Below are 143,478 nucleotides of genomic sequence, written 5' to 3'. Positions count from 1 at the left end.
CCGTGAGCCATGGCCACTGAGCCTGCGTGTCTGGAGCCTGTGCTCCGCAACGGGAGAGGCCACAGCAGTGGGAGGCCCACGTACCGCAAAAAAAAAAAAAAAAAAAAAAAACCCAAAGACAGAAGTTTTAAGTTTGTTTCTTGAGATCTTCTAATGGGCAGGTCACTGCGACAGACTCTAGTGAGAGAGAACAAAATCAGATAAATGAACATTTCCTTCTCATGAGGGACTTCATGGCACAACAGAAGGCTAAATAAGCAAACAAATTGTATACTTTACTGAAGCACCTGGAAGAACTAAATAAGTAGGGAGGTGCCTGTTCAAGGATAAGAAGACCACATTTTTTGGTACGTTTTTTAAATTGAAGTATAGTTGATTTACTATATTGTGTTAGTTTCAGCTGTGTTGGTTTCAACATAGTGATTCATTTATATATATATATACATATATATATGTAAACATAAATAGAAATATATTTAGATTTAGATTATTTTCCATTATAGGTTATTGCAAGATACTGAATATAGTTCCCTGTGCTATACAGTAGGGCCTTGTTGTTTATTTTATATATAGTAGCTTGTATCTGCCAATCCCATACTCCTAACGTATCCCTCCCACACCCCCTTTCCCCTTAGGTAATCATAAGTTTGTTTTCTATGTCTGTGAGTCTGTTTCTGTTTTGTATTTAGATTCATTTGTATTACTTTTTAGATTCCACATATAAGTGATGTCATATAATATCTGTCTTTCTCTGTCTGACTTATTTCACTTAGTATGACAATTTCTAGGTCCATCCATGTTGCTGCAAATGGCAATATGTCACTCTTTTTTATGGTTGAGTAATATTCCGTTATATATATGTACCACATCTTTTTTACCCATTCATCCATTGATGGGCACTTGGGTTGTTTCCATGTCTTGGCTATTGTGAATAGTGCTGCTATGAACACTGGGATGCATGTATCTTTTGAAGTAGAGTTTTCTTCTTTTCTGGATATCTGCCCAGGAGTGGGGTTGTTGGATCATATGGTAGTTCTATTTTTATTTTTTTAAGGAACCTCCATATTGCTTTCCATAGTGGCTGTTCCAATTTACTTTCCCTCTAGCAGTGTAGGAGGGTTCCCTTTTCTCCACACCCTCTCCAGCATTTGTTATTTGTAGACTTTTTGATGATAGCTGTTCTGACAGGTGTGAGGTGGTACTTCACTGTGGTTTTGATTGCATTTCTCTAATAATTAGTGATGTTGAACATCTTTTCATGTGCCTGTTGGACATGTGTATGTCTTCTTTGGAGAAATGTCTCTTTAGGTCCTCTGCCCATTTTTTGATTGGGTTGTTTGGTTTTTTGATATTGAGTTGTATGAGCTTTTGTATATTTTGGATATTAACCCCTTGTCAGTCACATCATTTGCAAATATTTTCTCCCATTCTGAAGGTTGTGTTTTTGGTTGTTGATGATTTCTTTTGCTGTGCAAAAGCTTTTAAGTTTGATTAGGTCTCATTTGTTTATTTTTGCTTTTATTTCTTTTGCCTTGAGAGACTGACCCAAGAAAATATTGCTGCAGTTTATGTTTGAGATTGTTTTGCCTATGTTCTCGTCTAGGAGTTTTATGGTGCCATGTCTTATATTTGTCTTTAAACCATTTTGAGTTTATTTTTGTATATGGTGTGAGGAAGTGTTCTAATTTCATTGATTTATATGTAGCTGTCCATCCTTCCCAACACCACTTGTTGAAGAGACTAGATTTTAAAGGTAGCCATTTTTTCAAAATTAAACTACATATTCAATGCATTTTTTATCAAAATCCCAAGGGAGATTTTTATGAAACACCACAAATTGGTCCTAGTATTTATATGGAAAGGTAAAGGGCCAAAGATATCCAGTGAAACTTTTAAAAAACAAGTAGTAAAAAGAGGAAGAGAAGGATCAGAAGGTATCTGTCTAATCAGATTCTTCAAAAATTGTGTGTAAAGCAAAGAAGTATTGGTGCAGTGATAGTCACAGACAACTGGAACAGAACAGAAAGCCTAGAAATAGATCCATTTACATAAGGTAACTCGGATAATAACAGAAAAATACTTCATATCAGTGGGGAAAGAAAGGACAACTAAGTACATGGTATCAGGGCAGTCAGTTATTGATATTAGAAAAGGATACACTTAGATCCCTGCGTCACAACACGAAGCATCTCTTAATTGTCCATAGTGAGAAAAAGGTAAATTTAGCTTCACAACTTACAACTCATTAACACATTCCCAGATACATTAAAGGCCCCAAAGTGAAAGTAAGCCTTAAATTTTAAAAAGAAAATATAGATGACCAGCCACCTCACACCAGACCCAACCCTCCTGAATATAATAACGAAAACTCTGGAAAATATACAAAAACAATGACCTGTAGGCAATTGGGAGTGAAAAACGAAGCGAAAGCAGAACAAAAATGCCCTGTAAGATCCTAGAGGGGCATTGACACTTGGAGGAAGGGAAAGGGAATGGAGTGAATTTGCTATCTTTATGGATTTTTGCCTGAGGGGAGGCCATGGTTGATATTGTCTAGTGGTGGCTAAAACCCCAACAGAAAATCTACAGTCTTTCTAGCCTAAGTAACTAGCATACAGAGAACAAGACAAGCCCAGCAGCTGGGAAGTGAAGGGGAAATTCCAAAAAGGAGAGAGCCACAGGGAGAACCCCAAATTCTGTGTAAAAACTCTTCCCAAATTTTGGTCTGACCTCTGAACCATGTGTATGCAGGACAGGCTCCAGCTAAAATAAAAGAACTGAGGTTTGAGTGCCACTCAAGAGGCAGAGTTTGAAGTTTGAATACAACCAAGTAGATGGTTTGTTAAAACAAACAAACAAACAAACAAACAGATATAACACTCTTCAGAGGAATGTAAGAGAATCTAGAGTCTCCACAACATACCAATATATTATCCTGTATTTAATCCAAAATTACTAAAAGACAAAGAAACAGGAAAGTGTCATGCATTCTTAAGAGAAAAAACAAACTGAGATGACCCAGATGTTGCAACAGTAGGATAAAGGTTTTAAAACAGCAACCATAACTATGCTTGAGGAAGTAAAGAAAAATGTGCTCATAATGTATGAAAAGATAGAAAATCATAGAAGAAAGAAAGAAAGGAAGGAAGGAAAGAAAAGGAAAGAAAACAGTAATAAAATAGACAACAATTCTAAAACTGAAAACTCCAATATGTGAAATTAAAACTTATTGGATGGACTTAAGAACAAAATGAAGATGACGGGAGAAAGGGTCAGTAAACTTAAAGATAGAGCAAGGGAAATCATCCTATTTGAAGAACAGAGAAGAAAAAAGTTTAAAACATGCACAAAGCCCTCAGTACCTGTGGGAAACTATCAAAACATCTAACAGAAGTAAAATAGAAAAAAATGAACAAGATAAAAAATTACCAATCCTTGATCTTTGAAAAGATTAACAAAATGATGAACCTCTAACTAGATTGGTGAAGAAACAAAAATTAAAGAAAACAAAAATTACCAATGTCAGAAATGAAAGATGGGCTATTACTACAGTCCTATAGACATTAAAAGGAAAAATAGGTAATATTCAGAAAAATATTAATATTAATTAATATTAATACCAACAAATTTGACAACTTAGATGAAATGGACAAATTCCTTGAAAAACAAAATTTACCTAGATGAGCACAAGAATAAATAGAAAAATCTAAATATCCCAATTTCTATTAAAATTTTTGAAGTTACTATCAAAAACCTTCCTACAAAGAAAGTTTTGGGCTAAGGTGGTTTCACTATTGCTTTCTATCAAACAAAGAACTCTAATCTTAATGCAAACTTAGAAAAAAAAGATAAGAAGGAAATACTTCCCAACTTATTTTGTGGGGCCAGCATAAGCCTAATACTCAAACCTGACAAATACATTATGAATTATGAAAGACCATTGTGAATATAGATTCAAAAATACCTAACAAAATATTAGTAAATTGAATCCAGTAAGATACAAAAATAATGATACATCAGGTTTAGGTGGATTTATCTAAGGAAAACAAGGTAGGTTTAACATCAGATAATTAATGCAATTTACCACATTAATAGAAAAATGAAAATAAAAACATGCAATCATTTTAATAAATGCATAAAAGGCATTCAACAAAATTCACAGCCATGCATGATAGAAACTCTCAGCAACTAGGAATACAAGGGAACATTCTTAAGCTGATAAAGAGTATTGGCAAAAGAGGCCCCACAACTACCATTGTACCTTGAGGTGAAATACTGGACATTCTCATTCTAAGATTGGGACCAAAGCAAGAATTCTCAATCTCACCACTTCTTTTAACATTATGATGGTGGTTCCAGAAAATGTAATAAGGCAAGGTAAAAAAATAGTAGAGATCACAAAAGAAGAAGTAAAATTGTCTTTATTCACAGAAGATAATCTTATTTCCAACTGCTTGTGGCTAATATATAAAACCACAACTGATTTTTTATACTAACTTTGTATCCTATAACTTTTTTGTTTCAAAGGTTTCTTAGGATCTTCTAAAACAGCACAAATTGTGAAGGCACAGTTGATAATTATGGCTCAATTAAAATCAAGACTACATATTTATGTATGTGACATATGTATGTGACAGATGAGTAAAAAGTCAAGTCTTGAACTCGGAGAAGATATTTGGAGCCCACATAAGTGACAAAGGATTGTTATCAAGGATACACAAAGAACTCCTACAAACTAAGGTCACAAAGGACAAACATGGTTTTTAGAATACACAAATAGGAAGTGTAAGGTAAGGGAAACCTCAGTAGTCAATAAAGATGTGGAAAGAGGCTCCACCTCACGCATAACTGATAATTACAAAATAAACTAACATTAGAATGACATATCACCAAATGTTGATAAGAGTGCAGAGAATTAGGATCTCTTAAAGTTGGTAGGGCATAACTGACACATCCACCCCAGGAAGCATTTGGGCAATACCTAGGAAATTGAACAAGTCCGTATCGTTCCGAAAGGAAGAAACTGGGAATAATATACCTAATTGCCTATCAGTAGGGGAATGCATTCTATGTTAAATTAAATGAATCAGACCTATTTATCAATAGAAATAAATTTCAAAATTTAACTGTACAATATAAGATGAAAAGCCTGCATATTATGGTATCATTTCTGATTTATTTATTTATATTTTTTGGCTGCGCTGTGCGACATGTGAGATCTTAGTTCCCTGACCAGGGATCGAACCCATGCTCCTGCAGTGGAAGCACAGAGTCTTTTTTTTTTTTTTTTTGCAGTATGCAGGGCTCTCACTGTTGTGGCCTTTCCCGTTGTGGAGCAAAGGCTCCGGACACGCACGCTCAGCGGCCATGGCTCACGGCCCTAGCCGCTCCGCAGCATGTGGGATCTTCCCGGACCGGGGCATGAACCCGTGTCCCCTGCATCGGCAGGCGGACTCTCAACCACTGTGCCACCAGGCCCTGGTCCAGTAAGTGACCATGTTTTATACGATCCCTGGATCGTATAGAATCCCTGGATCAAATGTGCTCTCAGTGTGACCCTCACACCATGCACCAGCTTATCCCTCATCTCAAAGTACGTCAGAGAAAATAAACTGGAGGTTGTGGTTCTGACTTCTTAGGGATGACCACTAAATAGTTCAAAAAGCTAGTGGTTCCAGCAGAGGTGAACAAATGGCCTATTCGATTTTTCACTACAATGCAGGATAAGAATGATCAGAATTGAAGGCACCTTACATCTCATAAACTGCAGCCATATCTCACCCCTGGCTCTTTCCACCACATCCCCGACCATTGTTGGCTCAGCTGCGTAGAAAGTAGTTTGTAGGGAGTTCAGAAGATGCAGAGAGCAGGTCCGTCCAGTGAGAAACGTGTCGCCAAAAGCAAAGCCATCCTGGACCATCAAAACTGCAAAGAGAATGTATCCGTTACCCAGACTGGAATCTCCGACTGATCCCTCGAAGCTGTCTACACAGGGGGAAAGGAGCTTTCTCTGCATGGAGGAGAATTCCTCAGGGTTGCCACCTCTCCAGGGCTGCTGCTCACAGGGATTCTGGCTGGCTTGTGCTAAGGTGCCACATGGGTTTGAAGTAAGCATATCTCTCAGGTTGACCCTTCATACTCACCATCATTTCAATGTTTCAGAGAATGCATTTCCCCGGCTATAATATATTCTCCTAGTTAAGAATTCAGTCCACCAGGAAATTGAAAGCAAAGTGTGAGACCATCAAGAATGGCAACATCGACAGGCCAGAGCCTGCCTCAACCGCGGAAGCCTCCCTACATGTAGCTCTTAGTTATAAACGGGCTCACATGTTCTCAAGACTCAGAATAGCCCTGTTTCGCATATTAAATGTAAAGAAGCTAAAACCAAGGCTCATTAATAGATGATTCATACCCGCAGCACTCACATGATAGCTTGTGTTTGACCGTCTTGAGAGGTTTTACCAAAGCGTTAATATTTGTTCACCTGGGGGCTTCCCTGGTGGCGCAGTGGTTGAGAGTCCGCCTGCCGATGCGGGGGACACGGGTTCGTGCCCCGGTCTGGGAGGATCCCACATGCCGCGGAGCGGCTGGGCCCATGAGCCATGGCCGCTGAGCCTGCGCGTCCGGAGCCTGTGTTCCGCAAGGGGAGAGGCCACAGCAGTGAGAGGCCCGCCTACCGCAAAAAAAAAAAAAAAAAAAAAAAAAAAAATTTGTTCAACTCCCACAGGCCGATACATTATTGAGCAAAGAAAAATCAGTCAATATTTACTAAACATCCATTGTGCACACAGCCTTTGGCTCAGATACCCTGGGGAGGTTCCAAAGGGAGAAGATGATGTGGTCACAGTTGATAGGGAAGCTGTGTTCATGAAGGGAGCATCATGAACTCAAACTCAGATGCCTCATTACGGAATCCATGCAGCATTCCTTCTGCTGCAGCTACTTCCCTCCAGCGGCTCCAAACGTTAGGAATATTTTTTTAGATTTTTGGGGGGTATTTTACTACTAAGTAAATGGTTAACATGACATGAAAGACTCCATTGTACTCCAAATAGCTTATATCTTTAAAAGTACACATAATACAACAACTTACTTATTTTTCTATAATCCATATTTCTTTATTTTTACATGGTTGTATGTATATTGAAATGATATAACATTGTCTCAAAGTTTAATTTCACCTTAGAATTCTTTCCTCCTGAAATTAATTGAAAAACTTCTATAGTCAACTTTGTGCTTTGTTTTCTATTATATATATATACCTTTTAATTCTATCTGAATAGAGGTGAATAACACATAGCCTTTCATGATAATTAAATTAATCTGACATCAATTTGTGTAAGAAGAAGCTGTTATCATTCCCCAAACTTACTCATTTTTAAAAAAATTTATTTTATTGAAGTACAGTTGATTAACTCTGCTGTGTTAATTTCTACTGCACAGCACAGTGATTCAGTTATACACACACACACACACACACACACATACACATATACATTCTTTTTCATATTTGTTATATTAGGAAGAGTTGAGTGGGTGAATATGCTGATTTCAAAAATAAATTCAAAACACACAGGCAGTCGTGTGGGAGGAAAAATGTGTGAGTGTTGGGGCCCCGATGTCTGCACATCACTCTTCCTAACAGAGGGTATATCAACATGAAAGATACAGGATACCCTGAATCGGGCTCTGCCAGGCAGGGGGCAATGGGGGTGTGTTGTCCGAAACGTGAGGAAGATGAAGATGTAGCGAGAACACGCCTCTTTCCAGGGCATCAGGACAGTGAGACCGTCCTGACACGGGAGCATACGTGGTGAGAGAGACCCTGGAGAGCCCTGGGCAGAAGGGTCCCCAGCACTTGGAGTCCACATGGCAGCAGCTCCAGGACCAAGCACAGTGGTCGGGACCTGGACCCTCCATGATGTCATCTTTGCTGTCGTGCAGGAAGGCTGAGAGAGGATGGTCCTGTGGGATCTAGAGACGGAAAACTGGATTCAAGCTTTTGTGGGTGTCCCCGCATGCCTGAGCCGTGGTTTCCTGATGGGCCACTAGGACGCCTTCCGAGGTGGGTATGAGGCTGGAGCGGTGATGTCAGGATAATCTAATGGGCGAAGCGTCATTCCCGTGCTGGTCGCGGGTGGTGTTGCCATCATTACAGGAGTCCTATACAAGGTGACTGCTTTAGTGCAGTTGTGACAAACTAATGTTTATAGGGTTTGACCTGGCCTGGAGCTCAAGGATGAGGAGCCCTGTAACCGAGGGCTGTACCCTGAGGCCAGCAGTTAGCAGTCCAGCAGATTGCACAGCTCCGGGCGAGTGCCCAAAGGCTATTAAATAACTGGAGAACCATCAGCTGGGTGGTTGCTTGTCATCCCACTTTTATAGACTCCAATAAAGCAAACTGAGAGCAGGCAGGCAGGATCTCTGTGCTGGGTTTATCTGCCTTAATGAGAGTCATTTGGACCATAATTCAATACACTCACTGCGCCAAGGTACCTTCTGCAGAATGATGTAGCCATAAAGCAGAAAAATTCAGAGATTCTGTAGCTAATAAATAACTGGTGGGGTGATTCTGAGGTTCCGAGTGATAAGGCACTGTGGAGGCAGGCCCTGGAGCCGGGCTTCCCAGCCCTTTCCACTGTGCCCTTTTCACAGTAAAAAATAAAAACCCTCAAACGCTTTTCTAGGAATTACAAAAAATAAGTCATAGTAACTTTGTATGGTGTAAGATAAAGTGAATTGATATAAAAATATTTTCTTTTAGATGTTTCCTTAAAACTGCAGTCATGGGCTTCCCTGGGGGCGCAGTGGTTGAGAATCTGCCTGCTAATGCAGGGGACATGGGTTCGAGCCCTGGTCTGGGAAGATCCCACATGCCGCGGAGCAACTAGGCCCTTGAGCCACAACTACTGAGCCTGCGCGTCTGGAGCCTGTGCTCCACAACGGGAGAGGCCAAAACAGTGAGAGGCCCGCGCACCGTGATGAAGAATGGCCCCTGCTTGCCAAAACTAGAGAAAACCCTCACACAGAAATGAAGACCCAACACAGCCAAAAATAAATAAATAAATAAATAAATAAATTTTTTAAAAGCCAAGCATCTGAAGCCCTTTATAAAAAAAAAAAAAAAACAGTCATTTCTATTACAGATGTGTTTATTAACATTTTTACTTTCTGGAGAAATTTGATGTTCTCTGTAAGATTTTTAAATCAATTCATCAGATAACTTCTCTGCTGAAGATCTGAAGATGAATTTTCAGTATTATTACTTTTATGATTTTTCTCCTCATTGGCTTCCTGTATTTCTTGACCAGTATTCTTTCTCTTGCTTCTTGCTTTTAACTAGTAGTCATTATGATTAAAAATTAGTCAATATATTGCTAATAAATGTAAACTTGAAAACACTAAGGATCAAAAGTGATTTAACTGATGTGACATTAAGCAGGGGATGTGTCTTGACCTCAGTCGAAATAGAATTCAGGACAAAGCACTTACACATGACGAAGAGGGACACTTTATAAGCCACAATTCACAATGAAGGTACACCAGTTACAAAAATCTTTGTACCAATAAGGAGCTGGGCAAAGGTATTCTACTTTACTAACCAGAAAGCATAGGTGATGCAGAAAGAGAGAAAAACACAGCTGATACTGAGTTGGGAACACCATGCTGTGTTGATGGGGACACCACTCTGGGTATGTCATGTGAACAAAAATATAAGTAAGAAAAGATAGACAAACAATAAAATCAATGAGGTAGATCTTATGGACATACATATGTCGAACTTAAGACCTGACAATACAACTGGAACCGAGCAGAGCCCTGAAGCCCCTGCCCCCTCCAAGTACAAAACCGCGTAGTTAATAATGAGGTCAATAGAGTCACCGACTCATTGTCTGATGCACATTCCTGAATTGCTTTTACAGATACCATAACTGCCACTGGAGAGGAAAAGCTAACTGTGTGATGACCAGACTGCAGCCATGACATGAGCTGCTCCATCTTGAGCAGTACTGAGTCTGTGGCCAGCACGATTCCAAGAACTGGTCTGAAGAGAATGGGATTAACACGATTGCTCATAGTAGTCTATATCTTTGTGGGCATCAAAGTAACTGTAGCTTGCTCTGCCCGTGTCTGTAAGCGGGCAACTAAAACTGTCAGCCAAGAGATGCTCCAGACCCACGTTGACCTCTTCCACTCTGAGGATACGGCATCCTATTTAGCGTGAAGAAGTGACAGAAGATGGACTTCTGCCCGTCAGGTACAGAAGGCGGACTCTTGCCCATAACCCTTTAGAACTGGAGTGATGTCTGACAAGTGGGGATGTGTTAAGCGGCTCTTTTGCCCCTTTCCTGTTCCCCCTTTTCTGTTCCCCTCTAACCTTACAAAGAACCTAATTATAGGAATGAGATCACTAAGCAATTGAAACTAACTCCTGACCTGTGCTCTCCTCAATGCCCACCATGCCCTGTCTGACCTGTTGATTCTTTCCCTAGATAAAAATAAGTCAGGATGAAGAAGTAAGCAGTTAAAGGGTGACCAGCTCTCTGCCCCAATAGCCCCTCAGCAATCCTGCAGACCACTTGAGCAAGATGACATCTGGGGCTTCCCTGGTGGCGCAGTGGTTGAGAGTCCACCTGCCGATGCAGGGGACACGGGTTCGTGCCCCGGTCCGGGAAGATCCCACATGCCGTGGAGCGGCTGGGCCCGTGAGCCATGGCCGCTGAGCCTGAGCGTCCAGAGCCTGTGCTCCGCAACGGGAGAGGCCACAACAGTGAGAGGCCAGCGTACCGCAAAAAAAAAAAAAAAAAAGATGACTTCGGAAGAGTCATCCAGTCTGCACGCAATGGAGAAGGATGCAGAACCCAACCTCCTGACTCCATAATTCACTGAGATTCCGCCCCTCCCCCCACCCCGGTTTTTTTCCATTAAAAACTGCCATGGCTGAGCAGAATCTCTGGAGGTGGTCTCTGGACACGAGTCCACCTTCTCCCCAGATTGCTGGCTTTTCTGATTAAAGCAACCTTCCTTTCTACTGGCACTTGCCTCTCGAATTATTGGCTTAGAAGCAGCCAGCAGCCGAATGTGGGTTCCATAACAGAACTTCCTAAGTGCATGTGAAATCTTCACAAAATTTAATCATATGTTTGTTCACAAAGAAAGCATTCTGTTCCATATGGTAGACATGTGACAATCACTCTATGGTCAAATGTAAAAAAAGCTAGAAAATAATGGCAACATTTCTGAAGGTTCTTGCATAAGGAAATTTAAATATCTCTACTAAACACTTGTGGCTAAAAGATTAACTACAAACCAAAATTACAGACTTTCTTAAAAATCATGGTAATAAAAACACGACATTTCTGAATCTATGAAGAGGATTTAAAATAGTGATCAAAAGAAAATGTATAGCTTTAAACACGTATCAGTAATAATGGAAGTAAATTCCCAACTCAGAAAGCTAGGAAAAGAATAGGAACGCAAGCCAAAATAACACAAAGATGAAGAAATTAATGAAGTAGCTAAGAGAAAAAGAATAAAGTAATAAATCAAAATCTTGGTTCTTTTGAAAAATAAACAAAATATGCAAACCACTAGTCAACCTAATAAAGAAAATAGAAAAAAAAAAAAAAAAAGAGAGAGGGAGAGAGAGAGGAAAACCCCCAAATAAACAAAATAAGAGTTCTTTGGGAAACACCTATTACAATAGAGGAAACTTTAAAAATTATAAGAGGCTGCTCGGAATAAATTTATGCAGCTAATTTTGAAAATCTAGATGACATAGACAAGTTCCTAGGAAAATCACCCTTTATTTTACCCAAAGTGATCTGGTAGAGGCATGAAACTCAAATCAACCATAGAGGAAAGAGAGAACGTTATCAAGTTTTACAGATTTGTTCTGTAAAACTCTCCATGCCCAAATGGTCTCACAGAGAAATTTTAACAAAGCTGCAAATACCAAATAGTCCCAATGCAACATATATTGTTCCAGAGAATTAAAAAAAAACAAAAGAAAATGCCAAAATTCACACTGAAAAAATTACCTCAAAATGTGTCATAAACCCAAAATATAGGAGCTAAGGCTATAAAACTCCTAGAAGAAAGCATACTAGAATATCTTTGTGGTCTTGGATTAGGCAAATAATTTTTTCAGCTACGGCACATAAAGTGTGAATCATGAAAGAAAAATCGAAAACATTGGACTTCTACAAAATTAAAAACATCTGTTCTTTGAAAGATACTTAAGGAAATGAAAAGGCAAGTCTCAGACTTGGAGGAAGTATCTGCACAACATAAATCTGATAAAGGATCTGTATGCAGAAGGGACAAAGAGCTCTTACAACTCAATATAAAGAAGACAAAACACCTGATGAAAACCGTAGGACTGACATATACACACTACCGTATATAAAACAGATAACTAATAAGAACCTACTGTATAGCACAGGGAACTCTACTCAATACTCTGTAATGACCTATATGGGAAAAGAATCTAAAAAAAGAGTAGATATATGTATGTGTATAACTGACTCACTTTGCTGTACAGCAGAAATGAACACAACATTGTAAATCAACTCTACCCCAATAAAAATCAATTTAAAATAAAAAGACTTGAACAGATGCTTAACCAGAGAAAAAGTAAAAAAAAAAAAAAAAAAAGACAAGCCCATGAAAAGATACTCCATATCATTAGTTACTAGGGAAATGTAAATTAAAGTGGAAATGAGATGCCCATCGCACAGCAGCATAACTCAAAGTAAAAGCTAACAACATCAGGCTGGATAGGATGTGGGAAACCTCCGGATTCTCATGCTTCGTTGGTGGGAAGGCAAAACGGCACAACGATTTTGCAAGAAGAATTTGTTAGATTCTTATCAAGTCCAACAGAACAGTTGCCATATGACCCAGTGATCCTACTTAGCAGATATTTTCCAAGAGAAAAGGTATTTACACAGCCAACTCCAGACTCGTACACACTTGTCCCCAGCAGGTCTGTTCTAACAGTGAAGCCCTGGAAACAACCCAAATGCCCATCGACTGGGGGATGGTAAACACACGGTGAAATGCCCCCCTGCAGAATCCTACTCAGCAAGCAACAGGTGTGGACAACCCAGATAAATCTCATAAAGAAAGATGCAAAGGATCATGCACAACGTGACTAAACTTACAGGAAATTCTAGAAGAGGCAAAACTATAGTGAAAGGAAGCAGATTCCTTGGTTACTTGGGGCTGGAAGTGGGAGGAGGGCATTGACTACAAACGGGCATGAGGGAATTGAGGGGGGGAATGAAGATCTTCTATATCTTCCTTGTGGTAGTGTTTACATAACTGCAAACATTTTTCAAAACTCACTGAACTGATTCAGTTAAAATAGACAAATTTTATTGCCCTGAATTATACCTCAATAAGGCTAATTAAAAAAAAAAAAAAACCTCAAGGTATAACAATTATCAGTATTATCGGTGTAAAGACAGTGAGCTGAATGAAAGGTCAATGCTATGACAAAATTGTGTCCCCAAATTCACCTGGTGAAGCCCTAACCCTCCATGTGACTGTATTTGGAGATGGAGCCTTTATGGAAGTAATTAAGCTTAAATGAGGTCATCAGGGTAGGGCCTTGACCTGATAGGATTAGGCCTTATAGCTTTCTCTCTCCCTGTCCTGCTCAGTCTCTGCCTCTCTCTCCATGTATATACACCTAGGAAAGTCCCTATAGGGACAGCCAGAAGGTGGCCGTCTTCAAACCAGCAAGAGAGCCCTTTCCAAGTTCCTAGGCTGCAACACTACATGCAACATTTCTGCTTTGTGAACCCATGTCAGTAAATTCGGCCTGATCCAACTTTATAAGTTTGGCAACTTACAATCTTTTTAAAAAAAATTTTTATTGGAGTACAGCTGCTTTACAATGTTGTGTTAGTTTCTACTGTACAGCAAGTTGAATCAGCTCTACGTATACATGTATCCCCTCTTTTTTGGATTTCCTTCTCATTTAGGTCACCACAGAGCACTGAGTAGAGTTCCCTGTGCTATACAGTAAGTTCTCATTAGTTATCTATTTTATACATAGTATCAATAGTGTATATATGTCAATCTCCATCTCCCAATTCCTCCCACTCTCCCCTTTCCCCCCTTACAATAGTTATTGAGGCCAATCTCTGGACATTAGGAGGCTACCTATTGTCAGACAAATCCCTGCCCCTTGGTGAAGGCGGGTGCGTCAGTCCCCAGGGTGGCCAGCAGAGGGCACTGGAGGACAGACAGCCCTGCGAGCATCCTGGGCTTGAAGGTTCTTCATGGGGAAACACCTTCCGTTCATTAAACCTGCGTCCTGACACGAACAGCACGGGCCTTCCTTCCTTGAAGCCGCGTTTCTGACTGCTGAATTAAGGTCGAGTCTTCATTAAGTGCTGAGCTCTCTTTGGATTCCAGGAAATAAATACGGAAGTTGCCACCGATGGGACCCTCTGGAAACCCACCCCCTCAGCCCCGGAGTAATCTCAGCCCAGGTACCTGACACCTGGGTGTGTGTCTGACCTGCCAGGGGGGCCTGGCTGGGCTGGAGCGGGGATCCGAACCCCCAGGGGCTGTGGAGTGAGGCTGCTTCTCTGGTTCGCATCCGTCTGGGCCGCAGGGAAGCCCAGGAAGCTCCCAGCATGTTCTGGAACCTCCCACAACTGTTCACACAGATGCAGACAAGCCCTGGGGAGGGCCCAGGAGGTTGACGGGGAGGGCTTGACCAGTGGGGAGGGGCACCGGGACACCGGGCAGGGGACAGCGGGGGTCCATGAGGGCGCCACCCCGAGCCAGCCTGGCTGGGAGGCAAGGTGTCACCTCGCTGTAGCAGGACAGGCCGCCAACCAGGGGAAGGGGCACTGCTCACCACCCAGGTGATGCTTAGGTGTGCAAACCCCAGAAACACGCTGCACTCTGTGTGTGTGACCCTGAAGCGGTGGCCTCGGGGATTGCAGAGGACACTATGCTTCAGTCACTTTCTCAAGGCTGTGCGGTGCCAAGGCTCAGCATCCCTTCCGGGGTCCCCACCAAGTGTAGCAAGAGGGAAGATGAAGCTTCCCCTCATTTCACGAGAATGCTGCTGGCCAGGCCAACTCCCAGGGTGTTCCCAGGAGGTCCAGCAGTTAGTTGGGGCCCAGCCTGCTGTGGGTACAGCTGTCCACTAAGACCATGGCATTAGCCAGGGCCACAGAAGGATCCCCGGGGAGGGGACCTGGCAGGGATTAGCCTTCCTGCATCAGCAGGGGCGACCTCGGAGGGGCTGATGATCGGGCACTGAGGTAAGGAGATCCCATCTGTCCCCCCACTTAATAGGGCCTGGACTATTGGGGTCAGTATGTGTGAATATAAGAATAACTGGCATGAATTGTCATGAAGCCCTCGTCACATGCCCGACACTGTTCTAACCACATCTCAGGAGATGTGGAGAACCTCCCCAAGGTCACACACGAGCACTGTGATGTCTCCTGTTGTTTCTGCCCCAAAGACCTGGCCCATCCCCTCTCCTGTGACCACCTCTCAAAGCACCTGCATTACCTGAACCAGCCGGGCAAGGAGCTGGGTGAAGCCCCGGAGCCGGGGGACCAGGACAGTGGGAGTGAGGGGCGGAGCTGCCGTCCCCTCCCCCTGCCAGACCCTCTGCACCAAGCCCACCCTCCTCCACCATCAGCTATGTCCCAGCTGAGCCCAGCGGGGCTATGGGTGCCCCTGGAGGGGGCTGGAGGGGGATGGAGGGGGGAGGAAGAAAGGTCGGTTGCCTGACGGAGGGGGGTCGGACGTCACCAGCTACTGCTCCAGGGGCATCGAGGACACTCCCCATGGGCCACCCACAGAAGGGGGAGGGGGACGGTCTGAACCACTCTGGGAGGCCGCGCCGTCCTCTGTAATCAATGGCGCTGGAGCAAGCGGAGGCATGGAAATAATGTCAAACAGATTTAAATGGCCTAAGGATCCCCCGCCCGGGGAACGCCACTGAAATTGCTTCAAAATCTACAAGTCTGCGCTCAGTTATCAGAAGCGCCATCAGGAGCCGGCTGGGACATTAGGGCGTCAATGCGTCAGAGAGAACGTACGAGAGGAGGTGGGGTTGGGGTCGTGCGCGAGGACTCCTGAGAAGGAACCGGGGCTCCCGCACCTGCAGCCCTGGAACAGGAGGCCTGAGGCCAAAAGCTTCCACCAGACCCCAAATCCAAGACAGCCGGGGCCGCTCTGGGAGCAGCGCAACCCAATTCCCAACCCCGGGGGTGTGGGTACGAAGAATTCATGTGTCAAAGACCCTTTCCCCAGTGTGCCAATACCAGGGCCGGCCTTGGCTCTCCGGGGACCGAGGGCGGGGCTGAGTCGGGACAGGCGAACCGCACGTGAGGACACGGCTCCCGGTGAGAAATCAATTCACTAAGGCCGTGCCTGTCTCCACCGGCCACTTGTCTTGAGTGTTTCAGACCCCGTGTTCCAGCAAGAGCCGTTGTTTCATGGAGCTTATGTGTGTGTTATTAGCAAGATAAAGATGCAACAGTGACCTAAGACTGTATGGGGCCCCCTTCTCAAAATAGGGGTCCCGAGAGGGGTTGTGAGGCCAAGTCCCTTCCTGAAACACTTTTTAAAATTCCGTCCTTTCAATGCAAAGCCATTGTCACCTAGAAGGAAAGGCCCTGGGTTTCCAGGGTGACCATAGGCCCCGGGCTGGAGGAGGGTTAGGGAGGAGGGACAGGCCACAGAAAGTCTGGCCTGGGGTCACCCACCTGCACTTCCACCCTTGAGCCGAAGAATGCCAGGAACCCTTCACCCAGATGCCTGAAATATCTTTCACGCAACGACTTTCCCACACGCTTCAAAAAAGCCTTGATGGAAGCTGTCAACTACCTCTTTGGAACAGCTTTCAAATCGCAACACGATGGATGCTGCAGCTGTGCACTCCCAAGCCTAGGGGAGAACTCATCGGAGCTAATCTGGCACAAGCCCCGACTCACCTTTGGAAGAGGTATTTGGGTGCCTGGCACGAATTTCAAAAGCAAGTGGTCTGTGATGCATTTGTAAAAGCAAAGCAGTGTTGTAATTGCAATCTGAAATTATATGTTGCTACAAGAGCAGCATATAATTTTTAGTATGTTTTTTGGGGTAAAATCATTTGAATTTTAATACGGTGATTTAGTATGAGAGTTATAAAGGGATTATGGATTCTGAAATTCCTTACATGCAATACTTTTTCACTGTCAGAGGAGCCTGAATGTATTAGATGAATTCTTGCTCTTCTAGCAAATGGAAGAATCTTAAAATTACACACACACTCGTACTCTCAACCTCTCTCTCCCTCTCTCTCTCCCTCTCTCTCTCTCTCTCTCTCACACACACACACACACACTGCTATCGCCACCTCTGTGTCAATGAAGCCAGAATGAAATTTAGCAGATGTTAAGGGTTTTCTTTACTTGAAGAAATTGCACGTGAAGCCACTGAAAAGGATAAAAAGCAGATTTAAAGAACCCAGGAATTCGGGAAACGTGAAATCTGAAACCATAAGATGGTGCATATTCTTCTTTTGTTTCAGGATATCCAAGGAGCCTGAGGGGTTCTCTGAAGCCACTGCGTCTTAATAATGACAGTCTAGAAATTTAAATGCGACATTGTTGGTGAGCGCGTCAGAGAGCCAGGGTGCCTGAGCTAGGAGACCCCGTGGGCTCCCGGGACTACAGCCCTTAGTCCAGCCGTCCCTGCTGGAGAAGGAGCTGCCTGCGGGGCACAGTCCCCTGGGGCCAGATGCCCTGTGGGAGTCCATTCTCCCCAGATAACTGGTAATTTTCCAGGTAGACACTTAGGTCACACAGAAAATCACTTGGAAATTTCTGAAAGTAAAGGCCATGCTCTTTACAGCACACTGATTTCCTCAAAATGGGAAGAGGCATCCTTCAAGGATCAGTGCATTCTTCCCAACTTTTGGAATACCCGGTCTTTCCTTGACCTTATCAAACTCAGTGTCAGGGACACACTGTCACTGAGGGGTGGGGGAGGGGAGATGGGCTCTCCTGGGACTGGCGCTGGGGCAGGACCTGTCACTCGTGGTCACGGGAGAGAACAGCGGGGTCCACGAGAGAAGCACCACATCTGCTTCACTCTGGGTCCCTCTCACTATGCCCAGCACAGCACGTGGCATTCAAAGCATCCAAAATAGTGACACCACCCAACTGTGCTGGGACCTGGGGGGGCGGCTGAGAAAGGGATGCTTTTTGCAACCATCCAAAAGACACAGTGGGAAGGCTGGAGGGCCTAACTTATTAAAAAGAAGCTGTCGTTGTTGAGAACATTCTGGAATTGCCTTTTGAGGTGGTTCACAATAAAGGTGGCTTCCTACACGAGGACACTTTTTCCTGAACTGATCATCCACTGGGTCCAGGGGCCTGGCCGGGATGGCATCAGGCATCCTGTCCAGCCTAGGACCTCCCTCGCCCAGCTCCCACTGCCCTCAAGAATCATCCTTGTCCAGGAACCGGACATTACCTTGCACGGAGAGCGGAAAGAAGCACCAGGGCACTTGGGGGATGGTGTCGGAGAAGCAACACTTCCTAGAGGCGCACTCCTGGGGGCTGATGCCCGGGTAGCCACAGTTCTTGCGGGCCGAGACCTCCATGACACACTCCTCTGACTCTGCCGCGTGCCACCGGATTTGGGGGCAACGAGGGGACTCGGTTAGGCCAGCTAGCTAACCAGACACGTCCATCCCATCCTCCCAGGGGAGCACCGCTGGGCTCACAGGCTCGGGGTAGCATGGGGGCTTCTGAGACTGTCCCCCCTGGACTGAGAGTGGGCACCAGCAGGTTGCCACCCTTCCTCCTGAAGCCAAAAGTCAGAAGGTCTGGAGGGAAAATCGTCTCACCTCCCTGGACTTGACATTGCTCTGTAAAGCGGGGTGGCCCACCGTACCTCCTGTGGGGACCCTTTAAGGATGTAAAGCATTAGACCAAAGAATTGAAACCCAGCGATGCTTCCACTACCGGGAGAGCCCTGGCTACAACCAACCAACAGCCAGCCATCGGGCCTGTTTCCCCCGGAGCCCGGGAGCCTCTGACCGGCAGCCTCGGCGGGTGTGGATGGGAGGCCAGGGTACCCAGTTCTACACACACGGATCAGCTTCGCACAGACTTTTTTGTGTGCACGCCTTGGAGTCAGAGACTTTCTAAATTTATAATATGCACAGGCACAAAACTCACTCTCAAAAGGTAACTCAAGAAGACTTAAGTGAATTTCTTAACATTTGGGATCTGTTTGCAGTTATGTTAATAATGCCCTGATTTTAATGCCTCATGTCCCTTAGAAGCTTCTTCAGGAGCCACAGCGAAGAGGGGCCCCAGAGTTGTTTTTTCTTCAAATACTGTCAAATGGATTCCCACAAGTCTCCCCAAAAGGGCAAATGGCTGGCCCTTGGGGTCAAGTGTGGACATGGGGGTCGGGGAGTGTTTCCCTTCCCTGGGGCTGGCCCAGGTGGTGTTGGAGCCCTAAGAAGCCAGGTCCTGAGCTGCCAGCCGGGGCACAGGAGGACGTCCTAGCTCTCCTGGACGTTACCTTGCTTGGGGAGGGGCTTGAAACACCAGGGTACCCCGAGGATGCTGGAGTCGAAGCAGCAGCTGGCAGAGAAGCACTGGTCGCTGGTGATGCCCGGGAAGCCGCAATTCACCCTGTTCTTGGGGCTCAAGCGCGAGCACTGGCAGGGATCTGCGGAGAAGCCCTGGGTCAGCCAGCCCCCCACCCTTGCCCCCCAGCCCTCAGGCACATCCAGGACCCCCCATCAGTGCCACTCCCACCCTGGGAAAGGCCATCTTATCTTGCTCGTATCTGAACCAGCCAGTGTCCTTCAGAGGAACTGACAGGGCTTAGCTGAAAGTGTTTTCTTAGTTTAAAAATAAAACCTTCTGGCAAGAGGGTGGACAGATGCACTCAGGCCAAGGTCGGGATGAAAGTGAACAAGGCCGGACCCCTAGGAGCCCTTAGTGGGCCTCCCACCCAGCCCCTCCTGGAGCCCGCCCACCTGAGCCTGAGGGCATCCTATTGATCCTGAAGGGGGTCCTCCTGGGAGGTCTCACCCCCCTCCAATGCCCCCTGCCGTCCTTCCTGAGCGGCGGGGAAGTGGGTGGACTCACACGGAGCTGGCTGTGTGGCTGGCGTCCCAAATCTTAGGACACCTTCCCACCTGCTTCCCTTCTCAGGTTAACTCATCACCTGCTTTTTCTCTCTGAAGGAAACGAACATGAACAGAGACACCCCGAGGGGCAGAAAACAAGGACCTCTCATGCCCTCCCTGCGCTCGGGGCACTAGAGGCCTCCCCAGGCTCGCTGGTCCGAATGGTCCCCACGGCCCCTCGAGGATCTGAGCCCTCGCTTACCAGGTTTCTGGGCCCCCACCAGGGCACACAGCCCCAGCAAAAAGAGCGCAGCCAGGAGCCAGGTGCAGCGGGCTCCCGCGTCCATGCTCGGCTGTACCCCAGGGCCGCCAGAAGAGTGCACACTCCCCACCGCGGGGGTTGTTTTATAAGCTTCTCTCTGTTTGCTCAGCAAGCAAGATAACCTCCTCTCTCCCCATGGCACTGACACTTTGGAACCTTTGTTAGGAAAAGGAGCTGAGATAGCTTGGCTGAAGCGCCAAGTGGTGACAGTGCAGGACTCCGGGCTCCCCGAGCACAGCCAGGCTTCCCCCGACCCAGGCAGGGAGCCAGGTCGTGCCAGGATGCCAACACGGAAGACGGGCCACGTGCACGTGTGGCGCTGGGTACTCACAGGGTCCCACCCAGGAAAGGAGAAGTCATGTATTTCTCCTGATAAAGTACTTGGCTACCACAGGAATTTTTAAACATTGGGCCAAAGGCTACTGGGGAAAATGAGTGGGCCAGCCGCAGACAGAGAGAAGACCCCTCCTCCAGGAATGGGAGGGTCTCCAAGGAAGGCAGGAGACCCTCCTTCAGGACTGCAGACCCCTCTCTCAGCCCCTGTCTGTATCTCCTTGTCTCTGTTTTGGGGAGGGGGCTGCTCTTCATGGAGATGAAGTTGTCCAGGTATACGGAACAGCCCCAGATGAGTGTAGAAGTAACAAGTTCATTTCAGCAAAGCCTGAAGTGTGTCATTTTTTTCTTCCATGGGAACTGTCTGTGTTTCCTAAAAGATGGCACCTATAAGCCAGCCTATGCCCAGGATAAGATGCTCCAGGGAAAAGACTCTGTGGATGGGACCCAAAGAGAGAAGAGAGAAATGGAGATGGGACACACAACACACAAAGAGGAAAGATGTGACATGGAGGAAAGAGAGGATCGTAAACTCCCTACTCTGGGGGACTTCCAGGAACCACCAATCTGTCCAGCACGGTTTGAGCAGCCAGGAACCCAGAGATGCATGGAATCTGAAACCCTGGGTCCTCAGGGTCTGGAGAGCTCAGGGCTTCTGCCAGATCCAGCTCCAGCCACTCCAGACCCCTGCCTATTCCCCCACTGAGCAACCACCATGACTCTATCTTTGCAAACCTTGAGAAAGTCACCTTTCCCCACTGCGTCCCTGTCACTCTTAGTCACCACCAAGACATAGGGGCCCAAGTCCTCCCTCTTCCCCCAGATTCTCATCTCCACTTTCCTCTCTGCTTCCTCCCCCTTGGCCCGACTCCCCACTGCGCCCTCCTGGCCCTTCCGGGATTCCCACTGAAACCGCCTGATCCATGCCAAAGAGACGGTTTATCAGCCCCTTGGTCTCTGACCTGCTCTGGCCCTAACGGAAGCCTGCATCTTCCCTGAGATGTTCCTCTTGCATGCATCTCAGGTGGAGGTGCTCAGGCCCCCATCCAGGGCACCATCCGCCCACATGGTATTTTTGTGCTTTTGGAAAAAGGTACATTTTCTTCAAGACAAGTTACTTCCACTTGTGGGGAAGTCATTACGTTAGATACAATGTCTACAGTATGAGTGGCAACCCACCTGAACGTGGAGCTGTATGCACAGCACGACCTCTAAGCTGTGTTGGGTGGCTGTGCTCCCATCACGTGGGCTCAGGCTGGGGGCTGGACATTGACCTTGAGCCCCAGTGTCACCAGGCTCCTCGGAATCGCAGCTGTGACTGTACCACCTTCAAGGCTCCTGCCCCACTGTCATTGGCTGACTGTCAGCCTGCTCCTTGTTAAGGGTTTAGCACCGCGCTCGCTGTGTCCCTTGTCACACTAAGATGTGTGACACCCTGGGCGGCTTCAGCACTCCAGGGACATCTCACCCAAAGCCACAGGAGCTCAGGTTTTTATTTCCTCCTCATCTCTGGGAACTTCCATCCCTCCTCCACTCTGCCACCCCTCTCATGACCAAACTCAGAACCCATACTCCACCTCTGAAAGAGGACATGCAAATGTCCTTTCTGTTCAGGATGTCTAAGCTTCTACCGCTTCCTCGTTACTCCTTAACCCTCCAGTCCCTTAACCCCTCGGCTGCCCCTCTGAGCACTGTACCGTCTGCGTCTCCCCCTCCCCTCCTTCTCCAGCCTGGTTCCCACGGTCCCCACTCCACCTGCTTCCCCCTGTCTTATCACCCCCAGGTGTACCCATCTGTTGACCATCTCCAGGCCCTCCCACCCCACCTGCTGCGCTAGTTGGTGCTGCCACAGGAGTGCCCAGCCTCAGACCCATCCCGCGCCTAGTGGGATTGCAATTCTTCTTTGTAGTGATGTTACCTATCAGTTCTCACAGGAAACAGAAGCCAAATCGGAGGGTCCCTTAGATGTCACCCATGTCAGTCTACTTCTGATTATTATGGGGGTACTGGTACCAGACCCTTCCTCCTGCCGTAAGTTACTCTAAACCTATGTGGAATAACTGTTTACAGATGCTGAGCAACAGGCTGTGTGGGACAGAAAGGGAAGCAGTGTGGGGAGGCCCAAGGTCACCTGATTTTCTGTCTAGAAACACAGTCTGGCCACAGAGCATCAGAGGCTCATGGGGCTGAGGGACAGAGGCTGGAATCAGAGGCCACGGGGTGATGGGTTTCCAGGGTGGGGGCCGGAGGAGAGGGACACCTGAAACAGGGCTGGAGACTCCCTGGGGTTTAGTCAGATGCTAAGCTGCCACACACACAAGGCCAGGAAGAAACAGCTCCCAGGAAGGAACACACACCAAGGAGACAGGGCTGTCAGCAGCCAGATTCACATGAGTTCTAACCAGCCACAGGGGACAGGCTTGTTGGCTGTCCAGGCACTGAGTAGGGACATAGAATGACCATGCCAAGTCTTAGTCAGCTTAAGTGGCCATAACAAAATACCACAGGGAGATGGGTTAAACAACCGACATTGGTTTCTCACAGTTCTGGTGGCTGGAAATTCATTATCAGGGTGCCTGCAGGGTAGGGTTCTGATGAGGGCCCTCTTCCTGGCTTGCAGAGGGTGGCCTTCTCAATGTGTGCTCACCTGGTGGAAAAAGGGTAAGTTCTCTGCTGTCTCTTTCTATAAGACCACTAACCCCATCATGGGGGATCAATCCTCATGACCTCTTCCAACCCTAATTACCTCCCATAGTCCCTACCTCCTAATAGCATCACATTGGGGGTTATGGCTTCCACATATGAATGTGGGGGCGGGCCCCACAAACATTCAGTCCATAACATGCCATAAGAGTAGGCTTGATCTTGTTCTAGAGTAAAGCCACTTTATACCCCTTCTAACAAAACTTTAAAACAAGTCCTAAAAGATCAAGTTAATCTGTAAGTAAATTGACTGCCTAACAGAACGAAACTCAGCATTTTGTTAAGGAAGACAACAAAATCCAGACACGTGGCATAGCATTCATAATGTTCAACACAAACTCAAAACTTACTAGGTGTGTGAAGAAGCAGGACCTGTAATCACTGGAAATAACAGAGAATAGAAACAGACCAGACACTGCATTAAAATGTTCAACTACTTAAAGAGAAATATAACAAGGGAACACATTTTAAAATCTGCATAGAGAAATGGAAGCTAAAAATGAACCAGGTGGAAACTCTAAGCATGAAAACTACAATATCTGAAATGAAAAATTCTAATTAGATTAGATACTTTAGAAGAAATGGCTGATTTATTTGAAGTCAGTGCAGTACAAGCTCTCCAAACTGGGGCATAGAGAGAAAGAGGGCTGAAATAAAAAGGAACAGAACCTCAGTGACCCGTGAGACAGTGTCAGCAGACTAACATACATGTAACTAGTGTATCAGTAGGAGGGGAAGAAATATTGGGGCAAGAAAAAGGATTTGAAAAAATAATGGCCAAATTTTTTTGTAAAGTTGCTGACAAATATAAACTCATATATCCTAGAAGCTCAATGAATGCCAAGCAAGATAGAAAAACACATCAAGGCACAGCGCTATCAAATTGTTGATAATCAGTAATTTAAAAATGTTTTTACAGCAACTGGCAGAAAAACACACTGCATTACAGGAGAGCATATTAAGAATGACAAGTGAGTCGGAGGTTGGCTCAAGATGGCGGAGTAGAAGGACGTGCTCTCACTCCCTGTTGCAAGGACACTGGAATCACAACTAACTGCTAAACAATCATTGACAGGAAAACACTGGAACTCACCAAAAAATATACCCCACATCCAAAGACAAATAAGAAGCCACAATGAGATGGTAGGAGGGGCACAATCACAATAAAATCAAATCCCATAACTGCTAGGTGGGTGACTCACAAACTGGAGAACACTTATACCACAGAAGTCCACCCACTGGAGTGAAGGTTCTGAGGCCCACGTCAGACATTTGAACCTGGGGGTCCTGCAATGGGAGAAGGAATTCCTAGAGAATCAGACTTTGAAGGCTAGCGAGATTTGATTGCAGGACATTGACAGGACAGGGGAAAACAGAGACTCCACTCTTCGAGGCCCTACACAAATTAGTGTGTGCACTGGGACCCAGGAAAGGAGCAGTGACCCCATAGAGACTGAACCAGACCTACCTGCTAATGTTGGAGGGTCTCCTGCAGAGGCGGGGGTGGGGGGGGTCTGTCTCACCGTGAGGACAAGGACACTGGCAGCAAAAGTTCTGGAAGTGCTCCTTGGTGTAAGCTCTCCCAGAGTCCACCATTAGCCCCACCAAAGAGCCCAGGAAGACTCCAGTGTTTAGCCAACTCAGGTCAAACAACAAACAGGGAGGGAACCCAGCCCCACCCATCAGCAGACAAGAAGATTAAAGTTTTACTGGGCTCTGTCCACAAGAGCAACACCCAGCTCTACCCACCACCAGTCCCTCCCATCAGGAAATTTACATAAGCCTCTTAGATAGCCTCATCCACCAGAGGGCAGACAGCAGAAGCAAGAAGAACTACAATCCTGCATCCTTTGAAACAAAAACCACAATCACAGAAAGATAGACAAAAAGAAAATGCACAGTTATGTACCAGATGAAGGAACAAGATAAAACCCCAGAAAAACAACTAAAGTGGAGATAGTCAACCTTCCAGAAAAAGAATTCAGAATAATGATAGTGAAGATGATCCAGTACCTCGGAAAAAGAATGGAGGCAAAGATGGAGAAGATGCAAGAAATGTTCAACAAAGAACTAGAAGAATTAAAGAACAAACAAACAGAGATGAACAGTACAATAACTGAAAGGAAAACTACACTAGAAGGCATCAATAGCAGAATGACTGAGGCAGAAGAACGGATAAGTGACCTGGAAGACAGAATGGTGGAATTCACTGCTGTGGAACAGAATAAAGAAAAAAGAATGAAAAGAAATGCAGACAGCCTAAGATACCTCTGGGACAACAGTAAAGGCAACAACATTCGCATTATAGGGGTCCCAGAAGGAGAAGAGAGAGAGAAAGGACTAGAGAAAATATTTGAAGAGATTATAGTCAAAAACTTCCCTAACATGGGAAAAGAAATAGCCACCCAAGTCCAGGAAGCGCAGCGAGTCCCATACAGGATAAACCCAAGGACAAACACCCCGAGACACATAGTAATCAAATTGGCAAAAATTAAAGAAAAAGAAAAATTATTGAAAGCAGCAAGGGAAAAATGACAAATAACATACAAGGGAACTCCCATAAGGCTAACAGCTGATTTCTCAGCAGAAACTCTACAAGCCAGAAGGGAGTGGCATGATATACTTAAAGTGATGAAAGGGAAGAACCTACAACCAAGATTACTCTACCCAGCAAGGATCTCATTCAGATTCGATGGAGAAATCAAAAGCTTTACAGACAAGCAAAAGCTAAGAGAATTCAGCAGCACCAGACCAGCTCTACAACAAATGCTAAAGGAACTTCTCTAAGTGGGAAATACAAGAGAAGAAAAGGACCTACAAAAACAAACCCAGAACAATTAAGAAAATGATCATAGGAACATACATATCGATAATTACCTTAAATGTGAATGGATTAAATGCTCCAACCAAAAGACACAGACTAGCTGAATGGATACAAATACAAGACCCATCTATATGCTGTCTACAAGAGACCCACTTCAGACCTAGGGACACATACAGACTGAAAGTGAAGGGATGGAGAAAGATATTCCATGCAAATGGAAATCAAAAGAAAACCGGAGTAGGAATCCTCATATCAGATAAAATAGACTTTAAAATAAAGAATGTTATAAGAGACAAGGACAGACACTAAATAATGATCAAAGGATCAATCCAAGAAGAAGATATAACAATTATATATGCACCCAACATAGGAGCACCTTAATACATAAGGCAACTGTTAACAGCTATAAAAGAGGAAATTGACAGTAACACAATAATAGTGGGGGACTTTAACACCTCACTTACACCAATGGACAGATCAGCCAAACAGAAAATTAACAAGGAAACACAAGCTTTAAATGACACAATAGACCAGATAGATTTAATTGATATCTATATGACATTCCATCCAAAAACAGCAGATTACACTTTCTTCTCGAGTGTGCACAGAACATTCTCCAGGATAGATCACATCTTGGGTCACAAATCAAGCCTCAGTAAATTTAAGAAAATGGAAATCATCTCAAACAACTTTTCTGACCACAACACAATAAGATTAGAAATCAATTACAGGGAAAAAACGTAAAAAACACAAACACATGGAGGCTAAACAATACATTACTAAATAACCAAGAGATCACTGAAGAAACCAAAGAGGAAATCAAAAAATAACTAGAGACAAATGATAATGAAAACCAGACAATCCAAAACCTATGCGATGGGGCAAAACAGTTCTAAGAGGAAAGTTTATAGTTATACAAGCCTACCTCAAGAAACAAGAAAAATCTCAAATAAACAATCTAACATCACACCTAAAGGAACTAGAGAAAGAGGAACAAACAAAACCCAAAGTTAGCAGAAGGAAAGAAATCATAAAGATCAGAGCAGAAATAAATGAAATAGAAACAAAGAAAACAATAGCAAAGATCAATAAAACTAAAAGCTGGTTCTTTGAGAAGATAAACAACATTGATAAACCATTAGCCAGATGCATCAAGAAAAAGAGGGAGAGGGGTTTCCCTGGTGGCGCAGTGGTTGAGGGTCCGCCTGCCGACGCAGGGGACACGGGTTCGTGTCCCGGTCTGAGAGGATCCCACATGCCGCGGAGTGTCTGGGTCCGTGAGCCGTGGCCGCTGGGCCTTGCGCGTCCGGAGCCTGTGCTCCGCAACGGGAGAGGCCACAGCAGTGAGAGGCCCACGTACCGCAAAAAAAAAAAAGGAAAAAAAAGAAAAAGAGGGAGAGGACTCAAATCAATAAAATTAAAAATGAAAAAGGAGAAGTAACAACAGACACTGCAGAAATACAAAGGATCATGAGAGATTACTACAAGCAACTCTATGCCAATAAAATGGACAACCTGGAAGAAATGGACAAATTTTTAGAAAGGTATAACCCTCCAAGACTGAACCAGGAAGAAATAGAAAACATGAACAGACCAATCACAAGCACTGAAATTGAAAGTGTGATTAAAAATCTTCCAAAAAACAAACAAACAAACAAAACCTTCCAAAAAACAAAAGTCCAGAACCTGATGGCTTCTCAGGTGAATTCTATCAAACATTTAGAGAAGAGCTAACACCCATCCTTCTCAAAGTCTTCCAAAAAATTTCAGAGGAAGGAACACTCCCAAACTCATTCTATGAGGCCACCATCACCCTGATACCAGAATCAAAGATACAACAACAAAAAAAAATTACAGACCAATATCACTGATGAATATAGATGTAAAAATCCTCAACAAAATACTAGCAAACAGAATCCAACAACACATTAAAAGGATCATACACCATGATCAAGTGCGATTTATCCCAGGGATGCAAGGATTCTTCAGTATATGCAAATCAATCAATGTGATACACCATATTAAAAAATTGAAGAATAAAAACCATATGATCATCTCAATAGATGCAGAAAAAGCTTTTGACAAAATTCAACACCCATTTATGATAAAAACTCTCCAGAAAGTAGACATAAGGGGAACTTACCTCAACATAATAAAGGCCATATATGACCAACCCACAGCAAACATTGTTCTCAATGGTGACAAATTGAAACCATTTCCACCAAGATCAGGAAGAAGACAAGGATGTCCACTCTCACCACTATTATTCAACACAGTTTTGAAAGTCCTAGCCACGGCAATCAGAGAAGAAAAAGAAATAAAAGGAGTACAAATTGGAAAAGAAGAGGTAAAACTGTCACTGTTTTCAGATGACATGATACTATACATAGAGAATCCTAAAGATGCCACCAGAAAAATATTAGAGCTAATCAATGAATTTGGTAAAGTTGCAGGATACAGAATTAATGCACAGAAACCTCTTGCATTCCTATACACTAATGATGAAAAATCTGAAAGAGAAATTAAGGAAACACTCCCACTTACCATTGCAACAAAAATAATAAAATACCTAGGAATAAACCTACCTAGGGAGACAAAAGACCTGTATGCAGAAAACTATAAGACACTGATGAAAAAAATTAAAGATGATACCAACAGATGGAGAGATATGCTATGTTCTTGGATTGGAAGAATTAATATTGTGAAAATGACTATACTACCCAAAGCAATCTACAGATTCAATGCAAACCCTATCAAATTACCAATGGCATTTTTTATGAAACTAGAGCAAAAAATCTTAAAATTTGTATGGAGACACAAAAGACCCCAAATATCCAAAGTGGTCTTGAAGGAAAAACACAGAGGTGGAGGACTCAGGCTCTCTGACGTCAGACTATACTACAAAGCGACAGTAATCAAGACAATATGGTACTGGCACAAAAACAGAAATACAGATCAATGGAACAAGATAGAAAGCCCAGAGATAAACCCACGCACCTATGGTCAACTAATCTATGACAAAGGATGCAAGGATATACAATGGAGAAAAGACAGTCTCTTCAGTAAGTGGTGCTGGGAAAACTGGACAGCTACATGTGAAAGAATGAAATTAAAACACTCCCTAACACCATACACAAAAATAAACTCAAAATGGACTAAAGACCTAAATGTAAGGCCAGACACTATACAACTCTTAGAGGAAAATATAGGAAGAACACTCTTTGACATAAATCACAGCAAGATCTTTTTTGATCCACCTCTTAGAGTAATGGAAATAAAACAAAAATAAACAAATGAGACCTAATGAAATGTAAAAGCTTTTGTACCACAAAGGAAATCATAAACAAGACCAAAAGACAACCCCCAGAATGGGAGAAAATATTTGCAAATGAATCAACGGACAAAGGATTAATCTCCAAAATATATAAACAGCACATGCCGCTCAATATTAAAAAAACAAACAACCGAATCCAAAAATGGGCAGAAGACCTAAATAGACATTTCTCCAAAGAATACATACAGATGGCCAAGAAGCACATGAAAAGCTGCTCAACATCACTAATTATTAGAGAAATGCAAATCAAAACTACAATGAGGTACCACCTCACACCAGTTAGAATGGGCATCATCAAAAAATCTACAAGGAACAAATGCTGGAGAGGGTGTGGAGAAAAAGGAACCCTCTTGCACTGTTGGTGGGAATGTAAATTGGTGCAGCCACTGTGGAGAACAGTATGGAGGTTCCTTAAAAAACTAAAAATAAAATTACCATATGACCCAGCAATCCCACTACTGGGCATATACCCAGAGAAAACCAAAATTGAAAAAGACACATGCACCCCAATGTTCACTGCAGCACTCTTTACAATAGCCAGGTCATGGAAGCATCCTAAATGCCCATCAACAGACGAATGGATAAAGAAGATGTGGTACATATATACAATGGAATATTACTCAGCCCTAAAGAAAAACGAAATTGAGTTATTTGTAGAGACATGGATGGATCTAGAGACTGTCATACAGAGTGAAGTAAGTCAGAAAGAGAAAAACAAATATCCTCTATTAACACATATATGTGGAACCTAGAAAAATGGTACAGATGAACTGGTTTGCAGGACACAAATGTAGGGAACAAACGTATGGACACCAAGGGGGGAAAGTGGGGTTGGGGGTGGTTGTGGTGGGATGAATTGGGAGATTGGGATTGATATGTATACACTCACAGACAATGTCCTTATTTTATTGTTTAGATCAAGTCTAGATTCACAGCAGAATTGAGCAGAAGGTACAGAGATTTCAAAATACTTTTTTAGACAAACAAAAGCTGTAAGAATCTGTCACTTGCCAACCTGTCCTCCAAGGAATCTAAAATTGGTTCTTCAGGCTGAAGCTGTGGTTGTCCCTTGATGCAGGGCATGATTTCTCCAGGTTGCTTCCACCACTTCCCACCTGGCTGGATTTATTCAGTAATGGCAGCGTTTGGGCCTCTGTCAGCATGTGTGTTTACAGCCCAGTCTAGTCTCATGATTTCTCCCTTAGTTTGCTACAACTGTTTCCTAACTAATCTCTCAGCCAGAGTTTTCTCCTCATCTAAACAAAAGTCTGGTGCCTTGATTACCTTTATAAAGTGACAGTCAGTATATGTCATTCCCCTGGCACTCCCTGAGTGCCAGGGAGTATGAGTATGAGTTTCCTGTGCATAAAAAGCAAGACCTTTTATGAACTTGTCCCCACATACCCGCCCCCAGCCCCGCACTCTTCTATTGCCAGGTCTCCTTCATAACATAAGCCTCTTGCCCTCTAGACACACCCTGACCTCTGACACTTTGTTTGCATGTCCTCCTCTCTCTGCAGTGTTCTTCCTCCACTCTTTGCCTTGCTAACTCCTGTCCATCTTTCAGCTCTTGACTCAGGAGCCACTTCTTCCAGGAAGACCTCCTTCACTTCCCCTGAGAGAAGACAGTGCCCTTCACCCCTCCCCCAAGCATCCTTTGTTCACCTGATTCACAACACTTAGCCTGCATTTTAAGTGGAGTTTTATATTTCTGGTTCCTTTATTAAGTGTACCAAAGGTAACAGCTAAATCTGCAGGCCAACTTTGTCCCAGGTGATATTCTAAGGATTTCATGTGCTATATCTCATTTAATTCTTACAACAATCCAAATGAAGAGCTAAACTTATCACCCCCATTTTATTGTGTATACGGAAAAATAGTTTCCCCAAACAACACAGAAAGTAAGTGTAGGGTGGCATCCAGAACCAGACCTATGCCCCCTTTATTTTGACTCCCTAGAACCAAAGCCAGCACCTGCACAAACTAGACCTACTTAGTGAGGTGGTGTGGGGTGGAAAAATGGGTAAGTGACACCCAGAAGATGAGGAAGAGGAGTCTGCCTCCTAATGTCACCCATTGCCCAAATTTCCTTATGGAATTCGTAAAATAATACCTAGGCCTGGATATATGCAAATAAGTAAGGCAAGCCTCTTCTCATCTCTGGATTAATTTCCTCATCTGTGAAATGAGAGCTGGAATGAGAGTTTATCAAATGATCTCCAAGGTCTCACATGCCTGGTGAACCCTCACTCAGATACTGACTAGGATAATATTTCATTTTTACACTGTCATCAGGGGAAAAAGTAAATTTTTATGACTAACATTTGCATGTACAGTGTTTCTAAATATAGAAGGTGGGGCTGAAAAACATGCAAATTCAATTTCCCTCCCCAGCATTCCAGGTTTCTGGAGTTTGACTGTGCTGGTCAATAGAATGGGTAAATAATAGACTCTTCTATGGGACTTCCCTGGTGGCGCAGTGGTTAAGAATCTGCCTGCCAATGCAGGGGACACGGGTTCGAGCCCTGGTCCGGGAAGATCCCACATGCTACAGAGCAACTAAGCCTGTGTGCCACAACTACTGAGCCTGTGCTCTAGAGCCCACAAGCCACAACTACTGAGCCTGTGTGCCACAACGACTGAAGCCCACATGCCTAGAGCCCATGCTCTGCAACAAGAGAAGGCACTACAATGAGAAGACATGCACTGTAACAAAGAGTAGCCCGCGCTCACCGCAACTAGAGAAAGCCGGCACACAGCAACAAAGACCCAATGCAGCCAAAAATAATAATAATAGACTCTTCTAAAACCCAGGACTTAATTTAGCTACGTAATAAAGAAGATGGCCAAAGCTAGGAGGAGACATAAACAGATGAGCCAATGCTGATGAGAATTTGGTACAGAGTTTAGGAAGGAGTAAGTAGAGATGTCTTGATGGGTTATATTCGGGAGACATAATTGGACGGACATAAAGCTTAGCATTTTTCAATGTATTGTGCAATGGAATTCCTCCTTGTCCTACTTTGAGGGACTTTAACCAAGATTTACATTCCTTCAAAATGTCTCTTTTGTACCCCTTTTGTATCTGAGTGGGAGCTGGCCAGTCTTGAAACTTACCACAAGTCAAGGAAAAATAATATATTATAGTAGGAGTTGGCAAGCTATGCCCCATGAGCTTGTTGCCTGTGTTTAAATAAAACTTTATTAAAAACACAGCCATACCCATTCATTCACACATTGTCTATGGCCACTTTCTAGCTATGATCGCAGAGTTGATTACCTGTGGCAGAGACTGTATGGCCCAGGAAACCTAAAATATTTACTCTCTGGCCTTTTAAGAAAAAAAAAAAAATCTGCCTATCCCTGTATTTTAGTCCTACAACTCTCTAAAAACAAAATTTAAAAAAGAAGGTGGTAAATATGTGTATTTATAAATGAAATGTTACAGAAATGTGCCTCAGTGGTCTTTTCCCCTTCTGTAATCTGGTCTTGGAAATGGTATATTTAGTACACTGGTTTTCAGGAGACAATTCCCCATGAGTCTCTCACGTTCCTGCATGTCTTGTGAATGAGACCCTACATCTGGCAATTGAGAGGCCGCGAGTGGCCTAACCACGAACTCTCCTCCCTACTCAGCTCCCACAAATAAAGCCCCTTAGCCAAACGACCTCCTTATCCAGGGACTGGGCACAGTTCCTGCTTATCCCTGAGGAATGGACTTCACTTCCCTGCCAGCCAGCAGAACTATTCAAACAAGCCAATCTCATCCTCCTGCAGGAACCAGGGAGCACCCCACCCTCTTGATACTGCACAGCTCCTTCCACAGCCCCTGGTTGTTCATTGTGTTCCTGAGTGCAACCCCCGTGTGGCCCTGCTTGGCAGGATATTTGTGTGGCAAACAACCTTGGAAGGTAGATAAGCAGGGGGCAGAGGGCAGGCAAGCTTACTGCCCTGTGAAAGATTTAAACCCCTTGAGAGGTCAGTGTTTCTCTCCTGGAAGGCAACCCACTGTGTGTGCTGACATCCATCTGAGCTCATCTGTGCCACCCCTGAAGGACTTGGGGGCAAAGGGAACCAAGGCAAGCATGCTGCTGCTTACACTGCTTACACTGCTTGCTATGTGATGAGTAATAAGGTTCTTTATCTCTGAACCAGGAATCTCCTGTCCTTGGCCAGCAGCCATGAAGCTATTCGCTTGCAAGTAGGGTAATCTCTCAGCCCTTCTGAGTTCTCAACACTGATGAACCAGATAAGATTAAATATAAAAATCCCATCAATGTTTGTCCTTAGAATAGATGTTCCCTACTTTTAGGTTTAATCAACTTCACTGTACCACATATATGTGTGAGTATGTATGGCTTTGCCTAATTTAATCTGTTTGCTACCCCCAAAATATCCGGCTCAGGGCAATGTCAAGAGCTGAGAAGAACAATTAAGAAATACCTTTAAAATAATACTATTTACCTTTCTGTAACTAACTATAATGTGTCTGCTCAGACCTTTAAATGGGTGACTGTTTGATACCTGCCCGTACATTCCTGTGCTGGGATTTGCCAGGTATGTGTCTCTTCTTAGCTGATGTTTCCTGTAGGGCTCACGAGCACTGAATATTTCCACAAGCTGTCTCTGCCCACACTCACAAATAAACGCAAGGGAGTTTTCTTAAGCTAACAATACCCTTCCCTACAACCCTACGAATAGGATCTGAAGCCACAACTTGGCTTCAAGAGTTGGTTCCTGGTCTGGTCCTTAGTTCAACACGTTCTGAATAGAAGCCTATTGTTGTGTTGGCCATTATCTAGAAACAACAATAACCTCCAAGTACACGGCCAGCTGCAGAGTAGAAAGGCTCACAGATCCAATTAAGGTGCCTGAGCCACGGGGTTTAGTAAATCTATCTCCAACACGTGGTGAAAAGTGAGGCGCAGAAGCGGCAGGTTTGCACTCTGTATGGGGTGCAAGTGGGTGGAAGGACCACACACCTGGATCCTGGGTCATGAGATGTTCATGTGTCCTGTTCCTCTCTCAGCCTTTCCATCAGTGCATGGTGACAAGGACCAGAACTGGGGTTTGAACAGGGGCCAGGACATGGGCAGTGCCACCACACACTCAGGCTTTATTGGGGAGACTCAGGGAAAGCAGCGCTGGCCCAACTGCAGCCCACAGTGACCCACAGAGCAGCCATGCTGTTAGTCTGCGTCTGGGATGACACGTGGAGCCTGAACTGGACCATGACCAGGGTCACCCATGGGGGCCTGGTTAAGGATGACGGAGCGGTCAGGCTGGAGATGCGCAGTCGGCTTCCTATGGATCCTCCGTCCTGTCCCACCTGTGATAACATTCTGCCTGTTCCTTCCTCTTTGTCACATAACACATCCTACAGGTGACCCACTCACTCCCTGTCTGCCCTTAACACACAGTATGAATGTCCCCTATGTCTCGTAGTCTCTGGGTTTGCTCACTGTCTGCATTTGACACATTCTCAGTCTCATGTATTCCTTTTGTTTTCTTACCACCTAGAGCAGAAGTGACGAGTCTCAACAACAAACTGTTGTGACCCCTGCCCTTTGGTAATTTGCATTTATTAGGGTTCCTTGGTTGCAAGTAAGAGACACCAGCTGTTACGGGCTAAAATGTCTTCTCCAAATTCATATGTGGAAGTCCTATTCTCCAGGACCTCATAATGTGACCCTATTTGGAGATGAAGTTTCTAAAAATAATTAAGTTGAAATGAAGCCAGTAGGGTGGGCCTTAATCCAATATGACTGGTGTCCTTCTAAGGAGAGGAGATTAGGACACGGACACAGACACACACAGAGAACACGGAGAAGACGGCCATCTACACACCAAGGAGAGAGGCCTCGGGAGAAATCAGCCCTGCCCACATCTCAATCTTGGACTTCCAGCCTCTAGAACTGAGAGAATAAATGTCAGTTGTTTAAGCCGTCCGGTCTGACGTGGATACCAGCTCAAGCTGATGAAGACAGGGGAGGGGGTGTCACTTGGCTTCAGGTGTCACTGGGACACCAGGGTGACAGCACTCCCAGCCTCGGGGTTGGGACTCCCTCCCTCTCCCTTGGGCCCCTCTCTGCACATCCACCTGTCCTTGCCCGGCCCCTCAGGCCGCGTGGGGAGCTGTACTCACTTGGGCTCCTCCGTTACGCATTTGTTACCCATTCCGTGTCCGCTCCAGGGCTGGCACAGACGTGACTCCCTCCCACACCAGTTGTCCACCAGAAGACCCCTGACTTCCCCCCAAAATATGAATCTCTCCCAGGAGAAACTTCCTGAACTTTTGTCTGAAGCTCTTCAAGGACATGGAAAGTTCTAGAAAAATTCCCACGTTGGTGGTTTCCAGGCTGGAGGGAAAGGGCAGTACGCAGGGTGTCAGACAGCCATGTTGAATGGCCAGTTAGCCTTGTAGCTCCACGTGTGTGAAAACCAAGAAAACTCTAAACTGACACATCACTCCGTTGCGTCGTTCTGAAGTTGAAGGACTGTCTCTAAAAACGAAGAGAGAAAATATAAAACTTTCCACTAACGAGCTACGTATTCATATGTAGAAAGTATAAGAGTGGCTTTCCCTCCTCTGGCAGAAATCCACTGGTGTTGAGGTGCAAGAGAGCTCATCCCCAAATAGCCTCCCTCAGCCTGGTTTCCAAGGTTGGGGGGAGGGAGTGGCGTGGGCCCTTTAAGAGCTGTGTATGTGTGTCTGCATGTGTGTATGTGTGTGCATGCGTGTGACATGGTCCCCAAACTGTTAAAGGCTCCTTGTGCCTTATCAGCAGAGCTGTTCTTAATGAGGCACTTTATCACACAGCCTGCCTTTCTTCCACCACCTTCTGGATGCTTCAAGGCCTCTACACTGGCCGTGAGAAGGCGCCCTTTGCTCCTAAGCCCTGCCCTCTGTTCTGCTCCCCTGGCCGTGGACTCCTGGCTGTAGTGAAGTGCGGGGCGGGGAGGTGGTCCAGGCTCCTGGGAAGCCCAGATTTCCCTCCCCAGGAGGGGTCACCAACCAATCGGCGTCATGGGGTTGCGTGACGGGTAGGGGCAAATGATGCAGGAGCGTGATGGGGAGGCGGCCATAGGGGCAGGTCTGCCCCCGTGGGTGCTGGTGACTTTTTTACTATCCTGTTCTGTCCCCCACCGGCTCCCCTGCCGTCTCCCCCATCCTGGCTCTGAACACAGGAAGGACGCCACACCCCGGCTCTCACCTCTCTCCCTCCACAGCCTGAGCGCTGGGACCCACTGGGATGTCCTGGGCGGTTGAGGCCAGAGAGCACAGGTGGGCACGGGCTTGACTGCCCTCTGAGGCCACCCGGTTTCCCAGAGCATTTCCACCGGCATCTGTTCTGACAGGTCCCCCCCACAAGCTGCCTGGGCGCCTCCCTCTCTGCCCTCTGTTGCCTCAACTGTCGGAATTCCTAGGGATTTTGTGATTCTCAGGAAGCACAGCGTGGCCGAGGCCAAGTCCAATCCCTTTCCCACCCGTGTTCTCGTATCCGTGCGGGTGAGCCCGAGAGGCCTGGTGTTCAGATGGTGGAGCCATAGGATCACGCATCCACGCGGGTAAACACCAGGGTAGGTGGCCGAGCGATCATGGACCGCAGATTTCTTTCCCTGTAACGTGGTGGGGGGGGGGCGCGGTTTGAAGCCGCTGGCCTCCCATCCATTCACTCCCTCAGTGGGCAGGAACCCAGAGAAACAGAAGGAAGGCAGGGGACCCACCTGGCCTCCTGTCACCTGGCCTCTGCCCCACAGCCTGATGCCTGTCAGCCACAGGAGTACTTAGGGTCAAGAAACCCCAATCTGTGCATCACAGCTCCCTGAAAAGTGGCGTAGCCCACACGCTCTCTGCCCAGGAAAAGGGGGAGAATGCCCAGTTCAGCTCGCTGCTGTAGGAACCCGCAGGAGACCAAGTTCACCTCTCAGAGCCAGGGTGTACGTGTGATACAAAGGGCAGCGTGGGTATGGCCCTCGTGTCCCAGGTCCCATTCTTGGCTTTCTCTTGATTGCATCCTTGAAATTATTAGTAAACCTTGATTCTAGAGGCTCTCTGGTTCAGGGGAGTCTGGTGTGATCTGTGGGTCTGCTCAATTGGGCGAGTTACTACACATTTCTTGGCTTACCAAACTGGGATGACGGTAAGGGTAAGATAACATTTGTAATGGAGTTTGTTTCGAAAACCTAAAGAAAAGCCTTTTAATCCTCCCCACACGCACCCCCCTTTGCCCCAACCACTCCTGATTCTGAGCCCAAAATTCCTCCCGAGAGCCTGAGGTGGGTGGGTGGCTCTGTGAGAAGTTAGTGAAACACTAGGTGTGGTAGAGGGCACAGATTGCCCACTGTCCTTTAACAGATGAAGGGCCCAGCCTGGAGGACTCACCCTGAGGACATTTACTTTGGGTGAGAGCTTGTCCCTGCCCGTGGTCGCTGGGATGTAGACCCACCCCTCTAAGGTACAAGGAAGCTACAGGCCTTGGTAAAGTCTTGGAAGATACAGAAAACTCAACCAGCAGAAGTTTAACCCATAAGGATATTTGGGTTTACTTAACATGAAGTCTGGAGGTGGGTGATGCTGGGTCAAATCAGCAGCTGAGGGATATCAAGGCTCTAGTCCTCTGGCTTTTCCGCATTATCATAGAATGACTGCCTGAAGCACCACATCACACCCTCACACCACACAGCATCCAAAGGCAGGCTGCAAGGGCCATCCAGGATGGCTGGAGGGAGCTCTCCTCTTACCAAGCAGTAAAAGCCTTTCCCCAGAGCCTTCAAGTAGATGCCTGCTTCTGCCTCATGGGCCAGAGTGGAGTCCTACCTCTAATTGAAAGAGAGGTTGGGAAAGTGAGTACTTTTTCCATTCTTTATAGAGCGGAAGTCAGGGAAGAAAGAAGGGAAGGAATGGATGTCGGGAACTGGGAAACGGGCCTGTTTTGTCATGGGGGAAAGCCCTCCTCTCTGGCACTGGGGAACGTGGGGAGAAGGCACAAGGGACATGACAAGCTGGACTCCAGAAAAAACTCCAGCCGAGACCCCCAGACAGGCCAGTGGCAACCCAAAGGGCATGATGTAGACCCAAGGACTCCCTTGCTCCACAGCCGTGGGGGCTTGGTCCCCTCTGTCCACCCAGCTCTGAGGAGGGGCAGGAAAGTGGGAGAGGGAGGGGGGTTCAGAGAAACTGGCAACTACTACCTGCAGAAGCTGCACAAGGTACCGTCACACGCTGCATTTCCAAAGGGGCCGGAGTAAACACAGGTAGTTTATTTTTACCTCTCACTAACAGGTGAAGATTGTGAGAAAGATCAGATATGCTTCAGGTTAAAAAAAGAGAAGCCAAAATTTCTCTGCACATTCTCCCATGAAGGTCACGGCACACGCATGACACATATACTATTGCACACACATGTATGCTGCCCTGTGCGTGTGCTGGGGTCCCCATCCTGGTGTTTCCGCGTGTGCAGTGTATCTCCTGGCCCCCGGGGCCTCTGTACTTACTCGTCCTGGTGGCCAAGGGTTGCGGGTGGGTGATGGATGTGCTGGAAAATTGGGGAAAAAACTGGTCGCGCAGAGGGCGGTACCTCCTTCTGGGGACCAGGTGGCTGGGGAGGGCGGGAGAGCGGGGTTCCTGGGACCCCAGAGACAAGCTCTGGGAGGAGGTGTCCAAGAGCACGCCTGGCTGAGCTGAGCTCCCTGGAGCAGGGCTGACTGCCCCGGGGGCACTTGAGGCTGCTCAGCCCAGCACTGCCCACCAGGGTGAGGCATCTGCCCAGGTCCAGGCAGGTCCGACCGGCTCCCTTCCATCTTGCCTGTGTCGGTGATAAGGGGGCACCGTGGCCTACGTATCTCCCACCCCACCCCCCATTTTGTTCTATTTTCCAGTTTGGAGCTCAAGAGTGGGGGACCAGGTGGGTGGGTGTTTCCTCAAGATGTCAACCCGTGCCGTCCTCTGCAATTTTTTTTTTTTTATTATTAACACTTGCAGACACTTTGTGATGGATTTGATCTCCTAAGTCAGTTTCCATCTGGGGGAAGTGAAGAAATTGCCAGGCAATTTTTATTATTACCACCGTGAATACGTAAAGAATGTGAGTAAAGTTTGGTGCCTGTTTTCATGATTTGACAAGGATGTGGCTCCGAGTTGCTTCTGAGACTTTGCAACCCAATGGCCTTGTGCACGGACGTCAATGGCTGATATCCATCGAGAGAGCCTAACGCAATTACAAGTCACGCTCTCCTCTGGCCCAAGATAGCCTGAGTTAATGTGTAATCCACGATGAGAACCCAGAGGTGCAAATATCACGTTCCTCTCTCAAAGGGAAAATCCTTTCTATTTTTTAAAAGAAGTACCAGCACAGAGTAACATTTATCTCTTTTAATTTTTAGGCTAATTTGGGGTATGAGGAATCAGAGCAGTCAATCCAGGCAGTGAGTTCAGGCTCAGAGGACCCCGAAACATCCAGCCAGAGATGGAGTTAAGAACCCGGCGCTGGGCTGATGCCATCCCCACCGGAAAAGCGTCTAAAATGGACACTTCTCTGCAAAGGGGAAGTGTGGGAAAGAAGAGACGCGTTAGCAAGAATAAGTATTTTCTTTCACGTTTAAATAATTACAGAGAATTTGCTTAAAAGCGTGACCGGGAACATTCTTTAGAAAACAAAGATTGTCTTTATATTTTGTCATTTTTTCCACTCCCCACCCCCAAGCAAGCGATGAAGCGTGTTACCAAGGACAATGCTTCACAGATCTGTGGTTAGAGATGTGAAGAAAAGCCAGGAAAAAAATAGGGTGCCTCACCCAATGGGTCTTTCACCCCGTGTTTCCATCCCCCAGCCCTGGATTCAGACTGATTTAGGCAATACCACTTCTTTCTAGTCACCCCTTGGCCATGACTCTGGGTAAAAATGCAGCTGGCAATTCGGAGCAGGGTCCCGTGGTCCCATGTGGTTTTTTTTTTTCTCACTAATTCTGCATCTTCAGACCCCACGATGTTGTCATGGCCTTACCTTCTGTAGGTTCAGGAACTGCCACAGGATGGAAGCACCAGGGGACTCCAAAAATGTGGTCATCAAAGCAGCAGCCTTTATTTTTGCACTCCGTACGTGTGATACGGGGGTGACCACAATTTGCCCTTTGATGGGGTTCCATCTGACACGTCTCTGAAAGTATATGGGCCAAGAGGTGAAGGTATGTGGCGGGCTGAACCCCTCCCTGTTATTACCCACACTCCAGCTCGCTTCCTTTCCCCAATTAAATCAGCAGCCAGCGGAGCAGTTGATGTAGACCCAGGGCTCCCCATACAAGAGGAGACCCTGCCCTCATTTCCTGATGTGAAAACACTGAAACTCTGGGAAGATGCAAGGTGCCTGGGATTTGTAAACTTTGCACCTACCTAGATAATCTACTCATTTGCTCGTTCATTTCAACAATTATTAAACTTTATTCACTCAATCAATAAATATCTGTGGAGCACCGCGTGTGGGGCTAGAAACAGGAGCCAGCGCAGCAGAAATAGACAGGGATCTATTTATCCCCTCAGGGATCAAGTTCATGCCAGGCCCTGTGCTGGGTGATAGGGACCCAGAAATTAAAAATAGAGACATTGTTGTTAAGAAGCTAACAGTCTGACAGAGGCGGAAGCTGAGCAAAGGTACAAAACGGCACAATGCAACCAGCCGTGGGCAGGCCCAAGAGGGGAGAGTGACAACAGGCTGAACAAAGCAAGGAGGGCTTCCTTTCGGAGGAGGCTGACCAGGTGAGGACGAGGCAATGGGTGCTCCAAGCAGAGGGAGTAGCGCATTCAAAGGTGGTGGAGAGAGAGAGCAAAGTGTGTTCGAGGTGAGATGGAGAGTTGGGGTGGGGTAGTTTGGGGGAGCCAGGCTGAGGGCTGGAGTGGATGACTTCAGCCCAAGAGCAAAGGGAGCCACTCGGAAGCTTTAAGCAGAGGAGTGACGACACTGACCCAAAGTGGAGAACACTTGCGGGCGGCTAACGGCTCCAACGTGTTCTAGATGCAAGATCGGTAGGGTCTGAACTCAGGGCCACAGTGTAGGGCTCTGAGAAGGCATACTGCTCGGACCGGATGGTGGGCGGGTTGAGGCAGGTAGCAGAAGAGGAATCCGGAACCCCTACCCGGTCTTGGGAGGGAGGGGGGATGCTTCGAAGGTTAGGGGCTGTGCTCTGCACGTGGGCTCGGCGTGCTCGTGGATGAACGCCACCAGCTGGGCTCCAGAGAGAGGCCTGGCCATGTAGCCGCTCCATCCACTCCCGGACCAGACTCTGTTCCCGGGTGAAGGGAATGAGCAGCCAGGCCTTGGGAGTGTGGGTGGAAAAGACCCTGGGAGGGAAGGAGCCGGAACGGAACAAGGAGGACCGAGATTCAGGGCAGATGTGGTCACGAGCTGGCCTTGACCTGGAGCATCTCGCTCTCAGAAGAAGGCAGTCCAACCAAAGACAGATAGATGCCTGGCCTCTCCTAGCCTGAGAGGCAGGATGCTCGCATTCGGTCCCTTGTGAAGTCCAGCTGAGCATCCTAAAGCGGAGCCCGTCACTCGAGCTGGTCTTTGTGGGTTTTTGTATTGACATCTGAGGATCGCCTCCAGCTTTCTTTGAAGAAAAGGTTCTGTGGCTTTGCAAAAAGACGTGCGTCCATCTCCCACTGGCGGTGCAGCCTACGGGGGACATCAATCCCCCCAGGGTCTGGCCTCCCCGCCGTAGAGACAAGGTGGTCATTGCCCACTCCACCGGGCAGGGTGGTGAGGAAGGTCAAGACAGGCTGTGTGTGCAGAGCTTGGACCACAGTTCTTTTGTCCTTTCTCTCCCTGCAGGATGTGATGCAGCAGCCAGGGGAAGGGGCAGCGGGCTGATTTGCTGGGTCACCTGACCCCCTCCCAGCTGCCCTCCTAAACGGGAACTGAAGATTTCCGAGGGTTCTGTCCTCAACAGGAGTCCATCTTGCCCACTGTTTTCTGTTGCATAACAGGACTAAATGGGAATGATTTCCAGCCAGGGCTACACTTGTAATTGGGTGGAGTTTTCTAGTTTTCTGTTGTCATAGGATCTCTGACCCTGTGAGAACCATAGAGAAAGGTTGAGCCTTGGGCCACAGGGCAGGGGCCAGTGGGTGGCCAGCAGCTGGTGTGAAGAGTGGGGACCAGGGCTAGGCTGCCCAGCTTCCTGGAAGCGGACAGTGCAGTGGGCAGAGCTGGGGACTGGGGTGCCAGGGAAGATGCAGACGGACCGGGGTGCGGCCGGGTGCAGACCACCCTCCTGCATCCCCACAGGAGGTCATACCTCCTTTCAGGTCCGAGCCCCGTCCCTCCTCCTTGCCTTAGGCTGTGAGGCCTTCCTCCCCCCATCCCCTCCTCACGTGCCTGGTCCTCTGTTCCTGACATGTGAGGTCCTTGGAATGTGTCCAGAGATACATGGGAACCATCCTTTTACCTCCCTTCAAACCTCTATCGGAATCCTCATTTTGAAACCTTTGGAAAATCCTTCTCCAGCCCTCTCCCTTTAAAAGTGTACCTACCAATAATAAACAACGTTTATTCAGCACTTTGTAGCTTTTCCCAAACATCACCGCACTTAATTTTGTTGACAACCCTCTAAAGCTGAAGGTTGACCCTGTTCTGCAGATAAAGGATTTGAGACACAAACCCGTCCAAAGGAAGCAATAGTGTCCTCCCTCCTTAATTCTCTCTTTGGTGACACCCATGAACTAGACACTGATGGGACACAGGCACCAGTGGGACAGGTGGTCTGGGTTCCATGGAACAGGGGGCCCAGGAGAGCCCACAGAACCTGCCAGCGGGGTTCCCAGGGGACGCCCGTCCTCAGAAGAGGCTCTTAGAGGTCTGTGTGGACCTTGAGTGGGTCCAGCCCCAGGGGGTTGGCTTGGGCATTTGGAAGAGCTATTCTTATTCCCATCAAAGATAGCTCTTTGAAATGTGACACTTAAGAGCCCCAGAATATTCTAGCATCAGTACTGAAGAGAGATGCCGACGGAGGCCGGTACTTTCTCACTGCAGTCCCCAAAGCTTTCACGGGCCCCTCCACCCTGCTACTATCTTCACCTGTTCTGCTTTCCAGAATCTTTCCAGGGTCTAGAACAGCCCCTGGCACAAAACGGCACTTGGCTCAAAAGTACGTTGTGAAACCATGACTCCCAGAGATGGACCCCTGCCCCGCGTGCCCACCACAGAGCAGGAATGGGGGTGTCTTACCGGCCTCGCCCTGAGCCAGGCTGCTGAGGGCCAGAGCAAAGACCATGACCAGGATGCAGGTCACCTTGGGCTCCATGGCGGCTATGATCTTCCTCCTCTGTCCAAAGGAGACCACCGTCAAGGATGAGTGTGCCTCCTGGCCCTCGATCTTATACCACAGGCTCTGTTTGCTTTTTAAAGAGGGTCAGATAATGTTTGCCTAAGGAGGGCCCTGACACCCTACAGTCCAAGTAATCTCCACTGATTAAAAGGTGTTTCCTAAACACAGCCAAGCCAAACTGACAAGTTTGCTGATAGAGAAAAATGCTATATTGCACGGTCATCTTTGTTGAGGGAGTTGAGATTCAGAAAGTCCCTCTCTTATCCTGTGGCAGTCTCCTCGGTCACGACCTGGTCCAGTGCCTGAGCTTTTCAGAGACCCTCCTGCTAAGTCAACAGTACACTCACTGGAGTCATAGGCGAGATGCCCATGCCAGGCACAGTGTATCAACAATGGCTCACTGGTCCCCCATGGCAATTCAGGGACGGACAGGCAGACAGGGGCAAGTGAAGCCCACTGGCCCAGCCTGGTCCTTTCCAACTGGGCATGCAACTATTTCCAATGGTTTTAAGGCTCCATGTGCCTGGGCAAAACGACCTGGAAATACCAGGAACTGGACTTCAAACTTCTTCTTTTCTTCTCTCGTCTGTCTTGTCAGACTTTTTCGTGGCAAATTGGTACATGAGCAAAGCACCCTTAGGTCCTTCAGCACCCTGGCCCTGTCCAGAGAGCCATGCCCTTCCTGTTGGCATGGACACCGAAAACTCACAAATGTTCAACATCCCACTTAAAGGAATTGTGAGAGCATTTTTACTCATTTACCTAAATTAATTAATTAAATTTTTTTTTTTTGCTTTGCTTTTTCCTTTCCCAGTGGAGTCCTTTTCACGGTGAGGTTGTGTGTACGAGAGCTGACGTGACATTGATGAAGTAGCGGTCCCTCCCTCTAGCAGGGGCCCTGCATCTGGCGGGGGGCGGGGCCTCCCTCTCTCAGGTCCCTGCGGTGCAGCCTCCCTGACCCTGTACCTAAAGGACCACCTCCAACTGTAGTGTCCCAGGTCCCCCCTCTGCTCTGCAGCTCTCACTACCTTCTAAGGGACACAGTGATTTGCTTATGCTCTGTGCTTGTTACTTATTGACACCCTCGCCCCCCCAAGTAGAACGGAGGGTCCACAATGCAGGGAGATTCATCTGTTTTGTGCGTTCAGGTGGCCCCAGCACGTACGACAGTGCCTTATTCAACAAATATCTGTTGAAGAATGAATGAATGAACAAATGAATGAATGTAAGAGAAATTCTTTTCTTCAGTGAAAGATGAGGTTCGGAGGAAAATGAGTCTGGCCTTGGAGAGAGAATAACTTCTCTTGGGTGACCTGGTAAGTGTGTCCTGGCAGCCCCTCTGGGAGGGGAGCAGGGTCAGAACTGGGGCCCCCACATGCTCAGTCAGGCTCATCCCCAGCCCAGCACCCTGGCTCCAGCTGCCAATCCTGAGCCGGGGTCTCCAGGAGAGGCCCGACATGCAGGATTCATGGTGGTTTGCTACATCTTTCCCTGTGTGTGTCTGACTTTGCCCTCCCGAGTGGGTGGGGGGGTGGACCGGGGCCCACGTCCCTCTCCAGACCGCCTCTCAGACTTGCAGAGGTGATCCCAAGACTCCTGGCCGACAACACTAACAGAAGATCGCACGATGGTCTTGTTTTTAAAAAAGGACCATTTGGTGAAGAAGACAATGCACTGAGTTGAGTATTGGTCCACTAACGAGCTGGGTCACCTTGTACAAATATTGTAAGTCCTCTTGGGTTTCACTTTTCTTGATGGAAAATAATGTGTCCGGATCCTGAGGCAGCTGGAGCCTGATCTACTTTGCAGTCCTCCCGTGCTAGGGTTCCAAGTGGGCGCCCCTGGTTTTGCATGCCCAGCAGACCTTCCTGGTTTGGGGCTAAAGTTTTCCATCTCCAGGCCCCCTCCCCACGCCCACTCCCGCTGCGTGTAGCTTGACTTGGCCTGCCCCCCGTCGACCTCCATCTCACAGTCACCCTGGTCCTGCTCAGGGGTGCGTGTCTGAGGTGGGTGGGCTGGGGTCCTCTGTCTGCCCATCCTGATCCGTTCTCTGAGCCCCTGGAGGTAGTGCTGCATCAGCTGTGTCTCCAGCCCTCACACCCCCTGGCTTTTGGCCACTGTGGTGGCACCAGCAGGACATGGGTACTTGGGAGAAAGTGAACTCAGTGGGCGGAGGTTGCCTCCTTGTCCCTCCTGGCAGGGTCACCCTGGATAGGCTGTACCTCCATGTCCACCCACAGCCCCGTGGGCAGCCCTCTCCACACAGCAGTCTTCTCTGGCTCACCAAAGCTGACCCCTCTCTTCACTCCTCAGGCTGAGGGGTTCACTAGCCCCAAAGAGAGGTCAACACGCTCTCCATCTAACTTTCCTTGAATTACCCAGATTTGGAGTGACAGGCCTGCTTCCTGCAGGGCCTCTGATTGACACAGAAATTGCTACCAGCAGTGACCCTATTAACCGACCCCGGAAACGAGACCCAAGGTTGGCTCCCAGGGCATGTCTCCTGGTTGGAGAGGTGGAAAAGGGTCCCAAACCTACCAGACGTGATGTGGAGTGAAGTGTGAGGTAAGGTACCTGGGAACATCTCATTTCCATGGTAACAGTCACGTGATAAAGATGGGGTCAGTTGGCTTCTTCTGAGAGCTGCACAACATTCAAGAAGGAAAGAAGGAATGGAGGACTGAGAGTGTCCCTCTGGGAATGGGACAATGGAGAGGCTTTCCCAGCTAAGCCCCCACTGTTGCGAGGCAGTGAGGGCTGGGCTCAGGCTGGGCCAGGGTCCTGGATTTGCAGCACCAGTTAGATGTCCATCATGTCCCACTTCCTTACACCAAGGTCTTGGCCTTGGAGAGCAAAGAGTTAAACTCTGAGACATGGGGTTAGGAAGTTTGGGCAGAAAGGTGAGGCTGAGAATTTGGGATCCTGAGCAAATACCCTGACCCTTCTCCCCCAGCAGAGATGACCCCTACACCCCCATCTGAGGCCAAGCATCTCTCCTCTCCATAAATGCTTCCATTGACCATTGACCACCCAAGGGCTCACACGGGACGTGGACACAGGATGGGGCCATCTCCACATCCTGCATTGCTTCCAGGTGCATGAGGGTGAAACCCCTCATGGCCCCGACACAAGCACTGGCCTGCCAGGGTGGACAGCCTGTGCCCAGGAGAGTTGCAGAGCTGCGTTGGCAGAATTCTGGGGAGGACTGAGGGTAGATTTGGGGGTGTTAGACCACAGAGGATGAGGTGCCATGCTCAGAGGACTGACATCATCACACTCCCCAGGATTCGGGGCAGATGTGCTGGCCAAGCACACAGGAGGCTATGACCGTCCTGTGAGTGGGTAACCAAGCCCTGGGCTTGAAGGTGGCCAAGAGTTCATGCAGTGGAAATGTTGGAGACCCACTTTCCACCTCCAAAACATGGCAACCTCACTACTCAAGGTGGCCCTGGGTTAGCAGCATCCCACCCCTGGGATCTCGGCAGACACGCTCCCTCCCAGGCTTCATGAAGTCAAATCTGCATTCTAGAAAGTTCCCGGGTACTTCACAGGTACGTTAGCTGTGGGAAGCTCAGTGATGCTGCAGGTGAGGGGGTCCCGGCTCAGGGAGGCTTCAGTGTTGGATGGACCTATGATATGCACCCTTCTCGGCCACCCTAGGGTCCAACATCCCTTGACTCCACCCTCAACCATCCTCCCCAGGCTCCTGCCAATGCAGTCCTGCAACTCTTTTGGGTTCTCCCATCACTCAGATGCTCAAAAATGCCCTGGTGAGGGGCCACCAGGATCTTTCACAATCCCCTCTGAGCTTCTCGAGCCTTTGTAGCCCAGAGTTGATGTGGGACCCAGAGTCCCTCACCAAGAATGGAGGCTAGGTCCCCTTGAGGAAGAGCCTTACAGCAAAGCCACAGATACAAGTGATGAGCCTTCCCCCAAGCCTTCCCCAGAGTGATCTGAGCCATTCACTAGTACTCGTTTGCTAGGGTTTAATTGGGTTCCCCAAAAGATATTGCAGTCCTAACCCCCAGTATCTGTAAATGTGACCTTATTTGGAAATAGGATCTTTGCAGATAATCAAGTTGAGATGAGGTCTTTAGGGTGGGCCCTAATCCATTCTGACTGTGCCCTTATAAAAAGAGGATATTTAGACACAGACATACACAGAAGGAATATGATGTAAAGACACACAGAGAGAACACCATCTATAGCCAAGGGAATGCCTGAGGCTGTTAGAAGCTAGGAGAGAGTCATCCTCAGAAGGAACCAACCCTGATGACACCTTGATCTCAGACTTCTAGTCTCTAGAACTGAGAGACAATAAATTTCTATTGTAAATTCAGCTTGTGGTACTTTATGATACAGTCCCAGAAACTAATACAACCAGGGTGGCTACTACTGGAGAAAGAAAAATATCTAGGCTTTCTGAAGGTCATTAAATATTAACTCTGAACTGACACTAATCCTTAGAGCCCAAAATCTCCTGTGGTTCACCAAAGATGGAGCCTGTGGATTTCAGGTGCTGGTTGAAGTCTTGGTCCAAGACTTGGTCTCATTATGGGTCCAGTAAGGTGACGCACACATCCCTTGGGGACCTCCTAAGGCCCAGAATAGATGCACTCAGTAGCTACATTGCTCCTCTGATTTTTGGAGAGGCATATTATAGCGGAAGTCTCTCTCACCAAGACAGGGAAGAAAAACCACTATCACCATCCATCCAGGAAGGAATTACAGAAATCCATGTCACTATCAAGGATGTGAAAGATTCAGGAGTGGTCACTGCACATGCCCTTTGAGCTCGCATGTTTGGCCAGTGCTCAAGCCAGGTGAGTTACAGAGAATGACTCAGAGCACACGTTCTCTGTAAAGGGCCAGGTAGTAAATATTTTAGGCTTGGTGGAACACATTTGGACTCTATTACATGTTCTTCTTTGTTTTATTTTTGTAACCCTTAAAACATGTAGAAACCATTCTTACTTTAAAGGTTGTATTAAAGCAGGCCACACGCAGGATTTGGCCCACAGACTGACATTTGTCACATCCTTAATATAGAGTATCATAAATTTAACCAAGTGGTGATGGCAATTGTTGCTGAGGCTCTGGATGAAATATCATTACTGGAGCAAATTCCCTGGCACCTGATATGCAGCTACTGACCTAGAAAATGTTTGGTTTTCCCCCATTCCTTCAGAAAAAATCATCAGAAGTACTTTGCCTTTGCATGACAAGGGCAGCAATATACCTCTACTGTGTGAGTTATATTGGGTTACACCAAGTCCCCTGCTCTCTGATATAACACATTCAGAGGGACCTTGAACATTATGCTAAACATCCCGCTGGCCCATTACACTGATGACAGGATGCTATGTTGATTGTGTTTGGAAAACAGGAAGTAAGATGCCTTAGCAAAACACAGATGTGTCAGAGATTGGAACTGCAAAAGTTCAGGGACCTGGCCTATGAGTGAGGTGTTAGGAGACCCAGTACACTGGAAATATCCTCTTGAAAGAGAAAGATAATTTTCTGCAGCTTGTACCACTCACCCCCAAAATACTCATGGGATTTTGAGATAATATACACAACATTTGGACATATTGTTCTGGCTTATTTACCAAGCCACCAGTAGTAAGTTTGCAATTTTGAGTAGAGTTAAGAGTCATAGACTGCTCGGCAGCAGCTGGTCCAGGCTGTAATACAAGATGCCCTGCCACTGAGCCCATAAGTTTCTATGGCTTGTGAAATATTCATGGCAGACACAAATAGTGTACAGCACCTTTGGGAAGTCCTAATAAGTGAAACAGCACAGATCTGTCTTAGTTCTCTGTTGCCATGTGCCAAATGACCCCAAGACTTAGTGGGTTAAAGCAACAAACATTTACTGCCTTACAGTTTCTGAACTTTAGTTGTGCCATCACAGCTTTCCTGGGGCCTCTGGCTCAGGCTCTCTCACTGGCTGCAGTAGGTGTCGTGCAGGGATGAATGCAGAGCTCATGAATGCAAAAACATCAATTTTCTTTTCCCTGTCCGTATACAACTGGCCCATGTAAAAAGTGGCGATGGTGACGTATAGGATCAATCCCATGAGTTTCTGCTCACTGTGGCTGATATGAGTTATACCACTGAATTCCCATCAGAGGCTGGCATGTGAGCCTGGATATAGCATCATTACACAGCAGCAGCAGCTGGCAAGCTGGCAGCAAGTTAATTAGATAGGATTCCTTCCATTACAGACGGTCAGGGGCACATAGTTTGGGTCTGGACATGCCTTCCCTCTGAGCCTGCAGCCCCTGGCAGCACCAACCACTTGTGAATTTACAGCAAGTGTAATCCAGTGCACAGAGTACATCACAACACATTTTAGGTCAAAGAAATAGAACAATGTCCCAGCTATTCGCTGGTCTTTCCACATGCCCACCACCCAGGAGCAGCTAGCTTCATAGAATGATGGACTTATCTGCTTGGCAGCCAATAGTATATGCCTCAAACAGCAGCAAAATATGGGACCATCTCAAGCCAAGTGTGCCTGTCCAGAAACCAAGCAATAGAAGTAGGAGTGGCTTTTCTGATGACTAAAGGATGTCAGAAATTTTGCTTCCCATCCCCATGACCATGGCCTGAGTGGGTTGGAGCGCTGTTGCCCAAGAGAGGCTGGATCCCACTTAGAAACACATTCTTGGCTCCACTGAACTGGCAGTGGAGATAGTACCCTTGACCTCTTCAGGCCCCTGAACCAGCTGGCAGAGAATTATCAACTAGAAGGATTGGTCCTAATTCCCGAAGGAAACTGTAACTGCTGCACCGTGGGAACCAGGAGGACAATGCTTGTAGCCCAAGGGGGTCACTGGTAGTGCTTTCTCACTCAGGGGTCCTGGTCGATGGAAAACCAAAGCAACCCAGTAAATATAAGACCACTTAAGAACTCATCCTACAGATGTCAGATATCCTACAGATGTCAGTTATCCTACAGATGTCAAGATTCGGGTCACCCTACCAGGGAGAAAACCACATCCAGCTGGAATGACTGCAGATGATAACAGGACATGAAATGGGAAGGAAGCAATGACAACCTACTTTGACCTCTTGACCAACAACCAAAGCAGGTACTGTTGCAGCTATGTTTAATGTAAATTAAAGAAAATGACAATAAATACTTAACAAACTTCTGGAAGGTTTAGGGATTTCTGACCCTTGTAAAAATGAGAGAAATCATCTAAATGTATATAAATATGTAGGTAGAGAGCAAATTTGACTGTGTAAAATATTTTGAACTTTGGATATAAAAAGTTTTAACTGTGCAAAGTTTATAGTATATACAATGGACAAAAGTTTAAAAACTTTAACATGTAAAGATCTCACACAAAATGATTTCTAAAACCCTGGAACTCCAATAATTAAAGAAGCAAAGAACATGAACACAAAGTTCTTAGAAAACAATATGCAAGTGCTTAAAAATTACAGGAAAAGTGAGAAAAATGATGAGCAAAGAAATAACTTAAAACAATAACAATATTCAAACCAATCAAATCGTCAGATCTTGATTTTTTTTATCAGAAGATTCAATGCTGCTGAATGAAGCTCAGGTGAAATGAACACCTACACCCATAGTAAGTGGAAATCGGCATCACCTCTGTGGAAATCAACATGGTATTTTGTACCAAGACTCTGAGAAAGAGCACGCTCTCTGACCAAGTAAATCTACTTTGGAGATGTCCTAAAGAAAGAATCCCAAACACAGAAAAATCACTTTTTTCCCCAAGAAAAATCATTTTGCATGAAGATGTTCATCAAAGGAAATCTTAGTAATAGTGAAAAATTATAAGCAACCCAAATTACCAGTAGTAGAGAAATCACTAACACATCTTGGTTACAGCTACATGGTGAAACATGCAACCATCACTAGTGTATTTCTATGGAATTTGTAATCACGTGGAGAATTTTCATCCTGCAGTGTTAACTCAGAAAGAACAAGACAACAAAGCTTTACAAACAACTCAGTAGAAAAAAGGAGAAAAAAGAAGATACACCAGTGGGTGTCACTGTGAAAGTTCCATCCCTTCTCTTGGATTCTGCTTTCCTGGTCATTGAAATGGTTTTTTTTTTTTTATCTATGTATTTTATTTATTTTTGGCTGCGTTGGGTCTTCGTTGCTGCGTGCAGGCTTTTCTCTAGTTGTGGCGAGTAGGGGTTACTCTTCATTGCGGTGCAGGGGCTTCCCATTGAGGTGTGCGGGCTTCCCACTGTGGTGTCTTCTCTTGTTGCGGGGCACGGGTTCTAGGTGCATGGGGTTCAGTAGTTGTGGCACGTAGGCTCAGTAGTTGTGGCCCAGCTGTGGGCTTAGTTGCTCTGCAGCATGTGGGATCCTCCCGGACCAGGGATTGAACCTGCGTCCCCTGCATTAGCAGGTGGATTCTTAATCACTGTGCCACCAGGGAAGTCCCTGAAATGTTTCTATAAGACACATAATAAACTTTTATAATTGAAAAATACTGTATTTTTTAAAATGAAGTGTAATGGCTTTGCTCTCCCCAAAAAAGAGAAAAAGAGGGGTTTTCCTGCCACCTCCCCTCCATGGATGAGTCATTGAGTCAGTCCTGGAGCAGGTATTTGACCTTGGAGGGGTTCCCCACTGGTACACCCCACTGACCTGCTTCCCCCAAGATCTGCTTGCTCACACCTTCCCTAAACCTTCCCTAAAGTTAAACACAGGTCTGGAGTTGGTGTGAGCTGCCCATAATCTCATAGATTTCAGCAATCCTGCTGAGCAAAGCCACACATTCCTGCCCACTGAGTCCTCAATCCACACAGAGGTCGTGCCAGTGAGGTGCAGGTTCGCCCAGGCCTCTCCACACTTTCCTCCCTGCTGAGCCCAGCAATAGCCTTCACCACCCTTCTCTGTTCAGAGAGGCAATGTCAAAGTCCAGCAATCCCTTTCACTAACCAAGGCTCCAAAAACCCACCAAGTCCTAACCATGGCCTCCAAGGAATTTAAAACTAGGAGTGAGAGACAAGGAGCCTGATACCTGATTCCTCAGCCCCAAGCCATCCCCGCCAGCCTCCCTGACTTTGCCAAGCTGCAGCTAAACATCCTACACTCAGCTCGGCACCAGCCAGGGTTGTTCTGCCCAGCAAGTGAGCCTGGAATTCATCTGCTGATTCCTTGACTAGGTTCCACGAGCCTGGGGTAAGTGCGGACACTGTACATCCTCCCATTGATCTGCACCTCAGTCCCCAAGGTGAGAACTGGACCAGTCCCCTCCCACTGACTCTGACTGTGTTACTTCCTCCCGCCTGCTGTCCCTGGCTGGAGTCTTACCTCCTCGGGCCTTGGTGTTGCACCTCTCCTGACCATGAGACCAAATTTCAATCCATGTCTACCCCAGACAGACGTATGCGGGTACATTTGTTATTTCAGGCATGAAGACTTTCCATCTGGCGGGGACTGGTGGTGAACCGTCTCCACTCCAGCAGAGGAAAGAATAAGAAGAATTACATGTAAACTACCCTTAAGTGGGGCTGCCCAAGGATGGCAGTTACTAGCCCCTGCTTTGCTCTGAGGCTGTTTCTGTGATACTGTTTCATAAGCCCCAGATTATCCTGTGGTTTAGTGATCAGTCATGATTGACCAGTAGGGAGAGTTTCATTTACTGGACAAAGGGCCTGGATTTGATCATCTCAGAAGAGCCTGACTAAACTTTATTTCAATTTTATACCTTTTGTTCATGTCTTCCCTCTACTTTTTCTAAATAGAGTTCCCGAGGACTGAGCCCTAGAATTCAGGCAAATCTGATTGCACGTCCACTGGTTGGAGTATGATGTATAAAGGATTATGATTCTTGGGCCAAGTCTTATCCCACCGGTTGTGTCCTAAGCTGGTTCTCTTGTCCCTGCTGTGCAGCACCTTCTGCAAGACAGAGGTTCTGACAGCAGGTGTGGCACTGGTCAGAGGGGTGTGGAATAGGCCACCACCCAGATTTAGTTATTAGCATTCCAGCTTCGATGCAAACTTCACCCTGATGGAGACGAAACCACTTTTACCATTCAAGTTGCTACAAAAGTTTATGCAAAAACAAATGACAGAAAGAGTCCCCTGTACCAAGGATCCTGCTTTCTCTTCCTAACAGCCCTAACATGTAGCCAAGGCTGGTTATGAAGGAGGACTCGGGGGCCTGGGGGTGAGGATAAGAGAATATCCTGAGCCCTGTGGTTCTTCAGTGGTGGGTAAGACCTGGACCAGGTGCCCTGACTCCACCCCTCACCCACCGCATTCCAGGATGGTCCTGCCTAGCTTCTTGGTGAAAACCAGAGGCATCTCACCAAAGCAGCCTGATGGCTCACGTGCCACTCATTACCCAAGATGTTACCACATAAAATATGAGCCAGCTTGTGCCATTCAGCATCTTTACGGTGTCATCAGCAATGTTAAAATGAGTGGCTTTGGTTCTGAGCCCCACGTCAGACTTCCCAACCTGGGGGTCCGGCAATGGGAGGAGGACTTCCCAGAGAATCAGACTTTGAAGCCTAATGGGATTTGATTGCAGGACTTCTACAGGACTGGGGGAAACAGAGACTCCACTCTTGGAGGGCACACACAAAGTAGTGTGCGCATTAGGATCAAGGGGAAGGAGAAGTGACCCCAGGAGAGACTGAACCAGACCTATCTGCTAGTGTTGGAGGATCTCCTGCAGAGGTGGGGGTGGCTGTGGCTCACTGTGGGGACAAGGACACGCAGCAGAAGTTCTGGGAAGTACTCCTTGGTGTGAGCCCTCGCAGAGTCTGTCATTAGCCCCACCAAAGAGCCCAGGTGGGCTCCAGTGTTGTGTTGCCTCAGGCCAAACAACCAACAGGGAGGGAACCCAGCCCCACCCATCAACAGTCAAGCAGATTAAAGTTTTACTGAGCTCTGCCCACCAGAGCAACAGCCAGCTCTACCCACCACCAGTACCTCCCATCAGGAAACTTACACAAGCCTCTTAGATAGCCTCATCCACCAGAGGGCAGACAGCAGAAGCAGGAAGAACTACAATCCTGCAGCCTGTGGAACTAAAACCACGTTCACAGGAAGATAGATGAGATGAAAAGGCAGAGAGCTACGTACCAGATGAAGGAACAAGATAAACCCCCAGAAAAACAACTAAATGAAAGGGAGATAAGCAACCTTCCAGCAAAAGAATTCAGAATAAAGATAGTGAAGATGATCCAGGACCCCAGAAAAAGAATGTAGGGAAAGATCGAGAAGATGCAAGAAATGTTTAACAAAGACCTAGAAGAATTAAAGAACATACAAACAGAAATGAACAATATAATAACTGAAATGAAAAAGACACTAGAAGGAATCAATAGCAGAATAACTGAGGCAAAAGAACGGTTAAGTGACCTGGAAGACAGAATGGTGGAATTCACTGCTGTGGAACAGAATAAAGAAAAAAGGATGAAAAAAAATGAAGACAGCCTAAGAGACCTCTGGGACAACATTAAAGGCAACAACATTCACATTATAGGGGTCCCAGAAGAAGAGAGAGAGAAAGGACCAGAGAAAATATTTGAAGAGATTATAGTCGAAAACTTCCCTAACATGGGAAAGGAAATAGCCACCCAAGTCCAGGAAGCGCAGCGAGTCCCATACAGGATAAACCCAAGGAGAAACACGCCGAGACACATAGTAATCAAATTGGCAAAAATTAAAGACAAACAAAAATTATTGAAAGCAGCAAGGGAAAAACAACAAATAACATACAAGGGAACTCCCATAAGATTAACAGCTGATTTCTCAGCAGAAATTCTACAAGCCAGAAGGGAGTGGCATGATATACTTAAAGTGATGAAAGGGAAGAACCTACAACCAAGATTACTCTACCCAGCAAGGATCTCATTCACATTCGATGGAGAAATCAAAAGCTTTACAGACAAGCAAAAGCTAAGAGAATTCAGCACCACCAAACCAGCTCTACAACAAATGCTAAAGGAACTTCTCTAAGTGGGAAACACAAGGGAAGAAAAGGACTTACAAAAACAAACCCAAAACAATTAAGAAAATGGTCATAGGAACATACATATCAATAATTACCTTAAACGTGAATGGATTAAATGCTCCAATCAAGAGACAAAGACTTGCTGAATGGATGCAAAAACAAGACCCATCTATATGCTGTCTACAAGAGACCCACTTCAGACCTAGGGACACTAACAGACTGAAAGTGAGGGGATGGAAAAAGATATTCCATGCAAATGGAAATCAAAGGAAAGCTGGAGTAACAATACTCATATCAGATAAAATAGACTTTAAAATAAAGAATGTTACAAGAGACAGCGAAGGACACTACATAATGATGAAGGGATCAATCCAAGAAGAAGATATAACAATTATAAATATATATGCACCCAACATAGGAGCACCTCAATACATAAGACAACTGCTAACAGCTATAAAACAGGAAAGTGACAGTAACAAAATAATAGTAAGGGACTTTAAAACCTCATTTACACCAATGGACAGATCAGCCAAACAGAAAATTAATAAGGAAACACAAGCTTTAAAAGACGGATAGATTTAATTGATATTTATAAGACATTCCATCCAAAAGCATCAGATTACACTTTCTTCTCAAGTGCGCACGGAACATTCTCCAGGATAGATCACATCTTGGGTCACAAATCAAGCCTCAGTAAATTTAAGAAAATTAAAATCATATCAAGCATCTTTTCTGACCACAACGCTATGAGATTAGAAATCAATTACAGGGAAAAAAACGTAAAAAACACAAACACATGGAGGCTAAACAATACATTACTAAATAACCAAGAGATCACTGAAGAAACCAAAGAGGAAATCAAAAAATAACTAGAGACAAATGATAATGAAAACCAGACAATCCAAAACCTATGGGATGTGGCAAAAGCAGTTCTAAGAGGGAAGTTTATAGTTATACAAGCCTACAAGAAAAATCTCAAATAAACAATCTAACCTTACACCTAAAGGAACTAGAGAAAGAAGAACAAACAAAACCCAAAGTTAGCAGAAGGAAAGAAATCATAAAGATCAGAGCAGAAATAAATGAAATAGAAACAAAGAAAACAATAGCAAAGATCAATAAAACTAAAAGCTGGTTCTTTGAGAAGATAAACAACATTGACAAACCACTAGCCAGACTCATCAAGAAAAAGAGGGAGAGGACTCAAATCAATAAAATTAGAAATGGAAAAGGAGAAGTTACAACAGACACCACAGAAATACAAAGCATCCTAAGAGATGACAACAAGCAACTCTATGCCAAAAAAATGGACAATCTGGAAGAAATGGACAAATTCTTAGAAAGGTATAAGCTCCCAAGACTGAACCAGGAAGAAATAGAAAATATAAACAGACCAATCACAAGTAATGAATTTGAAACTGTGATTAAAAATCTTGCAACAAACAAGTGCAGACCAGATGGCTTCACAGGTGAATTCTATCAAACATTTAGAGAAGAGCTAACAGTCATCGTTCTTAAACTCTCCCAAAACCAGACAAAGATGTCACAAAGAAAGAAAACTGCAGGCTAATATTACTGATGAACATAGATGCAAAAATCCTCAACAAAATACTAGCAAACAGACTCCAAAGCACAGTAAAAGGATCATACAACACGATCAAGTGGGGTTTATCCCAGGAATGCAAGGATTTTTCAATATACGCAAATCAATCAATGTGAAGATAAACCATATTAACAAACTGAAGGAGAAAAAACATATGATCATCTCAATAGATGCAGAAAAAGCTTTCAACAAAATTCAACATGCATTTATTATAAAAACCCTCCAGAAAATAGGCATAGAGGGAACTTACCTCAACATAATAAAGGCCATATATGACAAACCCACAGCCAACATCGTTCTCAATGATGAAAAACTGAAACCATTTCCTCTAAAATCAGGAAAAAGTCAAGGTTGTCCACTCTCACCACTGTTATTCAACATAGTTTTGGAAATTTTAGCCACAGCAATCAGAGAAGAAAAGGAAATAAAAGGAATCCAAATCAGAAAAGAAGAAGTAAAGCTGTCACTGTTTGCAGATGACATGATACTATACATAGAGAATCCTAAAGATACTACCAGAAAACTACTGGAGCTAATCAATGAATTTGGTAAAGTAGCAGGATACAAAATTAATGCACAGAAATCTCTTTCATTCCTATACACTAATGATGAAAAATCTGAAAGAGAAATTAAGGAAACACTCCCATTTACCATTGCAACAAAAAGAAGAAAATACCTAGGAATAAAGCTACCTAAGGAGACAAAAGACCTGTATGCAGAAAACTATAAGACACTGATGAAAGAAATTAAAGATGATACAAACAGATGGAGAGATATACCGTGTTCTTGGATTGGAAGAATCAACACTGTGAAAATGACTATACTATCCAAAGCAATCTACAGATTCAGTGCAATCCCTATCAAACTAGTAGTGGCATTTTTCACATAACTAGAACAAAAAATTTCACAATTTGTATGGAAACACAAAAGACCCCGAATAGCCAAAGCAATCTTGAGAAATAAAAGTGGAGCTGGAGGAATCAGGCTCCCTGACTTCAGACTATACTACAAAGCTACAGTAATCAAGGCAGTATGGTACTGGCACAAAAACAGAAATATAGACCAACAGAACAGGATAGAAAGACCAGAGATAAACCCACGCACATATGGCCACCTTAGTTTTGATAAAGCAGGCAAGAATGTACAGTGGAGAAAAGACAACCTCTTCAAGAAGTGGTGTTGGGAAAACTGGACAGCTACATGTAAAAGAATGAAATTAAAACACTCCCTAACACCATACACAAAAAATAAACTCAAAATGCATTAAAGGCCTGAATGTAAGGCCAGACACTATACAACTCTTAGAGGAAAACATAGGCAGAACACTCTATGTCATAAATCACAGCAAGATCCTTTTTGACCCACCTCCTAGAGAAATGGAAATAAAAACAAAAATAAACAAATGGGACCTAATGAAACTTAAAAGTTTTTGCACAGCAAAGGAAACCATAAACAAGACAAAAAGCAACCCTCAGAATGGCAGAAAATATTTTCAAAAGAAACAACTGACAAAGGATTAATCTCCAAAATTTACAAGCAGCTCATGCAGCTCAATATCAAAAAAACAAACAGCCCAATCCAAAAATGGGCAGAAGACCTAAACAGACATTTCTCCAAAGAAGACATACAGATTGCCAACAAACACATGAAAGGACGCTCAACATCACTAATCATTAGAGAAATGCAAATCAAAACTACAATGAGGTATCACCTCACACCAGTCAGAATGGCCATCATCAAAAAATCTAGAAACAGTAAATGCTGGAGAGGGTGTGGAGAAAAGAGAACCCTCTTGCACTGTTGGTGGGAATGTAAATTGATACAGCCGCTATGGAGAACAGTATGGAGGTTCCTTAAGAAACTAAAAATAGAAATACCATACGACCCAGCAATCCCACTACTGGACATATACCCTGAGAAAACTATAATTCAAAAAGAATCATGCACCAAAATGTTCACTGCAGCACTATTTACAATAGCCAGGACATGGAAGCAACCTAAGTGTCCATCGACAGAGGAATGGATAAAGAAGAGGTGGCACATATATACAATGGAACATTACTCAGCCATAAAAAGAAATGAAATTGAGCTATTTGTAGTGAGGTGGATGGACCTCGAGTCTGTCATACAGAGTGAAGTAAGTCATAAAGAGAAAAACAAATACGATATGCTCACACATATATATGGAATGTAAAAAAAAAAAAAAAAGTGGTTCTGAAGAACCTAGGGGCAGGACAGGAATAAAGACACAGACATAGAGAATGGACTTGAGGACACGGGGAGGGGGAAGGGTAAGCTGGGACGAAGTGAGAGAGTGGCATGGACATATATACACTACCAAATGTAAAATAGACAGCTAGTGGGAAGCAGCCGCATAGCACAGGGAGATCAGCTTGGTGCTTTGTGACCACCTAGAGGGGTGGGATAGGGAGGGTGGGAGGGAGGGAGACGTAAGAGGGAGGAGATATGGGGATATATGTATATATATAGTTGATTCACTTTGTTATACAGCAGAAACTAACACACCATTGTAAAGCAATTATACTCCAATAAAGATGTTAAAAAACATATATATTAGCCCGATAAGAATGTTTCTGAAATCATAGTTCTTTGGGCTCCATGAACCAAGCATAACTTTAAACAATCATTTTCATGGTTCCTTTTCTCAGCAGCTCTCTGTGTGGTTGGTGATGGAAAGTGGTTAAACGGAAACCCCAGCCCCCCGCCCCTCCCGGACGTGACTGCACCCAGAAGATAACAGCCCCCCTCACAGAGGCCCATGGAGGCACTCTGGCCTCAGCTTCAGGGAAGCTGGGGACTGCAGGGGTGTCCTCACCTTTTCACAGCTGAAGGCCTGACTCCTGCTCTGGTTGAAATGGGTACAGACTCTGGAATCTCGCCCTGGGCCCTGCCGCCCATCTGGCAACCGTCCTGCCCTGTGGCCAGCACTGAGTCATGGTGGGCACCCCGGGGATGGGGACAGGAACAAGCTCTGGCTCTGGCCTGGCAGGAGGCAGCCCTCTCACAAGCCAGGAGGAAGGTGAGCTGTGGCCCCAACGTCACAGGCCCAGCAGACAGCTGTCCGTCCGGGACCTGGGAGGGAATCTGGAATATTCCAGTGACCAAGTGGAAGGGGTGGGAGTGGGTGCCCTCCCCAGAGCCCCCCTGGTAGCCAGGCCTGGGAAACTCCTAGGTTTCACTTGAAGTTCTCTGAGGGCAGGTGTGATAAACAAGCAGCTGTCTGGACCCAGGGACGGTCCCCCACTCCATCCCTTCCCTTTCCTTGCCTTGTCCTCTGGGGTCTGCAGGAAATTACGTTTTAATACTGTGTTGGGGACCAGTGATATTATACACATTTTAATGTACCAACCTGAGGGCCTCCTGCCTGGGGCCAGGCCCCCCGACCCGAGGCCTGAGGAGAGAATACAGGGAATCGTGCAGATGTGGGAGCTGCATCCCCACACCAGCCGCTCATGGAGAAAAGGGACGTCGGCAAGAGGCCAAGGCCCATGGGGGCTAGACAGCAGAGCCCAGCTCTTCCTGCAAACCTCCCTCGCCGCTCTGACCCCAGCAAAGAAATGAGGGCCAGTGGAAGCTTCTAGTTTGCACCTAAGATGAAAAGGAAAGAAAGGGGAAAACAGTAAAAAAAAAAACAAAAAAAAAACCTTGATATAAAAATTATGTCTTAAGGGCCCATTTCCCCAACTCTGAAAACATGATATCAATGCTTAGTGGATGGATTTTGAAGAGCATCACTATTGTTTTCTTTTCATTCTTAAAATAAATTCTCTCTTTTGTCGTTTCTCGCCCCTTAGTGATATCACTTTGACCATTTTTCTGTGAACTAGACTCTGAGTCATAATTTTTTACAGAATTTTGATCACTCTACGGCAGACCAGAATACAGTGTAGACATGTAGCAGTATTTGGTTTTCACACATCAGGCAGTTATTTTGTACTTTTAAGGGGAGAAATATGGGTGTTTTTTTAAATACATCATAATTTTAAGTTATAAATGTTATCATTAGGTTGATTTCCACCTACTTCCATACATAATATGTGCTGGTTTATGAAACAATGGCATTCAGGTATAGTCCATGGAGGTGGTGCATTTATTTCATAGTCATCATTCGGTCACTCCACTCGTGTCCATGAGCAGCTTCTGGGTCCTGGGCTGGGTGTTGGGATGTGCAGGTGAATAAAATACAGCCCATCCTCGGGAGCTTCAGCCTACATGAGAGACAGGTTCAGAAACAAATGAGTTTGTTGCCATATAAGTGTGCTACCATCTCTGTGTACACACACACACACACACACACACACACACACACATACCCCAAGTGCTACAGGAGCCCAACGAATGACCTTTCTCTACAGGTCCATGAACTTTGGGGAATATACAGACCATTTAGGAACACAGAAGAGGCACATAAGCCAGGAGGCAGCCAGTCTGCAGAAGTTGCTCCCAAGCAGGTGGGACAGGCCACAGTTCTTGGTGCGGAGCTGGGCCAGACACAGAGGACGTTGTGTCGCAAGTCACTGAGACGCAACAAGCCAGCCAGGCTTTTTCACGCTGTGGGGAAAACGTGGCCTAGTGAGTAAATAGTCTAAATTAATTGATTGGAAGCCAGTGTTGTTCACGATTCTGCAGCAGAAACTGGATTCTTCTTGGTTACCACTGGCACGTCCCTTTGCCTCCCCGGTGCTGGTGGCCAAGCCATCGGAAAATGCACCTGCCATTAGATCAGGGCTTGGCTCCCGCACAAGTATCCCAGCCCCACTGTTGCTGTTGGGAAATTCTCACAGAGAAGCCTTTGGACATTGAGACCAGTACAGCTGTGCCCACACCTGGAACGTCTTCCACCAGCAGTGGCTCCCGGGCTGGGCTGTGGGACAGGGTGACAGGGCAGGGGATCCATAGCCAGACCTTCCTGGCAGCTTCCTGCACAGCCCAGGTGGTCTCTCCAGGTGAGAATTGGAGGAGATAGACTTCAGCAGATTCTTCAGCTCCCGGCCAGAAGCCCTCCTATTAGAAGAGGGAGGCAACTGACAGATTTTGTGGTCAATTACAGTATTCAAGTTGTTGACCAATTTTTATTTTTTTAATAAATTTATTTATTTTATTTATTTATTTTTGGCTGTGTTGGGTCTTCATTGCTGCACGCGGGCTTTCTCTAGTTGCGGCGAGCGGGGGCTACTCTTTGTTGTGGTGTGCGGGCTTCTCATTGCGGTGGCTTCTCTTGTGGAACATGGGCTCTAGGGGCATGGGCTTCAGTACTTGTGGTGCACGGGCTTAGTTGCTCCGCAGCATGTGGGATCTTCCCGGACCAGGGATCGAACCTGTGTCCCCTGCATTGGCAGGCAGATTCTTAACCACTGTGCCACCAGGGAAGCCCCGGACCAATTTTTAATTCTCTGTTCCCAAGCTTTCTATAATATTGTTAGGTCTTCTGCAATTCTTATAAACATATTTAAATACAGCCATATCAAATACTAAAGTACCAGAAAGAGAGGGAGAGAGAAAGAGACAGAGAAAGAGAGAGAGGGAGGGAGAGGAGCTATTTCCCAGCCACTGTCCTGGACGTCTGGGTGTGGGGGGGCTCCCTCATTTACTACCTCGGGACACGGATGCTGCTTCTTCAGCTCTGAGCCGTCAGGGGAGGGAGCCCACCTCATCTATGGTGTGTTCCTCTGGCTGTGGCTGGGCTGCAGGTTAGGGATGCTCCAGCTATGACCTTCTCTCCCGGCTCCTGCTCTGGCCTGGCTGCCAGGTGTGAGGTAGGTGTCAAGTTGTTGTACCCACAGGAGAAAAGAAACAAGATGGCAAACCACTTTACTCGAGAACCTTAAGCCAGCAAACGTCTCCATGGGAACCAAACATTTCTAGAGGACAAAGTCAATCAGGACTTTGAATCACTACTACATCTCAAACGGGTTCAAACTGGTGGTACAAAGTGCCTTTGGACTCAAATGTGAAAGAATGTAGCTTTGCAATTAGTTAATTGCTTTAATTCCTGCTGGTATGATGTGCCCCACTGGCCCGATGTGTGGTCTTGGGAAAATCTCGTCACTTTCACAAGTCGATTTCCTCATCTGCGACTGGAACTAGTGATAATCCCTGTGTCATAGGGGTGCTGTAATGATGAAGCAAGTAAGCACAGGGAACGGGTTTAGAACAGGGTCAGGACCCAGCACACACCAAGTAACCCCCACAATTAGCATTACCCTGGACCCTTTGAAAGATGTAAGACAGCAAGTCTTTCCCAACAAGATAGCAGAAGGAAGCCACAACAAGCTAAAGTGCATTTCTGGTGACCCCAAAGTCAAGTTTTCAAAACTGAGATCATCGCATATGAAATCTTTCAATTTTTCACAGCTTGGATCTTCAATACCTGAGTTACCACTACTTTCTTTTTTTTTTAATTGGAGTATTATTTTATGTATAACAGGGTAAATTTAGTGAAGTTGTATGGGTTTATTTAAACTAACATGATTATGTGCCATGATACCATTATAGACTGAAATCTGAAGAACTTGATGATTTCTCATTCTTTTTTCCTATAGAACATTATTTTTTTATTGAAGTATAGCAGACGTACAATATTATGTTAGTTTCAGGTGTACAACAGAGTGATTCGACATTTAAATATATTATGAAACAATCACTGGGATAGGTCTAGTTTACCATCTGTCCCCATACAAACGTATTACTGTATTATTGACTATATTTGTGCTGTACATTACATCACCATGCCTTATTTATTTTACAACTGGAACTTTGTACCCATTAATCTCCTTCACCCATTTCACCCAACCCTCACCCCCCTCCCCTCTGGCAACCACCCATGTGTTCTCTGTATCTATGAGTCTTTTTCTGTTTTGTTATGTTTGCTCATTTGTTTTGTTTTTCAGATTCCATATGTAAGTGAAATATTTCTTTCATTTTTTTGTGTTTGTCTTTCTCTGTCTGACTTATTTTACTTAACATAATATCCTCAGGGTCCATCCATGTTGTCACAAATGGCAAGATTTCATTCTTTTTTATGGCTGAATAATATTCCATTGTATATATACACAACATCTTCTTTATCCATTCATCTGCTGATGGGACACATAAGTTGCTTCCATATCTTGGCTATTGTAAACAAAGCTGCAACGAACACAGGAGTGCATATTTTTTTTCCTGTTAGTGTTTTTGTTTTCTTTGGGTAAATACCCAGAAGCAGAATTGCTGGATCAAATGGTAGTTCTATTTTTAATTTTTTGAGGAACCTCCCTACTGTTTTCCATAGTGGCTGCACCAATTTACATTCCCATCAACAGTGCACAAGGGTTCCCTTTTCTCCACAACCTCACCAACATTTATTATTTGTGTTTTTTTTCATAACAGCCAGTCTGACAGGTGTGAGCTAATACCTCATGATGGTTTTGATTTGCATTTTCCTGGTGATTATTGATGTTGAACATCTTTTCATGTGTCTGTCCACCATCTCTATGTCTTCTTTGGAAAAAATGTCTATTCAGGTCCTCTGCCCACTTTTAAAATTGGATTGTTTAGTTTTTGGTTATTGACTTGTATGAGTTTTTATATATTTTGGATATTAACCCCTTATTGGATATATCATTTGCAAATATCTTCTCCAATTCAGTAGGCAGACTTTTCGCTTTGTTGATGGTTTTGTTCACTGTGCAAAATGTTTTTTCGGATGATACAGTCCTATTTGTTTATTCTTGTTTTTCTTGCCCTTGCCTGCGGAGACAGACCCCAAAAATAATACTAATACCAACGTCAAAGAGTTTACTGCCTGTGTTTTCGTCTACAGGTTTTGTGGTTCCAGGTCTTACATTTAAGTCTTTAATCCATGTTTAGTTTATTTTTGTTCATGGTGTAACAAAGTAGGCCAGTTTCATTCTTTTGCATGTAGCTGAAGAGATTGTCTTTTCCTCCATTGTATATTCTTGCCTCCTTTGGTGTAGATTAATTGCCTATATAAGTGTGGGTTTATTTCTGGGCTCTCTATCCTGTTCCAGTCATCTGTGTGTCTGTTTTTGTGCCAGTACCATACTGTTTTGATGACTGAAATTTTGTAGGATAGTTTGATATCAGGAGGGTGATACCTCCGGCTTTGTTCCTCTTTCTCAAGATGCTTTGGTGAGCTACCACTGCTTTCAAAGAGAGCTGGGCAGAAACACTTAAAATAAAAATGGTCTTGTCACTTTCTGTCATGTACAGAGATCTGTGCAGTGACTATGATACAGTGAGGTGCATCCAAATAAAGTTTGTCCTTAGCTCTCGCTCCCTATCTTCCCCATCCCCTTCTCACACATGGAGGCTCCCTGGAGCCGGCCCTTCCCTGGATACCTGGACCCATCTCTGATCTCTTTGAAACTCACCCATCTTTCCCATTGTCACCTCAGGCAAAGCAACGGATTCATATTCTGATGAAATCATTTGTGATAAAGCACCACTGGACAGTGATTAGTTACCAAGTAACCTTCCTCTGTTATGTGTGTGTTATGCGGACTGCAGAAGGTGTGTGGGTACCAGGAAGGGTCTCTAACCCTGCAGCTGCGTGGGAGATTAATGGGCCCATATGGAGAGGTAGGGAAGCCTCTGACCTCTTAATAACTTGAGACTGTCTGCCTCAGTACCGTTGTGAGGTTTAGGTGGTCTTGACTTAGTACTTTCTTTTCTTACTCTGCTTCTGAGTGCTGTGATGTAATAGCAGGTAATTCTGATCTGCCAAAAAACCTGTTCTAACAGAAAATACAAAACCCATGATGGATATAGAAGAGATCAAATTAATTGAGCCTCTTGAATTAAGCTTACACGAGCAGTCAGGATTCATTCAGGCAAGCTCGGAGTGATGAACTCGCTAAGAAAGGATACATCTTCTGGAAGCAAGGGACAATGATACATCAAGCACCAAAGGCTACAGAAAATACTAGAACTAAACCTCAAACTATAATCTTAAGTTCCCATATGTCAAAGGAGATCCTGGTAGAAAATTGGTTAGGCTCTGGTGCCCGGATAGAAAGGTGCAGACAGCTGCACCTACACTGACTGCACTCCTGCAGGTCCAGGCTGCCGTGTCTTTGTTGAGGGGCTAAGGTGTGGATCGCTTTGCAGGGGAGGAAAATGTAGCACTTCAGAGGCATTCCTGCTTCTGTTCTTAGTGAAGATCAGAAAGGAGGTCCAGGGTCATCTGAGTCCAATGCCCCTCTGGCTTGTTAGAGGTGATCGAAGAAAATCGCTCTAGATGTAGAGGAACGAAAAGATGCTCCTTCTTTTGGCTCTGCTGTTAGGATCCATGGAAGGACAGAGATGTCTCCATCTTGGCCGGAACTCAAGGTGGTAACCTGCCCCTTTCTCTTCAAGTTTTCAGGTCCCTCTAGAAATGAAAACATAGGTATTATCTTTGTCAGCACCTCAAGCCATCTCTCCAGTATTAAGGTGGAGTGAGCACCTGACTGTACCCTGAGTGGAGCGTCAGCACTTCACGACTGATGGGGACAAAGTTGGTCTCTGCTCCATGAGGACCCCAGGTACGTGTGAAAGAGCCCCCCTTCCCTGTGCCACACCTGCAACCTGCCACAACCCCGCCGCCTCCGTCATCAACCTGAGACTTCTCCATCGTTTCCAGCTCTTAGTGTCAGTGTTCCTGTGTCCCTGTTTGCGTTGCAACAATTTTGTTTTAAGCGCCCAGAAGACAGAGAAAACTACTGGATGAAAATGAAGGTGATGCAGCAAGCTTTAGCATCAGCTAAAAAACGGGGTGATTCCCCTCGAGATGTGAGAGCTATTGGAAGGCCCTCACATCAAGGTTCAAAAGAAACAACTAAAAATGCAGGCCTGCTGGAAAACTCTCATGGGAGGGAAGCCTCTTCTGGGTCATCCCAGAGATGTTTGAAGAGAGGCATGACTCACACAGGCCTTCAGGTGCCAGAGGCTGCCGTGGCTGAGATGCTCTCCCAGGCCTCGGGGGAGCCGTCCACCTATATCCAGAAGAACCTGTTTCTCGAGCTCTGGGAGGAGGAGGAGCCCTTTCTAAAGTCCTCCCATGTCCTCAGAGTGTGCCCTGGAGACCCCTGCCTCAGGATTGCCAGGGCGTCCGATCGGACCCTCTGGACCCTCCACGCCAGCGAGCAGCCAGGCGGAGAACTCTGCACCCCCGCTTGCAGATCCATCGCTGGGCTTTGCGGGGTGGGGGGCTGGGCTCAGGGAGCTGGATACACTCACGCTCTGCCCTCATTAGCCTCGGCAGGGGGCTTATGTGGGTCCCCTCACCTCTAATATGGGAATAGTCCTAGGGCCCAACAGCCAGGGCGGTGCTGGCGGAAATGGGCTGAGATGTCAGGACCCCTCTGTCAGAACCTCCCAGACTGATTTTGGGACCTGGTCCTCCCCACCAGCTCAGGACTGGGCCGGGCTTCTTCAACCTACCCCTGCAACAAGCCTGGTCACATGGACCCTCTGACCCTGGGAGCCGTGTCGTGGAGCTGCGCCTCCGAGGCTCCCTGGGCGAATGCGGAGGGTCCTCCACTCCCTATGCCCACGTGATACCCCCACCCCCCCGGCCCACATGACCCTCACCCCTCTCAATCCTGCTCACGGGCTGTCTGCAGCCACTGCAGCAAGGAGGCTGCTCTTTCAAACGTCTGTTTTCTGAGAGGGTGAGGGATTTGGGCTGAATTTGGGGCTGAAGAGCCTTGCACAGCCCTCAGCGCTGGGCCAGGTGGTCAGCTAACAGCAAAATGAGCCCCAGCAGAAGTCCCCGGCAGGCCTATCTCCTAGCCTTGCCCTGCAATGGGCTGGCACTATGTGCCCGCAGAGGACACACTATACGACAGCAGGGCTGGAATTCCAGCCAGGCCCAGTCCTGGGGCCTCAGCCCTGCTCGTAGCTCCTGATTTAAGGCAAATATTCAAGGAGGAAGAAGTGGAAATTAACACCAGGTCACTTGAGGAGTTTGGTCCTTCTTAGCCAAATGCTTTAAATTAAAAGGAGCATTTTAAAGGTCTTGATCTACCAGAACTGAAAGCAGATTACTGGTCACTGGAGGCCGGGGGACAGGGAACAGGGAGCCACTGCTTAATGAAGTCTTATTTCCAGGAAATGAAAATATTCTGAAACTAGGTAGAGACGGCAGCAGCCCAACATCGTGAATGGGCTAAATGCCCCCAGATTTTCACTTTGGAATGGTCAGTTTCACTCTGTGTAAACTCTGCCTCAAAAAAAAAACCAACAAAAACAACAACAACAAAATACACCAAAAAAAAAAAAAAAATACAAAGTTCTTTGCAATTGGTCCAAGGCCTGACGTGGGACTCAGAGCCGGTGATCAGGCCCGCAAACATCGGCTGCGCGCTCGTGGGGTGGAAGGCCGGGCTGTCCAGGCTCTTGCTCCCTAGGTGGGTGTCTCCCCCTGTCTTCCATGCCATTGCGCTGGGGCCTGGAGTAGGCTGGGGCATTCCTTGTCCCTGGGCATCCCATTCTTCCTCCCACCATCAGCAGGGCCCCCCCTGCCCACCCTGGTCCAGCCAAGCCAGCCTCACTGACCCGTCTCCCTCCTCCAGCACCACCCCCGACAGGGAGGTCCCCCCAAGGCACAGAACCGCCCAGACCCCTCCTGATTGGGGACTCTCCATCCCACCCTGGCTCCTGGCAAGGTCCTAACTCTGCAGTGGGCATTGGGGGCCTCCAGTCCAGACCATCCCCCACCTGTCTCCACACCCACATGTGCCCACCTGACTGGTTCCCATCCCCCAGGGCTCTTCCTCGGCTGCCCCTCCTCCTTTCCCCAGTTGGTGGAAGCATGTTTCCTTCATGTTCCAGCAACACTCGCCCTGTGTGTGCCCACCCGCCATGCCCACCCCGCCACGGCCTTGTCTGTGGGATTAGCCGTGCTCAGTCTAACACCCAGGAGCACAAAGTCACTGCTTGACAAATCGATAACTAATTGGTCACTTCCTGGCTCCGGACAGCAGGACTGGGGGCCCACGGAAGGGATGCTAGAGGTGGAATGACTGACGGGCACCAGCACGAGATTCCAGGGCAGGGGCAGTGCTGCACCCACCTCCATCTGCTCGTGGATCCAGTCCAGGAAGGAGGTGATGCGGGTGTAGACTCCGGGCTTGTTCACCTCGGCACAGCCAATGCCAAAGCTCGTGGCTCCCACCAACTTCCACACCCTCCTCTCTTGACACACCAGGGGCCCCCCGCTGTCTCCCTAGATGACAAGGAAAGAGCAAAGGGCACACAACAGGTGTGTCCCTTGTCCTGGTGGCAGGATCCCCCCCTTCCCTCTATCACAAAATACAGCACGAAGATGGCTCTGCATTCACCCCCCAGCCCTTTTGGAACTGACTTGCACCCCTAAGAGTGGGGTCCTTATCCTTTGGGGACGGTCCCCCTCCAGCCGTCTCCCTGCCAGATCTCGGCACCCTGAACCCACGAAGGTCAAGGCAGCTGCGGGAGCAGAGGGTTGCCCTCAGAGGGAGGGTCTGCCTGGCCAGGGGCTTTGGCTGGACCAGGCAGCGTTGGAGTCTCGCCCACTGTAGCTCTGCAGACTGGATGCACTGGGTCCCACCTGCCCTCTGCCCCTTTGGTCCCTCCCTCCCACCGCCCGGCACCCAGGCAGCGGGGAGCGTTGGGTAAACACCGACATCCGGAGCAAACGTCTTCCTACGCCCTGTAAGTGTGCTTTTCAGTCAGTCACAGGCACATGCTGGTGGTGGCCTCTCCCGCAGGCTGGGTCACCACAGCAGAGCCTCGCTTTGCTCGCAGCGTGGCCCCCAGGGGTCACCAGGGGCCCCTACCTGGCAGCTGTCCACACCGCCTTTCAGGTAGCCAGCACAGAGCATGGAGGGGGAGATGATGCCGCCGTACACGTCCCTGTGGTTGCAGATCTTGTTGGCGATCAGAGGCACAGCCGCATGGTTGAGGACCGGGGAGGCATCGCCTGGGTCAGAGCAGGGGGCGGTCCGTGTGGTGCGGGGGGCCCCCACCGGGAACTCAGGGGGCCTGCATGTGGGCGGGGAAGGCTGGAGGTGGATAGCCTTAGAGCTCTACCCCCTGGGGTGTAGGCTGGGGGACTCCGCTGCTTCATGTTAGAGCCACTCACTTCCCTAAGGTCACCAATGTGGGAGGAGGGGGGGCAACAGTAGCCAACAGGGACACCCCCACCCCCACCCCTCCAGAGCCTGTCCTGGCCCAAGCACTTGACCTACACCAGTCTGTTTAGTTTCCAAAATAACCCAGGTGTCAGCAGGGAAACTGAGGCACGCGAAGGTCTCACTCACAGCTTTGGGGTGGAACCTGGGGGTGGTCAGCAGAAACTTGTACTCCCAAAGGCATCCCCATCCCAACCCCTGGAACCAGGGACCGTGTCACCTTCTAAAAGGGACTTTGCAGATGTGATAAGACCTTGAGATGGGGACACGATGCCGGGCTCTCTGGGTGGACCTTAAGTGTAATCACAAGGGTCCTTCAAAGGGTCAGAGAAGGAGATGTGATGATAGGAGAAGCAGAGGTCAGAGGGGAGAGAGATTGGAAGATGCTGTGCTGCTGGCTTGAAGGTGGAGGTGAGGGCGGAAGCAAGAGATGCAGGGGTCCTAGAGGCTGGAACACGTGGGGACGGATGCTCCCCCAGAGACTCCGGGAGGATGGCAGCCCTCCTGACACACTGATTTCTGACTTGGGACCCCCGTAACTGTAAGGTAATACACGTGCATTGCTTTAGGCCACTAAATTTGGGGTCATTTGTTACAGCAGCAACAAGAAACTAACACATCTGCTGTGGGTCAGCCTCGCCACTCACCCGAACGGATCGACACCCTCTAACTTCACCTGCTTGTAAACTGTGACCTTCATGTATTACAGGCTCACCACAGGGCACACCCGCCTCCCAGTCCTCTCATGTCTCAGTGGCTGGGGGTCTGCGCTACACCCTGACCGGGACACGTGGGCAGGGACATTACACTGGGAGCCTGGGGAGCAGGCCCACAGCCCTGTCGGTTCTAGGCAACCTGGACTCAGAATCTTGATTTCAGAACACTGACCTCCATCTTCTGTGGCCCCCCAGCCTGACGTCCAGCACATTTTCCCATCAGGAAAGTGCTCTTCGGAGTTGGGTAAACAGACTGGCTGGATCATCTCTGTTTGGAGAGGAAACAAGAGCTTTCAAGCCCGCAGCAGCTGTGGTCTGAGAAAACCGTCTTCTCAGTGCCTACGGCTCTGGCAGCTCAAGCCGGCTCCCAGAGAAAGGTCAGGTCCCTGGTCGTTTGGAAGCTATTTGCTCAGAGTAGGGACCCCTCTCCCACCAGAGCCCTGAAACTTTAAAACAACCCTAGACCGTGGCAACATGAGGGAGTCTAGACCAGGGATCAGCCAATTTTCTATAAAAGGCCAAATCGTTTATATTTTAGGCTTGGCAGGCCACGCGGTCTCTGTTTCAACCCTCACCCCTGCCACAGTAGCATGAAAGCAGCCACAGGCAGTGGTGAACCCATGGGCCGTGGGCCAATAAAACTTTATTTACAAAAGTAGGCAAAGGGTCAGATTCAGCCCATGGGCCATAGTCTGCCTGCTCTTGTTCTAGACCACGGGCACGCTGCTTTACGGACCGACACTGCGTGAATATTCCCATCCCTCCTGACATATCTGGAGGTGATGAGCCTGCCTGTCCACGTGGGCTGTGTCACGTAAGCCCTTCACCAAAGACTGTCACGGGGCCTTCACGTGACTGCATTCTGAGACACGCTAAGCTTTTGGGGTAGGACAATAATGGAAAGGTAGAGAAGCGATAAGGGCACTCATGTTAATTTTTGTCAAAGTGCAAGTATTGGCACCTCTTTTTGTAACCAAGGGTCGTTAATCATAATTAAACAAACACCACCTTTACCATTTCTCTTTGTTTCTCTAGAAATATTTGCTTCCAAGAGTGATGCGTAGAGAATTCTGTGTGCTGTGTGATAAACACACTGTTGATTCTGCCAGGTCCAACCTGCTGCTGGTCCTGAGCCAGGATTCTGCTCCAACAAGGGGCCTTGTTGATTATACTCTGCTGCTCTCTGAGCTGCTCTAATCCTTGGGAGGCAGAAGGGGGCTTTTACTTATTGAGGAGTAGGCTCATATGCTTTGTTGCATCTGCAACATCTTGGAAAGTTCTGTCCTGTGTGGCTTTTCTGGTGTTTTTGAAACCTCTGGGAGTCAGGACTTGACATTTCTGTGGAGAAACAGAGCCTCTGAACTCAGCAGCTGGTTGGGAGAGAACGTTTCTGAGTATTTCCAGGAGCTGGAGATTCCCAGTGTCTTCTAACTTGTAAAGAAAGAGCTGCAGGGAAGATCCCACCACAACCAGCTGGCTGGCCTGGGAGGTCCTCTCTTTCTCAGCCAAGATTGAGACACCAGGCAGGTGGGTGGGGACCTCACCACAATAAACAGGAAACAAGAAAAAGCTCTTTGTTCCCATGGGCCTGAGACCCCCCTCTACCACCCACAGGCACCAGGTGGTCTGGCCTGGGGGAGTCCCTTTAATCTCCAGGTGGTACCAGTAGAAAGAATGTAGCACAAGTGAGGGCCCCAGTGGCCCCAGCCAAACCAAGCTGACCAAAGTAGAACCACAAAGGCTCTGAAATCAAATAATCATCAGAACCACAGCCCACAAAAGCAGGCCAGGACCTGCATAGTGAACCTGAACAGGGTGACCGTCTGCTAAAATTGAAGATGTATGTCTCCTAACACGATGGCCCATGTGTCCAGCATATGACTGAAAATTTCTTATCATACCAAGAACCAGGAAAATCGCAACTTTAATGCAAAGAGACGGTCAACTGAGGCCAACACGGAAATGAATCACATATTGGAATTATCTGGCAAAGATTGTAAGGCAGCCTTCATCAACATGCTTCAACAAGCAATTCAAATTCTCTTGAAACAAAGGATACCAACAAAATGACAGAGACCCAGACATACCGTTGAAAGTGATAGGCCCGGCCAGCTTCATGAGGGCTATGTCATTGCCCAACCTCTTTGGCTTGTACTTGCTGTGGTAGATGATTTTTTCCACCAGATGGGAGGGGGCTGGGCTGTCCAGAAGGGAAACGAGGCCCACCTGGATGGTCCATGACTTGGGGAGGTAGAGACTAAAATGAGAAAGCCCCAAGCACGTTAACCCACGGACCCCTCAGGTGTCCCGAGAGCCAGTGCCAAGGGGATGCCAGCAGACATCTCCCCCACCAAGCCCTGCAGAAGCACAGACCCACCCTATGCATTTCCTAGACAGGCCTTGCTCTTTGCACCTCTGGGCATTTGAGAAGTGAGCTGAACTTTGCTCCCTGTGAGAGTCCATCAGGGTCTGTTCTCCATCAGAAACCAAAATAGAGGGAGGTGGAAATAACGGGGACAATTGCCCCTGTGTTTGGAAGTATTTTCTGTGGTTTTCTTCCAAGCCACCCCCCTTGAGAGGGACTCAAGGTGGGGGGGTGGCTCTGGGGAGACCCCTGCCTACCCTGCACCATCCCTCTCCCTCTCGGCCACAGCATGGTCCACTGTGATGAGCTACGGGGAGGCCTAGGGCCTTTACATTGCTGGGTTCCCTCCTGCGAGAGCTTCCTTCCTCTTCTTTCTCTCTTTTCTGTAAGAGCTGCAGGCCAGAGGTCCTTAAAATGAGCCCGGGGTCACCAGTCTCACCCAGCTGATGGAGCTGGATCCACAGTGAAGAAGGAAGGTGTCCCGCCCCATGGACATTACTTTGTGACCATCCAGTCTGTCTTCCTGCTTTCTGGACCTGCCCTGCTGTCGACCACCCAAATCAGCCCTGTCCCAACATGGCCCGGATTGGGATGGGGGTCTGCAGAAGATGAGGACCCCCCACAAGGAGGTCAGGAGAACTCACTCATAAACACAGTGGGCAGCAGTGACTACCCACACGGGTGTGATGACGGACCCTCCACACAAGTGGTAGCCCTGGAACTGTAGGCTGGCCTGCCAGGGCCACTGCGCCAGCAAGGACACGTTGCCACCCACGATGCGCGGGCTGGGGCCCGTCCTCAGACCGCAGACTGCAGGGGGAGAGGGAGGGGCAGGGGCGTGAGCACAGGGTGAGGGATGGGGGGGCAGGTCACCTGCGGCGTGGGACAAGCAGGGTGTTGTAGGGGTGCAGTGGGAAAAGCCCGTCAGGACACAGCGCCAGGTACGGCGCCCTCTTGCCAGGAACACAGGGTGCCTGCCCAGGCTGGGGGCGGGCACTAAGCAGCCCGTGCACACTTTTCTGGCAGGAGGGGTGGGGAAGAGAAGGTGACAGAGAGTCAGGCGATTGGAGCCACCACGGAAGGACAGGACATCGTGCGCCTTGGTCCTGTCTGCTGCTGAGAAGTCGCCCAGGGCTCTCTTCACCAACCTGGCAGATGCGGGTCACAGAGTTCCCACCTGGCCCCTGGGAGGAAGGGACTGCCAGCAGAGTGGTCCAAGGAGCGGGGAGGGGGGACAGGAGCCTGTGAGCCAGGGCTTCCTTCCGTTTCTCTCTGCATTTCTGTGACTCTCACCTGAGCACTTCAAGGTAACCACGTGACCCGAGGTGCATCCCTCCCTAAAGTGGAAAAAGAGCGCGCTTAATGATAAATACCCGAGGCCTGTGAACTGAACACTTTTTTTTTTTTTTTACTTAAATCTTGGGGTAAAAGAAAAATAAATTTTACTCCCCTGCTCTTGAATACAGATTATAATTTTCATCTATAAAAAAAAACCCACGAGAGTGAGGTCACACAATTCATTATAAAACACGTGACTATAGTGAGGTATGGTGTGTGTGACTGGGTGTTGAGTATTTCTAGGCTTTGTATAGCTAATGATAAGAAATGCATAATGAGCTATATTATATAAATATACACTGGTGTCATTTGCATGTCAGTTTTACCCCGATGTTCTTCACTGGCCCCTACTGGACACAGTGTCCATCGGATGGCATGGCAGCCTATCCTGCCACAAAGTCCTTGCAGCCTGGGACACATGCATGTCAGAGAAGACCTCCCCCCCACCTCCAGAGCTGAGATGTGATTGCCCGGGAAATGACACACACTCTCCCTTGAGTGGCTGGGTGCTCCTGTTACAATCCACCCTGGGATCCCTTTGTAGATTTCCTGCCTTTAGAGCCCCAGTCCTGTCACATGATCATGCAAGAAAAAGCTAGTGTCACCAGACTGAGTTTTTAGGACCCAAGAGATGAGCTGTCCCTGCAGATTGCATGTGGGTTCGGAAGCGATTGTCAATTACACAATAGGCTGACAGGCAGTTGTTTCCTGGAGCAGAGAACACACTCCTCTTGGGGTTTGGTTCAAGGAGTCAGGAAGAGCATATGGAACGTGGGTTCAGAAAGCCTGACGCACCTCTGTGCACCAGACAGGTGACCCCTGTAAGCTTCAGGTACCTGACTGTCATTTAAGGATACCTCGTTTTACCTTCCTTATGACTTCTTTGGGGAAACATATAATACAAATGGTGAACAGTAAAGTACTTTGTAAAGAAAGAAGGATACGTTTCTTTCTTAATTTCTTTCTTTCTAATATTTTTTCTCCTCCCTCCCTCCCTTTCTGTCCCCAAACACATCAGCAGCGCCCACTGTGTGCACGGTGCAATGCTGCATTTACGACACGTGCATCATGGGACCCCTTTACCACCCTTCCTCCCTCTCTCTGTTGGGCTGTATTTACCTGGTTTGGGATTAAGTTCTTGTACCCCAGCCTGGTGCATCCACCCATCTGACCAAAGCGGCCAAACCCACACCTTGCACTTGGAGAACACAACCTCATGCACAGGTCCAGCGGATGACTGGACATAAGTGGACACAGCACCACCTGGCCGCTTACCTCACGTACACCGACTGGTGTAAAGTGGTCACTTTGTCATCTGGCAAGAGGTGATTCATGGAAACGAAGTCCTCTCGGAACTGCTCCTCGAGTGAATCCACTCTGATGGTGTCCGAACTCACATAGCTGCAAGCACAAGGAAAACGCAGACCCGATGTGTGGAATTCACTCTGCAGCCAATCTACCTGGGCTCAAGTCACAATGATACAGCTATCATACTGGGAGGGGAGTCGTTTTGCACCCCCAAACCATCAATGGCTTCCTTCTGCCAACTTAGCAAGGTATTCCAGACCTGGAATAGTCTGGGGCGACCCTCTCCCCACAGCCCATCCACCCACCGCGGGCTCCAGCCCCATGGGAGGGAGGACCACTTCCTGACGTAGCTGGGTGGACCCTCCCTGATGCATTCAGCTGAACTGGCCTTTGCTTGGCCTGAAGCGAGCCTCAGAGGGAACAGAACACAGAATTGGGTGGAGTGTTTTCAGGTGAGCACCAAAGTGGGGGTGCTGAGCGCCCCAGGTACGATAGGCTGGGGGTGGGGGGGATGAAAGACTTTCCCAGGCTGCCCAGAGCTGGCAGGGCTCCCGTTACAGAGAGAAGAGCACGTAGACGGAGAGATTCGGGGGCACCAGGACAAGCCAGTGTTTAAAGGGTCAGGAGACAGGTCTGGAGAATGATGGAAAAGAGGGCGTAATATTTTTCACATCAGGCCTTCAAAGAGTTACGAGATGGGAGGTCGTGGGATGAACAAGAGAGAGAGTCGCTGGCTTGCTTCCCTCGCGACCTCACCAGCTTATCAAACATGATTTCATCAGGTGATTGTAAACGCTGGGGGGCGGCGCGGGCAGCGTACGTGGTATACAGAGTCCAGCCAGGTTGGAGTTTTGAGAAAAATGTAATCCAGGCAGCAGCAGTGACCCTCCCAGCCTCCCCAGGTATTGCTCAACCTGCTGATACGTCAGGCACCAGATGAAAGAGCCAGATGTTACCGAGATGGAGATCCTGATCCAGGTGGACTGGGCTACCAGGGGGGCGGCGGGGGTGATGCAAAGGGACCCCAAAGGCTGCGACTGGGAGCCCCATAAATTGTCAAAGTCTCAGTGGTAACAACAACCATGACCACAGACTCTTATAGGGCGTCCCTGTGGTCCAGGCTGGCTTCGAAGCCCCAAGATCACTTGAACCTCACAGCGACCCTTTAAAGCTGGTACTGTTATTTGCCTTATTTTTGAGGCCTCCGTCATGTGACGGGGCTGCTTGTGTGCTGGGATTTGGACCCAGGCAATCTGAGTTGCCAGTCTATCTTTTTTTCTTTATCACAGACCTCTGACACAGGATGCTGTAGAGCAGAAGGGATCAAAGGAGGGCTTTCAAGAGAGAACCAGGAAGAATAAACAAGAAAGGATGCAGAAGTAAATCTTAGAACTGAAGAAACAGGGAAGAACAGAGCAAGTTCAGAGGGAAGAAAATGGACAATGTCAAGGGGACCGACTGGAAAATTGCATCCTCCAGACTTGCCCTGAGAGGGAGCAAGGAAGCACCCTCTCAGCAGACGGCTGGGGTGCAGAGATGCCTGAGCACTGCCGGGAAGGGTTGGGGGAAGGAGAGAGGGGCTGCTGGGTCCTTCTGCAGGACAGAGGGGAGGCCAAGGATTCAGGGCGGGGAGGTGGTCCAGGAGGGAGAAGCAGGGGAGGCAGACGGGAAGAAGAAAGGATGCCCCCTAGTGAGTCCAAGGAACTACCTCCTATGGAGCAGAAATGCCCAAGGGAAGCTTTCAGCTGTGAGCCGTGGGGTTTGTGTGTGTGTCTGTGTAATTGGTGTGTGTGTGATGCGATGTGTGTGCATGGTGTGTGTGGCATGTGTGTGTTTGTGGTGTGTGATGTGGTCTGTGTGTGTGTGGTGTGTAAACTTCCTCCTCGCCTATGAGGGGTCAAGTCTACATAATTCCTGAAGGCAATTGTGTGAGTGCTTTTGCTGTTGTCGTTGGGCTTGAAGTGCAGCTGGTTTCTGAATCCAGGTTGTCACGGGTGAAAAGGAGGCACATCTCAGGGATACAGGCTGGAGGGCGGGTTTCACTGGCTTTGGAGAAAAGAGTTGAGAATATGATGCATCAGATTTGCAAGTCAGGGCTCCCTGCTCAGAGCGTGGAGGTTTGAACGCCCGTTTCCTTGGGCACAAACAGGGATGCCCACTTCCTGAGGAGAGCGTGGGTACCCAGAGCCTGCTGGTTTTGAACTCCAAGAGTCTGGGACAAAGAGGAGCAAGAGTGCAGAGTCCTGGGCACCCGAGGAAGACGACAGCCACCAGGGGCCTGAAGGAGGGGCCAGGGGAGGGACGGGGCCCCCTCAGGGCCAAAATGTGTCGCCCCAGTGCAAAAAGTCCCATAGGCAACACAGAACGTTGAAACGTGGAGATTCCACCACAATAGTTCCTTCTTCTACCTGTTTCTTCCACCTGCTGCTAATCAACTGTTTTGAATAACTGGACATTCACTAAATTGCTGACTTTTCGAACTTGGCTCTCTGGGGCTCCTTGGGAAGTGGGACCAAGCTGGGTGGTGTCGGGAAGCTGCCCAAAAGCTGTGGCCTGAGGAACTTGGGGCTCAGTCTTCAGCTCTGAAGCTCTTTATTGAATGTTTGCATCTAGGGTCCTGGCCTGAGATGCCCCCAAACACACTAGGTCCCATGTGACCTTGAGCAAGTCACTTAGCGTGTTGGGACCTTGGTTAGCACACCTGCGATGTCAGGCATTGCAGGGTCGCCATGGGGATGTCCAGGTGCCTTGTGTGTGCCCAGCTAAACGGCAGCTGTCTGCCCTCATCGGGATCACTGCTCATGTCCTGCCCACTGCTGGACACTCTCTGAATTACCTTGGAAACCCCAGCTGGGCACAGGCGACAGTAGCGTGGTGACTCTTCCAGTCCTCAGAGCACACGGTCCTCCAGGTGGCAGCCGTGAACACCTGGAGCGCGGCGTTCTGACCGCTCACGCGGACTGGCCAGTGCACAGGAAGACAGGTCGTTAGTGGCCTGAGGGGCCCTGAGACCCAGCAGAATCTCTCTGCAGCCAGCCTAGACCCTCCCGTGCTGAGTCTGACCTGCCCCTGGTCAGTGCCCCACCCACGCAGGGCGGCCACAGTTCTTATCATCTGGACCCCTGAGCTCTCTTGGAGTTCTCTTCTGCTTGCTTACGGAGTCTCCCCAACCCAATTTTAGCTCCACGTAAGGGCCCTCCCTTAATACCCAGCCCAGGGTCTCCTGGGGTGAATGCCAGTTGGATCCCATGACTTAACAAAGGCATTGCCTTGGACCCACTTCTCAGATGGGGAAAGTCAGGGTCGGGTTGTACTGACGTCCTCCTGCTTCTGCAGTGAAAAGACATGACCTTACCACATCGGTACTCATCTTCCCCGTCTTTGCAGTCTGACACTCCGTCGCATCTAGCCGTCAGCTCAATACACTTAAAAGACGACCGACACCTGTACTTCCCGGAGCAGTCGAAGTGGACTGGGGAAAGGAGGGAGGGGGCCGAGGAAGGGCTGCTTCAGTGCACAGCACTGACAGCCGTGCACCTGCCACGCGGCCTTGAGCTTGCCCAAGCGGCATGAGAGCTGCGTTGAAACGGCACCACTGCCGGCAGCCTGTTTCCCTCAGCCCAGTTTCTGTTCTAGATTCCAGCGGGTGGGGCAGCTGCACCCCACCGTGTCTCCCTAAGTGACCTCGAGCCACAACTCAAGATGCATTTAGACTCCGGTGGCTCAAGGTCCAGAGAGAAAGTGCATGGCTGTGGCCGACTGGCTAAGCCGTCTGAGCAAGGAGCCCTGAGTGAGGACCCCTGGCCCCCAATCTACCTCCTGTCTTCTCTGACCCTGGGCGAGAAGTGAGGGAACTGTGGACCCCAAAGCCGAGCACGTGGAGAGTTAAACCGATCTGAGATCCGCCTATTTGAAGAGTAAATGCGAAATTGTTCCCTATCAGAGACCATGCAAATGACTCTCTTTCTCAAAAGCCACTTGCACCTTATTTGAAACCCAGCTTGGCCTGGCATGAATGGCCTCCTTGTCTCCTCCACCGGCTCCCACCCCCTCCTGCCTGTGGGTTCAGTTTCATCAGCTGCCTTTGGCCACTTTTAACTGGGCAGGCTCCTTGGTGACAAAACCTCCAGCACAGCCAAAGGCCCCCGCTGAGGCCCAGCTCGGCTTCACAATCCTTCAGGCAAATAAAGCTCAAATCAGCGAACCCAGAGGGTGTTTGCCTTAGTAACTAGGGCTGTGTGGCGGGCCCAGGCTGGTGTGAGGGGGGAGCCCGTGAAAGTCTAAACGCCTGAACAGGTACTTGAGAACCTACTAAATAATGGATCATACTCACTGCCCAGACCAATGGCCAGCGCTAATATCAATGCAATTATCCCGATGACAATGATGGGAAAGAACTTCAGTGGCAGCAGAGACAGGATCTGGGCAGCCACCGCGTCGGCATCTAGAAACCAAAAAGCGGGGAGAGCAAAAGGCCACGCAACAGCGAATCTGAATGAAATAAAACAAAATTTAGCTATTCATCCCCCCTGCCCTCAGTGCAGAGAATGTTCCAGCCCAAAGAGAGTTAACTTAGAGAAATGGCCGCCTACCCGGGGGGCACATTCTCTAAAAGTTGAGCTCCAAGCTCCCCAACTCCAGCCCAGCTCCATCCGTCCTCGGTTAGGGGATGGTGTGATGGGTTGAATTGTGTCCCCCAAGAGACGTGTGTATGTTCAAACCCTCAGAACTCAGAATATCATCTTATTTGGAAATAGAGTCTTTACAGAGGTGATCAAGTTAAATCAAGGTCATTAATGTGGGCCTTAATCTAAAATGACTGGTGTCCTTATAAAAAGGGGAAATTCAGACACAGAGACAGACACACACAGAGGGAAGATGATGTGAAGAGACGCGGGCAGAAGGCCATGTGAAGATGAAGGCAGAGATTGGGGTGATTCATCTATAAGCCAAGGAACCCATGATTTATCAGCAAACCCCAACATCTAAGGTGAGGCAAGGAAGGATTCCCCTGCAGGTGGCAGAGGGAGCAAGTCCTTGCCCTCACCTTGGTTTCAGACTTCTAACCTCCAGAGAAAATAGATTTCTGCTGTTTTAGGCCACCAAGTTTGTGATGTTTTGGTGGCCCTAGGAAACTAACACGGAGGGGAGGTAGAACCCCAACTCCCAAGGATGTTTTCCTACAGAGGAAGGCAACATGTAAAACCCAAACATGGTGCTTTCAGGAGAGAGAGAGCTGGGATCTCTGAGAGGGTCACCAGATGGTGTGCAGGTCATTCTCCACCAGTCCTGGGCATAGACACCGAAGGCCTTTATTCCAGACCATCTCTTGGAGGATGCTGGCAGAGCAAACAGCCTTAGAAGACAGAGATAGTGTCCTTCTCCAGAGCAAGGGACAGGTTATTATTTACTGTCTGGCTTAATAAATACCACCTCTTCCTTTGGGACAAAGCTTGTGCAGGTCTGTTTGAAGCCCATGATAAAAGATGTGGATTCCCTCAGCTCAGGGTTCCTCAGCTGTGATGCAGACCCACTGCGTGTACAGCGTGCACCTGGGCCGCTCCACATTGCTGCCGAGGGACTTGGTGGGCAAGCGTGACCTACTCAAACAGGATGCTCGTGCCACCTGTGCTGTGCGTACACGTGTCTGACGGAAGGGCTGTGTCTTCTGCCAGCATCCGTGGGACTGGGGCAGGCTGACTTGTTAGCTTGCAAGTAGGGTAAAGCCCCAGACCCTTCCCAGTTCTTGTCTATAGAACAAGGCTGATTTGGTAGAAAAGAAGGTGTGAAGAGCTTAAGAAACCCAAAAGTGCAAGCCTCTCTGGACAACAGGAGGATTTCCACTGCAACGTTTACTCTCAGGAGAACAGACCATTTCATGCAAATTATCTCATCAATCCTGAAAATACATCTATGTTGAAGTTGTCCTCTCTTATAATTAGGAAGATTAGAATGTAGGAAAGGGAGGAAGCTTTCCAGGCCTCACATGATGACACAGGATGGAGACTCCCTTGGCCTCTCTTCTCCTGCTCTTGGAGATGTTGGGCCGAGAGTCTCCCATGGAAGAGCCAAAAAGAGGCTCCCTGTCTGTCTTTGGAAACCCACAACTTCAACCTCTGGCTATAAAGACTGCGATTATAAAATGGTCAGTACCCTTCCCGGTTGCCCAAAATAGAAGTGAATTGGAAAACAAAAATGGAAGGAAGAAAGTGATGAAATGGGAGGAAAAGGAGAAAAGAGTAAAGAAGGGAACAGCAGGAGCAGAAAGGGAAGAATGGGGGGATAGGAGATGCACATCAGACTCTGTGCCGTGAGTGTGGAGCGGGGCGGAGGGACCACCCGCACGGTCCTTGTTTAGCCTTGGATGGAGGAGCGGGCGGCTTGTTCCAGGCTGTACTCTCAGCACCTAGAACAGCACTAGCCATTCCACAGTCCTCAGTAAATGTTAGTAGATTGAAGGAATGGATGGATGGATGGATGGATGGTTGGATAGATGGATGGATGGATGGATGGATGGATGGATGGATGGATGGATGGATAGTTGGATGGATGGATGGATGGATAGATGGATGGATAGATGGATAGATGGATGGATGGATGGATGGATGGTTTCGGGATAGTGAACGTGGTTTTATCTCAAGGCCAGAGACCAGTTCCTTTCAGGATGACCAATTTAGAGTCAGCCAAGCAGACCCCTCCCCTCCACCTCCCCCGCCTCCGGAAGCCTGCCCCAATCAGTCACTCTCCCTACTGGAGATGCCGGCTCTCCAGTCACTTTAAAACTCAGCAGGAACCCCAGAAGGACTTCTCATCATTCTAGCTGTTCTGTATCTAAGAGTGAGGTTTAGGAAGTGAGCCCCCGTTGTAGATCCAAAGATTGTCCTTCAGTTAGCACCTTTGTATCAGCTCACATTTGCCACTGTACGGCTCCTCGGCCGCGTGCCCTGTGGTCCCACTGTGGTCCCCCTCCTCCTTGCCCTGTCTTTGAGGACATGCTTGGAATAAAAAGCAAAAGGTATAGCATCTCTTCAAAGAAGGAATGCAAATGATAAACAAGCACACACAAAAAACACCTTCAACCCCTCTGGAAATGAAAAAAAACACCACAAAGTAGACATAATTACATATCACCTTTGCAATGTATTATTATTATTACTACTACTACCATTCCCACTGCAGTCCAAAGTGAAAGGAAATGGATCTCCACTTAACAGTCAATAAGAGTATAAATTGTGTAAACTTTTGGACAAATTGGAAATATGTACCAAAAAGCTAAAAAATGGATAGAATTTTTGACCTATTAATCCCACTTCTAGGAATTTATCCTAAAAAGTCATCATAGATGTACACAAATCTCTATGTAAAGGACACTTAAAAGAGTGACCTTGATAATATTGATGCACGGACATATGGAAACAGCTTAAGTGACCAACAAAAGGGAGTTGGTGAAATAACAAATGGTATAGAAATATCTAAAATGATAAAGGAGAGGTGTCGGCAACGTTTTTCTGTGAAGGACCCGATCGTAAATGTTTTAAACTTTATGGGCCATAAGTGGTCCCTGTCACAACTTCTCAACTCTGCAGCTATGGCCTGAAAGCAGCCAGACAAAGTGTGAATAAATGGATATGTCTGTGTTCCAATAAAACTTTATTTATAAAAACAGACAGTGGGCCAGATTTGGCCCAGGGACCATAGTTTGCCAACACTTAAAGGCTATTTAATTATTTAATGTCATGGAAAGATGAACATAATATTCTTAAGTTTAAAAAAAAAAAGCTTCAAAATCATACAAATAGTAGGCAGACCTCGTTTTATCACGCTTTGCTGATATTGCAGTTTTCATAAATTGAAGGTTTGTAGCAACACTGTGTAGTCAGATAAAGGCTAGCATTTTTTTAGCAATGAAGTTAATTGTTTAAGTTAAAACGTAATTTTTAAATTAGGGTATGTACATTGTTTTGGGGCATAAGGTTATTGCACACTGAATAGACTATGCTATCGAATAAACTTGACTTTTATATGTATGGGGAAACTAAAAAATTAGTGTAACTCATTTTATTGCAATATTTGCTTATTGCAGTGGTCTGGAACCAAACCCAAAATATCTCTGGGGTCTACCTTCATATTTCACTTCCAAAGAGAAATACAGATATGTTGATAGGAAAAAGGCAAGAAATAACTTATAAAGTGCTAATATGTTTATCTCTGAGTAAGAGTAAAATTGTGGGTCATCTTAAAAAAACTTTGGTTAACTGTATTTTCTAAATTTCTATCATAAAAAATGCATTGATTTATTTAAAAAGAAAAGTTTTTAGAAGTTTTTATTCCTTCCCATGACTAGGAATGAATCATGAAGAAATGATCAAAACTTAGCAGAAAAGAATGTGTACAGTGCTATTCATGTTATGATTTATATTATAAAATATTAGAAACAATTATATGTCAAATGATGACAAAAATGGCTATGTAAATTACACACCTACCTGATCCTATAAAAACAGGCATTTAGAAAACCAAAAAGCACATGGAAAAATGCCTGTCTGCATCTGCACTGCCTGTGAGTGTATACTTATGGGCAAGGACATGGAGAGAATAAAGAAGATGTAAAAACTAGCTAAGTTTGGATGGTTAGGCAACTGCAGGATGCTTTTTCTTCATTTCCACTGATGCTAATTTTTGAAAAGCGTTTGTAAATTGTGTATCTTTTCCCTTACTTGAAACCTCTTCTCCCACCTCCCATCGGTCCACATCAGTTGTCCAGGTGGTTTAAAAGGAATCGTTAGTGCGGCCCCCGTGCCATGCTTTCTGGAACCCTAGCCAGGGACCCCAGAGGTCCCTCTGCCCAGCCCCTGGGCTCAGTCTTCCTGACTGCAGCCGGGACCAGGGAGCCACAGCTTCCTGTGACAAGTCCTGATAGGATCTTTGCCAAAAAGATCCTATCCAGGCAGGAAGGAGTCTGCCATTTCTCCAAGCATTTGTGACCCATTTCCAAAACCGACTTTCCTTCCTTCAGTTGCTAGGAGCAACTCCGTCACCTGCCATTGAATTTTAATCTAGGTATCTGATACCGTTAGGGCAACCAGCTTATTTTAAGTTTTCTGGAAGGGCTGGTGACCACTGATTGTCAGGAATTCCTGGAGGCCTCAGAGATTTCCTGGCCAGGATCTGACCCCTAACTCCCAGGGGCAGTTGGAGCCTCGATTTCTGAAAACCTCCATCCAGAGAATACCAACACCTATCTCCAGGGAGTTGGCAAGAGGCTGAACAAAGTGACGGCCCCCCTAATGCCCCTTCTCTCCAGGATTCTGCAAACACGAGGAAGCGGCCTGTGGGTGTGAGGGCTCCTGGGGAGATATTTCTCCAGGGGAACACTCAGCCACATCGATCATCTATATGGGGGAGGGGAGGCAGGACAGAAATGACACTTGGTGCCACCTACCTGGTGCAACAGGACTTATTTTCAAATCGTCAAGGCCGAAAAGCGATCTGAAGGAGAAGGGGGCTTCGGCAGCAGGTGGGTCATTTTCCCCCATGGTGACTATTTCAGGACCTCGGAGACCAGGCTCTACCTCCACCTCCTTCGCAGGAAAGAATAGAGAGCGTTTGCATCCCCATTTATAGTTTTAGCATCAAACGAATCTTTGTCGTGTGAAATCTTTGAAATCTGACAATCCACATAAAGAGCATTCAGTGCCAATAAATCAAAACTATTTGTCCAGGGAGAACGCTTTTTTTTGTTTCTGAGCCACAGCAGGTAACAGAGGAACGTCTAGAGTGAGCGAAACTACGAATGTAATTCTGCCAAACGTATGACTTTCCCATCATTTGTTCAACCAATCTTCAAATCAGTTGAATAGCATGTCTCTAGAGATATGCCCTTTTACCATTTAGAAGTTAGTTACCATTATTTTTCAGAAGATAACTTACTTTCAAACACTTTCTTTCTCTCTTTTGTCCCACTTAAACTCGACCCTTTTGCCTGTGCAGGTGATACACCTACCATACTATAAGAAGGCTGGATACTCACATAATGTCCGTGCCCCCACAATGCAGATAGCACCAAGGAAGGGATGCTCACCCACAGTATTTGGAGCTTCCCGTAAACACAACCTTTTCCTGGCTCGCACAGCCTTGACCTAATTAAGGATGAAAGTATCCTCGCCCTCTGGGTGCCCAGGGCCCCCCTTACCTCACAAAGGGAGGAGTGGCTGGCGACTGAGGGCTCGCCCAAAAGCTACACAGGAGATCTGTTTCCTCCAAGAGAATTCCACCTATCGCGACGCCGGACAGGTCAGAAGCCTTTGGAAGTCATTTCCAATAACTCAAAAGAGGGGAAGAGGCAGCAAGGAAACAGTCCAAATGTTCCCAACTAAAGTCCAGCTCACTCTCCGAGGAATCAGGCATGAGCACCCCAGGAAGTTGCTTCTGCAAAGTGCTAAAACCTAGACTTTCCAATAGTCATATGAACATGGATACTTAGATCACCCATGGTTATTTTCTCTCCATTTACTTGTAATGTTTGAAATTCAAAAGGGAACTATTAAGCCACTTAAAACAAACTCTGTCTTCATGCTGTTTCACGTGGTCATGGGAAAATCTAAGCAAGAGTTATGCGCTAAAAATGTTTATTTCATTTCCGTTGCAAGAGTAGCTTCGAAGAATAGCTTAGGAAACTAATAATTCACATTCAGCATTTTTTACCTTGATTCTTGCTCGTAACTGCTGCTTGCTATCAGCCTGTGGCAAATTCCACAGCCTAGCTTTAGAACAAGAATAAGAATCAACAGCAAAATGCTTTCTGAAACAAGGAACCTAGGTAAGGGAGTCCCTTCCCAGCAGGTCATGGTTGGGAGGTTTCACATCCAGAAATGTTGAGAAGTCATCTTTTAAAAGCGGCTTCTCTCCCCTCCACCGCCGCCCCCCCAACTTCACTCACCATTTCTGGAGCCGCCATCATTAAAAGCAGAAATAATTTCCTTTCTCATTATAAAAGCAAGCGTGATGGTAAGCAGGCTGCCAACAGGATAGTCCAACCGGGAAATATTTCCACCAAGGCACTCAGCCTTGTCGACTCAATCATCACGCAAATGGCTTGATCACGGGCCTCTGGGTAACCCTACCTGGCAGTGACTATCAAGTAGCCACTGGTGGTTGACTGCAGAGACCAGAGAGGGGAAAATGTGGCTCGCCTTTAATTAGTTAAGTAAGGTAAGCAAACCTTTTCAGAAACTTCTCATAAGAGAGGCTTTGGGACACAGGCACTCCTTTTATTTAAAAGAACGGGCAGGTCCTGCCCAGTGCTGAGCAAGCTCACCCAGCAGGGCAGGGAAATGCTTTGGTGGGGCTTTCTAGCCCCCTGTGTGCCTGAGCTCAGGTTTAGACTTGCAGCGCTCTGCAGACAAAAGACGGGGGACCCGCAGCCAGCACTCTACAGAGACACCTTGCCCGCTCCACTCTGTAGAGTTCTCTGCGTCCCAAGAGGCTTCTGCACACAATACGGCTTAAAGATGTGTTATCAGGAAAGCACAGAGCCCTGCTGCTGTGGGCAGGGGACTGGGAGCCCCTTTGGAAGGCCAGGGTGAATGTGAGCTGGATGAGAGTCGTGCATTCACTGATTCAGCAAATATTGATGGGCCATCTGCCATGAGCCAGCCATCTAGACTCAGAGCAGATGGCAGAGGGGACAAAGCCCTCACCTGTGGTCTCAGGTGATGACAGATACTAGAAAGGGATGAGGCCGGGAGCGGTTTAGATAATGATGGGACAGTGTGGTGGAGGACGGCCTCCAGGAAGGAAGTGACGTTTTAGTAGAGCCCTTGATGATGTGATAAAGTGGGTCTTGTGAGCTTGAGACTAACCAGGACTCTTGGCCTCCTTAACCAATAGAAATTGATAAGAGGCCAGACAAGAAGTTCAGACAAGGCTGTGTTGGGACTCCTGCGGCCGCAGGAAGGAGCAAAAGCAAGTAACAGGTTCCCCCGATTGCTCCCCGAGGGGGGTTGAGCTGTTCCTTACAGGGGGTGAGGGTAGGGGTGTGTCCAGGGGTCAGGGCAGAGGGTGACGTAGGTGGTCTGCCCACCCCTTTGGTGGTGTTGAGTGCAGGGGGCATTTGCAGTGCCCTGTTTTTGCTCCCAGCTCTTCAGAAATGGCAGTTGGGGTTTTTTTTTTTTTTTTTTTTTTTTGGTCTTTATGTATTTTTTGAATCTTGTTGTCCAGAATTTGCCCTAACTGTGCATGCACGAAGTTATTTTTAGTCCTTTATAGTTTCTTTGCATTTTGTTTCTCTAGGAGACGTTTGTCCAGGTGCAAGTACTGCAGCAAAGGGTCCCAGGTCCCAGCCTGTCTCCAGCTAAGAGGGGAGCTTGCTCCAAGCATGGGACTATCAATGCCAAAGGCCCAGTGGAGAGGATGAGTTAGGAGTGTCGGAGAAACGCAGGAAAGCCTATGTGCCTGGAAAGGCCCATGGGCAGAGCTTGGAGAGCCCGGGCTCCTGGGAGGACTCTGGTTTGGCATCCATGTGAGGGAAAGGGTGGAGGAGCTGATGTGGTAGATCCCCGGGTGTGGTGGGGAACTACCTGTGTGCACCAAGTAGAGGGGCAGGTTTGTGTGTACAGAGAACCAGGAGGAGGCTACTGAAACCCTGGGCCACCACGACTGCGACCAGGGTGCTGGTGGTGCAGGTGGAGATCAAGGGCAGGGTTTGGGATTGATTTTGAAGGTCGTGTTGGTGGGATTGGTCAATGGCAACAGTAACCAAAGAACTATATTCAGCCAATCGTGGTTGACTTCAGTCTTGTTTTCCCACCTCCAAGCACCTGCCCACATATCTCTCAGTGTCTTTTGCATTTAACACCAGGTGTCCCTCAAGCCCATACATCTCTTCATTACATCTGTCCTAACTACCCTCCCCAGTCCCTGAAGGAGTATTTGCTCTCAAAGACAGCGACAGGAAACTTAGAACTTAATCCTTTCTTTGCTTTTACCTGAGTGTCATAGCCGGCGCTCCCAAGTGTGGTACAGCTCTCGAGGGACAAGAGTCTAGAATGTACTCTTTGGGTGTCCAGCACAATGGTGAGTGTGTGATGGGCCTCCATGTATTCGAGCTGATTGTAAACCTAGGTGGATGGACAATACTGAGTAGACATGCAGAAAACCAAAAGCAACCACGAGGTCATATTACCATGGGTTCACATGTTGGCATGTGGGTCAGATGAAGTCAAAGATTGGGACAATTCACCAGGGGGTATTAGGGAAAGAACCCATGAAGGTAGCTAGAGTTCTACCACCATAAAGTAGCTTTTCAGAAAGGTTACCTACAATTCAATTCCATCAAACTCAAAATAAAATGTTAAGGAAACAGAAATCAGCATACGTAGGGCTGGCATCTGATATTCACCAAGCTAATGTCTTCAGAGGCCTTGGTTTGAAGGTATGAGAAGGGGCATCCTCCCCCGAGGACTCCTCTCAAAGCTGTGAAGCCTTAGTAACCATCTTCACACAGCTTGAGTTACAGGTGTGGTCTGTTTCCACCTTGATTCCTTTAGTGAGTGAAGGGAGGCTTTGGGGCTCAGCCCCAGTAGAAATCTTTGATCAGGAAGCTTTAGTCTTTTCACTGTTGGCCTCTGAAGATAACTTTTCAGTCTAAGAGAAAGGAATTAAGCTAGATAGGGCACTTCCTTGTTTACACGGAAAAGATATTTTTTAAAAATTACATTTTAATGTGTTATAAGCACCATTGTTCAAAAAGTGGTTTACTCTTACAGGAGAAAAGTATGTTTGAGGAGAGGCTCTATTTCAGACCCCAAATCTACTTTTTTCCCTTTGGGTAACAAGCTTTGCCTATTTTCAGACATTCAAATTTAAGGTCTATAATTCATTTGATTTTGAAATTATTTCATGTTTTGAAATCCTCAAAGGAAAAAGATATTACTTTAAAATATAATTTTTACTTTTCACATTTAAAGGTGAAATATTGAAACGTTTTCCTCTGAGGTGGACAAAAATATAAGGAGATGCACTCTATAGTTATATGTCGTATGTATTCAATATTTGGTGGCCAAACCAGTGCAATAAAACTGAAAGAAGAAGGAGGAGGAGGAAGAAGAAAGAAAAAAAGAAAAGGAAAAAAGATGAAAGAAAAAGAAAGGAATAAAGGAAGGAAGGGAGAATTTTTAAAAGAAAAGAATATGCACTGGTTAAAAAACAAGAAATAAAGCTAGTATTATTCATAGACAAAATTATTTTTGCACAAAGAATATCTTTAAAATTCTAAAGATAAACTTTTAGAATTAATAAGTAAGTCAAGTAAGACTTGTGGATATAAGTTGAGTGTAAAATAATGTGAAATCAATAGTATTTTGATTTATCAGCAACAGAGTAGGAACATGAAATTTTTAAAAGATATACTTTACAGTGCATCAATAATAATCAAATATCTAAGAATAATAAAACCAATATTGTAAAACCTTGTGAAAATTAAGAGGGAAACCTCACTAAAATGGAATTGGAAGGCCAGAAGTGGGAGTTCTCACAGACACACAGGTAGACATCAATTACAGGAAGAATTCTCAATTACAGACCCCAGCAGAAGGATCACCAAAAGGAAAGAATCACCAATTATGTGCCCCAACAGGAAAAGATGCACATTGCATCTCCTACAAGAAATTGACCACCCCGGTAACTCAGCCAGTGAAAAACCATCATTACCCTGAATTCTCACTTTTATCCAATGGACTTAGTTCAGAGTAAGCCCTCCCAGCTTCCTCCTTTTTACTATAAACTAATGTTCCTCTCCTTTGTTTCTTAGACTTGCCTGTGGTTTTTACTGTGACTTGCTTGTCCTGAATTGCAATTCTCTGTTATTCTCGAATAAACCCATTTTTGCTGGTAAAATAACTGACTTTTATTTTTTAAGATAACAATCTGGATACAGAAACTATGTAGCAGAATTGGAAGTGCCTGGAAATTTGGCAACTTACATAAGATGGTCAAATTCCTTGAAAAACAATTTAATAAAACACATACAAGAAGAATAGTCCTATATTGCTTAAATAAAGTAAATCCATAGTTTAAAACTTCCCCAAAAAAGAAAATTCTAGGCTCAGATGACTTCACTGATAAATCTTTTCAAATATTTAAGAAAGAAATTATACCAAACTTACAAAAACTCAGAGAATTTGGAAAGAGATAACACTCCCAACTCATCTATGAGGCCAGAATAGGGCTGACACTAGGGTGACCAACTGTCCTTGTTTTCCTGGGACTGAGAGGGTTTTCCCAGGATGGGAACTTTCAGTGCTAAGACCAACAAAGTCACAGGTAAGTCAGAATGAGTTGATCACTGCTGATACCAAAACCTGACAAGGAAATTACAAGGAGGGAAAATAAAAGGCCAAGCTAACTTACAAATATTGATGCAAAGATTTTAAACAAAACATTAACAAATTGATTCCAGCGATATATAAAAAGGATAACGTATTATAGCCAAGGAGGTTTTATCTTTGGAAAACAAGATCGATTTAACATTCAAAGGTCAATTGACGTAAGTTACCTCATTCACTGAATAAAAAAGGAAAACAATATGCTCACCTCAACAGACGCAGAAGAAGCATAAGATAAAATTTAATATCCATTAATGAAATTTTAAAACACTTCAGTAAACTAGGAGTGAAAAGGAATTTCTTTTATTTGATAAAGAGTATCTACCAAAAAGCCACTTTTATTCAACATGGAATTGGAGGTCTTTGCCAGACAATATGGCAAGAAGAGGAAATAAAGTTTATAAATATTAGAAAGTGAGGGGAAAACTGTCCTTATTTGAAGATTACATAATTGTGTACATAGAAAATCCAAAAGCATCTACCAAATATTAGAATTAATAAGTGATCTCAGGGCTTCCCTGGTGGCGCAGTGGTTGAGAGTCCGCCTGCCGATGCAGGGGATGCGGGTTCGTGCCCCGGACCAGGAAGATCCCACATGCCGCGGAGCGGCTGGGCCCGTGAGCCATGGCCGCTGAGCCTGCGTGTCCGGAGCCTGTGCTCTGCAACAGGAGAGGCCACAACAGTGAGAGGCTCGCGTACCGCAAAAAAAAAAAAAAAAAAGTGATCTCAGCCAGATTATTGGATGTGATGTCAATACATAAAAATCAATTGTATTTCTATACGCTGGCAGCAAACAAATGGAAACTGAAATTATTTTTAAACCATAGCATCAAAAACATACAACATGTAGGAATAAACTTAATGACAGAAGTATAAGACACTGAAAACTACAAAGCATTACTACAAGAGATTAAATAAATAGAGAGATATACCATACTCATGAAATGAAAGACTTAACATTGTTGAAATTGATCTATGGAGTCAACGAAATCTCCAACAAAATCTCAGCAGGCCTTTTTATTGGTGGAAATTGGCATACTGCTTTTTATTTTCCTCTGGATTCCTTCCCTTTCCTTTTTAAAAATCAATTTTATTGAGGTTTAGTTTACACACTATAAAACGCACCCATCCTAAGTGTTTAGTTCAGTCAGTCTTGAACATCTATGCACCTATATAGTCACCACGAAATCAGGAAATAGGACATTTCCATTATCCTCCCAAAACCCCTGCATACACTAGTCTTGGTCAACCACGTTATCTGCTTTCTGTTTCTATAGATTAGTTTTACCGTTTTTAGGATTTCATTTAAATAAAATCATATAGTATGCATGATCTTGTGTCTGGCTTCTTTCAGCCAACAAAATGTTCTTTTAAATTCATCCATGCTGTTGCATGAATCAGCGGTGTGTTACTTATTATTGATAAATGTTATCCCATTGATTGAATATACCATAATTTGTGTATCCATTCTCCAGTTGATGGACATTTGGATTCTTTCCAGTTTGGGTCTCTTGTGAATAAAGCCATCATGGACATTCATATACAAGTCTTACTGTGGACATACATTTTCATTTCTCTGTGACAGATTGCTAAGAATGGATTGATCATATAGCAAATGTATGTTTAACTATAAGAAACTGTCAAAATGTTTTCCAAACTGGTTGGACAATTTTGTATTCCCACCAACATTATGAGAGTTCCAGTTATTCCACAATCTTGTCAAAACTTGGTATTGTCTGTCTTTTCAATTTTAGCTCTTCTAGTAAGTGTGTTGTGGTATCACGTTGTGGTTTTAATTTACATTTCCCCGATGACTAATGATATTGAATATCTTTTCACATCCTCATTAGCCGTTCATGTATCTTCTATTGTTAAGTGTCCATTTAGATCTTATGCCTATCTTTAAACTGGATTGTTTGTTTTCTTATTATTGATTATAGTAATGTAAATACACACAATAGATACATATGCAATTACAGTAAGTCCCCTACATATGAACCTTCAAGTTGTGAACTGTCAAAGATGCAAACATGCGTTCGCATGTCCAATCACGTAAGTTAGTTCACGTGTCTAGCGTACATTGTCAGGTGCGTGCATCCTCTACAAGTGGTTGTGCTTTTGTGTACTTTACTGTACAGTACTGTATAGAGTACAACAGTATAGTGTCTTTATTTCAAGCCCAGGATGTCTGGAAGCAAGGGTAAAAGCAGCGGTATATAGCCGATTGTGTTAGTTCTGTCCCTAGACTAACTTTGTTGGACTTACTAACAAATTGGACTTACGAACTGGCTCTTGGAACGGAACTCGTTTGTATGTAGGGGACTTGAGGTATATTATATTATATTCTCTATATATTCTGGATATAAGTCCTTTGTCCGGCGTATATATGATGATATTCTCTCCCAGTCTGGCCCTGGCCTTTTTATTTTCTTTATGATGTCTTTTCAAGAGCAGATGTTTTCAATTTTGATGCAGTCCAATTTATGAATTTTCTTCTTGTATGATTCATGCTCTTTATGTACTAAGAAAGCTTTGCAAACTCCAACATAGCAAAGGCTTTTTCTTTTAGAAGTTTCACAGTTTTAGCTTTTACATTTAGGTTTATCATACATTTTGGGTTAATTTGGGGGCATGATGTGGAGAAAGGGTTGAGGTTCATACTTTTCCCTTATCAATATGCAGTTTTCCAGCACTATTTGTTGAAAATATTACCCCTTCCCCCATGAATTACATTGATCCCTTTGTTGAGAATCAGTTTGGCTACATATGAGGGTCTTTCTGCACTCTCCAATGGCTCACGATGGCAACCTGATTTTTAAATGTATATGAAAAATCAAAGGGCCCAGAGGAGCAAGACAATCTTGAAGTAGAAAACACAACTCAGAGGCCTTAGCATTACAGTAATTAAAGTAGTGTAGTGTGGGCACAAAAATGAACAAATCAAACAGGAAAACAAAATAGAGTCAGAAACGGACTAATACATATTCAGTCAACTGACTTATAATAAGCATTCTACTGCAATTCACTGGGCAGAGGATGGTCTTTTCAATGAATAAAGAAAGGTATAGGGAAATAAGTGAACTTTTACGCCTACCTCCCACCATATAGAGAATTAATTCAAGGGGATCATAGAGCTAAATATGAACCACAAACATGGTCAAGCTCCAAGAAGAAAACATAGGAGACTATCTTCATCAGTGTTGGATTAACAATGATTTCTTAAATAAGATGTAAGAAGTTCTAACCATAAAAGAAAAGATTGCTAAATTAATTTTTATTCAAATTAAGAACTTTTGAGCTTCCCTGGTGGTGCAGTGGTTGAGAGTCCGCTTGCCGATGCAGGGGACATGGATTCGTGCCCCGGTCCAGGAGGATCCCACATGCCGCGGTGCGGCTGGGCCCGTGAGCCATGGCCTCTGAGCCTGCTCGTCCGGAGCCTGTGCTCTGCAATGGGAGAGGCCACAACAGTGAGAGGCCCATGTACCACAAAAAAAAAAAAAAAATTAAGAACTTTTGTTTCACCCAAAGACATTACTAAGAGATTAAAAAAGCAAACCAAAGCCTGGAAGAAGTTACCTGTAAAGGCATCCAACAAAAGACTCATCTCTAGAGTTTCCACAAATTGATAAGCAAGCACAAACAATCCAATTTAAAAATGGCGGACAACCAGAAGAGGCCCATCCCCAAAGAGGACATTCAGAGGGTCAGTAGCCTGTCTCGTGGTCCTCAGTGTCACTGACATTTGGGGAAATGCAAATTAGAACCAGAGTGAGATACAAGACAGCCCCAGACTGGCTGAAAGACTGATAACATCAAGTGTGGGCAAGGCTGTAGAGCAGCAGAAACTTTCATCCACTGCTGGCAAGGGGGCAGGTGGGTACAACGGCTTTATAAAACTGCTTGGCAGTATCTAATGAAGGATGCACATGTCCTATGACCTCACTGTCCCACACCTAGACGGGTACCTAACAGAAATGCATGCATGGGGCACTCAAACACATATACAAGAATGTGTGCAGCAGCAAAACTGAAAACCCCCCAAATGTACATCAACTGAGAACTAGAGAAATGAATTATGGTGCGTTTACCTGATAGTTCACAGCAATACCGTGAACCATGGCTACACTCAATAACGTGGATAAATTTCACACTCGTAATTTTGGGCAAAAGGAATCAGACATGAAAGAGTACATGCTATATGGTTCTGTTTATGTCAGATTCCAAGATGAGCAAAATTAATATACAAGTGAGCACAGCAGCTACATTTTGGGGGAGGGAGGAGAAAACTAGGAGGCTGGGGGAATGACGCTGGGGGCCAGGGGTTTTCTGAGGTTCTGGTGATGTTCTAGAACAGGGTTTCTCAACCTTGACACTGTTGACATCTTGGTCTGGACCGTTCTTCGCTGTCATATACGCTGCAGCATTCCTGGCCTCAGCCCACTGGGTGCAGGTAGCAAACACCCCCTCCTCCAGCTGGGACCACCAAAAATGTCTCCAAACGTTGCCAGTGGTCCCTGGGGATGGGGGCCAAAATTCCCCTGGTTGAGGACCTTTGTTTTGTTGCTGGTCTTGGAAGATTAGGTTAGTGAGCTCACTTTGTGAAAACGCATTGAGCTGTACCAGTAGGATTCATCAGCTTTTCTGCATGCATATTAAACTTTAAAATTTTTTTAAATTAAAAAAAAAGTCAATGAATAACTAAAAGAGCCAAAACTTTTAGAGCTAGCAGGGACACTAGATGCAGTGTTGCAGATAAGGAAGCTAAGATCCAGTGGCTCAGGTTAACCCCACACCGGCTTCCCCTCCCCCACCTTGCCCCCTCCCCCCCAGGCCGACTCGCTCCCCAGTACAACCCAAGTCAGAGCCAAGGCCGATCCCATGCAGGTACTCGGTTGGACCTCTGGACCCCAAACCCCACTGTGGAAGGGGCTTGGTGGACCTTACACCCACAGTCTGCAAAGAGAATTCTGAAAACCAAGAGCTCATGCAAACAGGATATTAGCTTTTGTCAGAAAGATCAAAAAGGGCTTGAGGTTTTTCTTCTCAGCCTCAGCCTCAGCTTCCCCTGCCTCTCCCTCCCTGCTTTATCTGCTCACTTCAGTCAGCATCAGGAAGAGATGGCAGCGGGTGAGACTCAGATCTACGCCAAGGTTTCCAACAAGCTCAAGGGCCGCAGCACCACCTCGCTCCTGGACCCCCTCCTGGGCATGGGCTTCCCGGCACACACCGCGTGAGTACCGCCCTGCCTGGCCATGTGCCCTGGACCCTGAGCTGGCCCCTCTGGGGCCACAAAACTGCAGGTGGTTCAGAGCACTTACTTCCTGTCAAGGGTTGCACCATGCAGGGCCAGAGAGCGGCTCAAAATGAGGCCTTTTCTGCTTTTATAAATGACACTATCTTTGCCTTTTAAAGACAAACTCTGCTGGCTGGTGATGGAAGGACCTTGAAATTTGTGAAAATTGGAAGCAGGGTTTGGAGCGGCCTGGCTGTACCAACCTCTGTGGGCAGCTCAGTGAATCTGAGGCAGCTCTTTAGACTCGAATTTGAAAGCCCCAAAGCCGGGTGGGTCTCTGATGCTGGGACTTCTTGAAATACACAAGAATGTAGTTCTAAATATTCAGGGAAACCCCTTGTCCTTAGTGGGGGGACTCTCCTGAATGTCTGATGATGGGACGAAATGATTAAGGAACTCCCCGAGCAGGGTGGACATGACCCTACTTGTCCAAGGAGAAGGGCCACACAGAGACGACTCCACCTTGAAGTTTACCCTCCGGAAGAGGACAGGGTCCCCCAAAGCAATGAGCTTGAGACCGACATCAGGTTGCAGCTTCCACAGTGTTCTTAGATCTGGTGCTTTTCACGTGTTTATTCATGTGGGAAACACATCATAAGTCCCCTTAGGTAACCTCGGATTTTGGGGGGAACAAACTCTCCTTAGACAGATGACAAACCCTTGCCCAACTGCGTGGAATGACAGAGGCTGGACCCCTTTCCTCCCCAGCCCAAATCAGGACTTTGTTGTCATGTTATGCTCATAGTAAAGCGGGGGTCTGTGAGACGGGAACAGAACCAGACATGGGCAGGGTGCTTGCCGTGGGCCGGGCACAGTCCGTCAGGGGCAGACGGGGACACCGAGGCCAGAGAGGGCAGATTCTGGAGGGGCAGGGCTGGAACCCCACTCCCAGTAACACTCACGCTTGCAACACTCAAGCTTTATTACGTGACCAAAGCCACCATCGGAGACATACTCAAAATTCCTTCCAGTTTAAACAGCTGCGTGCTGGAGGTGGAGAAACGTGTTTTAAACGTCTCCCTTAGGCGCGAGCACCCAGGTAAGGCTCCTGTTAACCTCTCCAGGCAGCCTCATCGCCGCCAGTATCCTCTGAAATAGCAGCGTTGGGCACTGGCCATCTTGGGTGCCTGGTCAACTCCGGCTATTTCCAGGCTGAATTCCTGGATGAATTACCTTCACCAAACTCCATTCTGTCCAGTTCAGTCCCCTTCAGTTAAACTCCATTCAGTGTACATTCATCCCAGTTTCAAGGCTGAGTAAGACTTGGTTAGGCACAGGGAGCTTGCGGTCCAGTGGATCAGCTAGATGGACTCAAGTCCATTGAGATGAGGAGCGAGGTGGCCATATGTGCGGTGGGGAAGGGCAGGAGAGCTGCACGGGCATCCTGCTTGGGTGGTTTGCGGAGGGCTTCCTGGAAGAGGAACATCTGAGCTGAGCCTGGAAGACCCCGTGCCATTTCCCCCAGGGCATGTTGGCACCGGGCCTAATCTTGGCAGGGAGGCACGTGTGCAAGCCTGGGACATGGCCCTGCACAGCCGACTCAAGGGTCCAAGAGCAGGTCCACCTGGCTTGGGAGCAGGTGCATTGGGGAGGGATGGGGATGCGGGATTCAGGTGTGGGTGGTCAGGACAGGAGCCCTTGGACTCTGTGCCAGGGTCTGGGTCGGGGGGGGGGCCAGGGAAGGAAAATGACGGGCTGAGATGCAGGGCGTCTGCGTTTCCAAAACCACAGTGATGCCACACGGAGGGCGGAGGCCTGGGCACTGCATCCCACTGTGAGGTCTGGCCGTCCAGCCCCTGGGGGGGACCCCCTAAGGTCCCATGTGCTGCAGGGACACTCCTGTCTCTCTGACCTTTTCCAAAGAGCAGAAGGCAGGTTCTGAGAGCTCCTCGCGTTCTCCCTCCCCACAGGCTCAAGGCGTTGGCGGCGACTGGGAGGAAGACGGCGGCGGAGGCGTCAGACTGGTAGGTGCAGTGAGGTCTCTGCAGGGCGGGTGCTGGGAAGTGCCCAGGACACTCCAGGGGGCGGGGAGCCTCCATGCCGCCCACCCAGCACCCAGGGAAAGGAATAAAGAGGCCCCGGTTAACATGGAAAACAAAAGAGAGAGAACTTTGAACAACGTTTTCTTCACTTAAAAGTCTGATTTAATCCAAATGTGCCTGTCAGTGAAGAACAATATCCATGCGATTTGTTGAGTAAATAGGGGAGAGCCATCCTTGCTGATATGAAGGCGAGGTTGCCACTGTCTTCACCTCTGATGGGGCGAGAACTTGCAGGTGGTGCTGAATGTCCCCCAAGGCCTCGCACGTTGCCCCTCAGGGTGCCAGGTGCCTGGGGGCGGGGGGGAGCTCTGGGTCCCCGGAGGCTCAGCCAGCCCTCAGCTCTGCGGCTCTGCCAACCTCCTGCTGCTACGGGCCTCGGTTTCCTGCCCTGGGAATCAAACAGGACACCCCGTTCTCTAAAACTCAGTCCCGCCCGCGTGTGGCATGATGGCATCATTCTGCCTCTGGTGGGAAGTCCCCTCGTGCTCCGCCCCGGAATAGCTGCAGTGAAAATCAAACAAAAGCCCCAGGTCCCGCCAGGCTGGGGTGCCCTCCCCAGAGCAGGAGGGCAGACCCAGGCACCAGGTCTCTGAGGGCTCAGCGTGTCCTCAGCGGGAACCCCCTCCTCCTCCAAAAACTCTAGGCCAAGGGCAAAAATGCCAGCCCCGTACAGGACAAAGGGAAGCACCCGGGACCCTCTGGGCTAGGCTAACCCTAAAGTCAATTGCAGAATTGCAATTAAAAACCAAACCCACTGCCCTGAGGGTCGTGCTAGTGATGACTGAGCCAGAAAGCCCAGCAGACCCACCGAAGAACAGGGAGGTGGTGGGTCCCCTAGATTCTGTGAGAGTGGGCCCAGCCGCACTCCTAATCGGGGGCGGGGGGCTGCAAATTAGGATGCCGTTAACAGCAAAAGGCGGCTTCAAGTGTTGGTGAGAATGAGGGGAAGGTGGTCTCTCACTTTCTCAGCTGCAATAGCGGTGAATATCAACCCTGAAAATGTGTAGCTGCCACCCACAAGTTCATGTCCAAGTACATTCCCTGGAGAAACACAGAGGACCTAAAAAGACATGTACAAAGATCTTGATCACAGTGCTGTGAAATTTTTTAAAAAGGAAACAATTTAAATGTCCATCAATGGCATGGGTGGATGAGATATTACATATGTAGATGATGCACTTTTATACAGACCTTAGAAGGTTCATTCTGACAAACTTCCCCAGATGTACGTGTATCAATGTGGAGAGATTACAAAAACACAGGGTTGAGTAAAAAATGCAAGTTGCAGAATTATTTGAACAATAGCTTATAATTTATATAAAACACACACAAGTGCTATCTGTGGATTTGTTACCTAAATGTCTAGAAGAAAACAAAGCAGATTAAGACTTGAGGTTTCCTCTAGAAAAGGGGAAGTGAGCTACAATGGAAGGGGTATAGCTTCCTCTATTGGTATTTTTTTATTAAGGAGAAGGTATTTGTGTGTATCTTATGTTTTCTCCAGTGGCTGTACGCTGATTCCTAAATTCAATATTATATCACAAGCACTTCTCTGAGTCAATCAAAAATTATTCAAATCCATAATTTCCAATGACTTCATGATAAAGTTATTACCTTTTTTCTCATTTTTTCCTTCTTTCCTATTATAAATAACCATACAATAAATATGTTATAGGAAGTCTTATCTATACTTTTTGCTTCGGATAAATTTCTGGAAGTGGAATTATTAGTTCAAACGGAAGGGGTATTTTAAGGCTATTGACACATCTTAGCCAATTGCTATATGTAAAGGTTGCAGAAATTCATCCTTAAGTCTCACTGCACCTTTGACACAATTAAGCATAACTTTTACCCTCTCAAAGACATTCTGCTAATTTGACAAGTGAGAAAATTAGTGTCTCGTGGATGCCTCAAGTTTTGTTTTTTTTTTTTTTTTTGCAGTACGTGGGCCTCTCACTGTTGTGGCCTCTCCCGTTGCGGAGCACAGGCTCCGGACGCGCAGGCCCAGCGGCCATGGCTCACGGACCCAGCCGCTCCGCGGCATGTGGGATCTTCCCGGACCGGGGCACGAACCCGCGTCCCCCGCATCGGCAGGCGGACTCTCAACCACTGCGCCACCAGGGAAGCCCCAATTTTTTTTTTATTATTGGTTAAAAGGAACTTGAATTGGGGACTCTATGTCATTTATCCTAGGATTTTTTTTCTTAGTATTTAAAATAAATTTCTGAATTGAAAGAAAATATAGTAGCCACCTAAGTTCCGTCCAGTTCTTTGTGGCTTTGATTTTTACACTTAATTTGAAGTTGGAGATAAAATTAAAGTTGAGGTTTTTTCCACAAAATTTTCAACCCTAAGGAGATGACTGGCCCACAAAGACCATTAGAAGACCAGGTTTTGAGTGTTTCTGTCACCTTTCTCTACTTTTCTGGGTCTTTGGCCTGGGAATCAGACTAGCCAGGATCTGAGACCTGGCTGGACACTGACCTGCTCTGCGGCCACACTCAGCCTCGTGCTCGGCAAGTCCCGCCCGGGCGTGGACACCTCTGCTCTGCACGGCCCGCTGTTCTGAGTTGCTGTCACCACTGTCCTGTGTCCTCCATGGGGAAAGACTCCTTTGGCCACGACGCCAGGTAAAAGTGTCCCATTCTCTGTTGCAGGCTGCACTGCCATTGCAATGACCCTTCTCTCGACGACCCCATCCCCCAGGAGTACGCCCTTTTCCTCTGTCCCACGGGACCCCTGATGGACAAACTTCAAGAGTTCTGGAGAGAGAGCAGGCGTCAGTGCGCAAAGAACAGAGCCCATGAGGTCTTCCCTCACATAACGCTCTGTGACTTCTTCACGGTGAGTCAGTCCAAGGAGTTTTTAATGTTCATTAATACAGCAGCTGAGTCATTTTCCGCCATAACTAGGTGGTGATGGGGCAAAATTGAGGGGTTTACTTTCACAGGGTGGTCCACGATGGTGGTGTTAGCTGGACTCTTTGTGTGAGATATCCTTTACTTTCCTCCTCATCTTCGTCTGGTGAACTTCTATTCATCCTTCAGAACCCAACTCATTTATCCCCTCCCTTTTTGAGTCTTCCCTAGCTCCCCAGGCAGAAGAGGTTGCTGCCCTTTGGGCTCCCACCATCCTCCCGCTTCTAAGTCTAGTAGCACTCTTTCCCTGTTGCATGGCCATGTGTCTGGTGCAGCTCTGCATCCCTCACTGGACTGAACCGCTCAAGTGAAGGAGGATAATTCACTTACCATTGCCCCCCAGAGACCAGCACCATGCCTCAAACAGAGTGGGAGCTTCACAGATGTGTGATGGATCCACTGAAGAACGGGTTAGCCAGCCGCAGATGTAAGACTTCTCCCTGCCTGGGGCACTAGCCCTCTGATTCGAAAGATGTTCAGAGAGCCAGTTCCAGCTCCCAGGATGGGGTCCTGGGAAGGTGAGAAGGACCTGGCATGCTCAAAAGACAAGAGGGAGGCATGAGAATGAGAGAAGGAGGGGCAGACACCACTGTGGCTCCCGACCAGAGAGAAGTACAGAGGGCACACCCTGGCCCCACCCCGGCTCTACTGCCAGCAAACTCTAAGGGTCCCACCGGGGCCCAAGGGGCCCTCTGTTCCAGGCTCCTTTGCGCTGCACGGAAAAGGGGATGCAAACCTGTGCAGGAAGGCTTCCAGAAGATGCCCCAGGAGAAGCAGCATCTTCCAAAGCCCTTGACAATCATCCTCATTTGCCAGGGCCAGTGGGGAGGGATTCCCAGGTGCTGAAACCAGGGAAGTCCCAGGTGCTGAAACCAGGGAAGTCCCAGGCAAACCAGGGTGAGTTGGTCACCCTACTTGCACATTGATGGCATTTGTGACAGGATCCTTCCTGGCTTGTCCTAGGAGCTCATCAGGGAAAAGAGAGGCAGTGAAGCCAGCAACAAACATGACCTTAGAAATGGACATGCCTGGCCCTGACAGTGACAGCCAGAGAGCTGCCTGGGGCCTCCAACTCTTCCTCCCAGCCTGTCGAGGCGTGTCCATTTGTGCACGCATACACACATACACAGACACAGAGACACACAGCATCTCACACAGACACACAGACATACCACACACACACACCATGTCACACACACAGGTATGCAGACACACACAGCATCACACACAGACACACCACACACACACACACGTCACAAACACAGATATACACACAAAGACACACACAGCATGACACACAGACACACCATACACGTAGATACACACACACACATTTCCCTTCTCTCGAGGTAGCTGCCCCCTCACGCCCACCCCACATCCCACCCTGCCCTGGTGGCTGAGTGCCCCTTTCCAACAGAAGAATGTAACAGGGATTCACTCTTTGCCTTTGATTCTGTAAAATAAGGATGCTCAGCCACCACATAGTGCCGTCATCTACAGGTCGGTGTATAACGTGGCTCCATGCTCCCAGGTTACATGAGGCGAGTGCCCTCCAGGCACCACGTGCTTTCCAGGCCCTACGAGGACTGCAAAAACACGACAGACAGGGCTTCCCTGGTGGCGCAGTGGTTGAGAGTCCGCCTGCCGTTGCAGGGGACACGGGTTCGTGCCCCGGTCTAGGAGGATCCCACATGCCGCAGAGCGGCTAGGCCCGTGAGCCATGGCCGCTGAGCCTGTGTGTCCGGAGCCTGTGCTCAGCAACGGGAGAGGCCACAACAGTGAGAGGCCCGCATACCGCAAAACACACACACACACACACACACACACACACACACACACACACAGACACGACAGACGGGTGAATTGAGTGCGCTCCTGGTTAGCAGGGGAGCTGAGGGTGCCCATTAGCAACGATGATACGGTCCATAACTCAGAGAATAAAGAGGGTGTGGGAAACCCAGAGCGAGCCAGCTGCTGGGGAGATGAGGATTTGGTCAGCTCCCCGAAGCGGGGGGGGCTCTGTCAGCGTTCCGCTGGGGTCCCACACGGGCGCGTGGAGCCTTTCTCACTGAGCAAGGAGCCAAGAGCTGTGTGGCCAGAGGGCAGGTGAGTGGATGACAGCAGGGTTGAGGGGGAGCCTGTGAGCCAAGGCCACGTCAGAGGAGACCCTGCTGGGGGCAAGGGTGGCTCGATCACTGGCCGAGTGTGTGGCCCACTGCCAGGTCTGAAGTTCAGCGGCCGAGGGGTAGAGGCTACAACCCTCCTCAGTAGGGCAGGTTCTGAGCAGTGCACCCCGGGGCTGGCTTGGTGTCTACAGGAAACCTCCAGAAGCCAGTAATGCAGCCCTGAGCCCAGCTGTGGGCCATAGGACTGGAGGATGGGGTTCGGGATGTGATGCAGGGTTGGGTCAACTCAACGTGAAGTGAGGCACATATTTAGAGGGACAAAGGGATTTTGTGTGTGTGTGTGTGTGGTATGCGGGCCTCTCACTGCTGTGGTCTCTCCCGCTGCGGAGCACAGGCTCCGGACGCGCAGGCTCAGCTGCCATGGCTCACGGGCCCAGCCGCTCCGCGGCATGTGGGATCTTCCCGGACCAGGGCACGAACCCGCGTCCCCTGCATCGGCAGGCGGACTCTCAACCACTGCGCCACCTGGGAAGCCCTTGTTGTGCGATTTTTGACCTGGGCACTCAAAGGCTATTCTATTCCAAAAAGAGCTTGACCTGAATTCTATAAGAAACTGGGGAGCAGCTATAGAACGGATCCATCACCCCAAACACCAGGACTAGTTAAATTATGTTACAGCATCGTGAACAGAAAAGAGGCTCCCGAGGCCGCCTGATTTTTATTAGTTAAGGTAACAGGTGACTGTCCTTTCTCTGTCCCTCAGTGCGAGGACCAGAAGGTGGAGTGTCTGTATGAAGCTCTGAAGAGAGCCGGGGATAGGACCCTGGGCGCCTTCCCCTCGGCTGTGCCTCTGGTTCTCCATTCTTCCATCAGCTACCTGGGCTTCTTCGTGAACGACAGCCCCGCAGACATCATCCATGAGTTTGCTGTGATGTTCGCCACAGAAGCTTCCATATTAGCAGGTAGGCGGCCCCAAGCAGAAGCACACGCAGGGCCCGGTTAATAGAAAGTGGTCCCTTTGTGCCTGGGGCTGAGCTCGCCACACTCGGGTGCGATGGGCAGACCCCAGGTCAGCAAGAGTGAGGCTGTTTCCCCGATGCAGCAACGGTCATCCTGCAGGCTGGCCGGGCACAGGGTTGTCTGCACCGTCACCAGGTCACTTCCACACCACCTGGCCCTTTACAGCCAGCAACTATGACATGGCCTTAACCTGAGGTTGAATATTGAGCTAGAACCTCCATAACGGGCCAGGATGTCCTTCAAAAATGTGAGCTAGGGCTTCCCTGGTGACGCAGTAGTTGAGAGTCCACCTGCCGATGCAGGGGACACGGGTTCGTGCCCTGGTCTGGGAAGATCCCACGTGCCGCGGAGCGCCTGGGCCCGTGAGCCATGGCCTCTGAGCCTGCGCGTCCAGAGCCTGTGCTCCGCAACGGGAGAGGCCACAACAGTGAGAGGCCCGCGTACCACAAAAAAAAAAAAAAAAATGTGAGCTAAGTCAGACAGAGAAAGACAAATATCATATGATATCACTTCTACGTGGAATAAAAAAAATGGTACAGATGAACCTATTTACAAAACAGAGGTAGAGTCACAGATATAGAAAACAAACTTACGGTTACCAAGGAGGAAAGGGGTGCAAGGGATATTGGGAGATTGGGACTGACATAACCACACTACTATACACAAAATAGATAACTAATAAGAACCTGCTGTACAGCACAGGGAAATCTACTCAGTACTCTGTAATAACCTGTATGGGAATAGAATCTAAAAAAGAGTGGATATATGTATATGTATAACTGATTCACTTTGCTGTACAGCAGAAACTAACACAACATTGTACATCAATTATACTCCAACAAAAATTAACTAAAAACAAAAAAGAGTGAGCAAATAGAAAGACTCAGAACTAGCAGAGGGCTCTTCTCTAAGTGGGAATAGCCTTGTCTGCATCGATGTGGTTTTTCAAAACACTCAGCCGTGTTCCAGCTGCTGGGAGACTGTCCCAGGAGGGACAGTGTGTGGTCACATGATGACAGGGGATCGTAGGCTGGGGCACCTCCCCCAGCCCCACGCCCACCAGGGGCATCCCTCCTCACCAGGCCAGTGCTGTATGTAAAACACAAGTCCTAGCTGATTCATTTTAACGTTTTAGGTATGAGCGTAGTCTTGTCTCCTTGGCCTCTTGGGGGGAAAATTATCTAGACTCACTTTGAGAAGCAGTCAAATTCACTTTCCTCAGACACCAGCCCCGGTCTGGAGACTGAGGCGCCGGCTGGGGTTTAGTGGGAAGAATTCCAGACTTGACCTCAGGTGTTAATTTTCCCTCATCTCTGGTTGGTGATGTGACCTGAATCATGTCCTCTGACCCCTGAGTCGTTTTCTTTCTCTGCCAATGGCTGGGGCTCTCGGCCTTTAAACAGTGCGGCGTGTTTGGGGAACTTCCCCGTGGTCCTGGTACTCAGAGGTGCTCCGCACAGCTGTGCTTTGTTGAGTCTGAAACTCGAAGAGGCCACAGCACTCTGGTAGCAGGACCCCTCCCTGCCCCCTGCAGACATGTATGAATGCAGATGCCGGTCACATGAAGAATTTCCTTAGTCCCAGATTTCCATTGGGAGGCTCGCTTGTCGAGTCTGGGATCATATTTGCTAGATAATGATAACCTTACCCCATGTCCTTGCGGATTGCCTCCTTTATGTAAGCGTGAGTTCAGGGGATGGTTCTTGAATCTCCTTGTCTCTAGAAGGACGACGGACACGGCTCTTGTCCTGATGCAGTGTATCAGCCGCTTGCCTCCGAGCAGGCTTAGCACCTCACTTACTCCCGTGCACCCAAAAAGTGGCTCTTCATGACCACTCATTTTAAAAATAGAGTGACCGAGGGCTGTGCAGGGTAAAGGGCCTGCCCGAGGTCACTGTCATGGGTTGAAAAGTGTCCCCTAAAATTCATGTCCACCAAGACCTCAGAAAAGGACCTTATTTGGAAATAGGGTCTCTACTAGATGTAATTAGTTGAGGTCACACTGGAGTAGGACAGGCCCTAAGTCCGGTGACTGGTGTCCTTGTATGACAAGAAGACACAGAGACACAAAGGAGAGGCCATGTGACCATGGAGGCAGGCATTGAAGGGATGTGGCCACAAGCAAAGGAATGCTGGGGCCACAGGAGCTGGAGGAGGCCGGGAGGGACCCTCCCCGGGAGCCTTCAGCAGGGGGCACTGCCCTGCAATACCTTGGTTTTGGACTTCCAGCCTCCAGATGCATGAGAACAAATTTCTGTTGTTCTAGGCCACCCAGGGTGTGGCCATTTGTGACAACAGCCCAGGAAACCAACAGAGTCCCCAAGCCAGTGGGTGGTGGATCTGGCACTGGAGTCCGGCCATGTCCTGCTCCATGCCTCCTGGGCTTCGTGCTGACCCACTCCGCACCCCGGGAAACCGGCTTTGACCTCACGTCCGTCGCCCACCCCTTAGCAGGCTCTGCCCTGCCCTCCATGGCCGGCACCCTGGGCCTGACCCTGATGGGTCGGGAGGGACCAAGCACAGCTCAGCCAGCAAGCATGTTCCTGGCCAACTCATGGTCCCCAGGGGCACGGGCCACACAGAGAAAAGGACAAGCGCCCATTCAGATCAGGTGACTCGGTGATCTCTCTGATGACGATCTCAGCGGGCCTTTCCCAGGCCACGCTGACTCATCCACGGCAAGGCCGTCACCCCACCTCGTCTGGAGCATCCGAGAAAAGGAATTTCCCCGCCACCCACATGCTCTCTTGCTTTGAGCTCCTCTCCCCCGCAGTTCAGGGCCGGGAGACCTCGCCGGTTTCTCTTTTGCTACCAAAGGCTCAGATAGAGGATGGGAGACATCAATGGGGTTGCCAAGTCTGGGCTCCAGGAAGTGGGTGCATCACCCTTGACGTTTTTCAGGGGGGAAGACAGATCCCGTGTGTTGCTAAGTGTTGCCCGTGAGAAAGGTAGCAGGTAACTAAGATTTACTGAAAGTTTCCCAGGGACCTTACAGTTAAGAGGCCGGTTTCCCAGGACAACCTGTCCAATCCTCAAGTTGTTGCTGTCGAAACTGAAGCTGAGTCAGACCAAGACGGTCCCCAAAGTCAGCTGCCAAACGGGGCAGCTGGGTCTAAAGTCAGGTCTATCAGATTCCAGAGTCTGTGCAGTTCCATTCATCGCCGCCTCCCCAGAACAAAGCTGCTTTGTGACCCGGCTGAAATCGGATCCTGGCTGCTTCAGGGATGCTGCTGCCCACTGACCTGAGAGCCCTGGAATGAGGTCCAGGAGGGCTGGGGCCATGAGGGCAGAGGTCACTCAAAAAGACCAGGGCCTGGTGGCACAGTGGTTGAGAGTCCGCCTGCCGATGCAGGGGACGCGGGTTCGCGCCCCGGTCCGGGAAGATCCCACATGCCGTGGAGCGGCTGTGCCCGTGGGCCATGGCCGCTGAGCCTGCGCATCTGGAGCCTGTGCTCCGCAACGGGAGAGGCCACAACAGTGAGAGGCCCGCGTAAAAAATAAAAAAAAGACCAGGGCCTTGGCCGCTCCAAGGGCTTCCTGCTTCACCAAAGTCAGCAGAATATTAGAGGCACTGCAATGTCTGATGGAATCACATTGCTTAGGGCATTTTCTTCCAGAGACTCTGCAACTGAACAAAAAGCCATTGACTGGAGCATGAGGCCACCCGTTCAGGCCACTGTGTAACATGCACACCCCAGGGGATGAAGGAGATTTGACTCAATTGTTGGGGCAATTAGCTTGCACATTGATGGGCCACAAACAGCCGCCCCCCAAACCTGTGTCTCTATACCCTCTGCTTTCCTGCTTCTTTGTAGAATCTGCAAGTACCCAGCCACCTCCTTAACGAGGTGACCTCTGTGTGGTGGCCCGTCTGGGCCAACTCCTTGCCCTGTAGGGGGAGCGCTGGTGTGGGGAGGGGAGTGGGCAGAGACAGGAGGTGCGTGTGTAAAGGCATTTGCACCTCCAACCCGGGCTCGTGGCCACCCCGGATGCGGAGACCCCAGGCGTGTGGTGCGGACGTCTGGGTCAAGGTGCCCCGTTTGCCTGATTTCACAGACTGCACCGTGAAGCCCTGCACCAAGCAGCTGCATCTCACCCTGGCCCACAAGTTCTATCCCCACCACCAGAGGACGCTGGAGCAGCTGGCCAGAGCCGTCCACCCCGGCCAAGGCTGCCAGTGGACGGCCGCACTCTACTCCCGGGACATGCGATTTGTACACTACCAGGTGAGCGAATGCAGGCGGACGGCTGGACTGGTATTAAAAACGGACGGTTGCAAAGATTTATGAATACATTGTGCTGCTTGCTAATTTGTTTAGATAATGATTTGAGTGAAGCCTCGGTTCAGGACTCCCTCCCCATGGGATTGATTGCTTTAGATAGAAAGCTTGTTATGCTCCTTTCAGACCCATGGAACAAGTATGAATGAATCCACCGTGTTCTGTGGTGTGGGAGAAGCTGTAAATAACCTCACTCCGAGGGGGGTGGATGTGAACATCTGGTTATGCTTTGAGATTTTCATATAAGAAATAAGTAAACAGAGATCAATAGGTAGATAGTAGATTGATAAAATAGGTAGATGATAGAGATAGATACATGATAGGTAGATAGGTAGATAGATAAATTGATAGGTAGATAAGAGGTAGATAGATAGATAATAGATTAGATAGATAGGTGATTGATAGATACAGATAGGTAGATAGATGATAGATAGATGATTGATATGTATAGATAGATGATAGATAGAGAGGTAATAGATAGATGATACATAGATAGATAGATAGATAATAACTAGAGAGACAGATGATAGATAGATACCAAAGTTCATTTCTGAATGTATCTGAACAAGTGTATACTTCCTTTTGTCATATTCTACTGTCATCAGACAGAGGCTTGGATGTGTCTTGGAGACACAGAACCCATCCTTGCTTGAGACATGAAGACACTTTCCTCCATTCTAGACCCTGAGGGTCCTGTTCCAGTACAAACCGCAGAACGTGGATGAGCTGACACTCAGTCCTGGTGACTACATCTTCGTGGACCCCACTCAGCAGGAGGAAGCCAGCGAGGGCTGGGTGATTGGGATCTCGCAGCAGACCGGCTGCCGAGGCTTCCTGCCCGAGAACTACACGGAGCGAGCTAGCGAGAGTGACACCTGGGTGAAGCACAGGTGAGCGCCCCCCTGCTCCTGCAGCCCAGACGCCTCTCTCAGACTTAGTGTCTGAGAGCGTCTTTTTGGAAACAGTGGCCATGGTGCTTGTATGCTTCTAGACAGTTCCATTGTTGGTAAAAATTGCCTTCTCCGTGCTGGCAACATTATCCCTGCAGGTATATGGTAAATATCTTGGTTGATTTGTAGTTTTCCACTGAGAACATTCAGAAAACATCAATGACTCTACAAAACTTTTCTGAGATCATACTCCCAAAAGGACTACAAAATACCACTTCCTTATTATGAGCATAACAAATTATAGAAGCATACAAGCACCGTAGAAGAGATAATTCAATTAAAGATGAGCCAGTGAAATAAATTATGATACATCCATACAATAGAATACTTGAGGCTTCTAAAAATGATCACGAGGAAGTATTTTATGTACTGATATAAAAAAATCCAAGAGGGCTTTCCTGGTGGTGCAGTGGTTGAGAGTCCGCCTGCCGATGCAGGGGACACGGGTTCGTGCCCCGGTCCGGGAAGATCCCACATGCCACGGAGCGGCTGGGCCCATGAGCCATGGCCGCTGAGCCTGCGCGTCCGGAGCCTGTGCTCCGCAACGGGAGAGGCCACAACAGTGAGAGGCCCACATACCTCAAAAAAAAAAAAAAAAAAAAAAAGGTTAAAAAAAATCCAAGAGAGTTGCAGAACAATGTGTATAGGATAGCACTAGCTGTGGGGAACAGATGCATTAAAACATTATCATCTGTTCTTATATCTGCACAATACGTATTTATATGCACGTTCATGCGTAAAAGTTCCCTGGAAGGGTAGATGTCTGTAAACTTCTAACAGTGGCTACCTGCAGGGTTGAGGGTGGGAGTTGGGAGAATGGAATAGGAATGGGAGGGAGACTTCTCACCCTCTACCACTGCATAATTTTTAAATTTGTGAACCATAGAAATGCATTACTTATTCAAAATCTAAATTAATCAATGTTAAGTTTAAAGAAAAGAGTATAAGGAAATTGGGTCAAAGGGAGAATAAAGGGGGAGAAGTCAGACAAACCCAGGGCCAAGCTCTGTGCACACCATGCACGCTGTGGGGCCCAGGCTTCGAGCTCTCCCACACCCAACGTGGAAAAGGATATGGCTTCCACAAAAAGATCACAGCCATCCCAGGTGTGGGTAGACCAGTCGTCCTGGAGAAGCACAGTTTTGTGGGTGTGGACATGGCCATGTGTCCAGTGGCCACAACAAAATCACAGGACATTGATGTCACGAGGGACTGCAGAGATAATCAGGTACATCATCATCCCTGAGAGCTGAGAACACTTGGGCCCAGGGAGGTGGAGGGGCCAGATGACATCACGCAATCAAGGAAGCACTTGGTTCCTTTTAGAACCAGCTCAGTCCATCACCCAGTCCAGTGAACCATTTAAGGAGTAACAGGGAGAAGATGCCGGTTCCACCCCAACTGACCATCTGAGGTCCAGGTGATGTGGGCTCCCGTCTGGTCCCTGTCCTTTAGCAAGTCCTCCAATCCTTGCTCAGGACAAGAGAGCATCACTGTCGCCAGGCAGTCGGCACACTGGATGTTTCTAGAACTATGCAGCTAAGATTCTGGAGAAAATGAGTTTGTGGCTATTGCATCATTCACCTTACAGTTAATCTATTAGTCACCTGTCACCAAAATAACGGTTCCAGCTTTTAAGCTGAACATTTCTGGGAGTATTCCTTCTAGAAACAAGTTTCCCCTAGGAATTAATAAGTATTAACAAGAATTACAGCAAAAGAAGAGAAAACTAAGTACTGGGCTGGGCTGTGGGGTGTCTGATTGGCCGTGTTTTGGAAGCACCCCAGCTGTGCTGGGGAAAAAGACAAACTGTGACATGTGATTATGGGTCAGAAGGACAGAGAACCAGCACTGTTGTCGGACTCAGCTGTCCTGGCTAAGTCTTTTAAAATGGCCCAAAGTGTACTTTATTAAACATTCAAACTTTTACATTCAGAAAATGGCCCTAGAATGTCTGGACACGTTACTAATCGGTTGAGCAGAAATGCCGTCCGATGATACTGTCCCAAGGCTACTTTAGCTGTGGGCAGACAAACCGTTGTTTATAGACAGTGGATAAATAGCTCTGACAGGGTCAGCACAGAATTCACACTTGGGATGTGCAACCCAAGCAGGAAAAATTATTGGCCTTACCTCAGTGACCCATCACCAGGGCGACCATTCAGTCTTTGTGCCAATAGTTCAGGGTCTCTGGATTTACTCAGCAACAAAATGACCCCACAATATTTGCCTGTTACTTTGAAGAAAAAGATCAGAGGTGACCACTGTGATATTGATGGAGCATATTCATGAATCACAGCAGTTTTCAACCCTCCACAGACAAGAAGGTAGGTAGCATAATCTCGAACAAAGAGCCACGAACAGTTAGAGCTTAGAGGACAATTTGCCCTCTTTGAGCCAAGATGAGAGTACCAACCCTGGGGCAATACACGCTCAGGAACTTTCCAAAGCCACAGAGCAGGTTCCTGGCAAGCAGCTCAGACATAATAGAGACATTGTCATGGGCTGCATTGTGTCCCCCAAATCCATACGTTGATGTCTGAAGCCCCAGCACCTCACAATGTGATTGTATTTAGAGATGGGTCTTTAAAGAGGTGACTAAGGTAAAATGAGATCACAGGGTGGGCCCTAATCCAATTTGTCTGGTGTCCTTATAAGAAGAGGAGATCCGAACGCAGACACACAGAGAAGGACGATCATGTGAGGACACAAGGAGAAGACGGCCATGTACACACCAAGGAGAGAGGCCTCCGGAGGAACTAACCCCGCCCATACTTCGATCTTGGACTCAGCCCCCAGACTGTATGAGAATAAGTATCTGTTACTTAAGCTGCCCCGTCCGTGGTACCTCGCTACGGCATCCCTAGCAGACACAGTCCACACAACCCGACAGACGGTAGCTTTAAAAGCCCGTTTAGGGGGCTTCCCTGGTGGCGCAGTGGTTGAGAATCTGTCTGCCAATGCAGGGGACACGGGTTTGAGCCCTGGTCTGGGAGGATCCCGCATGCCTCGGAGCAACTAGGTCCGTGAACCACAACTACTGAGCCTGCACGTCTGGAGCCTGTGCTCCGCAGCAAGAGAGGCCGCGATAGTGAGAGGCCCGCGCACCGCGAGGAAGAGTGGCCCCCGCTGGCCACAACTAGAGAAAGCCCTGGCACAGAAACGAAGACCCAACACAGCAAAAATAAATAAATAAGTTAATAAACTCCTACCTCCAACATCTTCTAAAAAAAAAAAAAACCTATGTGTGATTTGAAAAAAAGCCCCTTTAAAAGCCAGGGAGAATTTAAATACATTTCTATGGTGTAAGTTAAGCAGTAAGTGGGTCTCTGACATTTCAGAGAAAAACAGAAATATTAAAATACTATGTTCTTTCCTTTCTCTTCTCATCACCAACATCCCCATCGTAATCAAGGCTGTATTTCATTTGAAAGAGTAGCAAAAAAAAAAAAAATTCAATTTTTCTCTCCAACTGTAAACTTCACAGATGTTATTTATAGATAACAAGGCTTCACTATCTGCCCTGTGGGCCGGGAGCAGGGTGCGTGAGGGCCACACCTCGCCCTCAGGAAGGGGAAACCCACCAGCATTTCCTGTGTCAACATGAGACTGCAAATACTGAGAGCTTGCTCATTTGACGAGGGAGATGTCAGTGGTCTGAATATGGGGGTCATGTTCTTGTCTGTTTACGACCAGTGAAAGATGTCGAATGTGCTGACATCTGACGCTGTGAGAATACGAGCTGTGTAAACCTATTTGACCTGGATCCCGCTGTTACTGACCAGGGTTCTTGGCTTCCTTAATCAATGGAAATTGATCAGAGGCCAGACAAGAAATTCAGGCCCGGCTTTGTTGGGACCCCTGCTGCCATAGGGGAGTGAGAACCCACAACAGGTTCCCTTGCTTGCCTGCTCCCTGAAGCGGGGCGAGCTAGTTCCTTATATGGGGTGAGGGTAGGGTGTGTCCAGGGGTCAGGCCGAGGGGTGACTTAGGTGGTCTGCCCACCCCTTAGGCGGTGGTGTGGGCAGGGGGCATGCGCAGTGCCCTGCTTTTGCTCCCGACACCCTGTTTCTGCTCCAGGCTCTTCAAAAGTGGCGGTTGGGTTTTTCGGTCTCTTTGTATCTTTTGGGTCCAGAATTTGACCCAACTGGGCACTCACACAGTTATGTTTAGTCCTGTACAGTTTCTCTGTATTCTGTGGCTGGAGGAGAGGTGTGTCCAGGTGCAAGCCCTGCAGCAAAGGGTCCCAGGTCCCAGCAAAAGGTCCCAGGTCCCAGCCTGTCTCACCGCCAGTAGGATTTACCGCTCAAGACAGGACAGGCAACAAGATGGGAAGAGAAGGTACGACTTGCAGACAGTTTCAGAAGTGAGTTAACTACATCGAAACACCTCGTGGGCACTGAGGGTCCCGGGCGTACGGTTGTGATGGTGAAAAGCAGGTGGCCTGAGCCTGTGGGCCCCTGAGATGCAGGAGAAAGGACGCCACTCCCAGCTCAGGACCCGGTAAGGGTCTCAGGATGGAGGCCTGGGAGCCATCAGCTTTACGAGAACTGGGGGACTTGGGGCCACTGTGGGAGAGAAAGACAAACATTTACAAATGGGCCGAATAAGTAGAAACACAACAGGTTCGTGATGGAGCAAAATGAATCCTCCCAGAGCCATTTCCAGGTTTGATGGAATTCCAGGGAAAATCCCAATGGGATCGTTTGTTGGAACTTCACTGAGTGATTGAAAAGTTTATCTGGGAGAATAAATAGGAGAGAAGAGCTGAGAACACTTTGAAAACTAAAAGTGATGAGAGGAGGTATTTACCCTACCAGATATTAAAAACATGTTATAAATTTATAATATGGTACTGGCTTGAGGGAAAGAGAAAAAATAGATCCGTGGAACAGACTAGCTAACAGAGCAGGAGACCTGGTATATTAGGAGGTTCCTATCTGATGAATGCATCAGAAATAGGAAAATAAATGGGTGTAAAATAAAAGGTATTCTGTATGACCTCACAGCACACACTGATATCAATTTAATTCTGAGTCAAGAATTAAACGGAAAAAGAAAATCATTTTAAAATAGAAGGCAGTTTAGGGCCTCCCTGGTGGCGCAAGTGGTTGAGAGTCCGCCTGCCGATGCAGGGGATACGGGTTCGTGCCCCGGTCTGGGAGGATCCCATATGCCGCGGAGCGGCTGGGCCCGTGAGCCATGGCCGCTGGGCCTGCGCGTCCGGAGCCTGCGCGTCCGGAGCCTGCACGTCCGGAGCCTGTGCTCTGCAACGGGGGAGGCCACAACAGTGAGAGGCCCGCATACCGCAAAAAAAAAAAAAAAATAGAAGGCAGTTTAAATGACTGTATTTCTGATTTCTGGACTGGGGTGAGCTTTGAAAGCAGAGAAGCAGTGGAATGGATTTTAGGGTGACACTTAACAGATGTGTCTTTAATACTGATTATTAAATGCTTAAAATGTAAGCCTTCTGTATGTTAAAAATCATAAAGAATACTACAATTTAAAGAGCAAGATGAGAACATGCTTTTCAGAAAACAGTAATAGAGATGATGTTCCCTTACCAGTCACTCACGTGAGCTGACTGTCTGCCTCCTTCTCTTCCCCCGGAAACCGGAGGCCCAGGCATCCCTGGACACTCTGCCCACCAGTTGATTTGTGTCTGATTTTTTCATTTAACCCAGAGGCCACCTACTGCATTCCTCACTCCTATCCACCGGAACAGGTGAACGTCGGAAGAGTGCCCACCAGCTCTGGTCACCTGCAGCCTCTGGGCCCACGTGCCCTTCTCCCCACAGCACACTGTGATGCTAGGTCCAAACTCCCAGCCAAGGCCACCTGTTCATGGCGCATTGCACCCCATCCCTCCTGGGCATCCCATGCCCTCCAAGGGCATCACGCCAGCATCATCTGTCATCCCAAGGCCCTCCCCAATGGCTCCCACCAGCAAGCAAACATGCTGTTATCTTAAAAACAAAACCAAGCACAAGCTCTCTTTTTTTCCCATTTCCCTCTCTAGCTACTGTCCATTTCTCTCCTCTGATTGTATGTATCTTTTTCACTCAGGCTTGTTTGAAACTAGCCCACATGCTATAAAGCAGACCACAGGCCTCGTGAGGACAGCTTCAGTGTAACTAGTCCTCCTTCTACGACCACCAGGACAGGTGTTCAGATCCCATGGGAAAGGGAACCAGAGGTGCTTGTAAATTGTTTTTAATTAGAGTTTACAAAGATGGCCTTTCGCTTTCTGAAAGGAATTTCCCCTGGGAACCTGGCCATTTCTTTCTCTTGGAGGATTTCCATGAGACCGTCGGCTCTTAGCTCTTCATTCTCACTCCTCCTCGGGCCCCTCCCCTGTTCCTCACCTCGGCACCAGCACCCACTCACCTTCTGGAGTTCTCACAGCTCTGGGGTGCCATGACCTTTGCCCTCAGTGGTCCTCAGAGCTCCCAAACGGCTGCCCACCCGGGGCACCTTTCTTGATCCCCTAGACGAGCAGCAGTGTCTTCTCCGCCTGCAACTGCTCGGGCACCGTGGTCACCCACCCGCCCACTAATGCATCTGTGCCTTTCCTGTGTGTTGCCATGGCGTTTAATGTGTCTATTCTGCTCCCTTATCCCTGTTCCCAACCACGAGCATCTTCACACCTTTGGTTATTTTAGAAGGCGATTCTTAGAGGATGATGCACTGGTTTGCTCGGGCCTCATAACAAGATACCACAGACATGGTGACTGAAACAGCAGGTGTCCCTTCTCTTGCAGCCCTGGAGGCTGGAAGTGCAAAGCTCAGGTTGGTCCCTCCTGAGGCCTCTCTCCTGGGTGTGTAGATGGCCGCCTCCTCCCAGTGTCCCCACATTGTCATCCCTGTGTCCTGATCTCCTCTTCTCAAAAGGACCCAGTCAGATTGAATTAGCACCCACCCTAGTGACCTCATTTTACCTTCATCAGCTCTTTAAAGGTCTTACCTCCAAATAGGGCCCCATTCGGAGGTCCTGGGGGTCAGGACTATACATTTGAGGGCGCCCAGTTCAGTCTGTAACAGGTGGTGACGGAGAACATGAACCACCACCACTGGCTCAGGAGCTGCCATGTGCTGGCCACTGAGCCGTTTTGAACCATTGTTTCGTTTCATCCTCACGATGACCCAACCCACCCGTCGTGTCGCATGCATACTGTCCTCCATGTGATGACAGGGTGCTTCCCAGGGTCATCGTGACACTGATCTCTTTCCTCTCCCACAGGACGTACACCTTCAGTGTCGTCCCAGACCTGAGCTCCGGGAAGGACGGTGAAGCCAGCAGCACGCGGAACGGAGAGCCTCAGCCTCCAGCCATGTCCCGGAGCATCAGCAGCCTGCAGTCCCTACAGGTGACAGGGCCCTGATGTCAAATGAGCCGCTCACAGCCCCACTCTGTGTCAACTCCGGGTAGACTCGGCTTCTCAGGGGCAGCTTTCATTCAGACACTGCTGCCCGGAGCTCGGACCCAGGTGGGCCAGCAAGGGGCCCATCTCTCTGCTACCAGGTCCCCCTGCTCCGTCCACCCCGGGCAGAGGGTGACCCCCGCACACACGCACACACTGTGAGCCTGACCAGTGTCATCATGGCACTAGGTCACGGGGCAGGAAAGGGGCAGGGACCCAGCCCTCCTGGGGGGCCACACTCTCACCCTAACTCGGCCATCGGCCAGCTGGCTCCTTTCCCAAGAGCCCACCGGCCCCCAGAGCTTGCCTCCAGTTCAGACAAGAGCTGAGCGCAGGGCAGGGGACACTGGGACCCTGGGAGGACAATGGGTGACCTCTTTAGCTGGGCCTTTAGGGGGTGAACGGCCTGGGTGGAGGAGCTGCAGACTGGGGGCCAGAGGCCTGCCAGCCCCAGACCGATGAAAATGGGGCCCCCGCCCCAGACGCTCTGGGAATGAGGGGAGCCGGCCTGGGCTGGGGCCACGGGCTCCCTGAGGCTGAGCCCCCCTTTCCAGACTGAAGGAGGGGAGGAGCCGGCTTGCAACGCTCAGCCCCGAGCTCGGCCTCTGTCTGAACGCTGGTGCTTTAAATGGGCGAGAACCTGACACCCGCCCCGATAACACAACCCTCCCCCGGCCTGAGGTCACTCCATCCAGGTAGTGAGAAAGGAAAACTGGCCATAGTTTTGCTATGGTGGCCTAGTGGGCTGAAAAACGGCTCCAAAGAGGTGAGGTCCCAATTCCTACCACCTATTAGGAGGAAAATGGTCTTTGCATGTGGGACTGAGATAAGGATCTTGATGGGGAGATTATCCTGCATTATCCTGCAGGCCCTAAACCTAATCACAGGAAACAGGGGATGTGAGGCTCATAGACAAGGAGACAAGGCACTCAGGGAGAAGCCACGTGACCTCGGGGCAGAGACTGGAGCCACACGGCCACACGTCAAGGATGCCGGGGCCACCGGGAGCCTCCCCTAGAGCCTCTGAGGGGGCTGGACCTGTGACACCTTGATGCTGGTCTTCCGGCCTTCAGAACTGGAAGAGAATGAGCTTCCTTTGTTTTCAGCCCCCGCAGTTGGCGCTTTGTTACAGCAGTCCCAGGAAAGGCATCCAGCGCCTTCTGTCAAAAGATCTGATGTAGCCCTGCTGTTGTGTGGACCCAGGGCTTAGTCCATTCCATTCCCCACGGACCTTTCCCTTTCTCATAATATTCCTGATGCAAAGCTCTGCATTTCAAAGTTCAACTCCTCCGTGCTCTTCCAAGGAAGAAAATGCCCCCAATCCAAAACCTCAGCCCAAGGCAGTGATGGTGCTTTGAGACCATCAGTGAGCAGGTCCAGGTTGGGAGCACGTGTGCGTCCTGTGACCTACTGGGAAGATCTGTCCTTGGCAGGGGGAATGGAATAGAAAAGGGGTCCTGGTGTCAGTTCAGGCAATCCCACAGCCATACTTCAAAATGTAAGACAGCAACGGGACTTCCCTGGTGGCACAGTGGCTGGGACTCCGTGCTCCAAATGCAGGGGGCTCGGGTTCAATCCTCGGTCAGGGAACTAGATCCCACATGCACGCCACAACTAAGGAGCCCGTGTGCCGCAACTAAGAAGCCCACCTGCTGCAACTAAGACCCAGTGCAACCAAATAACTAATTTTTTAAAAAATGTAAGACAGCAAGACAACCTTCCCCTTGGAGTTGCCGGAGGTCGGTGTTTGCATCCTGAACCAAACATCGGCGCCCTACACCACAGTATTCACTTCACCTTGACCATGTGCCCATTTTGAAAACTCGGCCCCAAGGCGCTGAGAAACTACATATGGAGACTTTGACTGTCCCATCGGCTCACAAACACCACATTTCATGCCCCCGTCAGAACGTAGTCAGGTCCACTGGGAAGAGCACTGTGCGTCAAGCAGCTGGAGATTCCGCATCCCCCCGGGGTGGGTGGGCCCCGTGAGGGGTTGGAAGGGTCTGGCTGGGGCTGCCCATGGTGCCGGACCCAAGAGTGCTTGTGAGGCAGGTGCAGTTTGCCCGAGACCCTACTTTCTGGTGTCTGCCCTCCTCAGCAATTCCCAAACACTTTCCAACATGCGGGAACTCTGCTGGGGCCCCTCCTCCTTCTTGATGAACTTGAAGAAGTGCTGGGGGAGCAGCCAGAGGTGCAGACCCTCGAGGCCCCACCCCTGTCGGCAGAATCAATCCCAAGGGCGTGGTCAGTAGCACTGGCTACGTTTCAAATGAACGCTGTGTCTCTCAGGGTGTCTACCTGTGAAAAATACCTACATTTTCCTCTCCAGGATTTGGGGGAAACCAGAGCGTGATTCTGGGTCTGGTGATCGGAGTTCACACCAAGGAGGGCCACATCTCGTCACCTCTTCCTCACCTCACTCAATAGCAAAGATACAGGGACTTCCCTGGCAGTCCAGTGGTTAAGACTCCACACTTCCAATGCAGGGGGCAAGAGTTCGATCCCTGGTCGGGGAACTAAGATCCCGCAAGCTGCTCAGAGCAGCCAAAAGAAAAAAAATAGCAGATACAAAAATATCAGCTCTCTCATTTTCACCCCGAAGCCCACCTGCAGAGGCCAGAGATGGGGAGGGAGAGAAAGGGTCCACCTGAGGAAAAGGAGCGGTCGGGGCAAAGCAGACCTCTGGCTGCAGCTATCTCCTGTCCGGATGCCCTCCCCCTTCTGACCGTCCCTGATGACCTTGGCATGACCATCCCCAGTGATCTTTGCCCGTCCATCCCTGGTGACCTTGGCTCCAGGCATGACCAAGTCCCATGTCTTCCCTGGAGTCCCCCCAGCCCACCTCCTGTGGCAGACACCGTCAGCTCTGCCCCTCGTCCTCTGCCATCTGTGACTCATCTTTCCACGTTGGTCCAGAGGCCCCAGTGAGATCTGAGGCCTCCTAAGTGGGGCACCTGTGGACGACACCTTGTGTCCCAGCATCTGGCACGCGTGCCCCCGGACGCTGACGGCACGAGTCCCCAGAGGCAGCGGGCCTACGCTGATGCGGAATTTCCCATCCTGCTCCAGATTCGAGTCCCGCCAACGGTCTGGGCCTGGCGCTGGGCAACACCGCCCCTGCCCCCGGGGCTGGGAGGCGAGCGCCTTCAGGGTCCCGGCCCAGCCTCAGCGCCTCCCTCGAGAGGTTCTGTGTCATCTCTGGGGCTCCCGGGGGAGGCCTGTGCCCCACACAGCTGCCCTGGTGGCTCCACGTCGGCTCCGCCCTCAGCCTCTGCAGGTCACTCACCTCTCTGGCCATCTCGACTCTCCCTCATCCTCTCCGTCTTTATTGCAGAAAATGTGCTCAGGCTTCCTCTCGAGGTCAACCTCTCCCTCCAACATAGCACAGCGAGGAGAAGGGCCAACCCCAGCTCCCCTGAGGAACCCCCCAGCCACCCCGCACATAGAGGCCCCCTCCTCAAAGACCCCCCACGCCACGGCCTGGAATGCAGCCCTTGGGTTAATTCACTGAAGCACTGACCTCCCCAAGAGCAAAGGTGGACGTGAGCCCTGCGGTTTTGAGGCCCAAAGGCCGTCTGAGCCCCTGCCCAAAGCAAAGGGGGAGAGCTCCAGAGAGCTCTGCTGTTTCCACGGCTGGACCCGGCTAACCTCTGGTCGATGCCTTTCTCTCCCCAAAATAAAGTAAAATAAAGCGCTGTTTCCCCCTAGCACTCAGCCAAACAGAAAAACGCCAGCTATGGGAAAGAAGGGTAGAGGCAGTGCTTCTCCCCTGGGTGCCCAGAGCTGAACACACGCCCTGGCGCCCTGGAGAACAGGGTGAACCACATTTAAGCAGAGAACCACATTTAACACACCAACACTGGGGTGGTCCCAGAGGCCCCCTCGGAAGAAAAAGAGTGCCAGCAACAGAGGAGACTAGGATAGATGGATGGATGGTTAAATGATAGATTAGATAGATGGGTAGATAGATAGATAGATAGATGATCGATAGATAGATGATTGATAGATAGTAGATAATAGATAGTTAGATAGATTTTATAGATATAGATATAGATGTAGATATAGATATAGATATACACACACACAGATGGTCCCCAACGTACAATGGTTCGACTTACAGTTGTTTGACTTTACGATGGTGCAAAAGCAATATGCATTCAGCAGAATTTTGAATACTTGAACTTTGAATTTTCCCAGACTAGTGACATGTGGTCCAATCCTCTCTCTGATGTTGGGCAGATATCAAATGATATTAAATGCATTTTTTACTTAATATATTTTCAATTTATGATGGGTTTATTGGGATGTAACCCCATCCTACGTTGAGGAAGAGTTGTACATATCTACATAGTATATATATACATCTATTATATATATCTATTATATATAATATATATTATGTAATCTATAATATCATAATAGATAGTATAATATAGTACATTATGATAGATATATTATAATATAGTATATTATAAAGATTATAGTTATATTATATAATTGAATTACAATTACATATCATATTATAAAGTAATAAATGTATATATAATTATATTTAGATAGATTCAGATCATTTCTTAAGAAGTCACTATGGAAGGGTGAATATTTGTGTCCCCCACCAAATTCCTATGTTGAAATCTTGTTGATCAATGTGATGGTGTTTGGAGGTGGGGCTTAGGTCATGCAGGTGGAGCTCTCATGAAAGGGGTTAGTGACCGTATGGAAAAGACCCCAGAGAGATCCCTTACCCTCCACTGTGTGAGGACACAGTGAGATGTTAGCCCAAAAGAGGGCCCTCACCTAACTGTGCTGGCGCCTGATCTCTGGCACCCTGAGACTTCCAGTCCCCAGAACCGTGAGACACAAATTTCTGTTGTTTATAAGCCACCCAGGGTATTTTATTACAGCAGCCTGAAGGGACCAAGACAAGGGATAAGGACTTGGAAGAGACAGAAAGTAGACAGTTGATGTGCCATGATGTGGGTCATTCATTCCACTTTCCTTTCATTTCCTGTGTGTGCTATAGTGCCCAGAAAGTTAAAAGTTGCAAGAAATTAGAGATCACCTGCAATTCCTAGCCCCTTCTCATCATAATGGTCCTGGTAAAATGGGCTGTAGCTACTGAGCAAGGAAGGAAGAGACGTGGTGTCCAGGCCACCACTGGATGAGAGAGAGAAGCTGCTGGAACAAGTCTCATATGGTGGGTGTTAACTCTCATGCACCTTTCTTTCCACCATTCCAGGCCACCATAGTGAGGAAAAGCATCCTGGTGGTGCGCCATGGGGAGAGAGTGGACCAGATCTTCGGGAAGTCCTGGCTGCAGCAGTGTTCCACTCCCGACGGTAGGTGTAGTCCTGGCAGAATCCAGATGCAGGAATTAGACGGAGCTAACAGATGAGATCACGTCTCAGTTTTCTTAGCCAGAGCCCCTGGGGCACCATTCTTCAGAATGACCATGCATAGACTGTTCATGTGGGATGGACACACGCTCCATCTCTCTCCACAGGCATTACATGTGTGCATGTGAGCGTGTATGCATCTGTAAGTATCTTACCTCAAACGCTTTGGGGAAGATGGAGGAATGGTTTTCAATAGTAAGCAAGTCTGCTGGAGTGACACATGGACAGCCCTGTGTGTCCTGGCAGCACACACATGGCATTTGGTTAGTGGGTACGGCACTGCCTTGAGAGCAAGTCACTGTGACTGCAGTCACTGACCCTCAGCTGCTGGCACATACCCCAAATTGCAATCTCACAGCTGCATCTTTCTGAGATCATCTTCCCTGTGGTGGTCGCTTCCCTACAATGTTTGGCCATGCTATACTCAACTGAAGGGCATATTTTTTAATGTATTGGGTGCTTACCCCAACTTCACCTCTCTGGATGCCAAGAACTGAGAACAGGGCTTGTAAATACAAAATACCCACAGTCTCTGTACTGATCCACAATTGTATCACACACACCCCCTAATGGAAGATCCAGAGTGCCACTATTTCTGAGCCATGGATAATTATATAAATGAAAGTATTGAATGAACCTAGTGATAAAATCCATTCACAGTGGCTGGACTTGCTGAACCCTTGGGGATCCCTCCAGGAGCCCAACAGGCCAAGAAAGGGGGAAGTGAATAGGGGAAGCATTGGCAGATGACCTGAATGCAGAAGAAAATTCCTGAGCAAATGGCATCATGACTACACCTATCTCCAAGAACCCGTAGAACTAATGCAACACGCGTGTGTCTACAAAACAAGACCAAGTGGAGGCACACAGGCTCAAGGAAGAAATAGGTGGCTCTGAAGATGCATTGACATTCAAACAAAGAATTATAAGACACTTCTTGCAATAAAACAATTACTAAAACTACAGACTGAAATGGCACACATGTCAATATGTATATGATGGTGGTGGTGGTGTGAGAACTAGACCAAACAACCAACATCAGAAAGAGTGACTGGGCTTCCCTGGTGGCGCAGTGGTTGAGAGTCTGCCTGCCAATGCAGGGGACTCGGGTTTGTGCCCCGGTCCGGGAGGATCCCACATGCCATGGAGTGGCTGGGCCGGTGAGCCATGGCTGCTGAGCCTGTGCGTCCAGAGCCTGTGCTCCGCAATGGGAGAGGCCACAACAATGAGAGGCCCGTGAACCACAAAAAAAAAAAAAAAAAGAGTGACTGGACTTCATAAAAAGAGGGAAAAGATTTGGTCATCTACACAAAAGATCAAGTCACTTATAAGGGAAAATATTTTAAAGGCACTGGAAATTCCCAGCTTAGAGGAAACTGCTGATGGATCTTTTTACCAGGTGAGGAAGCCCTGGTAAAACGCATTGTGACAGTCTACTTGGTCTGAATTCTGCAAGTTGCAGTGTTTGATTAATTACAGTGACGGGTATTTGGGGACACTGCTGGCCTCCCCTTGCATTCCGGCGTCCCTCCTGGTTTCTGCTCACTTCTGGACGAAGGACCCACACCCTCTATGGCCCCTCACTTCCCAGCGGCGCTGGCCCAGGGCACCCCTATTGGCTCAGACTGTACTCCCGTCAGAACCCAACCACCCCCCAGGTCCTCGGCTTCTTCTGAGCTCTGCCCTCTTCCTCCCAAAATGATCACAGATAAAGCATCAGTGAGGGCAAAAGACCTCAATGGAGTAGTTTCACATTTGGGGATGACAGATGCCCTTGAGAATATGATACAAGTGAGGGACCTTCGCTTTGAATGAAAAACAAGTACCAGCTTTCCCTGCGGGCACACCTAACACTGGCATTTAATAAAGGTCTGTAAAGCTTACGGTTAAAACAAAGTCTCTGCCAGTGGAAATTCCAGGGAGGCAGCTTCCAGAAAAATCTTGCATGGAACCTAAAAACACAAGGCTTGCAAATAGCCGCCGCCTGCCTCCCCTTGGTGAACTGCTGGGAGGCTGGGGTGGCGTGTTCAGGAGCAAGTGACAGGCCAGCCATGTGACGTATGGCAGGTCTCAGGAGAGGCAGGTTGGCTGCTAGAATCTGTTGTAGCCAGGAGGCTTGGGGGCCGCTTGGGAGGATGAGAGGGCTTGGTGTGGTGTGGCGTGATTATCCATTTATCCGCAGGGATAATTGGATAATCTGAGGATGAGATCAGACCTGACCCTATTGGCCACTACCTCTGAGCCAGGCTCCGGGCTCCAAGCATTATCTTGATGATTCGTTCAGACAACTCTCTTGTTTCCCGATTTTTATTGATAAGGGAGATTAGTCAGTTGCCTCTACACACACAGCTAGTAACTGGTGGTGCCAGGATTTGCACCAGGTCGTCCAATCTTTGAGCCCAAGGTCAAACTCAAAGTGAACCAAGGTGCTCTGAGCCTCTGAATGGGTGGGGGAGGGGGGAGTCCCAGTGGAGCCCCCTGATGTCCAGTCCTGCCTCAAGCAGCTGACTAATAATACACAATGCAGGACGCTCTCCCGCCATCTGTACTCTGTCCCGTAGGCAACGGGACATCTTCAAGCTATGGGGACGGGTTGAGTTTCATCTAATTAATTAATACCAATTTGAGATCCTTATCGAGTTAAGCTAAATCAGTCTCGGTTCTGAATCAGGAAAATTGTATGAATGACTTCGGGGCGGGGGGTTGAGAGGACAAAGAAGATCTCATGGTTCCTATGGCTGAAACATACGTTTTCTGTGTTTGAGGGAATGGGTGGTGAGAGTAGGACTTCCTCCTGGAATTGAATCCACATCATAGAGCATGCTCAAGAAAAAACACAGTTGACCACAGTGTAAATAATTACCATGCTTCAAATGTGGGTCTTGATCTTAAGAGTTTAGTGGGACAAATATGCACTAACTCAGTGGAACTGAGCATCTGATACTTATTTATGCTTTAGGGAAATACTACCGGCCAGACCTGAACTTCCCTCGCAGTCTGCCCAGACGGAGCCACGGTATCAAAGACTTTGAAAACGATCCACCTTTATCGTCCTGTGGAATTTTCCAGTCCAGAATGGCAGGTATGTTTGAGGATCATTCTAGTAGGAATAGTAACAATGGTTGTAGCAGTGATTATCACTCACATGTATTGAGCCCTTGCTATGTGCCCTTTGAGGTCAGATCTCCCCTTTATATAAGGGCACCAGGCCTCATAATTTGCTTGTCTTAACTTGGTCACCTCTATAAAGACCCTACATTCAAAGAAGGTCACACTGTGAGGCATGGGGTTAGGACTCCAACATATGAATTTAGGGAACAGAAATCAGCCCATCACAACATCCACGGAAACGTCACTGGTGTTGGTACCGTGCAGATTTTGTACTGAAGAGATCTCCTTCTTTCCCAAAGACCAGGTCCTCTAATTTTGCAAGAAGAAATGTGATTTACAGGCTTGTCTTTCCATGAGCCCCAGGGGGCTTGAATTTCCATTACTGCAGATGACCATGAACTTGAAACAGCACCCACTTGATGCTCACAGTTCTGTGGGTCAGAAACACAAACACAGCATGGCTGAGTTCTCTGTTCAGGGTCTGAATTCTGATATCAAGCTGCTGGCTGGGCTGACTTCCCACCTGGAGCCTCCTGGAGGCAGTTCCACATTCATTGGGCTGGTGGGAGAATTCAGTTCCTTGTGGTTGTAGGACTGAAGTCCTCACTTCCTTGCCTGGTGCCAGCACAGGGCCTGCTGGATTCCTGGAGCCCACCCACCTTCCTTGAAACATGGCCCCTTCCATCCTGGAAGCCAACATTAGAGAATTTATTGCATGTCAAATCCCTCTACCTTTGGTTTTAAAAAATTTTTTATTAAAGTGTAGTTGATTTACAATATCATATAAGTTTCAGGTGTACAGCAAAGTGGTTTAGTTTTAGTTAGATAGATAGATAGATGTTCTTTATCAGATTCTTTTCCCTTATAGGTTATTACAAAATATTGAGTCTAGTTCCCTGTGCTATGAAGAAGGACCTTGTTGGTTGTCTATTTTATACATAGTAGTGTGTATATGTTATCTGACTTCTTTTCCGTGACTGGCTGGAGAAATCTCTGCTTTTAATGGGCTCACCTGAATGGGTCTGGCCCACCTGAATGGGTCTGGCCCACCTGCGATAATCTCCCTTCTGCCTTATAACATAACCTGGTCACAGGGGCGCTAACTCACTGTATTCACAGCTTCCACCCACGCACCAGGGGATTATACAGGGTGTGTATACGGGGTGGTGGTGGGGATTCTTGGGGCCTCTTAAGACTCTGCCTGCCACGGGTAGTAAGCCACCTGTTGGAGTTGCCACCATGGGTAGCTACAGTTATGAAGAGGGCACTTCTCCACCTGCTGTCTTCCAGGGGAAGCTCTGCTGGACAGTGGCATCAGGATCACCTCCGTCTTCACCTCCCCAGCCCTCCGCTGTGTGCAGACAGCCAAACACATCCTGGAAGGTCAGTGAGAACTGCAGCTAGTTTCTCATGTGACCTTGACCTCATGACGCCTCTCCTGGGGGAGAGGACAGTGAACAGAGGTGAGACTGGGGTGGGTGACCATGAATGGCCACACAAAGTCACAAGACAGTTGTGAACCGGCCCTCGAGAACTGTTAGGAGGCACTGAGCCAGTTAGCACTTCTGGAAGGTCAGGACTGTACTTCGCCTTTGGCCTGCTTCTGCCATGTGTTTTTTTAAAAAGCTGGGGGCGAGGGTGTTCCCAGAGGCTTGAGAACTGCTGTGGTCCCTTCTCAAGTCCAAAATGCAGGACTCCCTGGGCAAGGGAATCGGCTCCTGGGAGCTGTTCAGCATCATCAAGAGCTGCTGTGTGGGGCTTCCCTGGTGGCGCAGTGGTTGAGAGTCTGCCTGCTGATGCAGGGGACACGGTTTCGAGCCCCGGTCTGGGAGGATCCCACATGCCGTGGAGCGGCTGGGCCCATGAGCCATGGCCGCTGAGCCTGTGCTCCGCAGCGGGAGAGGCCAGAGCAGTGAGAGGCCCGCGTACCGCAAAAAAAAAAAAAAAAGAAAAGCTGCTGTGTGATGGGAAGCCAGTGGCAGACCCTTCTGAACGAGCGTCCACCTACGGGAAGAAGCAAGTTCCTGCCAGAGATGGGCAGCCTGCCCTGGGGGTCTTGGTTCCGCCCCTCCCAGTGTGGGGAAGGGGGCACAAGACCTAGGTCACCATGCACGCACAGCCGGTCCTCCACAGTGATGGGACTGAGGGCAGAGCGTGTGGACACGGGTGCAGCAGGTGGGCCCATGTGGAGGAGGGGGCTTGCCTCTGCTTTCTCAGAGACACAGGAAGTCAGGTCACCAGGTGAGCATGAGAAAGGGGAGCACTGGATGTGTGACATGCTTACTGGGGAGGGGGGCCAGGACAGGGATGGGGAAGTGCAAGGTGACCATTGGGCAGCACAAAGGCCACTTGAGGTCATGGGCACGGCCTTACACAGAGACCCATCAGCTGGGCTGGGGCCACCCCCAGGCGTGGGCCAGGAGGAGCGGAAGGAACTGGGGCTATAACCCCAGACACGTTTGAGAAGTAAGTATGATGAAGTAAGAAAGGGTGCGAGGTGCACGAGGGAGGGCTGTGGAGATTGAGTGGAGATTTTAAGCTGTGTAAGGTAGGCAGTTAGGGGCTGGGGGAGGCCAATGATACCAAGAAAAGAGTCAGCTCCGTGGAGTGAAATCCCGGGCGGTGGCTGGAGGGTTGGAATCAGACACGTGGGACAGGAGGCTGCAGAGAAAGGAAGGCTGGCTGGAGATAGAGAAGAGGATGGCACTGAGCTTAGACGGGGTTGCAGCTTCTGGGAATGACCTACCAGATCAAGGTCAGGGAGGAAGGACATCAGTGGAGGACGGTGACAAAGAGCAAAGAGGCTACTGCTGCACAAGCCGTCCTGCAGATAACGGCATCGTGCCTGGAGCGGTGTCAGAAAGAGGGCAGCGAGCAGACCTTCACCGGAGGAGCTGTTGAAATGATGGCGGGTCCGCCAGCCCGAGCACCTCCCCAGCATCTCCTCCACGTAGATCAAAGAAGCTCTGACAAAGCGCCTTCCCTATTCTGCCATGCAGCTGGGAATCCCTCCCAGGGATGGACCTGATCCTTGCACAGGACCCGTGTGGGCCCGTGGCCAATCCAGTCCTTTCCTACCTTCTCATTAACGTGCTGCTTCTTGATCCACTCGCTATGTTGTGAGGGTAGAAACCCATTTCATCACCGTCCACTTTCCACACATTTAAAACTCGGAGGTCGTCTCTGTGCATCGTCAGCCCTGCAGACGTCCTCTGTTTGTCATTTCTCATCCGAGCGTGACAGGGGACCCTGGACTCCCCCCGCACGGTTTCTCGAGAAACGCCCATGGTTTCTCCCGCTGTTGAGATTTGCACGTTCATTGCTTTGCTTCCCTGCAGCTCTGGGCTCTGGACCCATGGAGCCGAGGGCAGGTTAAAGCACAATGTCAGCTGCTAAACAAACCCGGGAGGGGCCCAGGACCCCACCGTGTTTGCTGTTTCCGTTTGATAACTCTTAATAAATAGGACAGAAGAAAGCAAAATAGATATGAAGTCATTTTATCCCCGGATAGCTTAGGATCAATATATGTGTAATTAATTCAACAACTATAGTCATCAGATGTGAAGAAAGTAAGAAACACGCACAAATACAGGATAAAAGGTGACAGGCTCATCCCTGATTCTCCTATGCCCCCCACCCGCCTTTAAACCCGCCATTTAATTGAGCTTATTTTGTTTTAACCCATCCAAGAGGCTGATACTTTTCCACTAACCTAAAACAATGCTTGAATTTCCATCTGAGGCTGGCAGCCCACAGGTGAGCAGGGGTGACACCTGCAGATTGCCTGTGTCCAGCCAGGCCAGCACGTGGATGTCTCTGACTGTGACTTCCTCCAAGTCGCCAGGCCCTTTCCTAGTGATGCTCTCAGGCTCCCTTTCCCCACCCAGCCTCCCAGCCATGGTCACAACATATGAAAAAAAAGATAAGGAATATTCTTTTGGCCTTAAACGAATATAACTGAGAGATTCAAACACATTTTTCGTAACTTTATCCCCTTTTTGTTATCATTCATGTTTCCTCATTATGAACGTATCTGTTCCAACTTCTCTGACTTCTATGATGTGGATCTCTTGCATTTAAAATAAAAGCTCGGGCCTCCCTGGTGGCGCAGTGGTTAAGAGTCCGCCTGCCAATGCAGGGGATACGGGTTCGTGCCCCGGTCTGGGAGGATCCCATATGCCGCGGAGCGGCTGGGCCCGTGAGCCATGGCCGCTGGGCCTGCGCATCCGGAGCCTGTGCTCCGCAACGGGAGAGGCCACAACAGTGAGAGGCCCACATACCTCAAAAAGAAAAAAAAATAAAAAATAAAAAATAAATAAAATAAAATAAAAGCTCCCCAAAATGTTTTCTGACAATGACCATGTCAATGTCTTTAACATGATCTCTCACTGACTTTTACTCTATATGCAGATGAGGAGGAGGACGAAGTCAGTTTAAAGAGCATAAATTCATAAATCCTGTGTTAATCCAGAAAAGCAGGATGCCCGGCCTTCCTCATATGGCCTCAAACATGACCATCCTGTTTTCCAGAATGCTAAGCTTTATCTCACCACCATGTCAGTGAATGTCCAGATGGACCATTTCCCAAAGTGTGACCCGCAGAACAGGAAGGGGGCCCAATGCCATTTGGGACGCTCTCCAGACTCTTTATTTTTTTATTTTTTTTATTTTGTAGAGTATTATTTTTCTTTTTTCAATTTATTTTTTATTGAAGAATAGTTGAATGACAATGTTGTGTTAATTTCTGCTGTACAGCAAAGTGACTCAGTTATCTGCATATATGTTCTTTTTCATATTCTTTTCCATTATGGTTTATCACAGGATATTGAATGTAGTTCCCTACGCTCCACAGTAGGACCTTGTTGTTTATCCAGCCTATATATAATAGTTTGCATCTGCTAATCTCAAACTCCCAATCCATCCCTCTCCAAACTCTTTCTTCGTGTCACCTATTGCCGGTGGACACGAGCCCCACACAGGCTGAGGGAGAGCCCAGGAGCCCCATCAACCAGGCTTAACTCTCTTTTCTAAATGTACGTTGCAAAGGAACCCATTTCATGGGCCTGAAATACATTTGGGGAATGGATTTTATTGCCAGCATTTCCGTTTAATGTCATTTTCTCCATTTCGAATAAAAATATTAAGGTCTTGTTTTTCCCCCACTCAAAAAGAGGTGGCCTTAGTTTATAGGCCTCTTACTGAAGGTATAAAAAAAAAATGTCAGCTTATGGAATGTGCTTTTCTGTAGCAAACATACGTACTATTTTTGGCAAAACAGATGAAGTATACTTAGATGCAAATATGATTATATGAAGTTTTGTCCAAAACAACTTCACCAGTTAGATTTTACTGAATTCATGACTTCCATTTCCAGTTTTTTAAATTTACAATAGAAAGTGGAGGGTTTTTCTCATTTAAAAAAAATCCTAAGGAAGGGCGAGTTGTGAGAGATAGAATGTTCCAGAAGGTGACTCCCATCCACCCTCCGCTTCAGCTCAGTCTGGGGTAAGTGTTTACCAAGATGGCGCTTCTGTGTGACTAAAAAGTTCCCTGATTGCCCTCGTCTTTTCCTCAGATCATTGGACGAGCCAAGTCCTCATAGGTGCAGGCTCCTTCTTGACCCAAGGAGGAGCCAGGGTGCCGCGTGCTATGGGGCTGCATCAGGTGACCAGGATGAGCACCAGGGAGGCTGCTGCCAGTGGCACCTCCCAGATCCCAAGAGACTCTGGCCCTTCCTGATGAACAGAGGGTCATCACTCCTCTCATACCCTCCAATTGCCTGGTGGCTTTTGTCTGAGAAATAGTGTGTCTGTGCCTAATCACAGGACAATATTCAGCAAGCCAAAAAAAAAAAAAGTCAGATTTTTTTCCAAAGGTTTGATTTAGACCTAGGAAGAGACTTATTTACAGAAAGCCAAAATAGACACCGAAGATGATAAACACTTGTCTTCTGTTGACTCCAGAGCTCAAACTGGAGAAGAAAATTAAGATAAGAGTGGAGCCTGGAATCTTTGAATGGACCAAATGGGAGGTTGGCAAAACTACCCCGACCCTCATGACCCTGGAAGAGCTGAAAGAGGCGAATTTCAACGTCAGCATGGATTATAGGTGAGCCGTCTCACGTTGTCTGCTGCTGGGGTTTTCTCGTTCTTGTTAAAGAAAAATTACTCACGACACTTGTTAAAGATAATAAGGAAGGCTTTATTCAAGAGGGACCACTGCAGTGGGGGGTTGAAGAACGGGAGGAAGATCAGATTCCCCTCCGAATATAAGGCCAAGTGGGGATTCTTCCTCCCAGGAGTAGGGTGGGGCGATGGGAGATTCTTAAGAGAACAGGGTGATTCTTGCTAAATGGAACCTAAAAGGATCCTTGCTGCAGGCAGGCCAGGGGATCAGACACCTCCTGGGGTTGGAGGGGAAGCCGAGTTTGCTCGGATATCCAGAGTGGTCAGATACGGAGGTGGGCGATTCTGGCTAAACTGAGTCCACAAGGTTGGATGTGAAGCCCACAGGTCAGGCCCGCTGAGAAGAGGGTCAGTCAGTCTGGCTAGAGTTCGTCAGGCAGAGAACCTGCATCTCCCTCTGCCCGTGGCTGGCTGCGCCATCACAAGCCTGTGTGCCTGGTGCTCAGTGAGAAGGCACGCTGGAGGCCCAACGCCAGCTCTTTGCTGGTTTGAGCACAAATCTGGAGGCTGCTGCGGACCGCGAGCCCTGGCTAGAGGCGAGCCGTCTCCTTCCTTCTGCTCCCCTCCCCCTCCTCCAGGCCCGCCTTCCCGCTTCCCTCCCTCCTGCCCGCCGAGCGCTACGAGGATTACTTGCACAGGTGTGCGGTGAGCATGGAACAGATCGTCAGCACCCGCCCGCAGGACGGTAAGTGCCCCCATCGTCCTCGGGTACCAGCCGCCCTGGGGGTTGCGTTCTCACCTCCAGGATGGAAATGATTGATTTTTGAACGTAGGGATGCCCCAACCTCCCCTGCCCCTTTCCCTGCCACTGGAGTGCTAGCTACATCGCTGCCTCTGCATAGACACATGCCCCCCGACCCAGGCCCTGGGGCCCCTGATTTCGGAACCAAGAGCTGATGGGACCCAGGACAGAAGGGTCAACACAGACCCCCCCCACGCCCACTTCCTAGGAAACAAAAGAAACTAAGGACCAAACAGCCCAATGTTGGGTCATGTTTAAATGACAATTCGGACAAAGCGTCTGTTTAAGTTGGTGGTTGAGACCACTAAAGAAATCTGAACATGGAATTTAAATCTGGAATCTGAATATGGAAGTATTTAAGAAATATTAATGCTAATTTTGTGAGGTGTGATAATAGCATGGTTGTTGTGTAAGAATGAAAAGTCCTCATTTGGAGATGCAAACCGAGGTATATCCTGTGAAATGGCATGATGTTTGGGATATGCTTTAAAATGCTTCATTAAGTGTCCATCAACCGATGAATGGATTAAGAAGATGTGGCGCATATACACAATGGAATATTACTCAGCCATAAAAAGAGAATGAAATTTTGACATTTGCAGCAACATGGATGGACTTGAAGGGTGTTATGCCAAGTGAAAGTAGTCAGACAGAGAAAGACAAACACTTATATGTGGAATCTAAAAAATACAACAAACTAGTGAATATAACAAAAAAGAGGCAGACTCACAGATATTGAAAACAAACGAGGAGTACCAGTGGGGAGAGGAAACGGGGAGGGGCGAGATAGGGGTAGGGGATTAAGAGGTACAAGCTATTAGGTATAAAATAAGCTACAAGGATATATTGTACAACATAGGGAACATAGTCAATATTTTATAGCAACTAAATGGTGTATAACCTTTAAAAATTGTGAATCACTCTATTGTACACCTTATATAATATTGTAACTTATACAGTATAATATTGTACATAAACTATACTTCTGTAAAAATAAAATAAAAATACTTCACAGAAAAGGGCGTGGGGTAGCAGACAGATGATACAAGATGGGCAAAATGTCAACAACCGTTGGAGCTCCCTGATGGGAGCACGGGGATTCACCAGACCCGCTTGTGGGGTATATGTGAAAATGTCCATATAGTAAAACTAGAAAAACGAATCCTATAAGATTTAAGTTAGCAAGTGCGTATTGAACATCAGCAATGTGTCAGGTACCAAATAAAGCATCATGGGAAAAATCTAAGCAAAGAAGACACACGTTCTACCCTCAAAGGGTATGAACATAGTCGGAGGAAAAGGCGCAAACGTCTGGAATATTACGAAAATATTAAATAACATGAAAAGAGCTCAGAAGGAGTCGATAAGGGACCACCTGGCCCGCCTGCCCCACCATCATTCTCTCCATTCCTCATCCAAAGGAGCTCAGGGGACCAAAGACTCTGATCACCAGGACTTCGGGGACAGCTGAGCCCCTGCCCTCCCGCCAGAGTCCCCAGTGCACCGTGGGGCACGTGCTCTGAGACCTCAACCTTGCGGTGTCCAGCACCACACCCACACCCGGCCACGAGACCGGTCTATGTGACCTGTTTTGACGTATGGGCATCCTGGGGAAGGTGCTTTTGGAAACCACACCTTAGTGGCCTTTGATTCATTATCAGTCTCACGTTGCTCACAATTATTGCCACAGGCCATCAGAGGACAGAATGAAATGAGGGCCTTTCCTGCACCCAGGCCTCGCCCTGGTCCACCTGTCCCCACCTGACCCAGGCTGAAGTTCAGGGTCCACGGATGACCTTCCTTCCAAGCATCTCCCTACGGTTCTGAGGGCTTCTGGAAGCAGATGCAGATCCATTGCTTCATTACCTCTGGGGTCTACTGACCCCTGTCTGCGACACAGGTGACCGCTGCCTGCTGCAGGGATGCAGACCCATCCACTCATGGCTGTGGCAATTGGCTGAGGCACCCAGGCTGCAGCACCTGAGCAGTGGCATGCGTAGGGTTTGGAAGGCAAAGGCTGGGCCAGGAGGAGGCGGAGGGCGTGAGCAGGCCAGGAAGACGAGGGGCGTGTGGGTCAGCGGACAGAGCAGCGGCAAGTCCAGTGGGGCTGGAGGGTAAAAACTCACACCTGGGGCTTCGCTGGTGGCGCAGTGGTGGAGAGTCCGCCTGCCGATGCAGGGGACACGGGTTCGTGCCCCGGTCCGGGAAGATCCACATGCTGCGGAGCGGCTGGGCCCATGAGCCATGGCTGCTGAGCCTGCGTGTCCGGAGCCTGTGCTCCACAATGGGAGAGGCCACAGCAGTGAGAGGCCAGCGTACCACAAAAAAACAAAAAACAAACAAACAACAACAAAAAACCCTCGCACCTGCCAATCCTGCGGCACTGGTAGCCCTTCACAGGCTTTACCTGTTAGGTCCTCACCCTCTCGTGCGGTCTGAAATATCACCTCCACTGACACCATGTGACTTGGAAGCTCAGAGTGTCTAGGAGGCCGCCGTGTCCAGGTGGCCCGGCTGGAGAGCACAGGCCAGGGGTCAAACCTGCATGTCCGGCAACCTCACCATGACCTTGGAGGCCAAAGAAATGGTGTGAAATTACTCAGAAATAACACAGGAGAAGCAGGTGGGGGCTTGGCTCTGGGTGTCACACCGGAGAATTTATAGCCACGTTAGGGACAAATGAATAGATCGCTCTGTGACTCTCAGCTTTCCAGGGAAGCTCGGGTTCTGATTTCGTCCTCAGGTGGTGGGCTGGGTCCGGCCTCGGGGCCTCCCTGGCTCACCCGCGAGTCTAACTCCCAGCCTTGCCTGCGCCTGTCACCTTTAGGAGACTCACTCGGCCCTGGACTCTGGAGGTCTTTCTGTAAAGTGAGAGTCATCCATGGCCCCTTTGGGACTGAGCAGCTGATCTTTCTCAAGCTCACAGACAGGCCTGGACGAGGCCGCTCAGTGCACGGCGCCCTCCCATCCCTGAAGCTTGCAGGCAGGTGTAGCCACCCGAGCCCCGCACAGGATGCCACAGGCTCAGAAGAACTTCTGCACAAACGAGAGGCCGACTGCCAGCCAGTGTTATTCAGCTCTTACCAACCACGCCTCCCTCCTCCCTGGGGTCCCTCAAGGCCTCGGGGCACCACGAGCTTGTTCCTCCTGACAACTTTGCCCCCCCCGCCCCTGTCTAATAAGAGGCGTTCTCTGTGCCTGCTCTGACCTTGGGGTGTTCTTTCTCCCACAGTGGGCGTCATCCTGGTCGTGGGCCATGGCTCGGCGCTGGACTCCTGCATGCGCCCACTCCTTGGGCTGCCGCCCCGGGATTGCACAGTCTTCACCCAGCTAGTGAGGAAGGTACGCGCCCCCTCGTTCGTCTTTCTGCCGCAGAAACAGGCAGCCCGACGATGCGGCGTCACCACACGCCCCTCTCAGGACGAAGACAAGAGTCCTGACAACCCAGGGCAGCAGGGACCCCCCTGTCACCTGAGAACGTGCCCACCTGCTCTGACGCAGAGGGCAGCCTTGGGCAGGGAGCTGACGGGGAGGTTTGTCATCTTTATCATTATGGCAACTGTGGCCATTTGCTGCCAACATAATATAAAAACCAAGACAGAGAACTTTTATTATCAGGTCACATGATAATTCCTTGTCACTCCAGTAGTTGAGCACTTGGTCCAGTGGGGGGTGAGACATTTGGATAAGACGAGAAAGGGCGGTTGCTGGGCTCACTTGTGCTGGGGACTGGGGACCTGACGGACAGAAGGGAGCCCCGCCCTCTTGCCTTTGGAGTCATCCAGCCTCGGAACACACGAGCTGGTCAAAGCTGCTGGGGTGCCTGGTGCCGGGCCGGGGCCGTATACACACATACTGAACAAGCAAGCCGGTGACGGATGTGTAGAGAAGGAAAACGGGTACTTTGGACCAACCTGTGGAGCATCACCGGGCAAAGCAGAGGTGGCTTTTATCCAGATGGCAAGGCGAATGGAGGCGGGAAACTCAGGGCTCAGACCCCGCCCCCATCCCTGCCCCCTAAATCTACTCAGGGCCCTGCTCCTGCCGACATCGCCATGTCTCCCGTCCCCGCGTACTCGGACATGGCCGCTCCTACTCTTCCATCCCTTCCCACCCCGGGGCCCCCTGGGGGTCCTCGTCATCCACACAGACAGCAGTGCTGCACACGCCAGACGCTGACTGAGATTGCATGTCAATTGCATGTTGACACGGTTCCAAAATCCCATTAGTCTTTGTGGCCAAATTCCCACCCACTCCCCTGACCCTTGGCCTCCCCTCTGGAGATGCCAGCTTTGAACTTCCAAACTCCCGCCACTTTCTTACACTGAGGATTTGGAGTCCACCCCGCCCCATCCCCAAGTTAGCTGGACTTACCAGTTAATACCAGAAATTCATCAAGGGCTTTACCAACCAAGATGGGCCTTAAAGTCAGGGGCAGCTGAAAACGGACATTCAGGAGCCCACCCCCATCACACTCATCCCCGAACCCTGCCCCCAGTCTCTACACACAGAAGGAGAGAGTGTCCCTGAGTCAACGCCAGCCCCCAGTTGGATCCTGCCCCCCAGGTTGGAATTTTTGCACGTTTCTTCTAACCAAGGAATTTCCGGACATTGAAAAGAGAGGGGAAAAAAGGAAAGCAGAACATGTAAACAAACAAAGCCTTAAAAACAAAGATCTGCTCCAAACCATTTATTTTACAGGGAATTGAGGTCTAAAGTTTTGCTTTGTCCTTTAATCTTGGGTTTAAAAACACAATACCTGTATCTTTTTGTGACGCTGAATTCGAGAATGGAAGGCACTCTTGAAGCAGTAGGGGAGACAGAAGGGGTTCTCAGCCTCAACATTGTAGACATTTGGATGGGACGATGCTGTGCTACGGGGACTGTCCTGTGCATTGTGGGATATTTAGCAGCATACCTGGCCTCCACTCCTGAGATGCCGTAGCACCCCCAGCTGTGACAAAGAGTAAGGTCTGCAGACATTTCCCACTGCCCATGGGAGGGGTGGGGAGTCCCCACTGAGGGCTGCTGTGTTGGATGTTAGTGCTGCGTTCAAGGCATCGTGGGTACGTCATGCCAGCCTCCAAGTCTGTTGGCTTTGGAACAAGTCTGAAATCCATGGACCTGGTATAAAATAATAATAAGTGATTTAACTCTGTTCTAGGTCCCTTCTCTGGGTATGTGCTTCTGCGAAGAAAACAAAGAGGAAGGAAAATGGGAGTTGGTGAACCCTCCCGTGAAGACGCTGACTCATGGCTCAAACTCAGCGTTTAACTGGAGTGACTGGATCCCGGGCAACTAAGAACCACCTCTGTGTTTGCATAATTCACAATGGTGAAGAGGGGAAACCCTTCACAGTGGCTGTAAGATACTGTTATTTTGAAGAGGTCATAGTCTCCCCTAATGTGACTTGTAGAAGCACAAAAGGCACTTTCAGATACCAGAGTGTTTGCCCTCTGCGGACCATCATCCTGTGAGCTTAGCTGTGGGGATGCCACCTTGTACCATGTGCGTTGGCCATGTGGCTTGGAGGGGGATGAGGAACCATGACACTGACCCCACAGAAAATTCTACTTTACTTTATATGTTTTTATTCATCAGGTTCCCAATCGTTTTTTTCTTTTTCTGTTTCAATCACTCTTTGGCTATGTCCACATAGGCCAAAAGAGGTGGAATACTGAATTAAACTGTGCAAGAAAACCACCTACCAGATCAAAACCGGGAAACAGGCTTGGTGACCACAAACCAGGTATTAGTTTCCTGTTGCTGCTTAACAAGTAACAGCACAGTACTGATTAGAGACACAACTTTTTAAACACACACGTGTTCACTGTGGTATAGTCCTGCAGGTCAGCAGTTCTGAAATAGGCCAGCAGGTTCCTTTCCTTCTGCGGCCCTGGGGAGAGTCTGCTTCCCTGCTTCTCCAGGCTTTAGAGGCGCCTGCATTCCTTGGCTCACAGCACCTTCCTCTGTCTTCAAAGGCAGCAGTGATGCCTCTTCAGATCTCCCTGCTCCTCTCCTTACAGCCACATTGCCTTCTGCTTCTGACCTTCCTGTCTCCCTTTTGCAAATTCCCCTGGGATTACATTGACCCCACCCAATAATCCCAATGATCTGGGAATATCTCCCCATCTCAAGACCCATAATTTAATCCCACCTGCAAAGTCCTCTTTGCCATGGGATGTAACGTAGTCACAGGTCCAGGGATTAGGATGTGCACATCTCTGGGGCTGCTCAGTCTTCAGCCCACCCCACCCCCAGTCCTTCCAAGCACTTCCAGCTGCTTATACAGAGGCCAGGGTGTAAGGATTTGTGACATCCCCCCTTGGTGCAGGCCTTATTCAGCTTCTCTTTTTCTCCCTTTGATCAAGTGGAGGGCAGAGGGGAGCTTTGCAAATGAAGGCAGTGGGTCCTGCCCTAACTAACAGGAAGGAAAAACCAGAGAGCCCCCAAGCCCACCAGGCACAGTGAAGTATCCAGAGATGGTGTAGCAACGGTGCTCTGACTTTGAAGAAGCTGGTCCAGGCAGTCGAGGGGAGGCCCCCAGCGGTGTCCTCTCACCCCATCCGTGAAAGAAAAAGTCCTCCAAGTGCTCAGAGGGAGGGCGCAGTCGTGGTTGGATGTGCTACACCACCACCTCGCAATCACTCTGCATTCTCTCCTGGATATCCCAGAGCCACACAGACCTTCCTAATCACGATGATGATAAAAACTTCACAAATCAAGCAAATGGGGTTTACATAGTGGTCACTGCTTTGGGGTGGTCCACAAGATGTCCGGGTTCACCCTCTCAGGGGGGGAGGCTTCGGGGTCTCACGCCCCTGGGTGATGAAGGGGGCAGACAACGACCTCCTCTTCACTGGGCTGCTGATGGGGGTTTACACGGGACGACGAGATGGGTTTGAATCTCGGAGCTTGAAGTCAAGTGTGCAAGAAACTGTTTTCTTTATATTCTCTAATTCTTCTGACTAGCCCCCCACTTCTGCTGCAAAGATAGAAAAGCCCACTTCTGTCATTCTCGACTTCCAGAATGACCCTCACTGTGCGGGGCGTCCTTGGGCACAGAGCTGTCCTGCGGAGGGGCAAGGATGGAGGTGCCTTTGGAAGCTTTTCATTATTTGGTGTTAAGTTTTCAACTCTATGAACTAATAAGGAACCAAAAAAGAATAAAAGAGGGCTTCCCTGGTGGCGCAGTGGTTGAGAGTCCGCCTACCGATGCAGGGGACGCGGGTTCATGCCCTGGTCCGGGAAGATCCCACATGCCGTGGAGCGGCTGGGCCCGTGAGCCATGGCTGCTGGGCCTGCGCATCCGGAGCCTGTGTTGCGCAACGGGAGAGGCCACAACAGTGAGAGGCCCATGTACCACAGAAAAAAAAAAAAAAAAAGAAAAGAAAGATTTCTGAGCACTCTCCTCTTTCCTCTTTGCTTTGGCTCTGCTGGTCCTCGGGTGTTTACAAGCCTAGTCTGAGCCCTGCTGACATCATCTGGAAATAGATGTCCTGTGCCCACTGGCACCCACCTCCGACCCCGCCCACATTATCTCTTTGGTTTCCTCACCTGTCAGCTTGAAAACACAAACCTGGAAAGGAGCCCTCCACCGTGTTTTGCTTGCTGCCCCCCACACGGTGGAGGTTAATGTTGTTTAATAACTTTGTGGCACAGTGACGGGGGCTTCTCCTGGCCAGTACTTGGCTCTTTTGGAAGATGAGAGGAGGCTGAAAGGGGGAGGAGGAGCTGGCCTTGGGCTGGGCTGCAAAGGAATTGAGGGGCCTGAGCTCATGCCTGTGACAGAGAAGCCTTCAGCCACAGGCCTGGGGCCACCCATCCCTGCAAACACTGCTATGTTTCTTTGAGAAGAAAGAGCCATCATAATTTTCCACTGAAGCAAGTCTTATTTTAGCACCAAATTTGAGATGCTTTAGGTATGAGTCATGTTGGTGAATTTTATGGGTTGAATCATGTCCCCCCAAATTTTATGAGTTGAAGTCCTAACCCACAGCACTTCAGAATGTGACTTCTATTGGAGATGGGTCTTTAAAGAGGTGATAAAACTAAAATGAGGTCATTGGGGTGGGCCCTAATCCAAGATGACTGGAGTCCTTATAAGAAGAGGAGACCAGGACACAGACATACAGAGGGACAATCATGTGAGGACACAGGGAGAAGAAAGCCATCTACATGCCCAGGAGAGAGGCCTCAGAGGGACCAGCCCTGCCCACACCTCAATCTTGGACTTCAAACCTCCAGAGTGTAAGACTAAAATAAACAACTATTTTTTGAGCCACCCAGCCTGTGGCACTTTGTCAAGGCAGCCCCAAGACTCTACTACAGAGCATAGAAAACATTGATACAAACACCAAAAATGGATACTTCTGAAGGGCTGGTTACTGGCCAGGACATGCAGCTCAGCACAAGGACCATAATAAAAGTCACCATCAGCCGAGCCTGTTTAAAGCGTCCAGATCCATACACAACCCCTTCTGACTTTTTCTGTACTTATTTTCAAACAGTTAACAAAAAAATCTAACTCCCTGTGGGCAGGTCTTGTGAGGAGTAAAGGCCAGAACCTGGGTCACCTAAAGGTCCTCCCTCCCTGGCCTTGGGGAAGAACAAGCTGCAGGGACATTTGTGCTGACCCCCTCTTCCCACCCCCGTTATTTCTGGGAGCCCTCTGGGGAGCACAGGTGCTCAGGAAGGGATCTGTGGGACACTGCCCTTCTCAGCCCCCAAGTTCAAGAGCCCCTAGTGGCTTTGCCATCCTACCGTCTAGAGGAAGGCCCCCAACTAGGGTCATAGCCCGCGCTCCCAGAACCTCCTACACAGAGCCAGGCTGGGGGTCTCATCCTCTCCAAGTCCCTTTGTCACCCGGTCTCGGGGGCTCACAAAGGCCTACAAACAGCCCTAACTGCTTCTCCCACTCCATCAGACCCCCCAGCTCAGTCCAAGGAGCGTGGCAGAGGAAGTGGGGAACAGAGGCATCCCTCCAAACCATGTGCAGAGACCCTGCACCTCTGGCCACGCATCGAAAGCCAGTTGTCAGTACTTGCAGATGCTGGGACCATAAGCCTGGAACCCCAAGAAATGGACTGAAATCCTTGTACCCCAGGAAGAGAATTCAGCAACATGGCTGAGCTCATGGGTAAGTTCAAACATCAATAGCTTTTGTTTAGGGCCACATCCTTAGGAGATACGACACAGAGAATGTCCCGTTTGCATGGCCATAACAGCAAAACATGAAACACCTAGGAATACACTTACAGGACTCATGAGAACTTAATATACCACCAAGGGGCACAAAAGAAGGCTGGAATGGTTGGAAAGGCACTCCATGTTCCCCCATAGAAAGCAAGACTCAACATCACCAGGATGCCATCTCCTAAATTCATCCACAGGGTGATCACAATCAAATTCAAATCATGAAAATGACTTTTGAGGGAGAAATGAGTGGATTCTGAAGTTCATGAGGAAAAACAAACTTCCAGGAGGAATAACTAACAAAATCCAAAAGGGAGTGTTGGGATAAAGAGGGGCAGTAACCCCAACAGATATTAAACCCATTATAAAGCTACTGTACTTAAAACAGTGTGGCAGAAGCGCTGGATTTTAGGCAGAGCAATCAGAGGTATAAATAGAAAGACAAGAATCAGCCCTGAAATGTAGGTGTTTCTGTATGTTAAACTGGGTAATGGAATGACTGGGTGGGGTGGGGGGGGAGATGATTAAGTCAGTGATGTTGGGACAATAGGGTCGCCATCCGGGGAAGAGAAGGTTGGAGTCGTTCCTCACTCATTGCAAGAAAAAAATAAAAGGTTTAAATGTAAAAAGTAAAATTGTAAAAGTACTAGAAGACACCATGTGAGAACTTTTTAAAAGTATATCAGAGTTGGGGGAAGGCCTTTGTAACCATGACACAGAAATCTGGAACTATAAAAGGAAAAATAGATAAATTCAACTAAAATATTTTTCAAATCTGCTTTAAAAAGCACCTTAAACAAAGTTTAAAAGTACAAGCTGGGAAAGTACAGAATTTAAAAGTACTACAAGCATAACCCTACCCCCAGCCCACCCAGCCTCCTCCCTCTGCACCCCAGGGACCCCTATGCCCTTAGCCATGCTCTGCCTTGCTCTGCTGTTTGCTGTCACTTGTTTGTGTAGACATTGCTTATTTCAAAGGGTG

General features: G+C 48.0%; 3 protein-coding genes and 1 non-coding gene across 6 annotated transcripts; 1 reads left to right on the top strand and 3 right to left on the bottom strand.

Moving 5' to 3' along the window:
• Window positions 1–18,472: 18,472 nt before the first annotated feature.
• On the bottom strand, window positions 18,473–20,472 carry LOC132491105 (trefoil factor 2-like). The gene is made up of 3 exons (XM_060099944.1): window positions 20,388–20,472; window positions 19,570–19,719; window positions 18,473–18,654 (listed from the first exon to the last, which is right to left on the bottom strand). The coding sequence occupies exons 1-3, from the start codon at window positions 20,470–20,472 to the stop codon at window positions 18,473–18,475; spliced, it is 417 nt and encodes a 138-aa protein (XP_059955927.1).
• Window positions 20,473–66,905: 46,433 nt separating this feature from the next.
• On the bottom strand, window positions 66,906–87,388 carry TMPRSS3 (transmembrane serine protease 3). 2 transcript variants are annotated; one of them, XM_060099717.1, is made up of 14 exons: window positions 86,462–86,590; window positions 85,874–86,012; window positions 80,765–80,875; window positions 79,787–79,903; window positions 79,268–79,391; window positions 76,399–76,524; window positions 75,079–75,122; window positions 74,430–74,595; window positions 73,508–73,677; window positions 71,593–71,688; window positions 71,381–71,383; window positions 70,351–70,493; window positions 69,609–69,761; window positions 66,906–66,923 (listed from the first exon to the last, which is right to left on the bottom strand). In XM_060099717.1, the coding sequence occupies exons 2-14, from the start codon at window positions 85,965–85,967 to the stop codon at window positions 66,906–66,908; spliced, it is 1,365 nt and encodes a 454-aa protein (XP_059955700.1). In that variant the 5' UTR covers window positions 85,968–86,012; window positions 86,462–86,590. The 2 variants fall into 2 exon arrangements, with proteins under 2 accessions (XP_059955700.1, XP_059955699.1); XM_060099716.1 differs by lacking the exons at window positions 71,381–71,383; window positions 86,462–86,590 and adding an exon at window positions 87,362–87,388 and having other exon boundaries at window positions 85,874–86,009.
• Window positions 87,389–96,931: 9,543 nt separating this feature from the next.
• Window positions 96,932–138,603, top strand: UBASH3A (ubiquitin associated and SH3 domain containing A). Of its 2 annotated transcripts, XM_060099714.1 has the most exons (14): window positions 96,932–97,044; window positions 99,018–99,071; window positions 101,807–101,993; window positions 104,957–105,155; window positions 109,270–109,439; window positions 110,175–110,383; window positions 117,684–117,810; window positions 123,107–123,206; window positions 126,223–126,345; window positions 127,665–127,757; window positions 132,338–132,482; window positions 133,138–133,244; window positions 136,534–136,643; window positions 138,466–138,603. In XM_060099714.1, exons 1-14 carry the CDS (start codon window positions 96,932–96,934, stop codon window positions 138,601–138,603), a joined length of 1,875 nt encoding a protein of 624 aa, XP_059955697.1. The 2 variants fall into 2 exon arrangements, with proteins under 2 accessions (XP_059955697.1, XP_059955698.1); XM_060099715.1 differs by lacking the exons at window positions 133,138–133,244; window positions 136,534–136,643 and having other exon boundaries at window positions 138,466–138,529.
• LOC132491478 (small nucleolar RNA SNORA61) lies at window positions 116,510–116,642 on the bottom strand. Its single transcript, XR_009532694.1, has one exon. It is a non-coding gene; the product is annotated as a small nucleolar RNA SNORA61 (small nucleolar RNA).
• Window positions 138,604–143,478: the final 4,875 nt, after the last annotated feature.

This window comes from Mesoplodon densirostris, chromosome 5 (genome assembly GCF_025265405.1).
Source record: "Mesoplodon densirostris isolate mMesDen1 chromosome 5, mMesDen1 primary haplotype, whole genome shotgun sequence".
NCBI lineage: Eukaryota > Metazoa > Chordata > Mammalia > Artiodactyla > Ziphiidae > Mesoplodon > Mesoplodon densirostris.
Note: the sequence above shows the minus strand (reverse complement) of the source record. Positions and strands in the feature narration are given on the sequence as shown.

Coding starts and splice junctions, on each gene's coding strand:
- LOC132491105 (XM_060099944.1), bottom strand. CDS start 20,472: ATGGACGCGGGAGCCCGCTGCACCTGGCTCCTGGCTGCGCTCTTTTTG. Junction 19,720..20,387: donor GGTGGGGGCCCAGAAACCTG/GTAAGCGAGGGC, acceptor GCTTCTCCGCAG/ATCCCTGCCAGTGCTCGCGC. Junction 18,655..19,569: donor CAAGCCCCTCCCCAAGCAAG/GTAACGTCCAGG, acceptor GGCACGCGGCAG/AGTCAGAGGAGTGTGTCATG.
- TMPRSS3 (XM_060099716.1), bottom strand. CDS start 87,388: ATGGCGGCTCCAGAAATGGTGAGTGAA. Junction 86,010..87,361: donor CTCCAGAAATGGTGAGTGAA/GTTGGGGGGGCG, acceptor CCTGCGAAGGAG/GTGGAGGTAGAGCCTGGTCT. Junction 74,596..75,078: donor GGTTACCTTGAAGTGCTCAG/GTGAGAGTCACA, acceptor CTCCCCCTGCAG/TCTGCGGTCTGAGGACGGGC.
- UBASH3A (XM_060099714.1), top strand. CDS start 96,932: ATGGCAGCGGGTGAGACTCAGATCTACGCCAAGGTTTCCAACAAGCTC. Junction 109,440..110,174: donor TGCGATTTGTACACTACCAG/GTGAGCGAATGC, acceptor CCTCCATTCTAG/ACCCTGAGGGTCCTGTTCCA. Junction 132,483..133,137: donor AACGTCAGCATGGATTATAG/GTGAGCCGTCTC, acceptor CCCCTCCTCCAG/GCCCGCCTTCCCGCTTCCCT.